Raw genomic sequence first — 136888 nt, forward strand, 5'->3', positions numbered from 1 at the left:
TGCAGTCTCTGCTATGTTCTTTTGCTGTTTTCCTATCTGATATTCATTGATCACGAGCCACAATTCACCTGTTATAACATCAAAATTAAAAGTGAATTCACAGCTTGTCATACTTTTGCACTGACTGTTTTTCATATACTATGAGTCTCTATGAAGGACATATCAGCTTTGTTAATTTCTGTGAAAGTTAATCAAACCATGTGATCAGAAGTTTCTCTGTCACAGAGATGTTTACATCCTCAGGCTTCAGACTTCATCACAACAGTCCAGGCTCTGATGGAAGTTTACTCCAATTTGAAGGCAATAACAACCTATGAATCACTCCCCTGGATTCACTGAATTCACTTTGTGCCATGGTCTACACCAAGTGAAGTCCTTTGGTTCTCAATTACGCTCACTCTAGTCTCTCCTGATTAAAATATACTAATCAGAATAAGAACTTTTACAAGTACATTTTTAATGTTAAAGTCAAACTGTATATGAGGCTTTTGACAAGGTTTATTAATTAAACTTAATAGTGTGGTCTGTTTGAACATCATCACCTCTCCTAGCTACTCTCTTATTAGCTACCTGGAACAGAGCTGTGTTTCAGAGGGGAAAGGGAGGATGTATCACATTTAAAAGTAATTTTCCACTTGTCTAGCAAGTTGATTTATTACAAAAAAAAAAAAAAAAAAATCTATATGTATCTGATCACACCATTGTGGTATATGCCCTGTTAGCTGTGTTATCTGCATTATTATGGGATTATGCTCCTTAGCTTTTGCTAGAAATAATTTTTTTTCTGGGCTCCAGACAAAGCCTAAGATGAACCAGAGGTGCAGATCTAGATTGTAGCTCAGCATTAAATCTAGGACTACAGGCTGATAGATTTTATATAAAATATCATTACCGGAGCTAATGTGACAGTTCAATCAACATGATAAATCTAAGCACAAATTAATGGATTCTCAGGCTTGTTACAAACACATTTGAAGTGTTTGGCTCCTGTAAACTAATGGCATGTTACTCATTTTCAGTCAAAAGCGCAGAGAAAGACACAGTATTTAGTGTATTGCCAGTGACGTTCAGCGCAGATAGAAATGGGAGGAATACATTTTCCATAGGTGCCACGGCATTAAACATGACTGATCAAGTCATATTGTCCATCAAAAGTAGAGCCATGGTGACCTGACAGCTTCCCAAAGGTAACAGTTATGTGGCAGGTGCTAACCTGCAATGAAAAAGTGTGTTGACGCCTTCGAAAATCATAGTGCCACTCAGGTTGGTTACAGAGCAATGACACATTAATGGATCAGATCAACCAGAAAAACGCCCAAACAGAGGCCAGAGGCAGCCAATGAGACGGGTACATTCAACCGACAGAATGCGGCTGCTGTCGCCATTGTCTTGCTAGATGGATCAAATTACAATATACTGAAGCACAGCCACATATTGTAAATTCAGTGATGAATGTTGGATGGTTTTATCTGAACATCTGTATTAAAGTCAGACTCAGTCTAAAGGTGTTCGTCTGAAATCACTGAAATCCATCACTGCACTTTTCTTTGCAGTTCAGATGTCTAACCTGTACTAAACTCACAATTGCAACCTAACAAGGACAACAACAGCAACAACAACAATAATAATATTCATAATAATACAACTAAAGGGTTATATCTTTTTTACCACCACTGTCAAGATCTTAGAAACCTTTATTGTCAGTATCTTCAGTATTGCAGCTGAGGTCTGTGGACTTATTCTTATTTCATGACCATCAGGATATGACCGTTTTTAGTTTTTTTGAAGAGTCAGATTTGTATTGAAATCTGTGAAGTCTCCCTTGATTTATTAGCTCGGTTAACATTTTCCTAATACGTTTATGGCCTCAGTCTGTCCAACAGTCTGAAAATTAGGATAGAGTCCAGATCAGATCAGATTAAACCCTCACTCCCTCTCATCTCCACCTTCTCCTCCAAATGTGGTTTCAACGGATTTCAAAAAACCAGATGGTTAATGGACAAATGTCAGATGACACTGAATAAGAGCAGAGAACAACTGAGGACACAACGTTGATTAATTACCTTTAAATTTTAATGGCATTAACACTTTTTGATCCTGTCAATGAATATAAAAATCAAAATGTTAGTAGATAACGTGTTTGTGGCTGAGTGTATGCGTGTGTTATAGTGAAATCCGACCTTGAGGATAGATAATAGCACAGCTGCACAGCACTACACATGTGATCCCCTTCCTGGTACGCCCATAGATTAGGTAACTCCTTTTAAGAGATCTGTGTTGTAATAACTGTGGCGTTCAATGAACAAGTTCACGTTATCAAATCAAAGGTGCTAGAAGGTCAAGACGCATTGGATTGGATGAGCACATATTATTTGCATTCTGTCTGTATCTCTTTTGTGGTTTGTTTTCTCCAATTATCTCCACTCACATATTCTACTCACACTGTTCTTTTTTTTTTTTTTCCTCTTTCTGTTGTTAAGCCATGTATGTATATATGTGTATATAATATTTCACAGAGACAAGACAGCTCTAATAGACTAACCACATTATTATTCTACGTAACCATGACAACACTGATCATCTAAGGTTGCGGAAGTAGTTATTTTACCACTTTCTGAATGCTCCGTCAGGATCGTAAGGACTGTGCAGCAACAGAAGCCACACATCTGGACAAACCTACAAACTCAATGAACTTTACTAAAAAATCCAACAAAAGCGTCTCTGTCTTCTGCTTGACTGAGTAACCTAAGATGGCACTAAACTGGCATCACTTACAGCAACACTAAAGGTTGTTAAATCTTTGTCACATCATGGAGTCACACTATAACATTGATGTTTGCATGTTTTCCCATCTTTATATTTTGCATGACTTATGAACAATGTTCTCCCTAATTTTCCATGTGTCTGAGCAAACACTCCCTGAGCAACATCAGCAGCACCGACATGCACACTGCGGACACACCAGTATCGCATCTTCCCAAAACCTGGGGTGTCAACAAGTTTAATGGCTTGTTAAAAAATAATCAAATTACAGCAGTAATTGCTATTAGAATACTTTTAATATAAGTGATTTGGCCCACTTACAATTTAAAAGAAAAACATATTTTTCATGAGCTGCGAGGTTCCAGCTCTGGAAGAATTTAGACTTTATGTACACCTTTCAGAGATCAAATTTAATTCATGTTTGTTTGTTCATCCTCTGCTGCTTGTTCTGGGGTTAACTCTGCCACACCGTTAGCTATAAGGCTGCAAAACAGTATTCATAAAAGTATTCATAACATGCAGTTAATGACATTTTTGGCTTCGTAAGAAAGCACAAGTGAACCACATCACATCATTGGCTGGACGTTGTTAGTCACTGTTTTACTGTAGTCACTCAATAAGTTGCATTGCAAAATGGTACAGAATAAATTGTTATGCGTGATGTTTATTTGCAGTTCAGGTTCGATTTTAAATTGTGCTCAGCATAGATTTGCTGTGCGCGGAGTACGCGGGAGCAGTGCTTTTTCGCCCTGTCTAATCTCTGTTGAGGCAGGTAACGATCACTGGCATATGTTGATTCTTGCTCAGTCTTTGCTTCTTTCTCAACATTACTGTGAGCTCTGTGTGAAAATGCTTTCGTTAGAGGTTGTCCTGCTAGCTGTAGACCTTGTTTTTCACTTCAGTTTAATTTTCGGCTTTTTTTCTTTGAAGGCAGATACGAATCCTGAAATCCAGTTTTGTTTTTTTCTTTCTCTCAGATAAGCAAGATTGTTTTTGCAGTGCTCCCATAGACACCCGTGCCACCATTTGTTGTTGCCCCTGGACATTTCTGGGAATGGGTAAAAGAGGAAAGACCTTTTTATGTTGGCTCAGTCTATATGATGCATATCACTAACTTCAACTTTAACTTTGCTGCTCTATCCTACATGAATCAGCCTAAAAAAAAGAAAGAGCATCCATCCATACCCATCCCCTCAGCCCATTAACGCAATTTCCACTGAACTCCCACTGAAGTGTTGGTTTTGATTTTGTAAAATAATCATTCACATGCTAGAAGCTCATTTACATCAGCCAATAAATAATCTCCAACAGTTGACCTGTAGTTCAAATGATCCCTCTGTTATCTGGAGATTGACATGTTGATATGGTCATGACTGCAGTGTTGCAGCCCAGACAAAATATGGTTTATTATGCTGCTCTTGTCACAGACACTCAACCAGATTCTGGTTGTTGAATCCAAAAGGTGATGGTTGTGGGAATAACAGGACATGGCCTGAAGAAGAACTACCTATGGAAGGCTACCACTTCGGTGAATACAGGCTTTCAATTCTATAAAGTACCCAGTGGTCCCAGGAGGCATTTGCTTTTCAGAAAGAAAGTCCTCCAAAGGACTTTGGTGTCACAGCATAGACATTCAGGAGGTGTAGTCACTTTAACAGGACAAATGATCAAGACCAGGCAGACAGGTTGGCAGACCCTGGGCGGCAGGCAACAGCTAACTACTTACAGATGGAGGCAAGGTGACCTGAATGACAGTCTAGAGGCTGACCATCTCAAAGACAAACATGTGGAGACATGGCTCAGTGACCTGGTAACTGGGAGCACCATTGCTCTAAATACAGGGAAGAAAATGACAGAAATTAGGAGCAGGTGTGAAATTCCAGTGAATGGGGAAGAGAAACAGCTGAACAGCTGAGCAGGTGAATGGGGCCACAGAAGAAAGCTGGGCAGGTGTTAATTAGTCAGCATACGTGAAGATGCATAATTAAAATATTTGTCTTGTTTCTGGACCAGAGTTCACCTCTGTAGTCTGTGGCTTAGTGACAGTAACTGTTACTTTGGGCCTCAGCACTAAAAGAGATAGATAGATAGATAGGGGATAAATGAGGTTTCTTGAATTGTGATAGAGATATAGCTCTGTTAGGGCAGCATGGGTGGGTTGTGGGTTTGGTTCCCTGTGCCTGTGTGGGTTTCCTCTGGATATTCCAGTTTCTTCCCACCTTCCAAAGACATCATGTTTGGGTTAACTGGTGACTCTAAATTGTTCGTGGAATGTAGCTCTACTAATATCTTTAAGAATTCCAAAAACCTACAGTGTGCATTAGAGTTTGGATATTTTGGTAGAAAACTAACACCATGTCTATGTGACACACTATTTATTTAAATTAAAGTTATATTAGCTAATTAGCTGTCCATGAATGTGAATCCTAGAAGGCAGGGTTGGAACAATCACACAGGAAAATGTTACCTGATGGTTTAAACTGAGCCGCTGTAGAAGCTGGAAATGCCAGGGCTGTGTTGTGTGCAGCAGTAATCACTAAAGAATAAGCACATACTACCATTCTGCTGCAAAGATACAAGGGACATCTGTCATTCAGATGAAGATAAATGTGGGTCAGCGCTCCTTGTGTCTTTGCTGGGCAAAGCCTGATTAAAGCAGCGCCCTATGGGGTAAGATCGCTGCCTGGCTATCACAACCAAGTTACACAACGTTTTACTATTTTTGCTGCTGCGAAGGCTGCGTGATTCAGTATCCTTTGTCACCAAGAATCCTTGTCCCCTGCATCGCTGACTCCTGCTCAGGGCAGCAGGGATTGGATTACCCAGCTGTCAATCAATCACACAGGCAACGCAAGCCTTCCATGAAACACTCCAAACAGATGGCCACCACCACATGCATGCACCCCCACCCAACGCTAACCCGGACATAGTCTCTTGGTAAGAGAGTATAAGCTCCTTAAATTTTTTTTTACATGCTTATCTCTAATTTAGGTCTTCTCATCAAACCAATCGTAGTCGTATTTTTGCAAGAATAATGATACACATGACACTCGCATTGCTCATCATTTATCAGCTACCATTCTATTAATACACAGCATTTATTGGTCACACAACGGATGACAAACATGCTCAAATGTCTTAATGAGTTCACAAATCTGTGGCTGTGCTTAAGATAATAGCATGCCAGGGGGCTGAGCATTGGTTGTATTTTGGGGCAGGGCGGTGACCCCTGACATCTGGGCTGGCAGGCATCAGAGGAGGAGGCTGAGCCAGAGCAGGTGTTTCAGCTGACATCTGCTTCAGTTCACTGGGGAAACACAAGCACCCTGCAGCTACAGCACTGACAATGCCTGAAGTGCCGCCGCTCCGTATAAACAAGGTAGACTTTTTCCGCTTCTTCTTGAGAGTGTGGATTTATAAGGTTGAAGGTGCAGACATTTCCTCAATGGGATTTTTTAAGAACCGCACCTTATGGGTTATTATTCCTCTAAGTATTTTTTATTTTTTTGCTCTTCTATATAAAATGTCTGATTCCTATGACAAATATAACAGAATATATAGCCTGTTTTTTTTTTTTTTTTGCACAGACATGGTTAACTTTGCTCTCCTTGATTCCTTTTTCTCACTTTGGCATGTTTTATGTCCCATGTATGTGTGTCAGCTTAATCCAGAAAAATAAAAACAAACAAACAAAAAACCCAAATCAACATTTTCATGTTGAACACATTAAGAGGATTCGACCTAGATCTCTTACAAACATTAAAGAAAGAAAAAAATCTTTGAATGTTGAGTCTCATGTAATATTGATGCCCTCATGTTTACTCAATCAGCTCACTTTCTTCCTGATTCTAATCAAGCTGACAAGACAAACCCACAAGGGTGTTGATTCAGACGTGCCATTGGTCCAAGTTTATGTTCCATTCACCTAAGTGTATTTTTAAAGACTCAGTAGTGTAATCAAAGCCTCTGTGAGCCCCCCCCCCCCACACTTCTCCCTGACCTGTGCTCAGCATATACATCACATATAGCTTATATGGCTTTTCCCTGCAGCTTGAGTGGAGCTGTGAATTTTCACATCCCAACACCTCACATAGTCTGTTTGCCATAATCAGACATTGATCCTCCTGTGTGCTCTTCAAACAATGGATTGTAATGGCACAATGATACGATGGTAAGTGTGGAGGCAGTGGTTGGAGGATGATGTTGAGACAGACGTTGAGACAGATTTATAGTGACCTGAGGACGCAGGAGGTGGGGGCTGTCTCACAGGAGTATCTGATAGAAATTCTGAGCATGTACTGGGGTGGTGTGAATCCCAGCCCATATGTGTCCGATAAATGAGTCTTGTCTTGTCTTATCTGTCTAAGTGGACAAAAGTGTTTCTGCCTTCTAATTGACTGAGTAACCTAAGATGGCACTAACCTGGCTAAACTTTGTCACATTACATGTTTGTGTGCCCATCGGTATATTTTCATCATCGTTTTTTCACTTTTAACTGATATATTAGTAAAACAAATGTTTTCCCGAACTGTATAAATTCATGCAATTCATGGGCAGAATGAAAAACAGGCTTACGTATGGCTAAAATTAATTAAAGGTTATAGATTATGATTTTCTATATTTGTATTATTTTGAGAAAATCCCTTGAAAAAACTGAAACCAATAATCAATGCATCCACTGATATGCATTTGTTGAAAACCTGCCTCTGTTCCATGGAGCTCCATGGTTGTTGTCCAGTTGCTGTTGCACTGGTTGGCACATTACTTCTTTTAAGAATGGGCTCCATAGTTTGTTTTGAAATTGTTCTACAGACAAATGTTGGCCATCACTTTCGCTGACGAGGCAGAGTCCACAGGTCAGGCTGAGGAAGATAATTTACTGTGTCACTGCCTTTTTCTGCTGCATTTCACAATTCCTTTCATTTGCCTCGAGCTCTATGTCTGAGTTCAAGTACTTACAGTATGAATACCCCAGAGACAGCTTAAGAGGGAAATAGCGCACGTTAATATTATTTGTTGACTGATAGTGATGCTAGTGGCGTGGCTGCAGCTGAGACAAAATGCAGATGCTGTAGTGAGTAAGACAGTCTGGAGCTGATACTGTGTAAGATACGAGAGACGAGGACCAGTGTCAGACAGCTGAGAGTTCCCCCAGGGTGGCTAAAATAAATGGACCTGACACATGATCAAAAAGGGGATAATTGTATGGTCTTGCATTCTCACAACCCAGACTCAGTGCAGAACATGTTTCGAATGACAAGTTGTGTGCTTTTTGAGCGATGTTCCTGCTGTGCTGTTGAGATTGTGCAGACACATACTGGATCCCTAGACACAGAGACTCTAGTGGAGGGTTACCCTTATGATGATGAAACCAGCGGGACCTTTCTTTGTTTGGTTTTTCGAGACGTGGAAAAAATTGTAAATTATAAAGTAGTTTATTTTTTTAACTGTAAACTACTATAGAAGATAGAGCTTTTATACACTACTGTATATTTAAATATATATATATATATATATATAAAAGGTAGCTGATTTTCACATCTATTCCTATTTTCGATATCCTCAATGAAAAAACTGTTCTATATAAACTATAATATTAATAATATTTACGCTGTGAAATTGCTTGCATTCAGAGAGAGGTTTTTGTGATTTGAGGCTACACAAGCAGAGAAGATTAATGAAGTTTGGCAGTCTTATCCCTGACAAATAAAGGTTGCAGTAGTGATTTATTACAGAGGCTGATCTTCAGGCCAGTAGCTTATTTGCTGAGTTTGGGTCCCTCCAGCCTGAAGTCACTGCTGATCTGGCATCAGTCTGTCTGGGAACAGGATTAAGATGTGAGTGTAGAGGTGACGACTTGCGGATAGATCAACGGCCACTGACTGAGCCTGACATGCAAACAAGCACATTTCCAACAGGACTAATTAACCTAAAGTAGCTGAGCCCATGTCCACTGTAGATTGATCTGCAGATTAAGCCCCTCAACACAGAGCTCAGAATATGATGTGATTACTGCAGGCACGTGTAATGTGTGCGCTGTTGCGAAAACACTCGTCATGTGGGACAATAGATGACCTTCTCTCTAGAAATTGTATTGCATTCTAATCTCCTTGATCTCTTTAACCAGATTTGGCTGATATAATACAATGAACTTCTTTTCTGTTTCACACAATTGATTTTGTTCATTTAATGTGTCATTATTGTTCAGACTTCCTTGTTACTGGACTTCAGTGTCCCGTGTCATTGTCATTGCTGTGATGAAATAACAGGAGAATAATTTTATGATAAAATTCAAATGAAACAGCTAGATTTCACTGTAATTAAAAGTGACATGGGGTATGTTTACAACTTATTCCATTTAAGGCTGGATTTGTCTATCTTTGTTAACTGATTAACATGCTGCTTGGTAACCAGTTGACAGTGATAATTAAATGGATTGTTGTCTGGAGTGCTTTTGTGCAAATAAATATCTGAAATAACATGTACAGGTCTTAATTAGCCCTCTGATTAGAAGACAAAGTTCAGACACTTCAAATTGCATTTTGGCACAATTTATATTGACTGACAATGTAATCAGTAAATACTTTAAATTCCACTTTGATTTGCAGCTCTGATGCTGTTCTGCCACGTGTGAGATGGAGTGTGACTTCAGATCTCTCTGCAGCTTTAAGACTGCACTGCTCCCAGTACAGCCAGTATGGCACCAATGTGAGCTTTGCTGCTGTACTTATGTGTGTTTATCCGTTGAGTTTCATCATCCATCTTTGATAGAGGGGTATAGTCACATCTCCACATCGGATGCTCCTATTGGCTCCAGTGGGACAATATCACAGCCCATCAGAACGTTTCCTTCAATGGTTTAGCTTCTTTTATAGCCAAAGTCTCTGGGATCAATCCTGTATTGTCTGAATTTATTGTTTCAACAGAATAACATGGAATAAATAAGACATTTAGAGAAATGAAAGCTTTGGAGCTGATTTTTCATCATAACTGCTAAAAAACTGCAACACAACTATAGAACAATCTGAACGCATGTGGAACTTTATGAGTTCTACTGTCTTTGTCTTTGCTCTCAATATGTGTTTTTTTAGTTTCTTCTTGTTTTCTGTGCTACTATGTCTTACTACAGTGAACAGAGTCTTTACTGACTCACAGATAGAATCTTAATAAGTGGAGACTTGGTGGCATTTAAAAAAACGACCAGCTTTTTGAAGGGATAACAGAAAGGGATAAAAAGCAGGGTGTTACTGTAGTACAGTTGTTAGCAGCATGTTGATAGAGCAATAGGTTCAAACCTCAGGCCTGAGGACTTTCCATGCCCAAAGTAGTTTATGCGAGCATTTTATTAATTTGTTTATTTTTTGTCTGTGAATGGGAGTGGTGTCAGACTGACGCACAACAGAAAAACTGTTGGCTGTGAAAAACAAAATAACGATGCTGAAATGCTTCATAAAAACGGAAGAAGTGCAGAGGTGGGTGATGATCTCATTTGGCATGGCCCTTTTACTTTCGATTTAGTCATTTGATCCACTGTGAATATATTAAATGTTATGACAGCTTTAGTGAAATTCTGTTCAAATACCATAAACTGAAAATGACTTTCATATAATTTACATCAACATATTTCTTTCTCTGAGGAGGCAGAGGCCACAGCACAGGCTATGGAATAAAATCCATCGATATGTGATGATGATTGACGTGCAACTCCAAAGCGTGACTTTTGTCCTGGTATGATTAGGTATGTCATTCTCTGATCTTTTCATGATAAGATAATGAGTGCCTCTTGAGATGCAGTTAGAGCCTTGAGCCTGTGTATTAAACACACACAATGACTCTATCTAGACAAACTATCTTGAATCCACAAAGTTTTGAGTCAAACTATTTTCAACTCTCGTTGGATGTGAGTAAGTGCAAGGATAAAGGAAGTTTAAATATGGAGTGAAAAATACCAGTAACAAAGCCAGTGTGAGGATGAAGGAGGAGCATACACACGCGAAGACACGCATGCACACGCACACACACATACATGTAACTGCAAACACACATGCACTGGCCCCTACAGCAAGCAGATATGCAGCAGATTTAGTTCCCTTTGAATATGTAATGAGTTTAACATGCATGATGAGCCGGTGGTTGATTCTGGCGAAGCAGCTGTGATCCAGGCGGCACATTCAGGATAATCTGCTGGCAAAGATAACGTGCAGAACAAAGCCAGGGAAAGCGCCGTAGGCGGAGGAAGCTCTCATCGTTCACCAGCATTAGCCCCTCGCAGCTATTTGATTGGAGAATTCCCCCTAAATAACCTTTACATTGCTCCAGGCACTGAACTCCACGTTTGGGGGTTGGCGGCCTCAGGCATAGCAATGTTGGCTTGGGAGGCATCAAAGTCTGTGTTTAGAAAGAGTCAGTAGAGTACAGGACATAACTTCTCCAATTTTTGCTTCCTATCCCCTCAGCTTTGGTCACAATCTGATGAATTAAAGATAAATAATGATAGTTGATGTGTAGCAGATGGTTTATTTCATATGTAATTGACATCACACAATGAGTAATACTGAATAAAAGAGTAACTCTAAGTAACTGAGAAATGTTTTATTTTTGTCCTGATAGGTCAACCTCAAAAAATCATGACATCATCAGGTGTAATTTTCAGAAGATTAAAGATTGTTAGCTCTTGATTGATTGATTTTCAAGATGGGACTATTGAAAATGTCCCAGGTGGGGGCGGGCCACACCCTGGACAGGTAGTCAATCCATCGCTGGGCCAACACACAACGACAGACAGAGACCAACAACCGCTCACACTCACACTCACACACACTCTGCCAGTGCTTCCATGGGTTTCCTCTGGCTACTCTGGATTTCTCCTAACCCTTCCTAAAGGGTTTTGTAATCATGATTGCAATAATAAACATGCTGTGAAGGTTGTGGAATGGTCACACTTAAGAAACACAAATTAGTCACTAACACTTCAACACCGGAATAAGTAACGCCACACTCTGCTGTGCAGCCATGTAAATGCTCATTTTGGCGATTTAATATCTGCGTTAGGAAGTTAGGAAAACATTTCACCCTACTGAGGGTAATATATGGTTTATTTCAGGGGAAAAGTCAATGGAAGAGTCATTCCATAAGGTTGGTAGCAAAGTTACTAATATCCTTTCACTACATTGCCTTCCACTTCTTATGAAAACTGTTTTGGAAGCTTAATGGCTCTGCAGGTGTTCCCATTTTCAGCTGCTGCCTCTCATGTTAACTTCAAGCCATTGCGATGTAAGATGATCTCTGCAGACGTCGCCTAAAGTCCCGGCATTTAACTTGAGAGGGAGCTTATTACAGGCAATTCTCGAATCTTTTCACTGTGACCAGCCCCTCAAATGACAGCCACTGATAGAGGTTTTCCAGAGTTGAGTTGGTTTTTGAAGTGGTGTATTTTTCTATCATGAATATTTCAAATGGAAAAAAAAAAAAAATGACGGGTTGACTTCTTGACTGCTATGTCACTGACTGCTTCGACTAATAATTTAATTTCTGGCAGTGGCAGGGGCCAGGTACATTTCTGTAAAATGATCCACAGCCTGATACCTGAGAGGTGAACAGAACTCCCCATGCACAGCCAATAATACTAATCAGGAGCTAGTGGGTCACAGGAACTTCTTCCATGGAAATCACAGGGCACTGTAACGGCTTCACTGTGACTTTTTAACAGGAAGCAAAAATGTTTTTCCAAAAGTAGCCCAAACGTGGTAGCAGCATAATGGTTAGAGCTGCTGCCTCACAAAAAGGAAGGCCGTGGGTTTGGTTCCTGGGGCCTTTCTGTGCAGAGTTTTCATGTTCTCCCTGTGCCTGTTTAGGTTTCCTCCAGCTACTATGGTTTCCATCCAAAGACATCATGTTTGGGTTATTTGGAGACTCTAAATTGTCTGTAGGTCTGAGTGTGAGTGTGAGTGCTTGTTGGTCTCTGTCTGTCTCTGTGTGTTGGCCCTGTGATGGACTGGTGACCTGTCCAAGGTGTACCCTGCCCTCACCCAGTGCGAGCTGGGATTGGCTCCAGTACTCTGACCTGGAAACAGATAAGTGGGTGAAGATGAATGAATGTTTGTCACTTCAATTAATTGGCTTTCTCAACAAGTATATCACCATTACAAATGGTGAAAATGTGTAGGCCTCTTTAGCGACATTTAATAAAATGTCAAACTTAAAGCATTTGAGCTGAAGGCTACCTTTAGAAATTAAAATATAAATACATAGAGATCTAACAAATGTCTAAACAGCCTGAATGGTATCTTGATATTATAGGCTCTATACTGTATAACGGTTGAGCTGACCTCCCATAATAGGCCCAGTACAGTAAAAGAGCCGACGGATAGACCATGTCATGTAAAAGCAGAATGGGCTAGATCAGGCAGGGTTTCTTGTGTGCATCTCTTGTTTGTTGTAGATATGCAATTATGGCTGATCCGATTTCGCCTCCACAGTTTTCTGTGGCATTTTTTAACAAGATCCCCAGCGGTGGGTGATGGGGAGTTTAAACAGAGTATTCTCTTGTATCCAGTCTCCTGCTGGACTTGAATAACACAGTGACCTAGTTAGCAGCAAACTGATGGCCTCCCCCACCTTGACAGCAGTGGCCTGAGACTAAAGGATGAAATAATTTCCTCCTTTGCACGTTGCTCTACACAGAGCTTTCCTCCAGGCTTAGCCCAGACTTGTGTGAACTATAGCAGCTATCTAATCACACCAAATGCAAACAGTCCGGCTCTCCGGCGTCTTGGCACTGGAACCTGGCAAATACCCCTCTGCTCATCTGGCCCCAGCTTTCTCTGGACCGAGATTAAGACCTGCCAAGAAGGAGGCTTCAACTCGCTACAGTCAAGTGCTGTTGGCAACCAATTAATGGTAGGAAAAGGTGAAAAGAAGGGTAGGGAAAAGCACCTTGCACAGCGCTTTTCTCAGGCTCCTGTTTCCATGGGCACAAGCTCTGCAGGGGGCTGATGTGAGATTGTAGCAGGTACCTACACTATGACTCCACCTTCTCTGAGTTCAGTTACATGGCTTGTATGCTGTTTGTTTGTTTTTCTGCTCTTGTCGCAAAACCTTTCTGATGCCTCCAGGAATGTGTGATTTCTCCTTTCCGTCTCTGGTCTTGTCTAGTGTAGGTTATGAGAAGGGTGGATTTGGTTCGACATCTCTGCCCCCCTCCTAGCAGAGGGTGGTACACTGCCATTGGATCATCTGCCAGCAGAGTTGCCCGGTGCCAACTCCTTTTCATTCAAACAGAACAAACGTTGCATTATTGCGGCTGCCATCTCTCTAGAATGCTGCAGCGATCACCCTGCCAGGCCGCTGGGCCAACACACTTACGAACAGATATGTTTACTGTTTGCATTAGAAGATTTATCTTCATTTCATGGGCAAATCTAAAGGCATGTGCCGGAGACAATGCTGGAGGATCACTCCCGGTGCTCACACTCCAGCAGCATTGGATGTTTTTTGTTCATTTATTAGATAGTAACGAGCCTCAGTGATGCTGTGAAGTGTTTTCACTTTACCAATAAACTGTCACGGAGGTAGATTTAAGACCACAGTCAACACATCCTGGGGTAAATGTGTTTACATGGCAAGCACAGCTCCACAGAGCACTCTCACTAAGTGGCTGTTAAAACATTGCCCCTCTCCCCTTCACCTGGTTAATGGCCAAGTGATGATGTGCAGAAGGTCAAACAGTGGACCGCCATGATAGTGCCATGGCATGCTGGTGTGACCTGCTGCCTTCCTGCTGTGTCGTGTCAAGGGGGACGTGCTGCACCCCAAGATGTGATCAGTGTCTGATCCTCTTAAATGGCCAAATAGGATGTTTCCTTTGCTCAGCTGGAGGAACAAAGAAGCTGTGAATGTGGTAAACTGCACCGATGAGTTCATCAAACTCCTGAGCCATTTTTAATTAGGTCAAGAGACAGGCTACCAGTTACTGAATTTAGACATGGTTTCATTGTCTGTGAATCCAAACCCTCTGAAAACTTTATTAACCAAACTTGGTGAGTGAGGTCAAACCTGGCTATGATAATGACAGTGTGGTCCCAGCAGACTGCATGCAGATGTGTTTACTCTGCAGATGTTCTGCAGATGTATTGAGTCCAAATCTAGATCTGCCATTAAATCCTCTGATGTCATCCCTTGGGCTGACTTTGACATTTGGAGAGATGTTTCCCTCCTCAGCAGAAATCTGGCACATATTTATATCCTTGTGGTCATGTAGTGTGATAAATCCTCACATCAGGAGGCAGGAAATGATCCCTGTGTCTCCATGTACCTGAAATGTAACATCAGGTCTAGGTTGTAATTTTGATTTACAGCACATCCAAACCCAATCTCCTCATCGTTCCACACAGATATGGAAGCTGTAGAAGACACAACACCCCTGACTGTACAGCATTCAGTTCCACCCATCTGGGATTTTTAAAGTGAAAGTGAGGTCCCTACATCAGGAAATTAAAGATTACAATTAGACTTTCCATGCCTTCTTTTGAGTTATAAGTTATGTAGCTTTTCCACATTAAAATGTTTAAAAATTACTATATATAATTTGATAAATTAATATATTTATTTCCTATGTTTCCCTGGATTCTCAAACCATGATCACCTGATTTCATGTCAGCATACACAAGAGCTTTGATTGTCCGATGTTTAAAGTAAGAATTTTAAAATGCGCTTCCTGTTTTTTCACACCTTGATCATTTTCTCTTGTATTTTATTAAGATGAAGGTTTTTAGTCTTCAAACATCTGGATCTAAAGTTATGTGTAAATGTTAGACAGCTCAGCTCTCAGCACCTCCCTGATGAAAGAGCATCATTATTTTCTCAAGCGAACCTGCTTTATTCAGCATCCTAGTGGTTTAAATCCCCAGGCCTCAGCAGGTGGTAAAAACCAAAAAAGTTAGGGCACATTGCTCAGCCCTGTAATATGTAAAAGGCATAACAGCTGAAGATGCAGGCTTTGCAGGTCCTGATGACACCATAGTTGTGGTGCTTCACTGTCCACTGGACAACAGTGATTCAGAAACAGGGTTCTCACAAGGAACCTTATCGGTGACCTCATCCTAAAAGTCAGTGTCTGGAGTAATCAGGAGAAAAATTAAGAAATCAAAGTCATCAAATATCTGTGTACCTGCATTTGAGATGACTACAAAATGTGGTGTAAATACATATATGGACTGCGTGCCATTTGCATTTTCCTTGCTGCCATCAGGTTCCAGTCGTTTATCTGGTTACGTTTCGTTGTTCTCACATACACTGTATTTGTAAAGTCATTTTTGGATCCTTCATTTGATATGTTTACTACACTGGGTTTGTAAATGTACACTGCCCATACATAATGCTTGGAATTATTATAGCACATACTGTTCATAACATCAAACATGAAAAAATCGAAAGTGTCAACACTGAGCCCAATAGCTTTTTGTCTCTAATGCTACAAACGCAGGCAGACCGTCTATAAGAGCCACATGTCAGCCTAGTGGGACTTATTCTGGTATAAATGAGTCTGAGAGTCAGGAGAGAGGTGTGAGGATGTGCTTCATCACTTCTTTTCTGCTAAATATAATGAAAGAAAAGATGAACAGGCATCTGAAAAGAGAGGAAACACAAATCATATCACAATAGTTCACCTCGTAAATGTTTTCACAATGACTGGGGGCTTGAGATCAGCTTGATATCGGGGCTGAAAATAAATGATCCAGTCTTATGGTTATTTGACACAGGACATTGAGGAGACATTGGATGATCCATCCTGGCTCAGGATGACATGTCATCATGGAGGATCGATCCCAGGAGAAAGTTGTTCGCTCAGTGGGTGAAGAGCCCCTCAATCAGGCTACAGCTCAGTGCTCACAACACCACAACTCGGCTCTTGCTGAAGTCAGAGAGTGTTTAGATTCCCTTTTTCTTCTTTGATATGAATGCAGCAGAAGGATTCAAATATTTAAAAATGCACATGATATTTTTACAGCATATAAACAATGGATCTGTGGATCTGTGTGTAATGTGACAGACTGGTGATTGTGCACTTCCCCTTAGCTCAACAGAGCTTTGGAGTCTGTCTAAGCTCACAGTTTTAAACATGCAAATTCACCCGTCAACAAACTTGTTTCCAGAAGCCAACTGCTCAGAGCAAAAAATAACCCCACCGTCTACCTGTCTACTCCACCAGCTCAGCACCAAATGGAAGACACACACACAGACGTTGGTGGAGACCAAAATAGAATTAAAAGCAGCATAGATTTAATTAAAAAATATATATGATTAGGAGGGTAACTGAGTTCTGTGTGTGCTTAATCTATAAAGAGGACGTATACATTCTGGTCCAATGGCCAAAAACTGGCCTTTACATAAAAACCAGATGCTATTTCCACATTTTGACCCTTCTGGTGCAGAATATCACCCAGCTGTGCAGAATACCTGGTGTCAGATGTCAGCAGGGTTAGGGTTAGTTTTGATTTTGATTTGTGTTTCTTGCCACCAGATTATTGTCCAGTTTTCACCCTCCTCCAACTTGTGTCATAGTGTCGTGATAAATAGTCCATCCATTCATCCTTACAACTTATTACAATTTATCAGAGCTGGTATCAATCCCAGCTGACATTGGGAGAGGGTGGGATCCAGCCCGGACAGGTTGCCAGCCTATCACTGATAAATGGGGACATTCCCAGACAAACCAACCAATCAAACCCCACCTATCGGACATTTGTGTGTGTGCATGTCTTTGGACTGTGGGAGGAAGTTGGAGTAGCTAGAAAGAAACCACACAGGGACTAGGAGAGAAGAAAAAAGGTCCTCAGCTGTTCTTGCTGTGAAGGAATTCATTCTTTGAATATAAAGCTATTAATTAGTGCAGGATGAATTAATGGTTAAGGTATCTGAAAGCAATCAGAAATAGTCAACTATTACTTTCCTTTAATTTTTTTTTTTTTTTTTAAACTTTGCACACAATAATATCCACATTTTAGCAAGTTTTACAAGTCTTTGATCTCATCTCTATTCCTGCAGCGACCAGAACATTTATTTTGGTTTCAGTCTCTTGCTTTATCTGTAGCATAAGCCCGTCAAAGAGTTTGTTTCAGGCTGATTAAGCATTTTTTCCCCAGAGATTTGCAGCTTGCACGAGGTCATAATTTGAGAAGTTATGTAATCCCCAAATGCAACTGATCATCAAGTGTGTGTCCCCTAATTCCAACAACCTTGAAATCCAACAGCGTAATGTGACAAAAATCTTCAAATCTCTCAACAAAGCCCGGAGCTGAGTGTATTGTAGAGTGTTAAGTCTTTTCACCATCTGTTCAGTCATGTGTCCTCATGTTTAGAGTGTCTGTGTTTGGTTTTGACACTGACTACTGTTCTCCACCTAGACATTCAAACACTGAGCTCTTTGTATCACTCCCCGTCAGCAACTAGCACAGTTGTATAGCATAGAAGGGGAAATTGCAGTGAGGAAACCACTGGTCTCCATCCATTCATTCCCCAGACTCTCCTAGCATATCAATGTAAAGGCCTTATTCTGTTTGACTGCACAGATCGTGCCAGTCAGCCATGCAATGAGATTACACAGGCGGCGGGGCTCGTCAATCACACAACTTGAATTGCAATGATATATGCTACTCTCCTGGGTTGTCAGTGATAAAAAGGAAAAACATCTTTCTTCACATTTAAATTAAATATGCATACTTGTTGAAATGAATATGGGATACATGCATGCACCAAAAAGCATTCGTGTTTAAGAATAAATTGAGCACAAGCTTGGTCATTTTAGGAAAGTGGTTTGCAGTAGTGCCTCATCTTTAATTTAGTGATACGAGGCGAAAGATTATATCTTGCCTTTGCAGAGTTTTGCCAGAATTTGCTCAAGTTTATGCTTTCAGCTGTTGCTATGGCCCTGTGGGATGAACAAAGCTGAAAAGCTCATTGCAAACTCAGATTACCAAATTAAATTTGAAAATATTTGGATTCAACAAATCTCTGATGGCTGCACGCTCTACTGAGCTCTGCAGTGTTTTGGGTTTCAAGCTGGGTCTGCAGCTTCACTGCCTGCAGTGGTTGTGGTGATTGGCAGATTGATACACAGCTTTTCCTAAGAGCCAAACCAGGTCAAACCCAATTTATTCAGAATGTATTTATTTACATTTTCATACCAAAGTGCTTCACAGAGGTCATGGATGCTTTATGAGTGTGTATGGGCTCAGGCTGTCCTCCTGAGTAGAGTAATTGATCAGGTAGGACTATATGGATATAAAGAGCAGAAAAGCTGAAAGCTGAGACGACCCTCAGGCTGCATTCTGTGGTTAACATTCACATCACTGTCACTCATAAATCCCTCAAAGTCGACCTCTTTCACCCTCACAAGACTTTGGTGGTGTTTTATTTCATTGTTCTTGCAGTCTTTCTGGGGTAGGGTAATAGCAACACTTTATTTCCGCGCAGACTGAGGATCCTGATGTTTGGGAAATGGTCCTGGGTCAGAGGTCACTGACTGTTGTTTTTTTTCTTCTGCTTGACTTGTGTTTGTAATTCAAAGACAGTGGAGCCAGCGGTGTATTCGTATGTATGAGCACCCAAGAGGAGTTACCTCAACTAAAACTGTGTGTGCGTGTGTGCATATGTATGTTTGTGTATGTGTTTCCAAAGGAACAAGCCAAAAAGAAGAACTTCACCCTGTAATCAAACAGTTGGCTGTTTAAATAGATATGCAGTTCAATGATGAAGCAATGCCAATTTTTATATTTGGAACGGTTTGGAATGGTTTTGTTGCTTCTTTTATTTCTTTATTATCCTCTGATGTCTCCTCTGGGAGCTAGTCGCTGATTGGCTTTAAAAAGTCACATGAAAGGTGCAGGTTGTGTTTGATTGCCTGCTCTTCTCACTTCTGAGACAGTAAATCTGACATTAAAAACTAATTTGACTTCTTTCAAAATGAGTGTGTTTTGGTCACACCTGTCTAATTCACCGTGCTGCACTGACTAAGCAGGAACTACAGGCGAGCAAGCATCTACTGGAAGTCTGCATATGAGACATTTAGGAATTGACAGCAGCGACAGAAAATAACTTCTCTCTGCATGTATGTTGATCACATGTAACAACATCCACAACCAAAAGTAGTTTTTCAACTAAAAAGAAAAGAAAAGAAAAGAAAACAAACAAACAAACAAAAAAAAAACAACAACAAAAAACTGTATGGTATAGGAGTCATCCTTTCAGGATCTGGATGCCGACCTTTTCCAGTGCGATGCTCTTCATCGGCTGAAGAGCTGTCTTCTCCCTTCACAGAAAAGCCCAGGACTCTGCTCTGACAGCCACAGTGTTCCGTTGGAGCTGGATCTAGATTGAAGGAAACAGTGTTATGGTCTGGGTAGAATGCAGACCTTAAATTAGCAGGAGACTGAGACAGGGCACACAGTGCAAGGGGTTAATTGACACCAAAGTCCAAAAAAACACATCCAGAGGGCAAAAACATGAAGGCAGGTTGCAGTGGTCGAGGCTGGCTGGTCATAGCAGGAGGAGTTACTCTGGAGACGAACCGAGGCAGTGAGACTCACTGAATTGGAGGCGCAGGCAAGAACAGGGTTTAGGTGTAGAACAGGAGCAGCACATTAGACACAGCAAAACACAGAGGACTAGACAATGTTGACAGGCATGCAGAAGATACCCATGACACTTCAGAATGAGACAGAATTATCTGGCAGAGGAGTGGAGTTTGATTCTGTCTTTTATGGAAAGCTTGAAGGTGAATAGACAACAGGTGTGTCTCAGCTGTAGCCTGGGAAATTCAGATCAGCCATGCTTCCCGCCGCACACACGCACACTAGTCGATCTGCCAGGCACTAGTAATGGGCAGCCTTCCTCTCTACTGCTGGCCTCCTGCCAGACTCGGCAAATGTGGAGGAGGTGGGCCTGAACCATGGGAACTGCAACTTTCGGTTGCTGTCTTGGGAACAAGGGAGGCTGGAAGCCACTGACCGCCATGAAGGATGACATACCTTGACCAGGGAGTTGTGGGCATATGGACAGACGGGAAGCCACACACCACAGGGAGGATTCCGGGTCTTGATTGGCACTTTTGGCCATTAGTCTGGAGGCGATAACCTGAGGAGAGAGTGACCGAGGCTCCTAGGGTCTGACAGAATGCCTTCCTGACCTGCGAGATGACCTGGGGGCCCTGGCCTGACACAATGTCCTATGGAATACCGTGGAGCCAAAAAACATGACAAGACCCAGAAGGCTGGCAGTCTCTAAAATGGACTTTGGACAGAGGAACAAAATTGCTGAACAAGATGACTTGCCGCGGGCACAGATGGAGCACACAGCGACAAATACTCTGGTGTCTGCTGCCATCGAAGGCTATTTCTGCAACAGGGCGAGGGTCCTGTGAAAACCTAGGTGACAGGCCACTTTAGAGGAGTGCCCCCACTGGAAGATGGCAAACCTTGCTTCAGGTGGAACTAATAACTGGTCTAGAGGGCATTCACTGGGGTGACAGGGTGATTTTGAAGGCATCCCTCACCTCCTGCTCCACCCTCTGCCGGGCTGCTCCCACCACACAGGAAGGTAGGAGGATGGTCTCCTTGGCCAAATCCTCCACAGTCAGGGAAAAGTGTTGGGAGAGGGCATTGAACTACCCATTCTGGGATCCAGGGCAGTAGGTTAGGGTGAACGCAAAACAGTGCAGAGCCCACGGAGCCTGCCAAGAATTAAGCCTGCAGACAGAGTGGAGATATGAAAGGATTTTATAATCAGTCAAGACAATGAACAGGTGAACCGCACTTTCTAACCCAGAAGAAGGCACAGGGGTGGAGGGAGAGAGACAGCCCCGCTCCACCTCCACCACTAACTGTAGTTCTGGGTCTGGATGAAGGAACATAGAGGTACTGGAAAATACTAATTCACATTCACTAATGCCTGGAATACAGCTGGGCGCATTAGTTAAACCAGAACAAATACTCAAAGTCGTCCACTCTTCTCCCTCATGGATACGCACCAAGTGGTAGGCGTTCTTGAAATCTAGTTTAAAGAAAATAATAGCAAGGGGTAGAACTTATTTGTTCTAAACGTGATGTCATTAGGCCCCCTGAAATCAATACAGGGGCTCATTTTATTTGACCACAAAACAAAAGCCCATTCCAACTGGAGAGGAAGAACTGTGAATGAGACCCGCAGCTATAGATTCAGTTAAGTATTTTTCCATAGCTTGCTTCTCTTGGGTGATAGAGGTTATCGAGTTTCTAAGAGGGAAAGGAAAGTGTATGTCAGTCGTACTCTGGGTACTTAAAAAGCAGGAAAACCAGCGGGGATGGTTGAGCCGAGCCAGTAGGTGTGGCAATAATTACTCCAGTTCACAATGGAAGCTGTGGACCTGTCAATGTGGGGGTTATGTTGCTTTAACCAAGGAAGTCCTGGAACAACTGGAGACAGAGGTGGGGAGATAACGAGAATGGTCTCATGGTGATTGCCAGAGAGAGTGAGTGTAACTGGGGCGGTGCTGTTACTCTGGTCAGCAGGTTTCCATCGATGGCTAACACCCCCTTGGTGTGTGGGAATGTTAGCCTGAGCCACCAGATTACTGTCAATGAAGTTGTCATCTGTGCCTGAACCCACTAACATGTGGACAGGTAAAGTGTTTTGTGCCCAGTGTAACCCAGTGTACTTGACTTAAAATTGCCAGCTGTAGCCCTGTGCTAGCATCGAGGATCCCGTTTGGTCTCAGATTTTACTAGCTTGCCAAGCCACAGGTGTGTGTGTCTGTCTGTGAGTGTGTTTATTGCCGCTTATTATTGCATGCTTTGAAGCACCAGATGGAGGAGGTGGACTGATTTGTGTTGCTCGGTCAGCACGTCACTTACACGAACGGAAGTCTAACTACTTCCAAAATGTACTTGTTCCAAGTTGTTTTTCCAGTTAAATCCTCTGAGTGAATTCGCTTTGGTTGGCCCTGATGGACATTTTATGTTTCCACTTTTGGACTCTTTCAATCCGTATTTGGGATTGTATTAATTTCATACATCTTGTATTTTTGAAGGAACTTTCTTTGTCTTTTGTGGTTATTCCACTTTCTGTCACTGCCCTTTTTCCTGCTTTTCTACCACACTGGAATGTGTTAAACTTGTGAACTCTTACCTAATGTATTTAAGTCTTTATCCATGACGGGGACAGATTTCCCCGAGTTTTTTGCTTTTTCCGTTTAGATTTCCTGTTTTTTGGCTCTTGTTTGATATATATATATATATATATATATATATATATATATATATATATATTATATTATATTTGCTTAATTTTTGTCAGATTTGGACTTCTCCCCAGTGTGAATGTAGGTCATCTACACCTTCATTATAACAGTTTGCCATCTGTTGGGATTTTGGTATAGATATATACAGTGAGTACTGGATACCAAGGTAACACAAAATCCATAAAAAATTGTATTTTCATTAGTACTACGGAAAGGATGAAGAAATGAAAGTCTGCAGAGTCAATGTGCCAGATTTGGTGGTGGACTCTTTTCCAACACAAGCTGGAGGACATTTAAATATATTTTGATGGTCCAAAGTTACATGATGGGCAGTCACACAGGAAGGGCTTCCAGCTAAAATGTTTGAAATGTTCGTATCACACACTTGTATAACCAAATTCCTGGAAAATTATTGAAATTGTGTGTTAACAAAATAAAAACAGCTACCAACCCAGCTCCTTTGAATCTATATCCACCTCCTGCTGCTCAATGTTGTAATGACAATTCGGTCCTTTATACAATTCACATCTACTACTATTCAGAACTTATAAAAGTGACCCTTTCAGGCTTTTTTCGCACTTAAATACAATAATCAAGTCTGCAGGCTTGTGAGTTTTCCTGTGGCCCTGTTCAATTTCAAGAATGGTTTGAGTCCATTTGAATGAGCGAAGGACGTAAAGGAGCCATACATCCTCTGCTCTTTGTACCAATTACCCAGCAGGCTCTGTACTCTCACACTGAAGATACCTCTGTAATTATAGGCTGCTGGTAATGAGGCTGTGGCTGAATCTTTCAGCAGAACAGACTTGCGTAAGCAACATGGACATGAACACACCGCGTTCATGCACGTACGCACACACACATAGAATAAACGCACGCACACAGAGCTGTGGAATTTCAGGAAATCTACACACATCCCCCATTCTTACACAACTCTAGGCACACAATCAGCAATGTGTACATTGAAGAGAAGAAAATGTGTCTGAGACAGGTTCCTCAGTGAGTTCAGATAGCAGCAAGTGCTGAGACCATTACACTCCCCTGTTACTGTTCCATAAGAGTGCATCACTGTGGTGTATGATTATTACCCTTAGTGTGTAGCTCAGAAACCTTCAGCTATTCTCTCTGTTCCTTCCAGGCTGTGTTTCAGGTTGGCAGTGTGGGTGGCATACAGATGTGCAGTACAGCTGCTAAGATTTCGTTCCGACAATGGTGAGCTGTGAAGAGAATGGACTAACATAACACCTAAAACTGATTACATCAAACTGAGGGCAGGTGTTTCAACTCAAGAGTTGGCATAGAGCATATTGGAAGTGACTTTGCTGGTAGTATCATAATGAGATGTATACAAACTGAAAATAGCGAGGTTGTTTCATGGATATTGGATATATAATTTTCTGGACTCCAAAGACCTGAATATTCGAGTCTATATTGCTAGATTGCATCCTACTTATCATGAACAAATAAAACACTAAACAATTCTAGTCTAACAAGTCTAACAAATTTCCTGAATGGACTTTTGTCCTCAAACTGAGTATTTACAAAGTCAAAGAAAATGGTGTAATTGGTAATCTCCATATTTGTGAGTTTAGTCTTCACTTCAGCCACTTTGCTGGTGCATTATTTTTTTCATGCGTTGCTATGACTGATCGATGTATTGCCATATGACACCAGTGACTGTCCTCACACTTGTTTCTACATATGCATGCAATTCCACATATGCAGCTATGAAACAAACTCCAAAAAACTTTTATAGCGTTCAGAACAATTCATTGCACATTGCATATTCAAGTATGTCTGGAACAACATTGCTGTGCCAAAAGGGTTAGGGAGAGAATAGGTGTCTGTGTCCAATCTGGACTCAGAGCCTTCCATAGTGATTGTTACAGTAACTCGACTCATTGTTTTGCTTTTATGAGCCACATCTTTAGCTTTTTGGGTTCATTCCCGCTGTTCTAAAACAAACCACAGATATTTGTCCTGAAAAAGTTCTCTTAATCCCATTACAAGATGGCGACACATGCTGTGTGCCCAACGATCACAGAATGTCTTGATTTGATTTCAGTTGCAGACACAGTCATGGTTGCAGTCCAGAGATCTAGAGATTTGGCTAATTTTTTTGTTTGTTTCTTTGTTACACGTGACACACATCTAGCAATAACGATGTATGACAACCCACCAGCAATATACCATAAAGCTGTGATGTTCCATAGTTTTCCAATCCAGCCTCTGTGCCCATAAAGGGTCAATGTGATATGTGCAAAAAAAAAAAAAAATTATCAAATGCATGGTGAGATGGGAAAATTTCAGGGATGTTTACAGTTCAAAAAACCTATATGAAATTAATTTAAAATGACGATAATTTGAACACTGTGTAGAGCTAACAGCAGCCGCCGCCTCCTCACATTGCCAAGTTTCCACCCTGTCTCTAATAATAATTATAATGTTATAGTTTTAAATTTATAGCCAGATTATAATCAAAAAAGAAGCCAATGTCTCCAGTGACAATGCTGCTCTGCTCTTTATTCTTCTTTGTTGAGAGTAATCAGTACATTTGTATAGTTCAATGTTATATCATTAATGCTAACAGAATAGTTTTCACACTAATCTGGACTGAGGTGAGAGTTTCTGCCTCTGCAGTATTTCTGTCAGATACATTCTTTCATTTATTCTTCTTTTACCGCTTATCTGTTACCGGGTCACGGGGGATTGGAGCCAATTCCAGCTCACATTAGGCGAGGTGCGAGGCACGCCCTGGACAGGTCGCCAGTCCATCACAGGCCCAAAATAACCTAAACATGATGTCTTTGTACGGTGGTAAGAAACCGGAGTGCCCGGAGGAAACCCATGCAGGCACGAGGAGAACATGCAAACTGCACAGAAAGGCCCCAGGCCAGGAACCGAACCCCAACCTTTTTGTTGTCGGATCCAATGACACCTAAATAATGATTAAATAATAAATGGATACCACATATCCAGATTCTGTTATCAACTTGGCTCAGGGGCTGATTTTCATGGTTTAAACTAATGAAAGACTAATTTCTGTGTGAAATATAAGAATAAGAAAAACAAGTGGTTTTGGACTGTAGGTGTTGGTGCGATTAAGTCTCTGTGAGTTTTCTGATACTCCACCAGGGAACCTGCCACTAAAGTTAACTGAGCACTATAACTAAAAGTTTATGTGCATCATGTTCTTGGTCTCCTTCCACTTCTTTTCCAAATTTGGATTTATTTTATGTTTGAGACATTTCCTCCTTAAGTGAACACAGCAGGGCTCCAGATATGATTTGTGTTTTTTTTTTTTTTTTTTTTTTTTACAGCTAACAGGTTGTGAGAATAAATGAAGCAGGTTTTACAACTCGGGGGATCACTGAGCCCCCTGGAGTCTCTGTAGCTAGTTTATCATTAATCAACTCTTAGAAGTCCTCCACCCTTCCCTCTCTGCTTCTCTTCCTCCATTGCTCCATTTCTGTACAGGAGAATATGAGTCATTAACACAGTTTTCAGATCAACAAACTGACAGAGATGGAGATGCTTTTATATTGCAAGAGTAAATTCGCTCAGTTATGTGAATATCAGGAAAACTCAGAAAAAGCTTCATATCTTAATAGGTTATTCAGATAATATATTTGAAGCACTACTTAACATAAAGTTTTAGAAACTAATTATATCTTTAAAATGTACTTCAAAAATAAATTCCATGTTTTTGCTGTTCTTTGTGAAAACATTCTAAACTAGCTGAAGTTGCCTGAAAGAGAGAGAGAGAGAGAAAATATGGGCTTCTTTAAACCACTATCATTCATTCATAGCCATCACCACCTGGTTATTATAAGTTTATTCTGGAGGACTTTTTCCAACAAACTGGTGAATGGAGTGGAGTAGTTAACAGCTAATGACCTACATATTTCCTCTGGGAGTTGGTGGAGACCAAAACAGAGTGCTTGTTGAACTTAGACTAACGAGGTAGATACAAGCATGACTCAGAATGAACAATAATTCTTCCTGTCAAGGCCAACTAGTTGCTAGCACCTTCATGAACTTCAATTAATGTCTCAAGTCAAAGGTTTAAAACTGAAATGTCAGTCCATACATCTGGGTGTTGGTTTTTGTGAAGACAGTCAAAATAATCTGCCCCGAAACCCCAAACAGCCAAAAACAGCCGACAATTTCAAAGAAAATAAGTTTGAAATTTAAAAAGTACTTGTATATTTCACCTTAGATCAAAATTTTTAAAAATGCATAAAAATCTAATTGATCAGAGCAAAACCAAAAAAATCGTGCTCAGGAACATATTGGTCCTTGACAGACAGACATGAGATGATCTGTTGGTTGGTTATTGGTGTGTGGAGGTGGGAGGACAGCACTCATCCTCCGTGATCACCAGTGTAAAAGCAACAGGACCAGTTTTCAGGCTGTTGGACCTGTGTCCACAGTAACATGCGGACTTACAGAACTGTCCCAGGCTGATCGGTGCTCCGTCTGAAACCTGCTCAGACCCATATTATTCCACCTTTCTTTAGTTACTTCAATAACTTGTGATTTTTTGTTTTGGCTCATCCCCGTTGGGAGGTGTCATGGAGCTGGTCGGCTTCTCGGTGTGCTGCTTCTATCTCTTCTCACTCTTTTGGAGACCGACCCACGTCTTGATTTAGGAGCAGCATCCTGTTTGGCACACATACACTGTTAAACCGGTGTTTCTGATTAAGGATGGCTTGATCAAATTTTAAGTAGCAACATTATCAGTGCTGAAGCTGACATATGATAACAGCATGGAGGTGTATTGTGACATTTTTTATGGCTGAAGTGCTTTGAAAACGGTCTTGTTGTGTTGATGTGGCAGAAAATGTGAGATTTCGTCAGACTAGCCAAGATGAGGGGATTGATAAATTTTCGGCCCTAGGTATGCAGGGTACACCTGGTTCAAGGTCTTACCCCTCCTTCTTTCGATGTCCCTAATTTGGCGGTTGTACGGTCGGCTTGACAGATGGAGTGGCCTGCTCGCTCCATGGCTTCATCCAAGATGTTTTCATGTAGCCAGCCTTCTGTTATCAGCCTAACACAGCTGTTCGGGTAATCTGGTCGGCAGTTTCAAAACATCCAGTGACAAGAGTTTGCATTGGTCAAAAAAGGTGCAGGTATAGCAGGTTGAACCAGCTTAGCTCTTGGCTCATTTCTCTCTGCTGCCAACTTTTCCATCCTGATGGCCTCTGTCACCCTGCAGTGCGAACAATTTCCACCAGGAAAGAGTGGAGTTCCCTGGGGATAAATCCGCTACAATAGGTACAATTGAATGTGTGCGGCATGCTTAAGTGTAAGTTCTCCCAGGCGCAAACGGTTTATTTGTGCAAAGCGTTAGGCTGCTATGTGCAATTTTTTTTCCACAACCTTGTTAATTCAGCTTTTTAAGAGTCAATAAGTAATTAGCATGATTGCAATGCTGAGTGAGGATCCAGACGGGGGTGACATTAAACGAGGCAAAAACAACCAAATAAAACCATTTCTCACAGAGAACAAGTCCCACGATCATATAAAACAAATACACATTTCATGTGTAATACATTTTTCTAATAAATAGCAATTACAAACATGCACAATTTGCCCCCCTCCTGAATTCCAACAAAGGAGGGTGAGAAAAGATAATTATCAGCATATGTAAAGAATGGTCCCCTGTCATGCTGGGCTAACCATCTTACATTAAGCACCTTTACCTGGGGAGCACAATGGTGACAAAGAGAAGAGCATCTTAATGGCTCATCCTTGAAGCTGACTGAGAAACCACACAAAGGATGAAGAGCAGAACAGCGCTCGCGCCTCTCCACAGCTGCCTAATGTAATTTGTGCCACATTTCTCTCATTGGCCATGGTGTTGTGTGCTGTGCGGACTGACCTGTCTGCCCTCACCTCTCACCTCTATACATCACAGCAGCTGCACTGTTATGACGGACGGCTGTTTTCTCCAGAGGCAAAGCCTCCTTTCTATGGCGGGTGATTTATCGCAGACAGATAGTGGCAAGTAACACGGTGCTTTGAAATCCTATAGTCTGGCTCGTGCTGGGTTTTTGCCTGGCTTGACAAAAGCAAGGGGAGAAAAAAATGGGTAAAGGCTGGTTACAAAACATGGATGTCATTTTTTTTTTTTTTAATCAAGAAAAGATGGGAGAAAGAGAAGGAATACGTATGAAAAGAGAAGTCTTCTCCATACTGTGCGTGCCTACAGCTCTGCTGGGTAATATAAACAGTGGAGATAAGCTGTAAAAGTTAACATCCCCGTGCCTCAGTTTCTATTAGAAACACCTCTTTCATTGTATTTCTAAGAGAATGAGCCTCATTAAAATTCATTGCACCACAGTTTCTCTCACAGATATCCTCACAGAGCTGAGACAGATTTGCAAAACAAGGCGTTTTTAATGGCTTTAACATGATGGCGAATGCAGATATTCTGGACGACAGTGGCATTCTGACATGACTGAAACAAAAACCACATTTCATTCACATTCAAGGACCACCAACAGCCAATCACAGCCCCATCCTGAGGCGGGCATCAATCATGAGAGCCCAGGCTGTGCTTGCCTTGTGTGCCGGCTCCTCTAAAGCTAAAGAAAAGGCTTTGACAAGGGCCCATTATTCAGCAGCTCATCTCCTGTTGCTTTACACATCACCTGTCAGCTCGTCAGCCGACCTCGTCCCAAGAGGTTGCTGCTGGTCATCAGTCACATCACCAACATCACATCATTTCATTTAAGGAGATGCTATTAGTCATGCAGGAGTGTGGGGCAGCACCAGTCTTAATGAACAACACACAAAAACCTCTTTCACATATTTTCTTTAATAAGCGTATAAACTTCAATGAACATATTTTTTTGAGATTTGACTCACCCTGTGATTAATGCAGCCCACCAGCCCACCCACTGAATTCGAAAATAAACAAGTTTTTATTTTTATATCATAAACTTGATGGCACATTTTTAATAATATGCCATCAGGTTTAGGTCAAAATTTACTACTGAAACAATTTTAGAAAGACTTGAAAGTCATGTGGTGTAAACACAGCTTTACAATAGTTTATCTCTAAATTAGCTCTCTCCCACTAGAATCATCTCGGCTTGGTGTTGAAGCCACTGTTGTATATGACTGACATGACGTTTCAAAGAAATTGCCAGTGTCTGTTCTAGAGGCTGGCGTGTAATGAAAGTAACTCACAGGTTTGAATTAGAGGAAATGTAGGAGCCAGTGTTTTCAGAGCTTGGCCCATACTATCAAATAAAATTCATAAAATCAGGCAGTTCTGCAGTTTGTTAGGTTGAGCTAGCTAAAATGTAATTTTGAAAGGATAGGAAGGTTGATGGTTATAGTTAATAAAATCAAGGCATTACTGTTTTTTTTAGGTGGACTGAAAAACAAAACCATTCATTCGACCTCCTTCTGGCATCATGTCTACACAGTTTTATTAGCAGAGCATCATCACCTCAGTGTTTGGTCTGTAACTACACCGTAGACCGCCTTAAACCTGCATTCCATCAAATGACCATCACGGAGCAATTGGTCATAAAAAATCTATGTGAAAAGAACCCTATTCTCACTTGATTTATTAGCTCAGTTAATGTTTACGGTCTCAGTCTTCTTCAATGCAACATAAGGTTTTTAAACGATGGTCCCATTTAGAGGAAAAAGGCCATAAAGCAGGCGATGGATTTAGGCATGGCTACTGTGTCACTGACGGACTGTACCGCCCAATCAGGATAGAGTACAGAGCAGGTCAGGTCCCCCTCAGTCCAGTTCAGCTGCACCTTATCTTCCACTACATTACAAACAGGAAGTTTCAAAACAGAAGGTTATAAACCATGTGTGTTGACTTTGGTCTATGAAGGATGTGTTGAGGGACAGATTTTAGGTCTACATAGATAGAAACCTAAAATGTATTTCCGGTTTGACATGTAAAGAGCAAGTGAAAGAAGTCTGGATTTAAAAAAAAAAACAAAAAAAAAACAAAGAAATTAATTTATATTTCTATGTAGCCAAATTAAGTGAAATTATTTGTTTAAAGAGGAAAGACATACAGGAAGATTAATTTTGAGACCATGAACATGCAACTTCTATGTTAATGCTTGAAAACATATAGTTGCCAAACACTTTTGGGACAGAATCTGCAGAATACTTCATCTGTTTTAATTATTTTTTTCCAGCTGCCATGGTTAATGCTTAGAAAGTGCCAGTAAAATTCACAAATCTGTATAAAAATTAAAAAAGAGATTGATAGGCTGAACGCCAAATACTATGTACAGTGACAAATTAATAAATTCACTTCTGCAAAAATAAAGTTTGTATTTTGTAGTTTTTTGTCGTCAGCGTTGCTGTCTGCAAGATTAGTGACACACAAGAAAGGGTTATAAGCAAGCGACAGCAAACTCAAACTACAAGGGAATTTGTGGCCCGAGGGGGTCATGGGGATGGAAGGTATGTGTGTGTATGAGCGAGTAAAGGTGTGCGATATGACAAAAAAAAAAAAAAAAAAAAATGAAAGCATGAAGTTGCAAAGGTTGGTGGAAAGGCAGAATTGAAATGGCATTTGTGATAAGGTGACATTTAGAGCAATCACACTTCCATCTCCTTTGAACGAAAAGGTTTTATCTTGATCTCTGGAAAATATGGCCACTCTGCTGCTCACAAGTTGTAGCAGCAAAATAATACATTCCACACTATAGGAGTCATTTTTAGATTTGGAGCATCAAATTTGCAACAGTAACATTTTTAGATTCAGAATAAACATCACACATTGAACAAGAATTTGACTTTCGTGATGTGATGTAAACTCTTAGTATCCATAACAAAACTGAGTTAGGAATAATGGTGTATAAGATTAGGGTGCTTTGAGTTCACAAAAAAGTTATTTTGGTATGCTTATTGTTCACCATTCTTTTTATCAGGACTACGGCACAGATCATAGCAAACAGTTGCCATGGAGAAACATGCGATCAGCTTGAGTGTTTCTTCCCTTGTCACCACCGTACCCTCCCTTCACTCCCATCCTCTGCCTGTAGACAGTGCTGAGCCTGTTGTTGTCAGATAGTGATGGAGCACGGGTAGTGTGGGAAGGAAGATCTCAGCTGTTCCTCCTGGAAAACTCATCTCCCCTCCTGTTCCGGCCCTAGGTGAGCTTCAATACTTCTCCAGACCTCCTTTTCCTTTTGGCTGCCATTACCCAAACTAAGCTCATTTGTCCCCCCTAAGAGAACCATGATCTGCCTTTTGTTCAGGCCCCAACCTCCCATTCATGTTCCCCAGGAGAGTAGACAAAAGAGGAAGAGACACAGGCCTGAACCCTTTGCCCAGACAGACTGTGTAAAGCAACCATAAAGAGATGCCGGGCTTGAATGGAGCTGTGCTGTGACGGGGAGCCCTTTAGCTTCAACTACATCGCCTCGGTCTCTGAGGGCGTCCGCATTATTGTTTGCATCTTTACATTTCTTTGACACAACATCAACTGTGGTAGCTCTGAGCACTCAATTCACCGAAACGTTGGGGGGAAAAAAAACAAAGCGCAAACGCAGCAACACATTTAAATGTAGAAATGTTTTCGTAAAAAAAAAATGCAAATCAATTAAGATATGGCCAAGAGCTCATTTTCTCTAAGCAAAATAACCCATTCATTTTCAACTTTCCCAGCTCAGACACACATCTGTGAGCTCTTCTTCATGTAAACGATAGTCAGGTAACACACAACCACAGATGGAGTACATTTACACCTCACTCCACAGGTGAGCCATAATAGATATGATTTTATTAGTTTGCATGGCAGCGGGCAGCTCACTCCCTCCTCTGCAAAGTGAGAGTGGAAATGGGGCCAGTCGGCTTGTATGAAAAGATTTGCAGATGGGTTATAACTTGTGGAACTGAGGGCAGATGAGACTGGTGTCTCAAAGCTAATATGGACATGACGAGATGGGGCTAGCTTGTCAGCATGCTTATTCAGTAGATGTATCTGAAACACAATTGGTGGAGGTCTAGAGCTCTGTCACACACCATAAGTTATGTCAGATAAAATGTGGCTTCTGTGTGATTGACAGACAATCAGTGGGTGATGTCAATGAAAACATATGATATAATATGTCAGGAAATCAGAGGATCAAAACTGACAAGCGTCTTCCATCCTTTTTCAGAAGAATTCAACCTCAGCTCATTTCTTTGCACAACTGTGTTTCTATATTTGCTGCAGGTGTTTGTTTGCTGCAGCACATTTCTTTTCGCTGCTGCTGTCAAATGCCAAATTCAATGTGCTTCTGAACTTTCCTGTTTTACTTTTTTTCAATTCTCCATTGTCAAGTGAGTGGCTCTTTTCTTCATCTATGAATCTATGTTGTCTATTTCCACCTGTATTAGGTTCTCAGGTTCACCGCCAAAACCCGTAATCAGTGTGCAAGCCCTGTATTAGTATGCTGAGGAAGCAAGATACAGGAATTAAATTCTTTTTGCAATGGTGCAACTAGCTCTTGATAGTTAAATATCAAGTCTGGATCCTTGTTGTCAGGTTGAATCCTGCAGCTTATGCTTCTGTCATGGTCTACGGTACAAATCACATCATGTTTAAACCATAAGCTATATTTCTGTAGGTTTTATAGGCTTGCAGGAATATGCTGAACTTCCCGACACGTTAATCCACAAAGCAATAAAGTCTGACATACAGTAGCTGTTTATCTGTCTCCACCTGTTTGATGTTGAGCTTGGGTTCAGCTTGGAGGCAACGGGTGGGATCCACCATACTATTCTATAGGGGCTCTTTCGCAACGCTTAAAATAGCAGAGATAAGGACCAAGTGTCTGCATGCATCCAGGCTGTTACATATAAAAAAAACGGCTGCAGGCTGAGTGAGTTGTGCAGAATCTTCCCTTGAAAACATCATCTCCCTAAGACAAAGCCTGCTGATACAAAATGACATTTGCATCAAAGTAAACAGCAACAAAAAGAAATAAATAGCATCATGGTGTTGCCTTTTCATTATACACAATGCCCTGTTTTCTATTAAAGCAATGTGAGAGGAGACTCACAATTTGCAGTGTGTGATTTTAATTCCCAGTGTAGTCAAGCATGACAACTGGCTGGATTGTGCCCACAGGATATTACAAACTCATGAAATAATGAGTTGCAAAAAGAAATTCTCTTTTCACACCAGACATGGTTCATCCTGCACGTAATCATGATCGCTTGAATTTAATAATAAAACTGGATTAGTTGCCTTTTGTAATTGGTTGCAGCGGTGCATCCCTCCTGGAGCTGACACTCAATGATGACACCAAATTTACCAAATTAAACTGGAGTAACTTTTGGACTGGACTCCATAACAAATATATTTTCCTATGCATATCTACATGGAAGGTAAAACACTGGAAAAGTTCATATATGGACCTTTTCAAGCATTTGGCTTTATTGGCAAATAGATTTATCATATTTTCATGATCCTAGTTTGACCAGCTGACTGAAATGCTTAACTCACATAAACTGTGCATGTAAGTTGTTTTAGCTTATTGTTCTAGTTTGCTTTCTGCAAATATGTTTGATGTATTGAGTGTTTGGTTATTGAAAACTCTTTTCGATGTATACAGTAAATCTTTAATATTCTCTCAAAGAGCCGCCGGCTGTTGTCCTGATGTCTCCTCCAGAAAAGCAGCAACAACAGTAACAGCAATAACAACAATAACAACAGAACCCCCCCACCCCGCCAACAATAGCATTCAATTCAAACAATATCATTCTCTGTTGGACAAGCACTTTTTGGTTTCTCTGGTGTTTATTTATGGGAGTCCTCTTGGCCCTGTGTAACCCTGCAGCAGGACAGAGGCGCTGAAAGCTGATAGCCATGCAACTTTGCCTCCCAGCACGTCTCAGTGTGTTTGTGTGGCATTGCTTTCTCCCTGTTGCTCCTCTGTGAGGTCACGTCTCAAGGGGTTATTTCACTCTGGAGGTCCCACACCTTTTGCAACACACATTCCACTTTTTGAACACAAGACATGCTATTTTCACTTAGTTTCACTACCTGTCATTTCTCATGCCCAAACCTCAGTTATTTCCTGCCATTCATTTCTCTTCCATTCCAATCACTTGGATAGGTTTGGAATAATATTTGAAGTTATATTTTATTGAAAGCCCTAGCAATCTTAGATAGCCCCCTGGTAATAATACTATTCAATCTACACATAGAGTCTTTTGTCTCCAGCCAGTCAAGACAAAATGGCTTTCTTGTTTGACATGTTCTGTTGGAGCGCAGTTTATTTATAGAAGCATAGTAGTGTGGTGGGTAGTAGTAAAAATGGACTCTTTCTCATAAAAAGAAAAATATGCCAGTGTGGAATAATTGAGGGGTTGTTTTACAACATATGGCCTGAAAAGCAGTCTCTGCTGAGAAATTATTCCTTGTGTTCTGTATTGTCTTGCATGTAATATCCTCTGTATCACACAGAACCAGAGAGTTGTATGTGCACTCAGCTTGGGTGACTGAAGCAGCTGCCAAATGTAGGTGGCAGTCGGAGGAAACAGGGTGCCAACTGTAGCAACAAAAAAGGTTGGTGGAGAATAGTTATAGGGTCAGAGGTCAGAGACCACAGAACAGATACAAGCTCCTGACACTTTGTGAAGACATTTACAGGCCATTTATACACACGGGGGCAGCAGTTGTGACTGTGTGTGGTCTGCAACGGCAGCGAGTGTAAATAAAGCTTCTCGTGCACACAATTTGTGCGCACTCTTCTGCCGTTAAACTTAAAGGCATAGCTAAAACTTTTGGAAATGCACATTTCTTCCTGAGAACATCAACCTTCTGTGGGCCTGTGGATCATTTACACAAATGCTGTCATTGTTAGCTTAGCTTGAATGGGAAAGAGGGGTAAAATAAAATATTTAACAGCTCTGAAGCTTTTGTTGTCGTCTTCGAACTGAAAAACCTTGTGGCCCCAGCCTTTTGCTTGATTTAAAGCTGCAATATTTGATATTTTGCCCAGTTGATAACAAGATAGCAACTAATTAGCAGATGATCATCTCATTTACACATCCAGCAGAGACACAGAGGAAATCTAACACTCAGTCCTGCCATGTGAGGATTTGTAATCTGTTACTGGGCCTGCTTTGAACTCTGTTTTGGAGTCCACAAACTCCCGAAGGAAATGCAGTACCTGCTAGTAGCTACGAGACGCTCCATTGTGTCCTCCAACTATATATTTACTACTTTGGTCCGCTGTATGATGCATGGCAGCTATTGTTCACCATATTCATCAGACCAGTTTCTCTTACCTCTGAGCTACAGTCCCTCACATAATAGATCGTTTTTTTTTTACAAATATGACAATAGCAAAGTAGCTGCAGAGAAATGAGAAAGAAACAAGAGAGCTATCTCGGGGCCCATCTATTCCCCAAATTATGAATTATGGATCACGACTAATACGCTGTCTCTCTGTTGTTTAACTTATTTCAGTCATAGGGTTTTTGCTGCTGGTCTCTTCTACCTCAGCAGAAGAGACCAACTGCCTACCTCAGTACTCAGCACCAGTATTATTCTTCCCATCACCGTGTTATTTGCTCATTATTACAGGAGCTTCAATAGCTTGAGGAAGAGCTAGACTGGGTCTCTGTTAAAGTGACCCTCCCTGAGGATTTAACCCACACTGTCCCACCTTGCTGCTGCATAATGGATGAAGGACAGACATTGGGAGGGAGGGGGGAGAATGGGAGTGGGGGCCCTTATTACCTTGTGATTCATTTTTAATGAGGTAAACAGGTCTTTTCAGGTCACCTGCAAACTCACACACACCCATAGTGGGCGGCGTGTCTTCCCCATTGGCCACCTTATTGCTGCCCTCTTTGACATGCTCCATGGCTGCAGGGAATCCTTAGTATAATTAGGTCTCACTGTCATTGACGGAGCGAGCCTCACTTCCCACAGAGCCCCCTCTCTTTCCTTCAGGTTAGGTATGATCAATTATACAGAGGCAAGAAGACCTTACTGTGAGCTCCAAGCAACCTCTCCCTCACTTTTCCACACCTCTGCATAAAGTTTCCAAGCAGTGGGCTACACACTCTGATTATCATTAACCCAATTAAATGACTGCCTATGTTTTCATAGCTGGTTTAATTGCAAATTACAGTTGAAAAAGTAGTTATTGTTTTGAAAATAGCATATCCTTTTTCCATCCCCGGGTTTCTCAACCTTTTTTCAGCACAATTCAGTGCAGGCATTTGTTCTCTTCTCTCCTGCATGTTATTTTAGTATTTTTCTGTTTTTTTTTTTTTTTTTTTTTTATATGCTAAATGACAGCCTATAAAAGTGAACATTGTTGTGCTCTAATGGAAATAATAATAATAATAAAAAAAACTCCCTCAAGCAGATGTCTGGTTCCAGAGAGGCAGAAATTGGATGACAGGCGAGGATGCACATACGGAGTGTCATCTGGGAAATCAAACCTGCTCAACTCACTTGCTCTGAAAGTCGGTGAACAGGTACACCTTCACATACAAGAAGGTGGAGAACTCCCACAGCAATTCTCTGCAAAGCCTGGCAAGGCTGTGAAGGAAGGAGAGAGGGAGAGAGAGAGAGAGAGAGAGAGAGAGAGAGAGAGATAACGTGTGACAGGAAGGTGAGAAAAGGAACAGATGGAGAGATGCAGGAAATCTACATTTGCAGTCATTTAAAACAGGTGCTATACATAGCCAAGCTTTCAACCCATCATCTCATCTAAATGATATCATTACATCCAGAAGTCATTAAAAAAAGCTTTTTTTTTCTCGGACTCTATAGATTTCCTCCCTCTCCCTGGGGAGCAGAATGAAAATGAATTTAAGGCCCCTCGAGTCATTGAATTTGCTTTTTATCGCCCGATAGCCGTGTTACATATGAGCCTTTGTGCTGCATATAGGATTAGAGAGGATCTTTTCTGCCTGGCTGGCTACCGGCTCTCAGCAACAAGATGAGGATCATTTCCCCTGCTGAGAAAAGCTCTACTCAGCCTAGACGAAACACTCGGTACACATACTCCTCTGGTGTTCAGTATGGATCACACATACCACCAACCTTTAGCAACATGTAGATTTGACAATGGGCAAAGTGGTTGTTTCACACTAGCAGCAAAAGCGTGTGTTCAGGCAGCTTTAAAATTTCTTGTTTGCATCACTGTCACCTTTCAAAGTAGACTCAACAATTCTCGTTTTTGCTGAGATGCTTATTTTTATGATACATCAAGCAAATAAGCTGACGAACACTTTGAGAATATTCTTTATTGTTGCCCAGCATCATCCACACCAGCAAAGAGGGGTTATATTCTGTCCCATCATCCGCCATCCTGGCTCTCATGGTGGGGCTTTTGATGCACATTTCTCTGCCCTTTGAAGTCCGCATTTTTGCCTCAGAATGAGGGTTGAATGGAGTCAGTGTGGTGCAGGATCCTCCTGAGCTATTTTCCCTGCGTTTATTTGAGGAAGTTCTGTTCTGCCTGTTTACACCAAATTCTTGAGCGCAGAACGGATAGTAATTGCAACCAGTATACATTTTAGTACCCCGAGCAAATTCTAATCAAGAGATTGTTACTGACAACTGCTTGGTCTAGTACATCAGGAAAGAAACAAGGATCTGCAATGAGCTATTAACCTCGGCAATGTAGTCATCATCTCAATCATCGTGTGAATGTTGAGTAGGGCCTGTGAATGAAACGGGTATGATCTTTCCACCACATACAACCCAGTTTATACCGGAGGTATATACTTTCCCATTAACAGCAACTGGAAGCGATTTGTGGCTGAAATAGCCCCAAAGTACCTTTACTTTGCAATTCATCCCTGTGGAATTCTAATCTTCTTTCTTTGTTTTTGAGATATTTATCTTCAGTGTTCCCAAGAGCAAAAGTGAGGTCTGAAAACAGTGCAACAACCTCCCTTACTGTCGATTTGTAGTCACAGAATTACAATATGTGAATGATTCAACTTTGACCAAAATATCAGATAGACCCTTGATATTGCAAGAGGACAAATTGCCTTCCCTGTTTATCCACAGATAAGTAAAACCAATGTGGGCATGATTTGGATATTATGCTTCCAAAGCAGGCCGAGGATGCAAAAATATTCATCATCAAGTCGAACTTAAGTGAATAAAAATTCCCAAAATCAATCATTTAATTGATCAATCAACCAATCAATCATTCTATCTATCTATATATCTATCTTCTAATCTCTGGCTTTGCATTGGCTTTGCATTGGCTAGGCTACTGCCATTTGCAGCTAATGGTCCAACCCCAACCCCCCACCCCAAGTCTTTCTCTCAGTCAGTCACTCTCCCTCTCTCTCTCATTTCAGCCTTGAGGCATCCTGTTTCAGCTCCTTCGCTTTCAGTCACAATGCTGTGGAGAGGGTGAATGGGTGGGGGGCATTTAAGAGAGCAGTAAGCGGGAGTGGAGTCTGACCGCAGAGGGTCTACTGTTTAAGAGAAAGGGAACTCTCCCCTTCATTCACTTGCTTCCTCTCTCTCTCTCCCTGCTGCTCTCTGTCTCTCTGTCTTCCTCTCTCACCATCACCCTCTTTCTTTCTCCTCACTGGCTGCACATCAGCCGGCTCTCTAGGTAGACTCGAGTAAACACTCTAAGAGAAGAGAGAGGAGAGGGAAGATGACAGAGCTGTCAGCACTCTGAGAGATACAGACTGGTGAGAACATTCACGGGGGCTGGCTGATCAAGCTTCCTTCAGCACTGCTTCTGCTTACATTTCCCAATCAGTGGAGGCTCTGTGAGCGTAGAGTGTGAGGTAAGTGACCTTTTTTTACCTGTGTGGAATGGAAGTGCTTGAATGGGAACATAATGAATTGGCTGGTTCAATAAATTCATGAACTTCAACCACACTCTCAGCTTTTTTCGACTTTTATTTAAGTTGATGTTAAAACTTTGTGGGGGGAATTATTTACTGTTCTGTTGTCTTTTTTTTATGAAATGTTTATGAAATTATTATTCCAATTTTCAGTTTTTATGTTGCTTATTATTTGCTTAGTCTACAAAGTGTTTTAAAAATATTAATTATAGAAAATGGCCAAGTCGTAATAATTTTTGTATGCATAACAATGTCAACTGCCAATTTGTAAGGATTAAAAAAATTTTAATAATTTTTGACTGATAAGTCACACAAATTGCAATTGATGTGTATTAATTGACTTTTAATGGTGAGCTTGTCTGACATGACCAAGCTGAATATCTTTTCTCACCTCAGTGATGAGTAGAGCTGCCATTGTCAGTAAAAGCTCCTTCTTTAATGTACCCTCACGTTTTACAAGAGGGGACTTCAGAGACTAGCTTAATTTTGCTCTTTAATGCATGCACCTGGGTGCCAATTATGTTTTACTGGGAAAGTTTTTCCTCCTGTTGGATATTTTCCATTTATTAGAGCAGTTAAAAATGAATAATGTCTCCAGAGAGAGAAGACTGTGATGATCTGCTGAATTATTCTGCTTGCATTAGGGCTGATGCTGAGTTGTGGTCTGATGGGTGAGCGATGGGAGAGATGGGTAGGTGTGTGTGTGTGTGTGTGTGAGTGAGTGAGTGTTACTGCCTGCCGGACCTTTCCAGATGTACACTTTATGGTTGCCAGCAGACAGTAGGCTTGTGTAACACAGGAGACAGACAGCTGCTCTGCATTACATGCTGCTGGTTGGTTCCTCTCCCAGATCTCCGGCATAGACACTTTAAGACTGTAAACTGACAGCTTCACTGACACACATTGCGCAGACACACACAGACATAAACAGAGTCTCTGACTATTCATCCCAATGTGCTTCCCAGACTCCAGGTCAGCTTCACTGGATTATGTCCCATTGGGAGGCTGCACAAACAAACAGGCAGGAGATGTTTGATGGGCCCGGTTGTCACTGATGTTGGGCTTTGACAGTTGACACATTACTTCTGGCTTTCTGCCAACTGCTAACATTTTAAAGTCAGTCTTTATAGTTGAGCTGAGCTTTTAATAATTCAAGATAAATAGCAGTCATTGTGGTCACAAGTATCATTTACGAGAGAAGTGTAAAATATAGTGTAACAGTAGAACAAGTCATTACAGACTTTACTAAAGCAGCGACGCACTCCTTCCCTCAGGTGGTCAGGGCTATCAGTTACACAGTGATGTTTATCTAAAGTTTGCAAGCATTCGTGAACATTAGCCACATTGAGCTAGTGCAGCACTGCCTCTGGTGCATTGTCTATATGATCCCCTTTAATTGGTGAGAGAATAAATGTAACAATTAAAACTATTCAGCCTCCTCCATTTGAACGAACAAATTCCGATTTCCACTTACTGCACCGTGAAATTGAAACTGTCCGAGGAAACTTATATGCTGATGGCAGCTCTGAGTTCGTCTCAGAGAGAGCTTCAGAAGGAATTTGAGAGGAATATGGGTGAGTCACTAAGGCGGGAGAGAAGTGGGTGTGTTTGGAGACATGAGGTGGGCTCGGATAGAGGTGACCAACAGGATACCAAGGAACCATCTGCTGGATGGTATTTGTGCACGAGGAGGAGATACAGACACAATGAGGCAGCTTGGCTGTGTTTCAGCAGATGTAACTTCAGATTCACTGCAGGCTTGTCAGTCCATATGGGCTATCTCTGGGAAGGAGATTTGGTTTATTCAGATTTATATTATGTGTTCACAGATATGCCAAGCATGGGTTTCTGCTCATATGACCACCGGTATAATGGGCATGCTATCTGATCATAGGTGGCAGCGCAGGCGTGGTGCATTAAGATTTAATAGTGCTTTGGCTGTGGATATGAGTAGCCCCTGGTAGTGACACTCAGCATAACGATGAGTGGGAAACAGGCTTTTGTTTGGACAGCTGTTAGCTCCCAACGCTCTGTGCCCTACAAAGCTCACTGAGAGGGTGACTGTCTTTAACCCCACTTAGCTCCTTCACTGGTGATTGAAAGCAAACAATAATTGTGGGTATTCATGATGACCCACACTGGGCAAGACTCAGGGGAGATGCAGAGATGTTTTGGTTGGACTAAATGAATGTCATCTTCAATTCAGTCTGATCCAAACTGCCATCGCTGGTTCTTCCCATACACGTCCTTTCGTCTCAGTTCCTCAACATTATCACACATTTTCTTGTCGACTGTCTTCCTCACATTAGACACTGCGCTGTTCTCTGAGATGGAGGTTGATTTGACTTCATGCACGGGCTCATGTTTGGATAATTTCACCTGGACTGAACGTGACCACCTATGGTCCAGATGGTCTGTTGAAAGGGAACAGTGTGGCAGCTGTAATTCTAGAGAAATCAAATCGTCTAAAGATATTCATATATTTCTCATACAGATAATAATGTTAGATGGTGGATTTTATTTTCCTCAGGAACTTTTTTTTTTTTTTTTTTCATCTCCACCATCACCATCAGGTCAAAGTATAACTTGAGGTTGTCCAGTCATTCCCATCTACCTCAGGGGTCATTCGCACTAATTTGCAGATGTTGACATAGTACAGTTACATGCTAAACTAAGAGGGTAAATATTAAAACCACTTAACACCAATACGTAAGCATAGCCCTCATGAACACATCAGAATGCTGATGTTTGTATTAGGCTCCAAACACAGAAACACTGATGTATTGAGAGAAATGACAGCCACAGGGAACTGCACAGACAACTGTGACTCTGTGTCTGTGTCTCTTGAAGACATTTAAAGGTCACTTTAATGTACACTTAGATTTTAAGTTCATCTTCTCCAAATAACAAATTCTGTTTTCTCATATTTAAAGATGATCGACTGAATATGCAAGATTGCAGCACAGAGAATTGTTTTTTTTCTATCCACTACTTTTGTGTTAAAATACATGTTTGTCTGTTTACTCAGACTTTGACCAGTCAGTGTATTTTTCCTTACACAAAGCAGTAGCACAGTCTTGTCCCCTTTCCCAGTCCACCCCGGTCAGATTAGTCATCACCACAGAACAGTTACCCCCCTCAAAGAAATCCAGTCTTTTAAGCATCCCAGATGGTTTTTAATGCTCCTCCGATGCTAATGTGTTGCAGGAAAGAAGTGGAAGTCTTAGAGTTGTGGGATCCAGAATGCCTTTGTATTGTCTTGCCCTCTGCTGTGGCAGCCAATAGATGAGCACATGTGGTAGACGCTTCATTTTAACACCACCACAAGTGACTTTGCACATTGGAATGCATGAGCTACAATGTTCTTGGAACATGATGGGGGCCCTTTTGAGCGGGGTAGACAATTTAAATTGGGAAAATGGTAAAAAAAAGAAGCCAATGAAGAGCTGACCCTGGGGATTCGGGTCATTAGGCTCATACAAGTGTCTCAATGGAAGGCACTCCCAATTTGGACAGGGAACACGCTTCAGACTTTCATCACAGGCGAGGACAAACAGATGTCTGGGTATCACAGCCAACATGCATGCTTCCATTTGTAGTGGAGTGAAAAAAAATCTTTTCCACTCTGTTTGAATAGGAGCAACCCATGGACCTTCGGATAAAAGTGCTGAAATGTGCAGTTTTTGAAAGGCCTTGCAAACTCCTCTACTAGCTTTCACTCTGAACCACAATCCTCTACGTCAAGTCTGATGTTGGTGAATTCACTGGTAGTGATTGCATGCTGAAAAGCTCACACAAAGAGACAATCGTGCAAAATAAACCAGCCAATTCTCTTTTGAAATGCTGAGGAGATGGTGTTCTCAGCTTGCAGCTTATTACCTGAGAGGGAAGGTATAAGTTACATGGTAAGTATAGACAATTTCCAGAAGTTAACATCACTACTGCTGTGCAATGTTACAACACAGACAGCAGCCACATACACAAGTCAGATTTTTATAGTGATTGCAGTGCTAATGCAGAGGAGAGGAAGTAGGCAGAACAGAGGCCTACATATTTACAAGTGCCTGGAGAAAACAGCAGGTGGATGTTCTATAAAGGCTGCCAAGTCTCCGCACCACACAGGGGTTAGGCTAATAAACACCAGGCCACCAGTACCCAGCATGTTAAAAGCCTCATGAACAATGACTAGAATCTAACCTCTCCATCTGGACCCAGAGAGAACAGCAGCACAAGAGGGAGGCCCTGCAGGGGAAGAGCCATAAACAATATTAATGGGTCTCACGGAAAACTAAATTGAGATGGGAATGTCTGCTGTACAACAGATCCAGTGTCGTTTGTGCAACATCCGTTTTCACCATATCTTTGCGTCAAAATAGGAAATTGGTTTTGTTTGAGAAGCAGACTTTTTTGGTGCAGTATCACTCAGACGTGTCAACTCTAGCTCCTAATCACTCTGGCGCTTCTGTGAATGTGATAGGCCTCAGTCTTGGCAGAGCACTCTCTCTGAGTATCCAGATAAGTGTTTCTGCCAGTATCTCGGATCCAGCCTCCCCATCCGCCTTATCAGCCGTGAACACACTCACCCCCACCACTACCCCGCTATCTGTGTCATCAGATCCAATGGGGTCACAGTGGAGAGCCAATAAGCATAGCTTAGGTTTGATGAAACCTGTCTTTTTTTTTTTTTTTTGTCATCAAAAACAGTGTATTCCCATTGCTGTTTTCCATATGGGAAATAATGATAACTGTGAGAACTGCAATGAAATTGAATTGAGATGTTTTATTGACTTCATGTCACTGCCCTCGATCAGATTAGTTTGGTTTTGATTGCCAGTGGAAGGATTTATTCTTGTCAAAGTTTGAATAGAATAAGCTATATACTCATATCTAACGCTATGTTTCTGCTGAATTTATGCTCAGTACACCCGCATTGACCTGTGCTTACATCGTATGCAAAATATGAGTCACCTAAAAAAACCAAACAAGCAAACAAAACTACAATGTGCAAAAAAAGGAAAGAATAGTTTTCGTGTAATAACTGAAAAAAAGGCCAAAATATTGAAAATTCAAAAATAGATAGATTTTTCTTTTTTCGTTTTAAGAAAATGAGACATTTGGCCACTTGGAGGCAGCAGAACAGTCTGTTAACACACTGATCTACTGTCGTCTCAAGAACTGGTTGTGTGCAGTGACATGTTAGGTGCTACAACAAATTATTGTTTTCACCATGCGCTTATTTACCAAAAGATATTTATTTGATCAAAGATTCATGAAACAAGGGAAGACTCAATAACAATCCTTGAGATTTTTGACAAAGAAAATCTCTTGATTTTCTCATTTCCTACCTTAAATCACATTAATAAATGAATTTGTGAAATTGGTTGGAATACCATGGACTTTAAGCTCAGCTATTGGTTTCAGTGCTGCACTGACCTGCTGAACCTGCATCTGTCTGGGAAAGACTTTGGAGGGGAGCAGAATGAGAAGGGGCTCGTCTGCTAATTAGCTGTGTCCTAATGTTATTGCCTGACCACTTCAGTGCCAAAATGTTTCATTTCATGCTATTGTAACCTAATCTTGCACTCAGCCATAACATTACCTGCACATTTCTCCCACAGTGAAATGAATTGAAAATGAAGATTATCCTGCCTTTTGTTCTCTTGCACGAGCCTTTGTGAACAGTTTGCTTTTTTATTATGCTGTCTGGGTTTTGTGAAGCACAGCATTGGCCACATTGGTCATAAAAGCAGACCGAGAAAAATGGCGTGTGCTTCCCAGTGCATGGGGTGATAAAATCTGAAAAGCTTTTTCTGAGAAGAATCTACAACTCTACCATCGATCACACATCGAGCAATCAACTCCAGCCATGCTTCTTCTTGGAAATTCGTTCCTGTGTTTGATGATTATAACTCAAAGGCATCATGCTGTCCTCAGCAACTCTCTATATGTGTCTGACCTTGGTAAAGATACAGTATCCAAATCAATATTCACCTACTGGAGCTCAAGACATATGAGGAAGACTTCTTTCACCGTGTAGACAACTTGATGATGATGAACATCTTTATAAACACAATTGGGTTCTACTGGATTTGTGGCTGTCTGTGAGATGAGATCGCTCTTCATGGTGCAACTTGGAAAACATGTTTATTTCATTGTTCTTTACATCAGACTGTCTGTCACCGAGGTCGATTCCCTGGTCATTTCTCCATGTTATGGTGTTACAGTATCTCAGTATCTCAAGGTAAAAAGAACCCCAGACAATAACCCTTCATTCAGCGACCCAGATTTGGATTCTGTACCAAAGGAGGCAAGCTGAGTTTTTGTCATGGGTGACCTACTAAACTAAGCAAGCTTGATAAATTCTTCAGAAATGAAAAGAAAGCGTGCATCTTATCAAACCTGTTTAACATACCGTCCTGGGACTTGAGTTGTAGTTGTGGCCATTGAATATTTACAGCTTTTACACACCAAGTGGGGCACACTGCTTCATTATTCAGTTTGTTTGTTGATGAGTTTACAAATGAATGCTATGGCATCTGTTCACACTGCTGCCATTATCTACCGACTGTTGACAAAATTCTCTTTTCATTTCATCAAAAGCCCTGACTGCACTTCCATGTTGTGTCCTTTTAAATTGCTTACTCACTTTGCTGTCGAGGGTTGATAACATTTCCTCATCAAGACAGCAGAATTTTGACCAACATGTTTTCTGCCCTCGGACCTACCCCATATGGTAGAGGCTCAGCTGAGGTGAACTGCAGTTATTGAGTTTGTCAGCCTGCGGCCTGATACTGAATTATCAGATTAAAGAAATCTCGACTTTTGCATGAGATGTCTGCAATCTTCCCCAGACAAAAAGCCTCATAAATTTCCCAATTAACTGAAAGTAAAACTTGTGCATAAAGGCGACTGTCAAGATAGTGAAACCGCCAGAGGAAAAATAACACTGGCAAAGTAATGATACTTCCAAGGTTTATTTATTTCAAATGAAATAGGATTGTTCAAATAGACTCCAGTAATGAGACAGATCGTTGCATGTCATGTTGGACTGGGGGTATCCAGTAGCTTATGGGGATTTGTGCTGACTGGTCTGTCCTGGTTTTGCTCTTATCTTGATCCTCTTGGTCCTCCTTTGTGTGAAATAAAGACATTCTCTTGATTTACTGAAGGATTATGGTTTTAGACTTACACAACATGGCAGGGGAAAAGGAACAAAACCTAGGGACAGGCTGGGAAACACATCAAGTTCCTGCTGCTTGAAGTTGGTAGAGGTGCGATGGTTTTTACATTACAGTGCACTAAAGCCAGGGATGTTTGAGAGGCAAGACTTATGTAAGACATCTCTGTGGACAGTAAATATTAGACTCTTTGGATGCGACTGTTTATTTTGGGCTACACACATGGAGGAGGATCAACTTTTGTTCGGGAAGGTTTGTGCAACCACTTGCATGATTTTTAAGCATCATGGGACACATACAATGTCCTGTCATCTTTAACCAAGCTTAAGAAGCCCCAACTGAAAGAAACTTGAAGCTTAGGTGTAGGAGTTACATTTTTTTTAACCATTGATGGAATTTCTGTAGGAAAGCCAACAGAACACACTCGTGAGTCAACTTTGAATTGAGATGCTAGATGTGTGACTTTTTGGTTTTGAAGAGCGATCTGTTAAGTTGGGAGTATGAAGTCTAAGGTTTGGTGGCGTTAGGTTCAAAGCATAGGCTTTTTGATTGACACGCTGAAGCATAAACTGAATTTAACATTTCTGACACTGAGGAGGCTAATCACTTTTGAAATGGACCTCCAACTGAGCTTTAAAGTATTTCCAGCTCTCACTATGAGATGTATAACACTGTTTTCCAAGCGCAATGTATGCGTGCCAGTAGGTTTCCCTCAAAAAAATTCTCCTCACATTTGACCACAAGGCGGGCAACAAGCTTTGTTACTGTTTGAGAAGCTAACTATAGAGCAGAACCAAGCGAAGGAATTACAAAGCAGCAGCAGCAGTCAGATTGTATCAAGTCCATGTCTGCTGTGCCAGCAACCAGCTGCATTAGCATAATGCCAGGGCCACAGGGTGCCCATGAAGGAAGTTCAAACAGAGGAATCAGCTCAGTTTCTCAGGGTCACACTCAGATTCTCTTATTGTAATTCTTGTGCTTCACATGAAAGATTAGCAGATGGCAGCTAAGGGGAGACAAGGTCAAATCAAATCATTTCTCAGACTCTTTGCAAGTTATTTTTCTTAATCTATTTCTGAATGAAGCTGAGTTTTGCCAGAGCCACACAGTCCCAGACAAAGCCTGCTTTAGTCTTTCAGGGTTGCCTTGCCCAGAGGTCGATGTGGAGAGCAGCCACCCTTTAAAGTGGGAAAACCAACCATTCGGCCAAAACTAAAACCTTAACAGCAAATCAAAGCAATTTTCTGCCTATTTTGTGATTTAATCCCTGGTTAGTGATGCTTGGGTACATTGGTGTGTGTGTGTGTGTGACATAGCATGTAAGTGAGTGAGTGGGGGGGGGGGGGGGGGGTTGTTTCCCTGAGGTCCTCGATCCTCTGTGCACCCATCAGCAAGCCACATTAGCACTTTAACAGTCTACCCATCATTGAAGTGCTCATCCCTTCCTGTCTGATTGGGGGTGCAGGGGGGCTAAAGCCGTGGGATCTCTCCAAGCTGAACTCATCTTTCTGTTTCCCTAATCACATGTCAAGCTGGGATGAGGAGACCAAGAATCTCATCCTGGAATATTACCTGCTGACAGTCAGCCTCCTTCTTCCTGCACACATGGAAATGCCCAGCAAAGACGCCCCATGTTTTCACTCATCAGACCTCAGCAGTATCCGCAGAGAAAATGAAACTGCTGCATATGTATTCCAGCGCAGGGTTGGAATATCTGATGTTTGCCTGCAATCATGCATTTTCATATCTGCTTATCCAGACATTTTCAAACTGGCTGCAAACAGCTGCTCTTAACCTTTAGAAATGCCAAGGCACACACTGGCTTTATTAGAGGCAGGAAATGATCATTGTCAGCATCTCTGACAAGTTGGGTTAAAAGGTGCAGTTATATAAGCTCAGTTTGAGACAGAAGCTTTAACGATAAGGCGGACTTTGGATGTGCTTGGGCTCTATATTCATAATTTAGCTATCCCCGTTGGATCCAGTAAAAGCCAAGAAAAATTGCTTCACGGGTTCAATCAGTTTCACATAAATGGAGATCTGATAATTAAAGCAACAAAATTCTTAAAGAATCCCTCTCTCTCGTACACTGTCCAAAGATGTGACAGACTCAGGCTTAGATGCACAGAGCGCATGCCTTCAACCAAGATGTATATTTAACTTAACGCTGAGATCAAACAGCAAGAAAAAAACATTTGGTTTAAATCCGTTTCTGTGCCACTACCTCAGCACATTTTCCAGCAGACCTTTGAAAAGAATCGTGCCTCAGAAGGTGGAAGTAAGAAGAATCATGTTACAATACTAAAAGAAACCCAGTGGCTGTTAAGAGAGCAATTGGGGAATGCTGACCTGCCTGTTTGCAGGTAACACAGAAATACAGATGGTAAAGTATATACTGGTATTAATCTGTCAGCCTGGGTTGTCGACTGGACTGTGGAGTAAAGAGAGGGCTGCCTACTATACAGGTGTCGTTTGTGGCAAACTGTCTCAACATGATAAGGAAAAAGAAAGGTTGAGCTCTTCAAGGTCACATGCCATCGCTGCAGTAATTGCTGGTCTTGGCACTTGAATTGTGAAAAGAATGCCTTTCTGTCATTCCATCGAGTGTCATTCCTTAAGTGTGCATCTCCTCCACTGGGAGCAGAGAGGCAAAAATGAGTCAGCAGCAGGACTGGAGCTGGTCCTTTGTTGGGGGCAACAGGAGAGGATTAGTTGCTGTTTAGTGGGATATTGTAATATTTCAGTCCAGATGATTTTTGTGTGTGCATGTGAGGAAAATATGTTCCATTGATCCCAAAGGTCAAGGGCGGAACAGGAAAGTTAATGACTCTGTGTGAGCTCCTCCCCATGTTCTGTGGTTATTCTCTCCACCTAAATGACTATGTGACAAATAAATATGCCCATGAAATAAGAAAAACAAAAGAAATGAATCTTCCTCATTTTAGGACTCCAGACAAGAACACCAGTTTTATACCTGAGAAGACTTCTGGACTCAGCTGCTACTTCATTGGAAGCTGCAGAACCAAGCTGTCACCATGAAAGGCTTCCTTCTAGGCTGCCTGACCGTGGCCCTGCTCATTCAGTTCTCCATGGCTGGCTTGGTGAAAGTCATCCGCCATCGCAGAGAAGCCCTGACGCACAAAAAAACACAGGAGAACATGACTCTGCCCCATCCTGACCAGCCAGTTGTCTTCAACCACGTCTACAACATCAACGTCCCTACCACGTCCCTCTGTTCTGTGGACCTAGAATCACCCGGGGGTACAGAGCCAAAACACAAGAGTCCCCCGCTGGACATGCAGAACAGCGAGCACCTGGAGCACACAGTGGATGGTGAAAATCAAATAGTTTTCACTCACCGCATCAACATCCCCAAGCAGGCCTGCGGGTGTGACAAGCAGTTTCCGGACATCAAGGATATCCTGAACCGGCTGGAGATGCTGGAGTCGGAGCTGTCCACTCTGAGGGAGCAGTGCGGCAGTGGGACAGGCTGCTGTGGCGCTCCAGTTGCAGGTATGAACGCTGTTGTGCTGTAACTGACATACTCATATGCCAGTTAGTTTGTTGTTTACTACGTTTGTAGGCAATTCGAGTGACAGCTCTTTCTGCTTCAACCCCATATTGGCTGTATTTTACATCACTGCCAACCCTTTCTCTTTTCCAAAGCATGCATAAGTTTATATAGTCATCAGACCTAAGCTAACATATATGTAGTATATTATTATTATTGCTGTTGTTTTTGTTGTCTATTCTCATTTGATTATCATATTATCTGACATTTAGTAAAAAAATCTAATTTAATTTAATTTAAATTCGCAACACATATCTTCCCAATATATATACACCAATATATACACCAATATATACCCTTTGGAAGTGCATTTTCATAGTTGTGACTTTCATACTTTGGCAGCAAATCAGTTGAAGTTTACCGGTTAAAACACCCAACTGATCTATAATTAAACTGTAAAAGTGGAAGTTGGATTCCCCCAACATGAAGTGTTTTTCTCATCCAAAACCTTTGACTGGAGACTGTTTGGGTGCTCCATGTTGTTGCTCTTTGCAGCTCTGACATGTAAGTGTGAATTGAGATCACACCGGAATCATTTTGGAATGTCTTCTTTCCTTTGTTGCCGTCCTCAAGGCGAAGTGTCCATAAAGCCTTACTGTAATGGCCGTGGAAACTGGAGCGCTGACACCTGCAGCTGCTCATGTGAGCCCGGATGGAAGGGCCCAAACTGCACCGAACCAGAGTGCCCCAGTGACTGCCAGGACCAGGGACGCTGTGTGGATGGTAAATGTGAATGCTTTGAGGGCTTTGGAGGGGATGACTGTGGCATTGAGTTGTGCCTGCTGGATTGTGGTGACTACGGCCACTGCGTCGAAGGGTCCTGTCTGTGTGAGGATGGCTTCATTGGCGAGGACTGCTCCCAGACCAACTGCCTAAACAACTGCCTGGGCCGTGGACGTTGCGTGGAAGATGAGTGCGTTTGTGATGAGCCGTGGACGGGCTTTGACTGCTCTGAGCTCATCTGCCCGAATGACTGTTACGACCGTGGACGTTGTATCAACGGCACCTGCTACTGTGATGAGGGCTTTGCTGGGGAAGACTGCGGCGAACTTACTTGTCCTGGCAATTGTAACAACCGTGGCTCGTGTGTGAATGGCCAGTGCATCTGCCAGATCGGCTACAGTGGAGACGACTGCTCAAAGCTCACCTGTCCTAAAAACTGTTATGATAGAGGCCATTGCTTTAATGGGAAGTGCATCTGTGATCCTGGATTTGAGGGTGAAGATTGCTCCGTCCTTTCATGTCCTGACAACTGCAGCAACAGAGGCCAGTGCGTAAACGGAGAATGTGTATGTGATGAAGGATACCAAGGTGAAGACTGCAGCGAGCTGTCATGTCCCAACAACTGCCATGACAGGGGTCGCTGCGTTAATGGACAGTGTGTGTGCGACAAAGCCTACATCGGTGAGGACTGCAGCATCAAGACCTGTCCAAAAGATTGCATGGGACGTGGTGAGTGCGTGGATGGAGAGTGTCAGTGCTTTGCTGGCTTCACGGGTAAGGACTGTGGTGAGCTGACTTGCCCCAATGACTGTCTGGACCAGGGCCAGTGCGTGAACGGACAATGCGTTTGTCACAAGGGTTTCACCGGCGAGGATTGCAGTGAGAAGACATGTCCCAAAAACTGTCTAGACAGAGGTTACTGTGTCGATGGCAACTGTGTGTGCTATGAAGGTTTCACTGGACCAGACTGCTCAATACTGACCTGCCCAGGAGACTGTCAGAACCAGGGACGATGTGAGAACGGAGTCTGTGTCTGTGATGAAGGCTTCATCGGAGAGGACTGCTCAGAGGGTAAGACCATATTAGATATATCCTTTATTATTTTTGAACACAAGAACTGGGTGATTTACTCCGGTCATTACAGTTGAACCTAAATTTAATAGTCACTTTACTTTTAGCTAATTTTTTTTTTACCATCTCTTGATGAGGCTCTTTAGCTGCCACGTGTTGTGCCCAACCGCTGTATATAAAAGTAATCCTGAAGCAATCCTGAAGAACCTTAATCCAGTATTATATTGAATGGCCACTGGTGGTAAAAAAAAAATTGTAAATTGCCAAATTATATTGAAGTCTATTGAAAGATGTTCCTCCTCCCTTGTTTTATTAGCTCAGAAAATGTTTTCCAATGAGGTCACGGTCTCTAGTTTCAAGTTTTCAATGATGAATTCACATCAATTGGATGTGGTCAATGCAAATGGTCCTTGGTCCTCCTTTGCTACATGTTGTTCTTTAAATATGGTTTCTACTGATTTGAAAAAAAAAAAAACTACGATGGCAGAGAGACAAATTACAAACCAGCAGCCTCAGAAATGTGAATAACCAATTGGTGACATCACAGTGGGTTGACAATGGGCTGTTACATGTTGCAGCATGTTCACTAACTATTTAAGTTAGTGAACATTATTTTATAAACTGTGTTTATAAAAACACAGCTGAAAATGCAGCAATGCCAAAGCTTAAAAATGAATAGGGACAGTCTTTTTTAAATTAAGTTAAACTTTAAACAGTTAAAAATTGCAAAAATCTGCAAAACAGACTGCAATATTACATCATCTTCAGTATTTTGCTCTGTCTTCATGCTCACAGACAGGGAGTGGGTTTATCAGAGCTTTAAAATCACCTACATGACGTTGCTGACACAGAAACAAACAGCCATTGACCGTTGAACAAATCAGCAGACTAAATGCTGCTAAAATACTGTAGAGCTGGAACAAAAAATAAAATCATATGACTGCGTTCATGTAAAATTACTTGTGGATGCAGCTTTTTAACCAAAACAAGATAACCGCACGTAAAACTGCAGACTGCTTGACTTAACGAACACACAAACAGAACGTATCCACCCAGGATGTGAAGCAGCACATTAGCAGAGAAGCAGCAGCTTCACTATCGATGGCCAAATTAAATTAAAGTTCATAATGTCAGTGATTTTCCACGCTCATCATATTTTGCCTGTGAGCTTTCAGGACTGTAAGGGATAAAGTGCACCGTGTGATGGCATAAATAGACCTCATTTGTTTACATAAAAATGATCAGAAATGGCCTTCTTGATCATTCAGAATTTTACTGAATGTATACTGAATGTCTACACTAAATGAACTTTCATTTCATTTATATGAACAACTTCTGTGTGATATGTGGCAGTCTGTAGGAGAACATTGTAGATGAATATATGGTAAAAAGGCTCAAGGACAGTTCAATTCACATGTGCTGCCAAAATCTGTATTATTTAATATTTAAAATTCAACTGAGGAACCTTTTGACACACGCAAAACAAACCCAATACCAAATCCAATATTATGAATCTAAATTATTCATCCAGTTCATATCCTGTTTGTGAAGTATGAAGCCTTACAGCATCAATAACGATACCACAAACTGAAAAAAGCAGATGCCTTCAAACCGAAGACCGAATATGGTAGCCCACATATTCACTTGCACAATGTCGGGATTGGCCCAGTGAAATTAGGATTCAGCCTGTCTGCTGTCTGTGTCCATACTGGATTCTGAGTGTAGGTTGCTTAAATATTTTTACTTAACAAATCACACGGAAAAGACAGAAAAAGTGCTTGAAATCATTGCTGTGTCAAATATGTGAATTAGCTATAGTATTTTGTTCAGACTGCTGTGAGTAATTTTTTCTTGTATATTTAGACATGACACATGCATTCAGTTAGATTTACATCACTGGCACTCAAAGCTGGACAATGTATGGTATGTAACGTTTCTGTGGCAATCAGAATCTGACAGTGAGTACTAGGACGTCATCTTGTCCCATTAAAAGCTGAAAAGGCTTTGTGACATTTCTTTCAGTTGGGCAGACAAATGTATTTTAAAGGCTCACAGAATGTCTGTTTTTCCATGTACGGATAGAAAATGTTTCTGTTTAATGCAACCATGAAATGGTGACAGATGAGCTTTGATTTCCTCTTGATTTACACCGTTCCAGCTACTTTTCTGTGAAATCACTTGGAGAGAAGAGAAAATATGCTGTCGATAACTTCTGTTTTGAAAGTTTGCCCTTGATGAGGTGCTAGGTGTAAATCTACACCTCTTCCTGTACCGCAGCTCAGATTACACATCGCATCAAAATGTTGATGAAACACTCTTTCACATGGCAGCGTATTTAATGTATGATGCAATGTATTTTTTTTTTTTTTTTTTTTTCAGTGAAAAGGGTTTAGGGTTTAAATCCATTCAAGAATCAGTTAAAATCCTGAATGATCTGAATGACATAAAAATATTATTACAAATAAAATTAGCAGCATGGCTTTGACTTCTATACTCAGTCCTCAGTTAATGTGTACATTTGTTTTAAAAAACAGCTTAAGACAAATCATGCAGAATGCGTAGATTTGATGTCACCTTATCTCTTAATCTTGTATGGGAACGGTTCTGAAAATATAGTACAAAAATCTGTGATATTCTTAAAAAATGTTAAATCTGATAATACAGCCGGATGACTTTCAGTGTGTCTCCACAGTATCACCACCCAAGGACCTAACAGTGGTGGAGGTCAGCCCAGAGACAGTGGACCTGTCCTGGAAGAATGAGATGCATGTTGCAGAGTACCTGATAACCTACGTGCCCACAGCAGCAGGAGGTCTAGAGCTTGACATGAAGGTGCCTGGGGACCAGAAGGTGGCCACCATTCGGGAGCTTGAACCTGGTGTTGAATACCTGATCAGCGTCTATGCTGTGCTCAGCAACAAGAGGAGTATTCCTGTCAGTGCTCGGGTTGCAACACGTATGTGATTCCTCTCTGTGGAAATATACAAACTGCAGTTTGAAAATACAGATTATGTGTATTTAGAATTTTACACTTCTCCCAGATCTGCCTGAGCCTGAAGGACTCAAGTTCAAGTCAGTCCGAGAGACCTCTGTTGAGGTACAGTGGGACCCCCTGGACATTCCCTTTGACGGATGGAACCTCATCTTCAGAAATACAGTGAGTCCTGTTTCCCATTCCATTAATGAAACTGATGTATCCCAGGAGGTGGTCGGATTCTAGAGCCAACCGCATCATTATCTTTATTTTCCTTTGGCAGAAACCATATATTAACCACTGCAGACTGCCTTCCTCCAGTTCAATAATTCTCAAATGTGCGTACATAGGGTCAGAGTAAATACCAGTGGAAAATGGTTTAGCTGAACCAGACAGCATGGCCTGACAGCTCTAGCTCCCCGATATAGTGCAAAGCGAAGGTTACTTTGTTTACTGCCTGGAGTGTTCATAGAAACCTTTCCAAACAGTACCACTGGGATCTACTCAAAGCCACACTATTAAACTGAGTACCCTGTCAACTCTTAAGTGCAAACGCCACCCAGAGCGCCATTATGCATGATGCCAGGACTAGTCTTTGAAGTGGTTGATGACTGCTGTATTTTGGTGCTGGCAGAAAGAGGAGGATGGTGAGATTATGAACTCCCTTGGCCGTCCAGAGACCACCTTTGAGCAGTCAGGCCTGGGGCCTGGCCAGGAGTACGAGGTCAAGCTGGAGGTGGTGAAAAACAACAAGCGTGGACCGCCCGCTTCCAAGAGCGTCATCACAAGTAAGCGTATACATTAGCATTGCTAACTGTCTCATATTTCAATTTTAATCAAAATGGTGAGCATGTAGTCCATCTACAATGGTCCTCTGCGTTAGCCCTTTGCTGCATCACAATTTTTTTGGCTTTTTCTCTATTTGGAGTCGCCCCCAGTTTTTATGCCAGATGCCCTTCCTGCCACATCCCCATTTATCCGGGCTGGGGAAAGGCAAACGGTTTGTATTGTGGCTGGGATTTTAAAAAATCCTGACTGGATATAGTAATTCATATATTTCCATTTTGACACTTCTTGTTGTTGTTGCTGCTTTTGTGTTACAACCAGTTATACTTGGTTCTTTCAAAGCAATCATTTGAACCTGCTTTTATTCATCTATGAAGTGTTATATATAACAATTTTAATGTGAGCTTTGCCCCAGCACCTCTCACTTACTGTTCCTTCATGTTTACCTTTTTTTTTTTATCTGGTCTGTCCTCAAAGCGAACCATTTCACTGTCTTATGAAATTGTTTTGAGTGAATGGTTGATAAGTCAGATAGAGAAGAGGTGAGAGATGAACAGACAGATGTGAATATGCCGTGAACAGATATTATATCCTCAACTGCTGGTCAGCCTCACATATATCAGCCATATCTTATGAACCTTAAAAACCCTTGACCTTCAGACACCTATTCTGGGATTCTGGGACTGGATGGATAAGTCTTTGACTATTGGAGTTTAAAAATAGGTTCATTCAAAATTAAAGTTGGGCTGTATATCAGAAAAATGTAGTCTTGAACTCTTGGTATTCATACCAGCCATTGTATTAAAAAAGGCATTTGCCAGAGAAATAGCCTGAACACTCTTTTCACTGTTCTGGTCCTGTGCAGCAGAAATAGAGGTTATCACAGAATAAAGTGTCACTTCAAGCTGCCACAGTGAAGTGGAAAAACAGATTGTCACCTTCATACCTTCATACCTGAATTCGATGTCTGGTTTATTTATCCATTTTGCATGTCCCAGCAGCTCATTCTAAACAGCTTGACACATCAACCCTGAATGATGAGCTCATTAGATTTCATTGTATTGTTGTGATTTAGTGGCAGTAGTAAAAAGAGATATGGATTTCTAGCCCTATTTTCAAGTTATGAGATATCTCCATAGCTCCATCAGGCTATAAAGCCCAATGGCTTGTAACACGCCCAGAACTGGGGCTTAGGAATTAATATCAAGAGAGAAAACAGGGTTGAATGGGTGACTTCACCTGCTAGATCAACCACCAATCACCAAGATACTTCTAGGTGACTTCATTTGGGGGTAGGTTAATACACTGCTCTTAATGCTACAGAAGATGTTAAATGTGTGTTTTCTTTAGAAGGGGGCTGTGTGACAGCCTGAAACCTAAACCTTTACTCAAACTGTGCTAACTGTTCCCCTTGGGAGACTTCTGTTTCAAGAAAGCATGGAAATACCATTAGAGGTCTGTCATTACCTTTTCTTTTAAACCCAGCAGCTGGTTTGGTAAATAACAGTGATAATTAACTGCTTCTCCTTTCTTCAGTGACTAAGAAGTGAGAAGAAAGTGAAATGTTAATGTCTATTCTGTAGTTTTTCTTTCTTTTTCTTCTCTTTTCTTTTCTTTTTTTTTGTTGCTGTTGGTTTGTTTGAATCCTTTTATATAGCACATACTGTTCTGCAGTGCAAGTAAAATGCACCCACACTCTCAATTCATATTATATAAATCATATAAATATATATGACAGGGGTTAAAAAAATAATAATTAGAAACACTAGTAGGATTACTTTTGTACAAATCCAGGCTAGGCCAGCTGGGCTCCCCTATTTCCCTGAGACAGTCTTAAGACTGTCTTCAGGTCCAGCTCCAGTTTTTCTGATATAAACTAACAGCAATGATAGTTGTATTTGTCACACTCAGACCTACGGACAGTTTAGTCACAAATTAACTCGAACATGATGCCTTTGGATGGTGGTAGGAAACCAGAGTACCTGGAGAAAACCCACACAGGCACAGGGAGAACATGCAAACTCCACACAGAAAGGCCCCAGGCCAGGAACAGAAGCCGTGACTTTCTTTCTGTGAGGCAACAGCACCAAACACTATGCCTCCGTGGTGCCCTGAATTGATCATTTTTATTTTTCATTAAACAGTGAACAGGGACATTAGAATGTAAAATGTTTTTAATCCTTCTTTATATAACCTGAACAAGAGAGTTTTAAAAGATGAGACAAAATTTTCACAAAATTTAATGAGAAAATTATAATTTTATTGTTGTCATCGAAGAACCAAGCTGTGATTGCATTGGCTGTTAGGAACATTAGCAGTAAATATAATATACATATTTGGCTCTTCTTTGGCTTAAACCTTGTGAGATAAGAAAAAATGGATGAATATTCTAACAGGGATGGCTGATGCATGAATGAATTAGAACACTGAAATACCTGCACTCATATGTATTATGAGATTGAGAGTTGTGCTACTCTCAGTGACTCTTCTGATGTCTCCCAATACGCTACTCTGCAGGGCGTTCTGTGGGATTTGCATCCTGAAAGGCTAATTGTGTGAAGTGGCCTTCCCCTCCCTCTCAACCCAACGCACAATGTGTGGGAGGCACCAGGCAGTCAAGCAATCAGGCTCAGAGGGTCACCGGCCTCTCAGGAGAACGGCATTGTGACATCTAAACGTCACATTCAAAGTCTTATATGACAAATCTGTGTTAATCTCAAACACAGATTCTTCATTTTATCAGCCCTGCACAGACGGTTGACTTTCCTGAAGTTGCTTGTGTGTGACAAATCAATTTCAGCACTGGTGAGGAGGCGCCCTTCATGGGCACTGGGATTTGATCTATAAATAGTTTGAATAACCTCATAAATGCAAGAGGATTGTCACATTTGTCAGCACCTATACATCTGAAATTCATGCATATAACGCTGAGGCTGTCTCAACCTGTGCTATCTATCGTCATGGTGTCTAGTCAGGGCCAGGATTTGTCTCCCCTGAGGTGCCAAGCTAGACAAAGCAAGGTGATATCACCTTCATGAAAAGCTGGAACATAAGCATCTTTGCTACATCTTATGGCAACTAACAAAAATGATTTTATTGTGGAAAAAGACAGGGACATTAACATATAGCAAAAACTGAAAAACAACTAGACTCTCAAATGCCAGGACACATTGTTACGATATTACTATTATTAGATTCTCAGCTTTAATCTTCATTATAACAACAATATCAGCAAATAAAAAATGCACTGTGAATTTTCACCTGCAAATTTGCCTAATTGACTGTTTGATCCAAGACAGACTCAGGGAAAAGCACCACTGAGGACTTGGATGGTGTCCAGAACCCCCCGATGTGGAAACAGTGAGACATTCATTCCAGTCCCTTGGTTTCAATGACCAAAAAATATTATTTGAATATTCCTTAAAAAAAAAAAAAAAAAATTTCAAGCCATTCTCTGCACTAATACAACACAAGACATAAAGACTTGGCAATGTGTTGATTAGAAGCAGAACTTCCACAATTTTACCACCTAAATTTAAGGTCTATCCAAACTAACAGACTTGGGTTGTGAACTCTGTCAATGTAACCAGATCAGCTAGTCCTAGACTGAACTGTCAGTAAATGAAAGAAAGGTTGTGTGACTCCTGTACATCATGCTGTGCGCTGTGTAGCGGCCCAGGAACTTGATAGAGTCAGTGGTACATGCAGCTGCGGCTGTCTTGTCTTTTACTCAATCAAATGAAAATGCTAACAATTGCATGGTGGGATTTTTGTTATTCAGTCATATAAATGAATTTAGAATGTTCACTGACAACCCGGCTGCAGAGCTGGGCAGCTTGAGCGACTGATGACTCTGGGACTCATTCGAGGGGCTCCTGCCCCCAAAATATCTGATGGAAATTGCCAGATGAGTCCCAGAGGAAGCTGACTGTCTTCTGGGTCAGGATTAGACATGTCAGTCAGTTTATAAACAGAAGCAGACAGTGGGCTAACTCATGAAGGCAGGAAGGCTGATGTGCACGCTGGTTGTCAGGATGCTGTGTGGAGGCCTGCTGACTGACTGAGAGACTGGAGGCTGTCCGACAGGGATACAGACTGGAGACCAGCAAGACATAGACTAACCAACTCGCATGCTCAGTGGGTGTTGGCAGGCGGAAGCTTAGCCAGCTGGAATGCAGACTGAAAGTTGGCTGTCTCTGATGCTGAATGGGCTCTAGCTGACTTGGAGGCTGGCTGGAGGGCCAGCAGGGAAACAGGTTGAGGACTAATGGGCCTGAGGCTAGCCAGCTGGAAAAGTGGCTGATAGTTAGCAGGCTGGGAGGCTGGCTGGGATGGCTTTGAGGATATTTCCGTGCATGCAAGTTTCAAAGCTATCTCTCCCATCAAGCTAGGAGGGAATATGGTTCATCTTCTAATTAAACATATCTCAGACTTTGGTCAGGTCATTCTATCTCTACACAGGCAGGTAGAAACCAGATTAAGGCATTTTATCAAACTCACACAGAGAAACTCCTTCAGTGATGACAACAGAAAGCCTTACAGGCAGATGGTAAACAGAAGGGAATAGTCAGGGATGCTGATGATAAAGAACGTGAACAAAAATAGATAGCAACAAAGAACACAAGCATTACTCCAGGACCAAAAACACAAGGGAAGTAAAAGCATTAATGGGAACAAGTGAAAATATTTCGGACGGGACAGGCAATCAAACACAGAGCGACAGAAAGCAAAACCGCCATGAACACAAAAGTTGAATCATGCTTAAAATAGCAAGTGATTACACAGAGTCTGGGTAGGAAGTTACAAAGGGTCGCAGAACATAGCAAGTCAATAAAGTTACATTTCAACCATTTCAAACCATTTTCAACCTTGTTGCCTCAATTTTCAGAGAGTCGCTATAACTATAGAAATGAAGTTCTGCATAGAATATTACAAAAAACTGTAATTGCTTTATAATTTAACAAAAACAATCAGGAACAGAGACAGAATGATATGATGATGTCTATATATTATAATTATCTATTATGTGTAAAATGTTTTAATAACTTCCAATTTCTGAATGGCACTGATGATTGAAGGGAGCTTTATGAGCTAAAATTAGATTAAAATCATGCATCGTCTTTTTCACAGCAAAAGTTGTGTTCCAAAAAGTGTCCTGGTTTTATGGGGCTTCAACGGCGGCTTCAACACCCTCACACGTCCTGAGTCAAAAACTTTTTAGGTCAAATGCTGCAAAACAAGCAACACTTAAAAATAAGAGAAATTTTTTTCATGAAGTGAGAGTATCCTTTAACAGCCTGCACTATGTTAACCCCTCCCCCTGTAGTGATTGATGCCCCCAGCCAGGTAGATGTGCGTGACGTGACCGACACCACTGCCCTGGTGACCTGGTTCCAGCCTGTGGCTTCAGTTGATGGCATAAGTGTCTCTTATGGGCCCAGCTCAAACCCTGCTGACCGCAGCGTAGTGGAGCTGTCCTCCACTGACACCCAGTACCACCTGGGAGGCCTCACCCCCGACACTCAGTACGAGGTCAGCCTGACAGCTCAAACAGGAGAGAGGACCAGCGTTCCTGTTTATGAGTTCTTCCTCACAGGTAAGACAATGAACTATTTCCTGTGCTTTTTTCAGGACATGAAATGTGTCTGCTACTGTATGTGCATATGCTTCATTTTTATCATAGCCTCATGACTTCTTGTGCCCTGGAAATCACGTCCACACATGGTTTACTTGTGTTGTGTTGATAAGGGTGTCACAGTTTTTGTGTCGTGAGTGGTGGTGTTAGCAAAAAAAAAAAAAGCATCTCCACACAGATTGGACTTCTTGGGACTTCACAGATCTGCTATTTTAATGAATACAACACCACAAAAAAAAACAAAAAAAACGGCCTCACACTACTCACTGTCATCTTAAGTTGAGAGAGAAAAAGAATGAAAAATATGGGAGCACGGTAACAGTGTCTACCCATCACACACGGACCTTCTCAATCACTTAAAAAAAACAACAACAAAAAAAGGATGCTGCTCATTGACGTTGTTAAAAGGACATTACAACTGTAACAAATGATTGCATGCTGTTGTCTGTGTGTAGATTCCACAGGGAATCAATGTCCTCTCACGTAGTTGTCTCAATATTTGAGATGCACATATTTATTCTATAAGTCCCATCTAATGGCAGGTTTGTGGCAGGTATGCGTTTGACAGTAAAACATAAACGAAAGAATGAAAAAATTGATTAAATGGCCTGGTTTGTTCAATGGCGGTCTAAAACATTCTGTGTTAGACCTGGATGCACCCAGAGACCTGCAGACGGTGGAATTGACAGATGAAAGCATCACCCTTGAGTGGAAGAACAGTCAAGCTCACGTTGACAACTATCGCATCAAGTATGGACCGCTGTCTGGGGGAGAGCATGGAGAACTGCTCTTCTCCCCAGGACCCAAGGACACCACGCAGGCTAAGATCACAGGTGAACACAGAAAACCACCCACGCTGACATCACCGCTATTATGCCTACAAGTTATAAAGTTTACATTAAGGACAGTATAAAGAACATTGTGAGAACATCAGACAGCTAAAATGCTCTAAAATGCACAATTTAGCTGCAGCTGTTAGCAAAGACAGCTATATCAATTATGATTATAGAGTAACTCTGCATTCAGTCTTTCATGACATGATTACTGAGGTTGATGAAAGCCAATCAGGGTTTTACAGTACAGCAAAGTACAATGTATATCCAGAGCGACTAAGTCCTTGAAGAACGACCTGAGATGTGTTTGTCTCGAAAAACGGGTCCTACAGAAAAAATGTGGTGTGTATGTATAGTACAATCACAATATGATTAGTTTTTTTTATTGTTGTTGTTGTTTTGTTTGTTTGGGTTTTTTTTTTGCATATCGTGAAGACTGAGACTGGAAATTTGGAACTAAAAAAGTGGAAAGCAAGTGATTTTAAAATAATATACAATAGTAATGATCAAGCTTATGGACCCGTGTCGCTGCTGAGAGTGAAGATAAGAGTGTTATGCAGGAGTAGCAGTTACCAATGATTAAGAACAAAGGGCTACCAAAATACCATATCTGACTATCTAAGACATTACAACAGCAAACTTTATGATAAATGGGATGCTGTTGTGTTTCCTGCTTAAATCGGGGATTTTTCATTAACTCAGAATTAAATGAGTTTACATCCTTGCACCTGCTCATCAGTCTCACAATGTTATTAGACCAAAACCAGTATTGATTGCTAATATATATATATTTATTAGAAAAACAACAGAATGAATGGGCCGTTTCACTGCTAACTGTATAAACCCTCCATGTTTTTATTTTTATGTCCGCTGGAAGTTCACAATTTGTGCATTGCCTCTTTGCAGCCAAACATCACAGCCAAAAAGAAGCACACAGTCTATCCGTATATATAGTAATAGTTTATAGTGTTTATCCATCTAGTTGTTTGTGTTGCTCTGTGTTCAATGGTCACTCTTAAATTCATTTTGCTCATTTTCCAAATGGGCTGCTGTTGTTTCGTATAGAAATGTTTTCCGATCAGCAAAACAGGCTTAAATAAAAAACCACCCTGGGGATGTTTGCATTCAGACTTTGGATGGAATAACACTGTGGATAGTTTCACTGTGAGCTCTTGCTCGAACAAGAAAAGCGGACACTTTTTCATCTATCTGCACCACTGACATTATAAAGGCGTGCTGTAAGGCGGATGTGTTTTTTTCTGTTTGTGTCCACACTTTGTGCTGCTGCATGGTGGGATTAGACACATGAGAATCAACAACAAAAAAGCTTCTAAAAACGGGTTAACGGTGTCTCTGTCTGCTCCAATTCTTTGTCCTTGGGAGGCCCATCCCATGGAAATAAAGCACTGTGTCCATTCAGCCGATGCCCCCTTCTGCTCTACACACCTCAGCACTTCTTTCACGCAGTTTTTGTCTGTAATTGCCTTCACGCTCGTGATTTTATTGATAATGAGTTTCCTGGGCATTAGGTGTAATTTCATGCTGCAAGACTGCGTGTGATGACCTCTGTGGGAGTTAATAAAGGAATTAGAGGCGATCAGCCTGAGAGAGGGCTTAATTGTGGAGACCAAAGGGCCACCAGAGTCTGGTGTATCATAGTAAGTAGTGTTTCTGCCCTGCGTCAAGGGCCCTATAGATCCATCAATGCAAATACAACACTGATGTTCCATGGTAAGCGCAGACTTACCGTGAAATGCAATTAGGCTACAATCTATTATGCAATCAAGCCACATGAGAGCGTTTTTGTGCCTGCCACAGGCACTGGAACCATTAGCTCAAACAGCTGGCCACTTGACTACAGAGCCTCCCCATTATTCATTTATTGACACCTCAGTGGATTTGTACAAACAAAACATGATTCAGGATCACAGTGTTTTTATTTTGTACCGTTACGTAGGCCTGAGACCTAGCACCGAGTACGGGATGGGAGTCACAGCGGTGAAAGATGAGCGGGAGAGTCTGCCAACAACCACCAATGCAGTGACAGGTAGCATGTTTTTTATGTACTCAGCGTTCATATACAAGTATGGACACACTGACCCACATACATAAGGTGGTTACACCTTAAATAGAAGTTTATATGTATGGAAAAAGTCATATATGTAATTAGGGCAGCATGACATAGTGGTTAGTGCTATTGCCCCACAACAGGAAGGTCGCATATTCGGTTCCCAGCCTGGGGCCTTTCTGTGTGGGTTTCCTCCAGTTACTCTGGTTTCCCCCCACCGTCTAAAGACATCATGTTTGGGTTAATTGGTGACTCTAAATTGTCTGTAGGTCTGAGTGTGAGTGTGAGTGGTTGTTGGTCTCTGTTTGTCTCTGTGTGTTGGCCCTGTGATGGACTGGTGACCTGTCCAGGGTGACCCCGCCCTCACCCAGTGTGAGCTGGGATTGGCTCCAGCACCCCCCGACCAGGAAACAGATAAGTGGTAGAAGATCAATGAATGAATGAATGCATGTAACTTCATATGACCCTGTACATTTGTGGAATTTATCAATACATTTAGCCTGTAAAAGAATGTCTTACACACAAATCTTTAGACGTACAATGTAGTGCTCAATCAAAAGCAGCACACTATCTTTCACATTTCGCAGACTGCAACCAACTTCTTCTGCATGATGGTGGGTTGGCATTGTGACGTCATAGCAAGTCACTTCATTTTTGGCTGCTAATAAGTCAGGCTTCAGCTCAAGCTAACTGACCCTTTATGCTGCTCTTTATTCAAATGACATGTAACTATAACAATTTTACAACATGGTTACTGATTGAATTAACATTGTGCTAATATTAAATCATTCACAACCTCTCCTCCACCCCTTTGATTAGCTCTGGATGCTCCCAAGGACCTGACTGTTACAGGCGTGACAGAGACCACCATGATGCTAGAGTGGAAGCGGCCCCTGGCCAAACTGGACTCCTACCGGCTGGTTTACGTTTCGGCAGATGGCTCCAAAGCTGAGGATGTAGTTCCAGGCAGCTCAGAGTCTCACACCCTGAGGGGCCTGACGCCCGGCATGGTGTACACCATCAGCATCACCGCTGAGAGGGGCCGCAGGATGAGCGCACCAGCAACCATCTCAGCACCCACAGGTGAGTACTACCAGAAGTACAACTTTTCTCTTCAGATATTGTGCTTCTGATCAAGCAAGGGTCTTATCGTTGATAATAAAAGTGTGTTTTGTGGATTAACCAGAGCAACAAGAGCCTGTTACAGAAGTAAAAGCTGCAATTTCATTTCATTTTTTATAACTGCTGCATTGGTCAGATTGCGACACCATAGCCAGAGTAGACTTTTGCCTTTGAGACTTGGCAGAGGCTCCTCTAAATGTAGCTCTCTGTTTCCATGAACTTTCTAGTTGGTGGTGTGGTGGTGTAATACAAGTTCTCTTTCTCATTAACCATGGTTTCATTTTTTGTCCTTTATGGCCGCAGCAATGAATTAAACTCATTGTTAGTTTTTCAGTCCAAGACAGTCTGTCTCTACCTCCCCTCCGTCAAGGTTCATTTATGGTATGTCGGATCATTTTCCTTTTTTCCATTTTTTTTTTTTTTTTGTAAACCAAAACAAGAAAAGACAAATGAGGTGACTGAGGTTTATTTTTCATGCTGTGGTCACGGTGTCTCCAAGACAAAATTTCACAAGTAAATCTTCCAGTTATGCAATGAGTGCCTATTAAGTGCATGGCTATAAATCGATATGGCATGAAGCAAAAGCCAGTGAGTTTCAAAAGAACTGTCTTTTGCTACATTTTTGTGGATTGCACACTGCCCTCTGTGTGTTTGTGTTTGCGTGTGTGGCAGGGTGGGGGCGGGGGCTTGAGTATGCACATGCATGTGTCTACTCTTTATGTCTACTTGTCTATACACTCGTGTGGCACGTAGCACATATGATGGAGAGACTGATTGAGTGAAGCTTTGGCAGCTTGTGTGTGTGTGTGTGTGTGTGTGTGTGTGTGTGCGCGCATATGTGGGAGAGTTCGTATGGACATGTGTGCACCCTGCAAAATGTTCATTCATGTGATAATTGTTTTCGTAAGCCCTGCTCCCCTCTGGTTTTGTGCGATTTGACCACGATGAACTGTGGGTCTGTCAGATAAAAGACCACATGCTGGGACTCCTGTTAAAATGTTGTCGCAGAAAATCAGCAGTCCTCTAATCCACAGCCAGGCCGATCTGCAGCCTTTATCATTTCCAGACATGTAGCACAAACACAGATCACACTCTCCTACAGAATGGATTGTAGGAGAGAGGAGGGGTGGACGAGGTGAGACGAGGTTTGGTCTTAGAGACTCTACATGTGCCTGAAAATCATTGAAACAATTTCAAGAATTAGATTCAGTGACCTACTGAATCAATACTGAAGCCAAACTCAAAATACTTTGAGGACCTAAATGAAAGATGTAGGGCAAAAATACATAATTAAATTAGGTAAATCTCTGAACAAAAGACAGGATTATCATAATTTAAAGTAATCTGTTGGATGGCAATCACAGACAGAATTAGATTGATGGCTGGAACAATGGCAACAAATACAGAAATCACAACGTCTCCGGCAGTAACGCCACATGAAATACCTGTATTGGTGTTCTTAGTTTGGCATGTTTTACTTCTGATGATTTGCACGAGTAGCTGAAAATCAGCGGAGAAAATCAAAAAGCATGAATGAGGCAAGATCAATTTCCTGCATGCACTGACACGATCTGTCCCGCAGACTGAACCAGAGGCTTAAGTCTCATTCTGAGGCTCCATGGTGTTGTGATATATGAATGAGTGTGGAAGATATTAATAAGACAGCCAGATAATACTGTGCAAGATGTTTTTGTGAATAAATACATTTTGTAAGTTGTAAATAACTATGAGTAAGAACTGTTATCTCCTGTGAAAAATGTATTTAATTTTTTTGCTAATGCATGCCGTTCACTATCATCATGTTTTATCCACCAGCCTCGTTTGTGCCCAGAGGAGGAATTCTAGTTGTTAAAAAATGCCTTAGTTAATGACAATCCAAAAATACTGCTCATTGTCTAACCAGCAAAACACATTTCAGTCCTGGATCTTCATGTCGCCCTATACCTTCAACAAGTATGACGGAACAGCACAGTCAATCAAAAAATCCCACACACTATTTAACTTGCGACAATTCACTTTAACAATTTCATATATAATATTTTCGTTAGGAACTAGACCTTAAAGAGGATCCAAAGAAATGATCAAATCAAAAGCTTCAACTGTTTCAACTGGCGAAAAAAGGAAAAAAAAGTGATTTGTGATTTCTTGCTCTCGGACCCTCACCTTTCTCAAAAACTTGTTTTGTTTTGCGAGTTAGGCAACGCTCTGGATTTTTTGATTCAAATTCAAAGCACATACATCACATTAACATAAAATTCCAACTTTGTTTTCTAAATATTTATTAACTGCTTAAGCGAATTGGTTAAAAAAAAAAAAGTCATCAGGGCATCTTTATCAGAGCCTCAGGCCACATGCATCAGACACATCATACAGTGAGTCAATTTTCCTTATCCATGTAGACACACACAATCCATCCCATCACATTCCTATTGTTCTCTTCCATTTGCTCTCCACTCTTGCAAACAGTGAAAAGAGGATAATGGGAGCCTTGATGTTTACCTGGGCTATAAATCTCTGTGTCTTTTTCTAATTGACTCTCTGAATGCTTGCACACACAATGAACTCCAATTATAGGCAGCTGCATGTGGCTCTGCACAGCTTCCTCATGGGTTTGAAGTGGACGGTGTACTTTTGCCATCCTGGCCAGGCTACACTGCACCTTCAAATGTTAATGGCTCATTCAAAGCCATTAATGTGCTAAAGCTGCATCAGCATGCCTGCCTGCCGCTTTCTACCTTTAAGTCTTTCCACCTATATGGTAATTGAGAGGAGATGGCTATAGGCACCAATTGATAATGACGCTGTTCTTGTTCCCTTTGACCCCTTGTTGAGTAAAAAGGGAATATTTGTTTCAGACAAAGTAAAAGCCTGTATTCTTTTTCCCACCCTGATAGCAACATTAAATGATCATCCATGTTGACTTCTTTTTTGCAGCTGATGTTGTCAAGGAGGACTCATCCACTGTTAAGGAGAAGCTCCGTCTTGTTTGTGTATATATTTCACAGTTTGTATTCTTGTCAACAAGCAAGAACTAAATGCACTACAAGAATCTTCACAATCTGCTGCATGCCGGTATGCAATAATGTTAAAACTATATGCAGAACCAATTTTGGAAATTTTCCAACCCACATTCAATCCACATTCATCTGCAAATCGGTCTAGTGCTGGTCCAAAAGATCCAGTCTCAGCTTTGAGCCCCATTTTTGTCTAATGTTTTTGTCCATCCTGTATGTCCTGCTCCTGTAACTACATGTTGATGTGTTTGTCATCACCCAGAGGAGGAGAAGCCTGTGGTGACAAATGTCACAATCAGCGACGTGTCATGGGACAGCTTCCTCCTGTCCTGGACAGCTGAGGACGGGGCGTTTGAGGCCTTTCTGGTCGAGGTTACTGATGCAGAAACGGGTGCTGAGTGGCAGAACCACACAGTGCTTGCTGATGCTCGCAGCCTGACCATCTCTGGCCTCTCCCCGACCACCTGGTACAGGGCCAATCTGTATGGGGTGTACAGGGGGGTCCTCTTAGATCCCGTCTATGCAGACACCATCACAGGTATCAACGCCGTCAATACGAGGACCTCACTCTTTCCTTTACTTCCTTTCCCCTATATTCATGCAGTGAATTACGTTTTTTTCTGTGGACTTTCAAAATGACACTTACTTGAAGTTGTCAGATAGCGTTTCTCTACCCTTGGCGCTCTGTTCATGCTGTTCCTTCCCGTCTGTGTTAATCTGACTCTGACTGGTGTTACAGAGACACTGTCAGACATAGAGTAGGTGCTGTTAGTGCCCAGAAATTGTCTGGAAAAAACCGTGACTTTAAAAATATTGCTGGAAAAAGAGATCCAGGAAGAGTGGAAGACAAATGATTGGACCTGACTTCTTAAAATGAGTGTTGGACTTGTTGAATTGAATCAGAAAGACCATTGGATGGTAAATTTTGTGAACTGACTCTTTCCACTGCTGGCCCTGTGGGGATGGAGGCTTGCTTTGTTTATCTCCATAGACATATTTTAACACAGCAATTCACACACAGCTGCAAATTTCTGAAACCTGATTAAGGACACACTACCTACCAGCCACTGTGGTTGAAGTTATTCTTCACAGGGTAAACAAAATCTCCTTGCCATTCAAATCGTGTGCAGGATCCAAATCCCCAAACAAAACCCTCTCATCAGCCATCCATCATGCAAGTATCCCTTTGTTAAATGGCCTAACACTCTGAAGCAGCACGCACACAAAACCCATTCAGTCTATATTAGCCCAGGCACAGATCTGCGTTTGATCCAGCTGTCAGTCTGCCTGTTGGTGTGAGTCCAGCCTGAAACTGCACCTGGTGTGTTATGTGAACAGGCAAAAAGACAGTAATTACAATATGTGCCTAATTACAAGTCTGAAAACAACAAAATCAAAATATGTTAATGATGCCTCGTGCTGGCCCCTGAGCACCTTTACAAACAAGCGTAACAACACCAAAAAAAAAAAAAAAAAAAAAACAACAACAAAAAAACACTTTACCCAACCTAAGAGAAGAAAAGAAGCAGAGAAAAATACTCAGTTTTGGGTTGCTGGACATTTTTTTTTTTAATCTCTGCATCTATGCAGACATTATCATTCAGTGATGAGGATCAGTCAAGTGGAAGAAAGATGGAAGGACTGACAGAGGAAAAAAAACCCTTAGGCGCCTTTGTCGCTTTGTGTGAGGGCTCTCGTCTGTATGCATTCCCAGTTCCCCAAGCCTGGACAGCTCTTCATTCTCATGCTGCCATTGCCCCTGGGCTCTGGTGCTGGAGTGCCAGGGGCACGCAGAATATGGCATCCACTCAGCATGGCCCATTGTCTGCATGCTAATCGCTGGTGACGCAGCTTAACATTTTTCTTTGCATCACTTAATCCATAAAATATTTCAACTTGTGAATACAAGTGTTGCCTAATTTGATTATGTTATGCACGGTGGTCATCATCAGTCTGCAGGAGAACCGCGGTGCAGGCAAAGGGGCTGCAAACAGGCTTTCCTTTGAGAGCAGAGATTGTGCAGAGGGATAACGGATAGAAGGATAGTGGTGGTGGAGGTGGGAGGGTGAAATCAGAAGTAAACCAGCACATGTTAGCTGATGGATGTGGCCCTCCCTCTCTTCCACTGACCAGCTAAAGCTGCCCCGATGGCTAATGAAGAGTGACAGCTCCCTGGGAATTGACTGCTCTGCTTCGCATTTCCACTGCTTCTTCTCACATCAAATGCCTCATGCATTTCCCCTCACAATGAAAAAAGGGGGTTTCAGGCTAGTTCAAGCACCCCTGAGACCCTCACGTTTGGTGTAGCGTTTTAATGAGCTGTAGCAATGGGCTTTATTGAGGTTTTCCTTCGGCCCCTTATATCTACTTCTATCCAGCCTGCTTAAAAAGCTTTGTTCACTCTATGTATCCCTCTGTGCTGTTACCGGAAGTTTTCTCCGACTAATTATTTGCTGTAGACTCATCCTCTGGAGTAACAGCTTTTTCTCCAGCTGCTGCTCGTGTTGACTCTGACTCTCTTCCTAGCACTGTCATTATTAGCTGCTAATGACTGCTTCATGCTACTTTTTACAGCATCACATGCACACACTCCTGTTTGTGCGTACAAAGTTCGATGCCTGATCTGAGCTTCATTGCGAAAGAAGCCTATATTTGACAAGGCATCGCTTTTTTTGAAATTCCTAGGAATTACACAGGGATGAGATAAAACAGGAAAATATATAAACTGTTAAACTTTAGTTGATACATTTGTTCGTGGTGCCACCACTAACTTACTAGACTGATAAGCTCATGCTTAAGAGAAAAGCAATAACCAAGCATACGTCAGTAAGATAGATAGTTAAACTCTCTGAGTTTTTATTGAAGAATTGCATTTTGCCATACCATGTTTTATCAGTATATATAGATATATAAAAAAGTGGGAGTAAAAAAAAAAAAATGGACAAATCGTTTAAAAATTTCCTGAAAATGAATTCCAATCACACTCACAGTCTCGACTAATTAAATTTTCTGTCTTACTAACCTGAGACTTTGATTGGTCAGTTAACCAAGGCTGAAATAAAAGCAGCTGGAGGCTTTTGTTTGGCTCACCGTGTCGCTTGGAGTTATTTTTCTGTTTGTCTTTTTAGCCAGCTCACATCTCTTCTCTTTCTAATCTACAGGCTTTGTTTGTTGACAATTTCAAAGCTCCCGCATAATGTGGCTTTTGCCCGTAGATTATACACTCTTTCATATCCACGTTCCTCAAATGTCAAAGCACTCTTAAGTCCCACAGAGGAGGAAAACTGACTTTCCCTTGTCACTCAGAGGCTGAACCGGAGGTGCAGGCTCTTCTAGTCTCCGATGTCACCCCTGAGAGCTTTAGACTGGCCTGGACGGCTGAAGAGGACGCCTTCGACACCTTTGTCATAATGATCAGCCAGACTGAGGGCTCAGGCCAACCAAAAGAGCTGGTGCTGGGCGGCGAAGAGCGAAGCGCAGGAGTGACAGAACTCACTGAAGACACAGAGTACAAAATCGAAATCTTTGGGCTCGTTCTTGGAAAACGGTCCAAGTCCGTAATCGAGAGGGTGAGAACAGGTACACAGTTAAAGAATGGAGACAAGAAATCAAAGCTGTGAACTGTAGCTGACTGGTCTTTTCACCATAGCTCATGTTGTCATGGTCTAACAAATCCCTGTGCTCTAACACTTGTCTTTTTGTATCATATATGTTTTCTCCATTGAGTTTGTAACAAGGTGTCATGGTTTTCATTCAAGGAAAATGTGGGATATAATGAGTTTTTTCCAAGCTGACTGTGTATTTCATCATGGGAAGCACACTCTGCCACGACCAACCACGGTAGGTCCACCACAGCCACGTCTCTCACCATGTCATCTGAGATACATGATCCAGCCTGCCCCACTCTATAAACACAAACTGCTAAATCACATCCTCACTGTCTATGAAAAGAGAGTGAGGTAGCTTGAGCTGCTCAGCTGTCTCGGCTCTGGATTTCCACTCAAAAGTTCACTGACTAGCTCTGCTCTTACGGCCAAAAGCAGCAGGGCCTAAAACTGTTTGCTATTGCCACAACCACCGCAACTGAAGAGCTGTGGTTCGGAGAAACAGAAGCTCAGCCGTCACTTCTGAGAAGTTTCCGCTCTGAGCCTCTTTGGGACTCATCAACATTTCCCTCTCTCTCTCTCTTGAATAGAAGAGAAGGGAAAGAGCCAATCCCAATCATCACTATGCAATGGCCCACCATGTTTGTCCTCTTCACAGGTGTCAACAGGCATACGTTGAATCCAAATTCATTTAACCCCCTCCGCAACCTGTGGGGCTACTTTGTAGACAAGAGGGGCTCTTGAATTTTTCTCATTGAACAAGACACTGCCACAGTGAGGTTTGAAGTTGAGAATGTAGTGTGGAATTCAAAAAAGGACAAGCCAGATGAGTGCGATCACCTCAAGAGGGTGCAGGCGCTCAAAGTCCGTGCCAGTTGTCCAACTGCAAAGGTGACATGGATGGACATTTTATCAATTTGTAAGTTTCAATGTCGGGATTTTCACAGAGGGCACAGGGGAAGGCACAAGAGACAAATTTCTTCTTTCTTGAAGGGCATTCTGAGCTGTTGTGGAGGTGGAAACGAATTTCCAGTCCAAAAAAAGATCTGTGTCCAATTCTGGATCCCAAACCCATCATTCTGTTTTGGAATTGATGGGCCAGCTGATTCGTGTCTGCGGAACTGCTTGTTTTCACGTGAGCATTTATGGTGTGTATGGAGTTTGTTTTAGGGGAATATTGTCGGAATATCAGACCGTGCCATGTGAAAGAATTTATGTGTAATGACACTGTCTGATTGACTCTGGCCTCTTTGAGTCACACAATTGTGTGGGGAAATTCACTAAAGATCCAGTTTGTGCCTGACAGAGTTGATTATGCCCAGCAGACTGGCGGTCTTCATGGACTCCCTCACAGCCAGCACAGGCTGCTGCTGTTGCACAGGGACTTCATTTCACGGGCACCAAATTCCCATCCCTACCCAGAGTTCCTTGCTCTCTCGTCCTGGCAAGTGGGAGGTTGAATTTCACAAAGTTGGATCAGCCTCTGAGTCTGATTGAGACTATTCAGAACAATGTGGCACCAACCATGTGCTTATTATGTGTTGCTCAGAAATGGTGTGAAGATAGGATTACTTTTCATTTTTATGTTCAGTTACACTTCTTGTAGCACGCCCATTATTAATGCCTATTTGGTTGCCATTTCAGGCTGCCATGAGGATTTTAGCCCTCTGCCAAATTGTCAGCATCCCTCGATAAGGAGATTTATACGGACGCCTGCTGGCTGTGCTCTGTATAGTTACTTGTGTGTGGTTTGCCCACTGTGTCAGAAACGCACTGTCTTGTATTCTAACACTATTTTACTACTTCCGGGTGCCCCACATTGTTTTTTGCCACCTGCCCCCAGGAGCGTGATGGATCTCTCACATCTATTTGGCAGTACTATGGGATTCAGGAGTTACCATCTCTCTGTATCCTGGAACCCTAATCAGAGGAGGAGAGCAGCCACATCATCAGCTCCCATTAGGGATATCTGGGTGAGAGATGCCAGTGTGGCGGTTAGCTCTGCATTTCCACATGGTGGTTTGTCAGCTGGGAGTGGCTCCCGCCGCCCTGTATGGGTAAACAGTTTAGGTGATGGATGGGCGGTTGGACTGGTGAGGCCTTTTGCCTCTGATCTTCATGTCAATGCAGGGCTCATGGTGTCAGCCTTCCAAGAACCTTCTCTAAACATGCAGTCGAGGAGAAATATATCATAGCAGCCCCACGCTTTCATGTGTTGTGTTCATGGAAGAACTACATTTGACAAAGTCATGACAGTTATAGATGGAGCAGGATGGATCATACAGCTCAGATGACTGCTCTGTCTCATCACAGAGCCTCCTGGTTGGGACACTTCCCATCATGAAATAATACACTCAGATTTCAGAGGACCCATGTTGCTGTGGTAACTTTTAACAATTTTAACATGTTTTCATTCATCATGTTTAGAGGTAGTGGCATTGTTGTGTGTGTTTTCACTTGCTCCTGAGTGGTTTCAGAAGATAATGGTGGCTTACAGGCAGCTGCTGGATTAAACTTGTGTATGGGTTTACTGATGCTGGATAATAACGTTATTTGGTTTTATGGCAAAATTTAGAGATCCGTAATGATCTAAATGTTTTGGCCATGGAAAAATTCCGAAGTAAAAAAGCTCAGTGACGAGCATGCTGAATATTGAACTAAATTTGTATATTTACATAGCAGCTTCAAAACTGCCAGAGAAATCCTTTCAAAACTGCTTGACCCCCACTCAGGACCTTTAGTGAGCGCTTTACTCCTGTCGTTGTGGTGTCTTCGTTCAGTCCTCAGTCTCTAACCGCCTGGCCCCATGTGTCAGTGTCTGTCTTTGTAAAGGAGGTGGAGGGGCAGTTGTTTAAGTCACATAGAGCGGGTGTCTATGGCTGTGTCCCCTGTCCTCCCCGGGGGTAAGGCTTTACTCTTGGGTTGCACAGCGCATGTTTCACTTTTGTGTTTCCATGAAATGGGGGCAAGTTAATCTCCTCAGGTCTGTCACGCAAGATACTGTGGTTTGCTGCTAGCTGGAAAGGGTTTCTCCATGAGACCAGGCCTCCTCAGGCCTCCTTTGTCTGTGTGCCTCACTCTCTTTTACACATACTCTCTTTCGCTCTTTTCTGAAACAAATGTCTTTCAGTGGTGAATCTGCCCTGGCTACCGTAACTGAACATGTGTGTCTTTTCTTGTTTGCTTCTTCATTCCAAAGCAGAACTTACTGACTGTAATGTGTCTTAACAGTGCATTCATTTATTTAGTGACACTTACACTCTGTGATCTGTTTTCCGCTCCTCACCGTGCTAGGAGGGTTTACACATATTGACTAAACCATCTGTTTTCTGTCTGTTTTTGCCCCCACCTGCTGTTTCTGTCTTGCCTGTGCCAGACCTGGGCTCACCCAAGGGCATCCGCTTTTCTGATGTCACTGACACATCTGCCACTGTGCACTGGGTGGTTCCAAGAGCTCGAGTGGACAGCTACAGGGTTACTTATGTGCCTGCTCATGGAGGTCAGTGTCCCCATATTTGGATGAATCACTCCCAAATGAAATATAGAGGATCTGGCTACAGATTACAGCTGTGTCCCTCGATTTAAGAAATCTTCCAAAAAGTGAATTATTGATGTAAAACACATAGAAAAGAATTCAAACAAATCTAAAGCTCCAAAAGTTTTGGCATACATAAGGAAAATTTGAGTTTGAGATTGAATCTTTGGCCATTTTCAATTTTACAGTATATACATTTTTTAAAGTCAGTCTTTGTTTAAACTCCAGATTTTGAATGGCAAAGCTCCAGCACTGGCAACACTTTGCTCCAATGATAGACTGATTCTGCCCCCTAGTGACTAGATCTATATATTTCTATTAGATGAGCCTCAAAGAGCAAATTATGGTCTTTTTTTTTTTTTTAAGTTATTGAAAGTATTTCCAATTATTATGCGATTACAGCATGCAAGTTATTTCTTCCCTTAAGGTCCAGTCTTACTTGCTGTGATGGAAGCATACAAATTCATTGAATGGCAAAATGTGACAACAAAATCACTGACGCTAAACACAAACTTTAGACATCTGTGTTGTTTTGACTCCCAGGCAATGCAAAGACACTGACGGTGGATGGCTCTGAGTCTCATACTGTTCTGCCCAACCTGACACCTGGGGTCACCTATGAGGTCACCATTATCGCTGTCAAGGGTCAAAGAGAGAGTGAGCCTGCATCAGACAGCGTCTCCACAGGTAGAATGAGGCTCATGGAAAACCATTACACATGCAAACACACAAACACCACAAAATTGGACATTTTGACTTGGACGTTGTTGTTTTGTGATTCCACCACAATTTGGTTGCGTCTGGTGTGTGTGTGTGTGTGTGTGTGTGTGGCACAGCTCTAGATAAACCTCGTGGTTTGACAGCAGTCAACATCACAGACGCTGAAGCTCTACTCCTCTGGCAGCCTGCCATCGCCACCGTGGATGGTTATGTCATCACCTACAGTGCAGACTCAGGTATGAAGCAGCAAACACAGATACTGTTCATCAGAAAAGGAGGAGGAAATGCCTCCAGCAGGAAAACTATTTTATTGAAAACAACTATTTACAATATTTGCTTCCTGTTTTGATTTTATATCTTCATTAATTGATCCACCGGAGGTGCAGATACTAAAAAACAAGGTGCAGATGATTATTACTACCTTTCAATGAAGAGCTCATATAGGCATCTTTGTACAGCAAGCATGCAAAATAAATCAAAGTTTCCAGGATCTTCATTAAAGGAATATTCCCGGAGTGACAAAACAAGACCAGTTACATCTGGTGACACATTTCAAAGCAGGTTTGCCTCTTCTGCCCCCCATTTATCCTGCCTGTCTATGTCTCTCAGTGTCTCCAGTGATGGAGCGCGTGTCTGGAAATGTGGTGGAGTTTGAGATGAGTTCTCTGACACCGGCGACTCACTACACTGTGAAGGTGTATGCTGTCAGGGACTTGGCCAAGAGTGCAGCCACCACAACTGAGTTTACCACCGGTGAGCTGGCCTGTCTTTGAGTGGATCTCTTTCTATATTGTTCTATTCTATTCTGTTGTATTCAATTCTAGTCTTCAGATTACATCTAATGTAAAGTTAAGCAGCACTTTAGCAGGCAGATGGACAATAATTTCGTCAACATTTTTGTGTTAGTTCAATTCTTTTTCCCATTTTTTACTCCAGAGTTGTGTTGTAGTGTAGAATAACACCTGCTCTGGTCTTGACTCTTGACTTCGATTGGTAAGACAACATGGAGAGAACTGTAATTGCTTTGACTGCCTTTGTTTTTCTGATTTTTCTGATGATTATCATAGAGAATAGACCGTCTACTTCCTGTTCACTCCAGCTCACATATGCCCAGTGTGCATAAATGATCATGTATATGTGGGTTTTTAGGTGGGTAAGTGTGAATGCACATAGTTTTGTGATACAGAGCTGAAACAGAGGAAATGAGAACATGCAAACTCTCCACAGACTAGGTCTGAACATTCCTACAGCAAGGTCACAGCGAGACACACAAAATAACTGCATTAAATGAATTTGTTCAGATGTGGACGCGCCTCAGGATCTGGCTGCAACCAACATCCAGACAGAGAACAGCATGCTGACCTGGAAGGCGCCTCGTGCTGACATCACAGGATACATTCTCAGCTACAAGTCTGTGGATGGTGTGGTTCGGGTGAGTGCATACTAACAATCCACTGACATTGTTCTGAATGGCCAGCAGCGTCTTAAAAAAAAAAATCAAGAAAATGTCAAGAAATTCTATGTTTGAGCATATTTCTTCCATCAGGAGGTTGTTCTTAGTCCCACTGCTGTATCATACAACATGGCTCAACTCACTGCCTCAACTGAGTATTCAGTCAAGCTGCAGGCCATAGCTGGTCCCAAGAGGAGCCGAGTCATTACAACTGTCTTCACTACCAGTGAGTGGAATCATGTACAGGTTTCACAGCTGGTCTGTCGTTTCAAACTACCTAACCCATCATCAGTAGGTCTATTTTTATGCTATCAGTGATGCAGCATAAAGAGATAAAACATTTTTATAAATCCTAAATTATGTAAGAATCCACAGGAAAAACGATTAGCAGACTCTTTAGTGTGTTCATGGTCTCTTTTTACACTATGTTGTCCTCTTTATCATTATTTCTGTATGTGTTTGTGTGTAGCTGGTGTGCTGTACAAATACCCCAGAGACTGTTCCCAGGCGCTTCTGAATGGTGACACCTCATCCGGCCTCTACACCGTCTATCTGGGTGGAGATGAGAGCCAGCCCCTCCAGGTCTACTGCGACATGAGCACCGATGGAGGCGGATGGATCGTAAGAATAGACTGTCTTTGAAAGTAGATGTAGACTATGTGTTTGCAAAATGAGGTCATTCCCCAGGAGTCTTTACACTGCATTCTATTTCATGACCATCAGGGGGCGACTCCTTCGGGGTGTACAATTCTGTACTCAGTTAAAGAAAGAGAACTTAATACTTGCATCAAGACTTTCTATTGCTCTGAAGCTTTACTGATATCCTGTTTTCTAAGACTGGTAAACATTAACAAATTTAATGTAATGTGATGTCACACTGTGTTGACACTGATATGTGATATAATCAAAAGCTGCAGTCCTCCTCAGCTTTTTGGAACATTTCACCCTTTTCAGCTCATTCCATGCCAAAATAGTTTTCAATGCAGATGCTCTGAAAAATTATGAAATGTATTTCAATTATTTTATCTTCAAATCCTATGTATAAAGAATGCACTAGTAAAGATGTTTCACAAGCATCCACTTTTGCAGAATGATTTATTTTTTTGTCATTTGTTTCTTCGCAGGTCTTCCTCAGACGTCAGAGCGGTCGGCTGGAGTTTTTCCGCAACTGGAAGAATTACACAGCCGGCTTCGGTGACATGAATGATGAATTCTGGCTTGGTAATTTCCACCCAACGTCACAAATGTAACACATAAAAATATGCAAATAGAACAATATATTGAGCAAGTAATTCAGATTGTTCACACTAATGAAAACAATGTTTTTTGTTTCATCTATTGCTGTATTTTGTTTCATCATTCATTGTAAAATGTACAGATTTACTGATTTAATGAGTGTAAAATTTATAATCAGTGTATGACCTTTTTATTTCATTGGATAATCTTCATTATTCTTCATATTAAAAAATGTATTAAAAACTTAATTTGTATTATTAACAATATATATTTCATTACTTAAATGCAATTGATTATCACTGATATTTGTCTCTCACTCAGGTCTGTCCAACTTACATAAGATCACAGCTGGAGGTCAGTACGAGCTGCGAGTGGACCTGAGAGACAAAGGAGAAACAGCCCACGCTCAGTATGACAAGTTCTCTGTCTCTGAACCTCGAACCCGCTACAAAGTCCACGTGGGAGGATACAGCGGAACAGCAGGTAGCGCTGATTTCTGTGGCCCACAGCTAAACACAAACACAAAGCTTTAGCTCATCTCTCTGTGCTTTCAGACCCCAGGCCAACTGGCACCCGCTGCAGACATGCTTTAGACTTGCTCTTAAATATATATCTGTGTCTCTTTTCAAAGCCTCTGATTTTCCACAACTGTTTCATGGAACAGGGGGCAAAACACCACAAAGAATACTTCATCATCAGTGAAAACAAATTTGTAGTGATATTAAATCTCACCCTAATACAATACGATGTGCACCTTTGGTTTCGCTGTATTTTTAATATTAGCTTGGTAAAGGCATGAGCATTGTAAATTTCTATCTTCATTAAATTTGTTTTGGAATTTCTTATTGCATGGCGGGGGTTGGGGGGTGGTGGTTGTTAGTGGTTTGGTGCACAATACAAATGTTCTGCGTTCGATCCCCAAACTTGGGGACTTTCTGTGTGGACTTTGTTTGGTCTCTGTATACTTCGGCCCTCACCTGTCCAGGGTGTGCCACAGTCAGCTGTCATTGGCTTCAGCCCTTCTGCAACCCCACACTGACCAGCTGTTTAAAAAACTGGATGGATGGATTTCTTATTGTTTAGATTTTAGTAGAAGCTGCATCCCAGGCCATGGAGTCGACTCTCTCTCTGCTGTGTCTGTTGTAGGTGACTCTATGACCTACCACCACGGTCGTCCATTCTCCACTTATGACCACGACAACGACATTGCTGTGACCAACTGTGCCCTGTCCTACAAGGGAGCCTTCTGGTACAAAAACTGTCACCGGGTCAACCTCATGGGACGATATGGAGATAACAGTCACAGCAAGGTATGGAATTTGTACATAGACCAGAAATTGTTATGCAGGTGGATTTTTCTAAAACAGAGGGTGACTCTCTATACATTCATTCACATGTGTGAAATTAAGGGTCTTTGAAGGCCCAATAAGATTAAGATAGGACTTTATTTATCCCACGTTTAGGGAATTCGGTTGTTACAGCAGCAACCACAGGTATAGAAATACAAGAATAGAAGCACAAGAATTATAAAGTGGCAGTGGTAATGAGCAAGTAACATATAAATAAATAAATAAAGTGACATAAAATATAAAAAAAAGACAAAAGAGGTTCAAACTATGAGGTTCAGAACAGTGCAGTGCAGTACAGTACAGTGTGCATGGATTTAGGTAATGTGTAAGATGTGTAAGATGAAGCACAAAGCCTTTCAGTAGTGCAAACAAATTTTGTAGTCTAGAATGCAGATTTTATTGCTGCATTGAATGACCTAGTCTACAGCAATTAGTCTAAGAGATGGGGACATTGGAGGGTTGCTGAAGAGGTTCCCAAGGATTCTCATTGGTTTTTGTCAGTCTTTCTATGAAAGCAATAATGAACATACTTTTTGAAATTTTTCTGCTCTGATAGCAAGAATCATCTCTTTGTTTGAGAAACTGTGTGCCACCAATGTAGTGAATAGTGTGGAGGACAAGGTCTCCAGCAGTTTTTAAGGGCACTCAGGTATACATTTTTTTATTGTCCAATTAACAAATTATAATAGTGTTTATTCTAACAGACTTCTTGGAAAACCAACCTGTAATATGAGTTTACTGTGGTGACAAACGAATACAATAAAACCCATTAATAGTTCATGCAGGACCAACAACAGCATCCAATGACCACAAAATATTAACTTGAAAGATTTACACAGTTTACAATTTCATTTGTGTTACACTTAGATTCCCAGTTTTGTCAGATAAATTTCTTGCCGGGTCTAAGTTGTATCTCCTCCAAAAAGCAGCATGGGAAATTTCTTAGCCACACTTGCAAAGTTTAAACTGAATGAATTTAAACCAAATGATGAGAAAATCAAGGTGGTGTGTCTTGACACGTCACATTCAGACTTTTCTCAACTTTTTGGAAAAAAGATAAGGGAGGGCTTAACTCTGTTAGCCCAAGCATACCAGCCATCCCTGTGTGATAGATCTATAGCTGTGGTGGTGCGAAGCAGGTGCTGAACAAGAAATCATGAACATGGTGAGGGTGCCATTAAGTTCTGTTAAAATATTACGAAAGCTTGTTAATACTTTTTATTTGCCAAAACCATGATAATTCCCTTCAATTTAATCATCCCATAGTTTCCATGCACATAATTGGTTAAAGCAAAAGGAAAAACAGAACAAACCTGTGGCAATGTTTTTGTGAAGCAGGATAGTTGCTTTTGCCATGATAACATTGCATGCCTTTTTCTGCAGGGTGTCAACTGGTTCCACTGGAAAGGCCACGAACACTCAATTGAGTTTGCTGAGATGAAGATCAGGCCTTCCAACTTCAGAAACCTGGAGGGAAGGAGGAAACGATCATAAATGATCCACAAAGCTCCACTACCACTAACAACAACACTGCTACTACTCTGTCTGGACTCCCCATAAACCACCTCGACTCCTACACCCACCCACCCAGCACCGACCAAAGCCACTGCCAAGAGCCCTGCTGCCTCCACACAAAACCTTCCTCTTTCTCACTTTCTCAGAAATCAGCCTTGACTCAGTAACCCCCACCCCTCCGTGAAACAGTTGTGGAAATACTGCCTGTGCTGAAATCAATGTGCATGTTACAAGCTGGAATTCCAATCAAGCCCACGCAGATTCTACTCATGGACCAAAGAGAGCACAAACAAATCCATCTCACCTGTTTCCAATCCCTTCCCTCGTGTTGCAGCATTTGTGGGGAGGCGTGAGTGCAGCTTGGGCATTATGTTTTGTACAGTCATTAATACAGTTCACCATTTCACATCCAAGGGAATTACAGAGAGGTGAGGCTGTTTATAGCACAATGTGGTTGTTTAGGTTCAGGGTCTCTTTGCTAAAACTGCTAAAACAGTGATAAATCAGATGGATTATCATTCTATTCCTTGTACAGCAGTGTACATGCATCTGACATAACATTTTAAAAGGGATATTCCTCAGGTGGCAGTACTGAGATATTGATGTATCTCCATTTGACCTGCCATTTGTTTGTCTTTGTGCAACTTCACTTGTGTCAGTGCCGCCCTATCTTCCCCCAGGGTCCCTCATCTCCCTCAGCAGAAGCCATCATCTGAAGTGATAGAGATGGAAATGTAAAGAAAAAAACCTACGAAAAAGTATTTCCCATATGCACCTGGATGGCAATGTTTCCATTATTATGTGAGCACCTGAAGGCATCATCTTCCAACCACATATTGTAATTTAAAACCTAAAGAACACAAAAAAGAAAAGCTGGCGTGTTTTGATTTGCTTTGTTTCTCTCATGAACCGAAGGCAGGACCTATTATTCAGTATATTATGACATTCGGTGATTTCATAAATTTTTCTCTCTTTGCAAAATGTGAATACAGTAATATGCTGTATATGTTGAACAAGGGAATGTTACGTGTTGTTGACATAAAATGTTGATACCCAAAACATAAAAAAAGGCCAGTTCCAATTGAATTTCAGTTGACATGGTAAGGCCTTGAATCTTATGTTGATGAATATAGTGTTTGAACAGGCCAAAACTAGAGAACTAGTTTCTACCCCCTCCCAAAAGCCCCTACCCCCACACCCTGTCCCCTGCCATGGCAGGATACTAAACCACTGACCTTCTTAAGAATGCCTGTGTAAATTAAGTTTGTTTTGTTTTGTTTGTTTATAACTGGGTGAACAACAGGTGTTTCTCTGTAAACTGTATTACAATAAACAGTTTGTTTAAAAGGAAGATGCTCCCTTTTTGTCTTTGATGAAAAGAAATTGACACATGGTCAGTAGACATACTTTGTTTTGTTGTCATGGTGATTCCTCAAATGAATCAATGATTTAGATGATGATGATTTAGAACATATGTGTACTGTATTGAATTCCTTATATTGTGTTGCAGAAATGCTCTTTTTAGTAAGACCAGAAAGCAAGGCACTAAAGCATGCATCAAAATCGAGCTCTGAGTCCAGCTTCTCTTCAAATTGTGCTGGTTTAAAATCAGGTAGTTTTGGAAAATGTTTCTCTCTCTTGGCTTCAGGACCAAAATTTAAAACTTCAGTTTTGCCCTTTTTCAGCTGAGGGAAATACTCTGCCATGCATGATTTAATATCTAAAATGCATTTCAGAAGAAAATCAATTGGCTTTGTGTCCTCAGGAGGATGGGTGGCTGGTGATCAAATTTGTTGGGGGGGGGGCACAGTTGCATGTGATGGGTCAAATAGCACCACACTATCAGAACGCAATCTAAAAATCGGTTAAACTAGATCATTGACATAGTATCAGTACAACTAGAGACAGAACTTGGATGTTGTTGATCAAAAATTGATTGTCCAATCTCGTTAAGATTAAAAATATGGAAAACAATACCATTGGTCTGGGCGCACTCGAATTGAATTTTCATGCACCAATGAAAGGCTGCCTCTGCTTGTTAAGAGAGCAAAAAGTTTGCTAGCTCTCATAGACTCCAGTGTTACCAGCATCCTTGACCTGGAGGAGGGCTTGCCAATCAAATCACACAAGCCTAACCTAAAATTTAGAGGCAAAATGGTTGCTGGCAGTTGCAAGTATGGTCTATTACACAGTCACATGAGGAAAAACACATTTTTGTTGTTGTAGTTCATATTTGTTGTGGTTGATTGATTCATGGTTCAACAAACTTGATACAAATATAAGTCAATATTTCATGGATGGGCAGTGACCTAGCCTTGACCCACCGCAGCTGCTCAGGAGATATGGCAATGTAGAGCTGTATAGCATCAGCATAGCTGTGAAAACTGATGCCGTTCCTCCTGATAGTGTCCCCAAGCGGAAGCATATACAGACTAAAAAGAATTGGCCCTAAAATTGAGGCTTGGGACACCCCACAATTAATAAGGAAGGAAGCCCTAGGATTAATGCTTTTGGGAAATAAAAAGAAAAGGCAAAAATTCCTCATCGTTTGAGATTTATTGATATTTCTTTGCAGAACACAGCTTTTTGACTGGGTCAGTTTACATACACCTTTGTCTTCAGGGCTTAGTGCTTGGTAGCATTTCCATTAACTTTCCATTAATTTCAGCAAATTGCTTCGGATGGCCATCAATGAGCTTCTCACAGTAATCCTTTGGAATTTTTGGCCACTCTTCCTGGCAGATTTGGTACAACTCGGTCAGATTTGTCTTCTCTTACAGACTCGTTTCTTCAGTTCACTCCACATATTCTCAATAGGACTGAGGTCAGGGCTTTGTGAAGGCCACTCCAGTACTTTCACATTGTTCTGCCGAGACCATTTTGAAATTAATTTTGCAGTATATTTTGGATCATTGTCCTGTTGAAAGATCCAATTTCGACCAAGCTGCAGAGATTTGGCTGACTTTTTGAGGTTTCCTTGCAATATTTCCAAGTATTGCTCTTTTCTCATGATTCCATTGAGCTTATGGAATTCACCAGTTCCTGACCCGGCAAGACAACCCCACAACATGATACTTCCTCCACCATGCTTGACCATCGGGATGGTATTGTTGGGATTAAAGGCTTCTCCCTTTCGCCAGAAAATGCATCGCTGGTCATTATGCCCAAACAGTTCCATTTTTGTCTCGGCAAACAACATGACACTCCAGAAGGCTTTATTCTTATCCTGGTGCTCTTTTGCAAACTTCAGCTGAGCTTTTCTGTGTCTCTCTTTGAGCAATGGCTTCTTTCTGGCGCATGTTGATAGAGAACTCTCTTGACCGTGGACACTGAGACATTTGTTCCTGAAGCAGCCAACTCATTGCAGATGGCTTTCTTGGTGGTCTCGGGGTTAATTTTCACCTTCTGACCAAAAGCTTTTCATCTCTGGATTTCCTTCCAGATCATGGCATTACGGCTGTTCTCCCAAGGTGCTTATATTTGTGGAAAATTGTCTGAACAGATGCCCTTGGTACATCAAGCTGCCTTGAAATGGTCCCAAAAGACAAGCCTGACTTATGCAAGGCAACAATTCGCTCCCTGATGTCATGGCTGTATTCTTTTCACTTTTCCCATTGCAAGTCTCAAGTCGAAATGCAGTATGTGTAAAGTCAAGCTGCTTTTATACCCCATAATGTCTGCACCTTGGCTTTTACACAACATGAATGAACACCAAATTAAAGGGATGATTCCATGAATGATTGCACAACCTGATTTCAACTAATTAACTGTTAAATAGGCCAGACAAGTGGGTGTATGGGTGAATGTAAACTTATGAACCACAAGAATCTGAGGTCATTTAGGTAAAACAACTAAATATTTATCTTGGGTCAAAAATTCTGATCTGCCCCATTGGCAGAATAATGAAGATACTATGACTGAATAACCACATATATGTCTTCATTCAAATTGGGTTAAAGCTGTCTTGAATAGTTTTTGTTTGAGTGTATGTAAACTTCTGACAACGACTGTATAGTTTACAGGAGTGTTTTCGCTGAAAATGCTGCATCACTGAAGTGTAGCTCCGTACCACGGTGGATACATTAAGCTGTATTTATTTTTCATTTTTCCATTTTGAAGTGTTCCCGCACTTTAGATATTGTCTGCCCGCGTCTCTTCTGAGATTCGCTTCAAATTGTTTGTGGCGATCCCGGCGTCATGTGCGTCACAATAAGCGTCCGTGTGAAACACAACAGCGGAATTTATATTTGGCAGCAGTGAAATTAAGGAAACGGAGCTTCGAGTCAGGAAAATTGTAATTAAATGATGTTTTTTTTTTTTTTTTTTTTAATCTATCTGAGATGGTTAATCGATGGATCGTTTCAGCTCTAATGGAGCGTATGAGACGTTTGACTCCCGGTGGGCGTGGCCGCCCGTGGTTATGACAGACGCCCCTCCCATGGGTATTCTATGACTTCCGTATTTCGACTCGGACTTGGAAGTACGGCGGCAGGCTCGACAGGCGCTGGTGAAATAAACATTAAAAAAGTGTTTCTAAGGGGCAATGACGACAATTTATTCTTGGAGGATTATCAAGTTACTTTCAGTTTCAGCCGTGCTCGTCCTGTCTGCTCAGCTCTTTGTGAGTATTCCGGGTAAACCCCTTCCAAAACTCAGCCCCCTCCCTGAGGAGGAAAACAGGATCTTAGTCCCCGAGTCATACCACTACATTATCAACCAGCCTGATGTGTGCAGGGACAGAATCCCCTTCCTGGTCTTCATGGTACCAGTTTCCCCCCAGGAGACCAGTGCAAGAGAGACCATCAGGAGAACATGGGGTGCACCAAGTCAGGACACCCTTACTATGTTTTACATGGGGCTTCCAATGGGGGGGCACTTGCCAAGCATCCAGGACCAGCTGGAGGATGAAAATAGAAAGCATGCAGATATTATCCAGATGAACTTCCAGGACAGTTACCAGAATCTGACAATCAAGACGTTGATGATAATGAACTGGCTGGCAACCTACTGCCCAAATGCCGTCTTCGCCATGAAGGTGGATGCTGACATCTTTGTGAATGTGTTCTACCTCATCAAGTGGCTAAAGGGCTCCCCACGGCAGAGTTTCATCACAGGATCAGTCATCAACGATGGCAGGCCAAGGAGGGATAGTAACAGCAAGTGGTATGTGTCAGAGGAACAGTATCCAGAAGACACATTCCCTCCGTATGTGTCCGGAGCTGGGTATGTATTCTCTGCAGACATGGCTGGTAGGATCTCCTGGGCATCCCGGTTTATCCGGATGATCTCTTTGGAGGATGTGTACGTGGGACTATGTCTGCGTGTGTTAGGTGTCCAGCCCGTGTATTCCATCAGCCTGCCCACTCTCAGGAATCTGTTTGAAATCAGGAACCTGGAGTACAACAGGTGCACCTTTGCCAAACTTATAATTGTAAATGGGTTCAAGCCATCTAAGCTGCAGCATGCTTGGCAGGATTTCTCCAAAGGCCACACCAGCTGCTGAGAGCCACCATTGCCATGCGCTTCACAGTTAAGAAAACTGAAAGTAATGAAATAAGTAGCCTGATGCAATGGAGTGCCATTGAACGACTTGGTTGATGGTAAAAGAGTGGCTTTTTTTGACAAGAATTTGCAACAAAGCTTATTTCATGTCAAAGTGAAAAAGTTTCAACCATGCTCATCCTGTACTTTACAAACTACTGTCAGTTAATTAAAAATATATAGTGTAAAAAAAGTGTTAGCATAAATATTAATTTCCTTTAAAGTGACTGACCTACTTCAACAGAGGTCCAGCTAGCTGATGACCTGAGTGCAGCTGATGTGTGTCAAGTGATTGTAGTATAAAAACATCTGTGTCTGAGAGGCCCAGTCTCTGGTTCATCACTCTTCCTGCTATAATTACAACATGAAGACAAAAGAACACTCCAAGCAACTTATCTCCACTGTGAAGCTTGGTGATGGCAACGTCATGCTCTGGGGATGCTTGTCAGCAGCAGGCCCTGGAAGGCTTGTAAAGGTAGAAGGGGACATGAATGCAGAAACATATCATCAAATCCTGGTGGATAATCTGATTCAATCTGTAAGAGAACTACGTCTTGGGAGAAGATTTATTTCCAAGCATACAGCAAAAGCTACACACAAGTGGTTCAAAGAAAACGAGGCGAATGTTCGGGAGTGGCCAAGTCAAATCCCAGATTTCAATCCAATCGAGAATTTGTGGCTGGACTTAAAATGCTGTACACGCCCAATCCCTGAGCATCCTGACAGAGCTTGAGCTGTTTTTCAAGGAAGAATGGAAAATGGAAAAATTGCAGTTTCCAGATGTGCCAGTCTGATTGAGACATATCCACACAGACTTGGTGCTGTGGTCTGTGCATCCACTAAATACTGACCTGAAGGGGGTGAATACTTATGCTATCATTTACTTTACATTTATATGACACAATTAATTTACATTTTGTAAAAATGTGTTATCTTTTTGATATTATAGAGGGGGGGGTTGCCAATTCTTCTCAAAAAAGCCAAATTATATTGACCATGATTTTATTCTCCAAGGGGGGAGAATACTTTTCTAGGCATTCTAGTTGTATTAGGAAATATACAAAGGAAACTGTGCAGTCAGCTGTGTCTTTAAAGGTCACAAGCCAAAGAGGATGGGATCACATTTCAGTCAATCCTCAAAGTAAAAGTACAGAAATAGTCCTCCTCCAATTCATTGATTCAGTCGCTGCCTTTCTGTAATATTGAAATTTGGACTGATAACATAAAACAATAATTTGAAACTTGCTTTACCATTACTGGTACTTTTAGAGATGGAACATTCATTCATTCATTTATCTTATCCATTTCCGGGTCGCGGGCTTCTGAAGCCAATCCCAGCTCACACTGAGTGAGGACAGGTCGCTAGTCCAGATACTGAATAAAAAGTTGAAAAAGATAGTGACAACCAATTACTTCCATTAGTTTGAGTGGATGCTTATTTTGTGTCCTAAGTGATTAATTTCAGATAAAAATACTCTAAAAGGCTCAAAGTCATACCTTTTAATCTTGTTTAATCGTGGTTGTCTGGCCAACTGCCAAAAACCCCAAAACATTATCTCCTAGAACAAAATCATCATTGTAGAGAAATTTATCTGACATTTAAAAAGTTATAATTCTAAAATGGTTGCATTTTCTGCATCACCTGTTAGTAATTGAATATGAGGGAATGAAAGATGATGAAGGAAGGAAATGATAAATGAGTCTAATAAATAATAAGCAATATATTTATTTCTAAAAATATAAAAAGATGGATGCAGCATGAGCGATATCAGTCAGAGGTTTGAAGTTTAGATTGAGCTGTGTGGCATCTCCATTTTGCTATTGCTTGCCTTCCGTACTTCTCTCCAGTTTGAAGATGTGAGGTGATCTGACACTTTGTGCCTTTAGGTTTGTGATAAGCATTATCTCACCAACTTGTCACTATAAGTGATTTGCCTTCAATTATGCATAAATAAAAGCCTTAATGAAGTGTAAATGTTGAGTTTTGTCAAAGTTGGTAGCTGTCATAAAGGAAATTGCCATAGAGACCAAAAAAAATTTTTTTTTTTTGTTCCGCGCTATAAGCATGTGTATTTCTACTGTAAAGTTTAATATTTCAACATTGGAGTCTATGTGGACTGAGTATTAGTCTGAAGAAACCATTAAGGGAAATGCAACTTTGGAGTTTTCTGCTTGAAATTGATGTCAATGAATGTACTCAAATCATCAAACCATTTGAGTTCACTAAGTGGAGGAAAAATATATTTAGAAATGTATATAATTGATAAGTTTGTGCTTTATATAAACTCACTACATGATATTTAATAGAACAAATTTCTTGAAAAATGGGATCAAAAATCCAAAAGATTTTTGGAATGAACAAATTTTTTTGTGATTGCATCTTAAATAACAGAATCTCGAATCATTAGTATAACTAATGAAATAAAGTGAAATCCTTCATAAAATTCAGAAACACCAAAGAAGATATTTCTGTAGCTGGATACTTAAAAATGAATGCTGCCCTCCAAGTCGTGTTATAGTCAATGGAATTATATGTTTTGTGCATGTCAAACACCTTGTAGTTCTGGGTTCGAGACTATACTGTAGCCAACTAAAATAACCAACATAGTAGCGTGTCTAATTTCTAAAGAAAAATACCTGCTGACATGAATTAAATGTGTTTGATCTGACTGCAGGGAAGGCCACACTGCTTTTGCCATTATTACTGCAGCCAGTCAATGTGCTTTAACTTGTTTATGCAAAATGCTGAAAAACTCAAGAAGTCTGTTCAGTAGTGCTGTTTTAGTGAAGATGACAAGATGATGTGATGTATCCTTAGATACTGTAACTTCCACTTCAACTTCTTTTTAAAAGAAGACAGTTTTTGCTGTATTCAGTCTTCAGTCTGTACCCAATGGTGGGGAGTTAAAAAAAAAAATAAAAAATTAAACTCTTCACTATATTACACTGTTCAGAGCTTGACCTTAATCTACACATATAAAAGAAACTTGTATTTTATCTTGTATTTTGTACTTGTATTTTATCAGGTGGTTTACTGTGCCTCTGGCTTACTGTGTATCCTTTAGGGTGTGTGTATATGAACCAGGTTTATTGTAATTATATGTGAGAACCAGCTGGTGGCAGCATGTGTCAGCAGTTTAAGTTCCCTTTTCAGGAATAAGCAGGTTAACAAGTAAAGAATATTTTTAATCTGTATTTTTAATTTTGTTTTTATTATTTATATATATATATATATATATATGTGTGTGTGTGTGTTATTTATTTTTTATTTTTGGTTCAGCCTTAAAATAGAAAAGAGATTGTAACTTTAATACTGTGCACCCAAATGCCTCATAGATTGATACCTCATCTCTGGATATTGGAGCTTTATATTTTATATGTTATACGTATGTGCTTATGGGTGAATGCTTTGGTTATATTATATTGACTCTTTTGTCAAAAAGTATGACATGTTATTTTGTTTCTGTTGTTGTTGTTCTGCAGTTTCCCAGCTGCTGAGTCATTAAATGGTGTCTCCATATGAACTTAATTATTGGACAAATGTTGAATGCACGTTTGTTGTTTTCCAATGGATTGATTCAAGTTTTATTCATATTTGTTCTGTACATGTTGTGTATAGTAAAATAAAGAGTATGCCCACTGCTGCAGTAAACAGCTTTTTTACATCAAGATAAATTTGAATTATTGGGGTCCTGAGTGTAGCACAGAAAGGTTCCTCTGTTTTTGGTTTTGCTAACTGTGCCAAGAAGGTAGAGCGTTCACGAGTTTGAGTCTCGTCTGTTTCATTGTTGGTCCTCATCTGTAAATACATTGGTAAATTATAACCCAAGAGCCTCTAAAATGGGGTTTCCAGTCAGGTTGCCATTGAATTCTGTCGTTGAACTCTAAAAACATCAGGAAAATGAGAGTTAGTTATTACAAGCTGCCTTTTATTTTCTTACATATTTTGGCAGTGATTATCCCTTACAGAGCATAAAAGGATGAAAGTATCCAATTTTGTTTCCTCTATTGCAAATATGGAACATTGGATTAGTATTTAGAAAAAAATAATAGGATAATAATCATCACAAAAATATACTTTAAGTACATAAATATACGTCTAAATGACTGCCATATAACTTGTAAGATGACTTACTAAGCACAATAGTTATTACTTGTTTGTCAAAGACTCATGGGAGTTCCCCCAGCAGTGGAGGCATAAAGCAGACTAACTAGTGATGGTTCTGGGCTCACCTGATGATTAGTTTACATGAATTGTTAAAATGTTAATACTAATGTTGGTCATGTAGCGCTGGCAACACTTCTTTTAAAAAAGTTTGTGGCACAACACATCAACAGACTGCATGATGGCGACCCAGCAAGAGCAGAAGGTAAGAGCATTAGTGCTGCATATCAACTGGCCTGCTGGCTGATGACTGCCCTGGAGCTGAGAGCCAAAGAGTGGGCTCAAAATTAGACACTTCATGATTCACCAGTGAGTGTCAGCATTGGCAGCTGCTGATGATACTTCATGTGGTGCCAGTGTGGGGCCTTTATCAAAAAATCTGATCGAATCCTTGAAAGAAAACAGTGGTAACAATGCTCCTCCTCATCCTTGGATCAGCGAGTGCTTTAATAGTTTCTAATGTAATGTGACTATGTCTTAAAATGTCTTTTAAGTGTCTGTGTCTAATGTTCACTAAAGTCATGAAATATCCAAACCTGATTTTTTTTTTTTTTTATATATTATATATGAATCTGACATGTTACACCAGTTGCGGCACATATGTTACCAATCAGTTGCCTATCCAGCAGTCAAAGAGCAATATTAGTCATTGTCATGAAGTCATGTCCCTTTCCATGTCCCTGCCCATGTCCACTCTTGAGGGTCTGTGCTTTCAGAAAGGCGCTGGAGTCATCACTGTAGCTTCTTTTTAAGCAGCCAATCAGATGGGGCAGGACTTGTCATCTTGAAAGAAAATACAATAAGCTTGTTCTGGCCGTGTCTGTCAGACACAACAAAAGGAAAGCAGATCAACCAGGCAATGAATGTTAAGGATGAGCTCTTATCGCTGTACACATTGTAATTGCTTGATGGCAGCTGTGCTGAACACATCACGAAAAGGGGTGTTGCGCAGCTGTCAAACACTAGCAAGCTGTTGACAAGACATTGTCAAAGGAAAAAGCCCACAGTGATTTTTAACAAAGTGAAGTAATCGGCAGCCATGTGATGGTAAGGTAAAGAGTTAAGTCGCTGTGAGGTAACCCATTGCAATTTTGCTTTTGTTATCTTTTTGGTGGTTCTTCCCCTCCTTTATGGTCTATTTTCCTCTAAACGGGACCATCATTTAAAAGATGAACATCATGTGTTAATTGATCGCCCGACACCATAAACTAATCAGGGAGAAGTTTATTGAGCGAATAAATCATGTGCCATATAAATGAAGGCCATTTTCTCATTGACTTTTTTTTATTGTTCCCTGATGGTCATTAGATAGAGAGGCAGTCTATGCGTTTAAACTATTGAGGCTGTACACAACCCTTGGCAAATATGAGACGGAAGTGGCTCCCTGCGACTCTGTAAGGTTAAGGGTATGAATAATGGATGGTTGGATGCACTGCATGTTTCTGACAGCAAAGCTAATTCTTTGGTTGACCTGCTCAACCATAAAACACTATAACTTGTAACGTTGGGTCAGAAGCAAATATAATTTAAAGAGGTTAAAGACATGCCTTAAGCATTGTTAAACACATATACTTATGCACTATTGTTCTGCAATAAACCAAATCTTCGTCATGCTCAGTAGCCTCTTTGAGTTCTCCTATCCATTTTGTTATTCATTTTGTCTGTGCATATTTACAGTAACGTAAACCTTCAGCTCAACAACTGCAAATTAGCCAGCTTTGTTGTGTTCCTTTCCCCACTGCAATATGTAAACATCTCCATTCTCCATAGGGTATCCATTTGTCTATTTGTGTGCCTTCTGTTTGAGTCTATTCATTTCCCACACTGACTGAGTGGGAGTTTCAGCTCTGGCCCAGAGTTCTACATTGTTCAAAACACTCCCACCTCTGTGCCGAGCTGCATCGAGATACATCTCATCAGCACAAATAGCTTTCAGAGGAGCCTGGCTTCATTTAAAAAAGCTCATTATGTGGTATTATGCACCAATGTTTGGACTTTAATAAAGAAGAGGACATGCAGTCATTGTGAGCATATTCCTTGAAAGGGAGTCTGAAGGGCTCCTAACAGGATTCAAACGCTTTCACAAGTGACTATACCCATGAATAATTTCACAAATGATCACGTTCAATTTACACATCAACACTTTCAAATACATTTTTGAATGTCATTATTCATGAATTCATTAACATATTTGGAAATTCTGTACTTACTGATATTCATGTTTGATGTTTTTTAATTTAAACTATAGTGGATTCATGTCAAATTTGCAAATCATCCTTATAATGTTCGCTTTTTTATTAATTCACGTGTGTCATACATCATACTGCTGCTGTGTTCTTATTGCATAAGCGCAATCGACGCATTCATCTGTGGATTTGTAGACAGATGCGAATTTGCGATCGTCCAAACGGAGGACGTGAGGCGATGAGGCGCGTGGCCCGCCCCTTTCCCCGGGGAGGGGCGGGGCTCATTTCATTCGCAGGTTCCTCAGACAACGCAGAAAACATTCATTTACATTTGCAGCAGATCCGCCGTGAGGTGAGCTGAGCTGAGCTGAGCTGAGCTGAGCTGAGCTGCAGCGGAAGCGTGTTTCCTGCACAAACAGCAAACTGGAGCGGATACGTGATGCCTCACAGCTGAGCCGCTCAAACACAGCGACGCCGGGACTCCATCTACGTGAGTACACCGCCGTGTCTTCGTTATGTTCTGCGTAGAAAGTTTCCAGCTGTCAGCTGCAAAACCAAAGAGCAAGACAAGAGTGCCCAAGAATATTAAAGACAGATATCGTGTGCGAATGAGCTCAGCAGCTCAATTCCGCGAGACATGAATCCACAGAAGGGAGAAGTTAAAGGGGTTAACAACTGTGCTAAATTTACCAGCCTGTTGCTTAGTTAGTTCACGAAGCAGATTAAAACCCCAAAACAGAATTATTCAAAGCCCAGATACAAACATTTAAGTAGAGGATTGTCTTTGCAGGACAAGATACCCTGCAGTGGTGACCAACCTCAGGATGGGGGGCCCTGAAATGTGATAGCTGGTAAAATACCCAGTGTTTGTTACTCTGCAGCCCCTAAAGCCGTTTTTGAAGTCTTTATTCGCATTATCTGTAAGGTTTGTCAGCTCCCGCTCTCCTCTGCTGTCTCTCTCATCAAAAAGAAAAGAAACGAACAAACTAAGTAACTAACTAAAAAAAAAAAAAAAACAAATCAACAGTGTTGTGCACTGCAAAAATGGTAAAGTTCCCAAAGTTCCAATCAATTTTTTTGTGGATTTTCGATATTGATATGTAACTGAGGAGGTGGAGTGAGCTGCCTCAGCATAATCTTACTGTTATGTAGCAGCGCAACAAGGATTTTACCTTCAGATAAGCCGAAGTACACAAAATAAATCCTCAGGATTTGGTTGATAGATACACGCCCAATGATAATAAGCCCTGACCGCAGAGAGCAACAAACCCACTAAAGAAAAGCATTAGTCAGGATCAGTGTCCAAGAGCAGTTGCACAATATGTGGTAATGGATCCGCACACTCCTTCTGTAAGGTTTAGCAATCTTGTTTTCATAGTGCTTAAGTTAAGTCCGGGAAGTTTTCACAAAGGTCAGGTTTGAATTTACTCTTTATAATCATATCAACTGTGGCCCAAGCACTTGTCAACAGTCACAGACTCGTGTTCAGTGGCAGGTAGGGTGAAAGAGAGACAGAGAGAGAGTGAGTGAGTGAAGAGTTATACCAAGACAACAATGGGAACATAATAATGGTAAAGCAAATTAAAAACGACCGTTAATCAAAAGTATACAAATAGCATCATAGATAATAAAACTCATAATATGGCTGAGGTTTAGCTTTAACTTTAAATAACTGGATTAATGAAATTTCTTGAACTGTTTTCAGATATAAATACAAGTAATAAACACTTAGTTTTTGGTAAGGTGATTAATTATGAATTTAAAAGGGGGCATCTGCAGTGTGGCAAGTCAGGTCCTGCTTTGTACAGGACATTTATCAAAGTCTAGCTAAGTGACCTTCAGTATTAAATAACAAGATGCTTTGGTGTAGAAATAATTTGTAGCACACATGCGGACCAGCAAATGTAATTCGCTCAAATGTAATTCGCAGCCTGGAGCTCCCTTGCTTTAATTATTCTTTGATTGAGCTCTTAATAAACCTGTTGTGAAGATTTCAAGTTGGAAACTAGACTGTCTAAGACTGTCCCCTTAGGGTTGGTCGACGGTGATAGATTAAATGTATCCTACACCTATATATATATATATATATATATATATATATATATATATATATACATTTATTGTCAGTAGAGGCTTAGTTTGTGTATATTTTGTGTATATTTTTTTTTCAGATTTCTAATACAGTCCAATGTCTTTTCTAAAGCATTAACACTGGCACCAGGAAATAAGTGCACATGCAACATATTGTCTCACATCTGTTAGTGTTCCTGTTGCTTGCTTGACAGTTGAAATGTGTTGTCTGTGCTTTTGCTTATTTGTTGTTGCCTGTATGTGGTTCCTCCTCAGTTTCTGCACAGAGACATCTTTGGTTTGTTCCACCATCCACAGGATGCATATGAATAGCTTATTAAATCAATGGAGTAAGTACTGTGCCAACTTAAATACTCTTCTTCATGTGGTTTACATTGCACCTCTAACAGATAATGCATGAATTTCATGGAGCATGCAATAAGAAAAAAAGGATTTTAATTATGTTTATTGTTAATTTATATGAAGACTCACTCAAAAGTGATCTGATAATCAATTTAAAAACCTGAGCCTTGTCAGTTGACTTGATGTATGCGTGCAGTGCTGCATTGCTTCATGCCAGTGTTTCACATCTATTACAGCAGTTATGTGCTACTTTAGTTGCTCTGAGAATCTATTTTAGAGCTCAACTGATGTTTTCCAGGATTTTCAAAGTAGTATAAAAAGGAGTGTTTCGCAGTTCATTGAGATATGTCAAAGTACAACTTCCAAACCGCAGTAGCTGCATTCTTTTATTTAATTTTATTTATTTTTTTTTTCTAAACGTTCTTGAGGTGTTGAGGTGCTCCAGAGTCCAGGCCTATGAACTCAAACATAAAGGATTATGCCTCTTTGCCACAAGATCTACCAAAAATCACACAATTTTTTAAATGATGTAATATATACTAAAATTATTGCAATATATATGTTTTGAATATCATGTGCCCTTAATGAAAATGAATAGCATCCAAAAGTGTTCAATTCATTAATAAAAGAGACATTAAGAAATATGCCACAGTGAGCTTACTTATTGTTAGTTATCGCTTTGAGGAGTCCAGGTTTCTGGGTTGTGTGTCTGTTGAGGAGAGAAACAAAAGGGGAAAACTGTCTGTCTTTTTCCTTTACCAGCTGTTAGACACCATCAACACTGTCTCTTCCATTCTGTGTGACTGTCTCTTTGATGCTGACTAATAAACCATGCTCAGTGTGCAGCCATTACTGACCAAGTATATAAAAACTAAGAGAAATAGAAGTAGGCATTGGGGGCATTTTTGCAGTTTTCAGCCAGTCAGTGCACAGAGCAGCAGGAAGTGCAGGGAGATAGAGAGGACGACATTCATCACAGGTCCTCTGTTTGAAATTAGAGCCATGATTGTTACATTCACTTCAACCCTTAGCCTTCCAGATCAACCTACCTACTGCCTGAAGCTAGCAGCTACAGTAGAGAGGTCCTTTTGTCAATTGTGCGCATATGAAACAAAAACAGAGGTGTGACTGGACATTCATTTTTCAATTAACTGTGAATGGAAGGCTGAAGTAGAAATTAACTAATTGCATGCCATATAAACATAATGACACTGTTGTGTTATATACTATAATCTTATTGAAAAAAAAAAACTGATGAAATAATGTTCAATAATGCGTTGAGTATTTCATAATTTATCAACAAATTATAGTTTAATTACTGATTTCTTTGTACTTTGGGTTCTACACATACAGTAAATAGGTGTAGATCAAATGCCTGTTGTACTGCAATGTAGAGATTTTTGGCTTTTGCTTTCAGTTTCCATTTAAAATCTAGAACACATAGAAATGGAGTGTTGTTTCCAGTGACCTTGTGTGCCATATTAAGTACATTCAAACTACATGGATGCTGTATAATAGGATGTACAATTGAATGTAAATTACATGAGGATATGGAAAATACCTGAAAATAAGTCTTCATTCTCTTGGTGGCTGTTTGGATTACACTGAGTACTCACTCAAAGTTCAATTTAATAACATTTATTTACCCTCACACTGCCACCTTCCACACCACATGCTGAGGAAGCATCGTTGCTTAGCTATGTGGTGTGTAGGCTGCACCAGACATTTCAAAACACTTTTGAGCAAGACATCTGTGTCACTTTTCGTCATCTCTCACTGATTTATCATTCAAAAAGCTGTGCTTTAAACACTTTTGTATCTTCAATGATAACTTTCTAAACGCATACATTTTGGCAAGAAAAAGTTTCTGAAGGTTTGTACCTTCATCTTTAAGCTCGTACACACCCATGCAAACATGTACATTGGTGTGTATGTGTGTATTCACAGGTTTTTGAGAAGATTTACACCCAGAGCTTTGTAAAAGAAACACTGTCTGTAAGAAGGGCAAGATGGAACTCTAAAATGTCTTCGTCGTCTTAAAGTTTTAAAGTTCCTGTCCAGACGTCTTCACTGTTAATGTACTCTGGTATGATAAATACTTTGTATAAAATGTTTTTTTCTTTCAAAAAGTAAAACAAATAAATAAATGAAAAAACAGGGTTATCTTCACCTCGTACCTCGTTTGCAGTGACTGACATGGTGTTACTACGTGTGCCAACGCTAACTCTGACACTCACATAGCAGATAATTAGACAAATCAAAACAGTTGCCGTGGATAGCATCTTGATTTGTTTATTTTGTTCGCTGGTGGGACAGTGGGACAGGCACAATGGCATAGTACTTGCTGTTGTCTCACAGCAAAAAGGGAGTGGGTTCAATTCCCAGGCCTGGGGCCTTTTTGTTTGGAGTTTGCATGTTCTCCCCGTGTCTGCGTGGGTTTCCTCCTCAGGTTTCCTCCGACTGTCCAAAGACATGCATGTTTAGGTTGATTGGTTGTGAGTGTGAGTGGTTGTTGGTCTCTGTCTGTCTCTGTGTGCTGGCCCTATGATGGACTGGTGACCTGTCCAGGATGTACTCCACCCTCACTTCACACTCATCAAGCTGGAAGGATGACTTTCCTGTTTGTTGAATATATGTTTGTTAGTTCAAGGTGGAAATGTGAAGCCAGGGCCGTGACTGTTTAGCTCATGACACATATACATAATATAAAATGCATCATATGGATGTAAACAAGGTTAAAAAAAATTTTTATTGGAGGGCCGTCTTTAGCTCAGGTGATACAATACACCATAACACCTACCACTATTTTCCGGTGTATTCTATGACCTGCCAGATACACAGTACAAGCTCCCCTTCTCTCCCTGCTGTAACTGAGCCCTTCACTACGAAGCAAGGATGACATACCCAGGATGTCTTTCCCTTATCTGGTTTAAAACATCCAGATATAACTCACTACTTTGAAGCTTAACCAGAATAGAAAGAAAAAAAAACCAGAAAGAATATTTTTAAAATCATTAGAGTAGGGCTAAGGAATTAACTGACTTTCTTGCAGAGTCAGTATTTCGCTTCTTTTTTTGACGGTGAACAAAAAACCCAAAATGGAAGGCAGAAAACAAAAGTAAAAAATTATGTCAGACTGTATCAGCTGCAAAAACAGAGAGCAGAGAATACTCATTACTGAAAGGTAAAAAAATAAAGGTTATTTGCTATGGTTGCTACTGTGCTGCAGAGTGTTGACCTTTCCATGCTTCATTAAGTTTATCTGTGGTTAAACAAATTTTTCCTGCATAGAATCAGCTTGACAAACATTGAGGGATGGCTCGAACACTGAATGAGTTCTGCTGGGGTGGTGCTGGTGGGAGGAAGTGGACAGAATTCTACATTGTAGAGATGTATCAGAGATACATTCTGCAGCTTGCACATTTTGTTTTCCCACTCGGCCCTCTCTACAAGCAGCATGTTGTTTTCAAACTGAATTTTTCTTTGCAGAAAAAAAAATTAGGGTCAATTCTCTGTCAGTGTTTCCACGACATTCTGTTGTGGGAACAAGTTTGCTCTGTTTATTTGGATGTAACGCATGAAATCTATAGACTAGATTCGCAGGTGGCCTGCTGGCCTTTGGGAAAAAATGCAAGATTTACGCTTGTTGTTATACTACTTTGTTATGCCTGTTGTGACTTTTTCTGAATCGGCCGAATTTTGGAAAGGGCAAAGGCTGCTGAAGGACCCCTCCCTTCATTACCATTTTAGTTTAGTCCCTTATCGCAGCATATATAAGAGAGCGCCCATGCAACATTTTTCTTGGATATAGTTGCAGGGATTGGCACAGTAATCACCGTACCACTTGCCCCTGCTTTTCGGCGGTGTACCACAGGGTGGAGCACATTATAATCATGACTGTAATAACAGATCGCTGTTGTATGTGACTGTGTTTCCAGTTTTTGCAATGCAATCAGCAATTAAGCTTGTCAACAATATTCACTACCTGTTCTTTAAATTGCTCTGTATGGGTTGAAACTTGGATGTACAGAATGGACTGTGCAGTGTAGAGACAGTGTGAAAAAGCTAATATCGCTCAAGAGTTGACCACACAAATCCTTTCCAGGTAAGAAAGTGAGTGTAGATCTGTAATCTGTAAGTTTTTGGAAGGTGAGTGACGATAGTGGGTGAGATCAGAGGAACGTTAAGAAATTAAAGAAGAAATGTGTTATCTGCCATTTCCTGAGTGACAAGTAATTGTTCCCAGAAAAGACATCCCTGCAAGAAAACCCCTTCACTTCATCACGGTTGTGAACATCAGTGATGTTTTATGACATTTATGCAAAAGATTCATAAGCTGTCATCAAATTTCAAGGATGTTTGCCAGGATCAGGGTGAAAACCATCTCAAGAAAATGGTTTTCACCCTAGATCCTTTATTCAAATTTTTTTTTTTTTTTTTTTTTTTTTTTTTTTTATAATTAATTTTAAAGCAAATTTCTACATGATTCTGCAGATGGTTCTGGTCTTGAAGCTTTTTCAAACCTTAGCACAAAAGTCACACTAACAAACTCAAGAAATCGTCTTTTGGCCTGACAACTCAAACTAAGTCATCATGTCTGTATGATGAATATAAATTTATTGTGAGGAGCTGGTTAAATAAAAAAAAAAAAAAGAACAAGCTGATCTGAACTTATGTTAGCTGCTATCAACACAGACATCAAAGCACAATGTATGAAGTCTTTATGCTAATCTGCTTCAACATGCTAACAGTTTAATCCTTCATACAAGTCCTGAATTGAATTAGAGACCATTAAACTGACTGGAGTTCTGAGAAGGCAGAGGAAAAGTGCAGATATTTATTTTTATTTCTGCACACAATTACCATTCATCATTACCACTCACTGCATTCTGCTTCCATCATCTACACCAATATTGCATTAGTTGGAAATGGATCCAGTGATTGATCCAGTAGTGCTTCCGACAGATAACACCATATACTGCAGGGTGTTGCCTCAGGCTCACAGCGCACTGCATGAGGATTGCTATTTTTAAAGCTGTCACCCAAATTAGCAATGTAGCATGATCTCAGCATGAAGGTCTCGTATGCCAAATGGCTTGACCTGTTTTACGTTGTGTGTCATTGATATATAGCCTTTTGAAGCTGTTGCATAAGTTCAGAACTTGTGTCAAAGCATTTTAGAAAGATGCAATATGTTGTGCACAGTAATGACAGCCATTTTCGGAGCTCAGTTACCATAGCTTAGACTATTGAGTCCTCAAATGTCCCAAGCAAACAAACGAGCACATTATGCAAATTTCTATTCCTATCTTCTAGTGCTTAGTTACTAAGTGAACAGATTGTACAGTATTGGTGTTTATGACTTATTTGAAGTTCATATCACCAGCACCTGTCACCCACAGCTCTGGTGAAACATAATAGACAGGGCCATTAGGATAGAACTGCTCTCCGTTGGTTTAGGTATTTACAGAAAACCCAGCGGTTGAATTATGTAGCTTCATCAGGACCACAGACTGTATGTTGAACATGGACATAGGCTATCAGGCTGTGAAGTAAAGAGCTCCGGAAGCATCTTAAACCTGCATTCTGGGGGAAACTCCACTGCAGCTTATGTGCCCAGTCAGTGAGCTGTTCTTCCTGGGATACTGGGTCCTGGCCTGGTCCTGATGCAAAGCCCTCTGTCTGTAAATTGTTTGGTTTCGACTCAAACAATGTTATTATAGCCAATCTGCATCAGCTGCTGTTTATGTTTATGGGGAAGACAAGAGAACATATGTGGAGCTCGGGCGAGGGAAGTTGCGAGAGAGACAGATTGGCAAATGTGGCACTTGGAATTGGGCATTGCTGAACAAACAGAAGAAAGAAAGGGGGCAGTCTTCCCCTTAATCGTTCCCAGCACTTTGTAAGCTTTAGTGGGATCCAGCAGTGAGGTTTCACATCCCCTTTGCAAGAACATAGGAGATCCTGTGGTGTCCTTCCAGTAAAGAGAAAAAGAAGTGTTGGGATTCTCCATTCTGGGTTAGTGTAGGAACATGGTGGCGCACAGCATGAGATGACTCTTAATTTCAGGTCACACCTTGAAAATGTAAGCAGCCAATAGATGCACCTAAATGCTACACAATGGCCCTTTTAATCCATGTTTTCATCCCAGAATCATATTTTTTTTCTTATCTTTCTCTTCATTGTTAGTACATTATATTTTTATATTGCATATATTGTATTTATATTTTCTTTTTTGGGGGGGTTAATGACGTAGGCATGGGCAATTTTCTATTTATAAGCAGATGATAGAATTTTACACATTTCGACAACTTCAATCCAGGCAGCCATTAATCATCTAACATACTAAACCTTCAATTTTATAGTTTGTTCTAAAGTAAATAAAATGTCATTCTTTTGTCATGGGGTACTCAAACAGATATGAAAATCACCACTCTAGATGATTCAGGAAGTTCATAATTATGAATATCAAAGTACTGGATTGAGGGTAGATTTGCTTTTAAACCTTCCCTTTCCTCTGGCCTAGGTGTCACTCTGTGTCCTGACTCACAAATTAAGGCTACAATTTAGGCTCCTGTTTCCTCTGGAAAGGATTCGCTTGTAAATGAGATCCTGATCTCATTTACAAAAGAGATTTTGATCTGATTTGCAATGTGACTTCCTGATTAAATAATGTAGAAATCAAATTGATCAGACATCAGCATGAAATCCCTGCCTGCCCTTCTCTGCCTTAAGGTGTTCCTCTGAGCATCACCTAGTTTAGCAAAATCCGTAAAGCAATTAACACCGTGGCTCTGCACAGGCCAGATTTAGGGCTCAGCCTGAATGTAGGTGGTGGCTACAGCCTAAATTGTTCTGACTGGAGGGCTAGGTAGAGATTTATGCTCTGCTGTGAAGCAATCTCCTGCATTGTCTACATATTTAATGCCAGATATCTACAGTTTAGAGAATACAGTCACTCACCTAATATATGACTTTAGCTTAAATTTGCTTTTAGGATTGTTATGGAGTGCAAATGATAGAAATAATGATGGATAGAACTAATCTATATTTTTCTGTCCATCTCTCAAAGCGTGTGTGGGTGTTTGGATATTAAGTGGTTTTGGGCACTTATGACTGTGTGGAAGGGTAAACTTGAGTGAGTCATTGCCTTGACATCACCTGAAGGCAACGGCTTTAGTTTCATGTGCAGAAGCTCACAAACCTAAAACGCCTGCCTGTTTTTAAAATCCCCTAGAAAGAATCCTTGTGTTGAGAAATGAAGCCCTCAGGAAAACTCTCTCTTTGGTGTGAACTGTTTTTGTCTGTCAAACATTCGTGAGCAGCATTCCTTATCAGCTGAGCAGACGTCAGCGCGGAGATGGTCAGCCTTGATATTCCTGTTAACGGTGTGGCTGGTCAGACTTAGGTCAAACTCACAGTAGACTGTGATAAGTGCTCAGACATACACTACTTCCTGTATGTCACTTGTATAACTTTCGAATCCCCTGTGTGAAAACGCACAGAGAGTATTACCACGATGGTTAAAAAAAAAATAAAAAAAATCATGTCTCAGAAGAACTTGGCAACACAAGAGCCACGAAAAGCAGATGAAGTGGGAAACAGAGTGTGAAAGACAGTGAGATGCAAACTGCAGAGTGTCTATATTCAGCAGCAACAGTTGAAACAAAAAAGAGGTGAAAAATTGTCTGTCAACGCAGTGGCAATATTCCATTTTTTTATGAGATCTGAGCTATAGTTAGACAGAAATTATCCCACTCCTGATTGTATATTAGTTCATTTGTTTTAAAGACTAAAACTAGGATAATATAGCCAAATATGGATGACATTTTTGAATTTACATTCAACTGATTTAGCTCAGTTATTTACAGCGGATTCGCTTCCTGTCGCAGCCCTTCCCATTTATCCTGGCTTGGAACCGGCACAAGCCTACCACTAGTAGGCCTTGTGGCTGGGTTTTGAACCTGGGACCCGGCACTCTGCCCTTGAGCTACGTCCCCCAGTATTTATATATTTATATATACAGTTGAAAAAATAAATACATATATATATATATATATATATATATATAGGGGGTGTGGCTACTGCGAACTGCATGAGAGTCAGAGAGAGTCCAGAGCAGGTCAGATCTTCCCGTCCTCCTCAGCTCCACCTCATCCAAATATGGTTGTTACTGGTTGACACTTGAAATACAATCAATTGTTCAACAAACTAATGAGAGCTTTACAGAATAACTTCTGTGCAGTCTTCCATTAGTTGAATTTTTGCTATTCTAAGTTTTTTTTCAGCCTCTAGTTTTGGTGCCACATCTACTTTCTCTGCAGTGCAGGAAGAAGGGAAGGAGCCGTGAAGGGTTCGGACGGCCAAGAGTAGACAGCAGGCACACAGAGCGAGTGACAGCTAGATGATAGAGCTGCACTGTAAGCGTTTCTCTCTGAGTGTTGGAGCTGAAAGTGCAGCAATTGTTTAGTACTGAGTCGAATGAACAAAAGCAGCCTGAAAAGCAGGGCTTGGTCGCCCCAGTTTGATTGACGAAACCCTACCAATTGTGTTTGCGTGTCAGTGTGTGCTTTCCACCAGCGTCATTGTTAAGGCGAGTGAGTCTGTTGTCATGGGAAAAACAAACTCTGACCTTCAGTGTCGTTACACCGCTCCTCTGTGGCTGAAATCAGGTCAGGACTGCCCCCCCCCACTCCCCCATCTGAGCTACAGAGGGCAGGCTTCTCTGTGTTTTCTCAAATTTTGATAATTTCGAAAGCAGCTGCCAAAAAAATTTAATAATGAACAACAACTTCTCCTCTTGATCTCTTGATTGTCTTTCTGGCTGTTTACATCATTGATTTTCTTTTTGTGTTTCATTCGTCGAGTGCTGACATCCCTTAGTGACTGATTCTTAATCATTTGTTGCTCTGTTCTTATTATTGATTATAAGGCTTTACTCTTCTGCTACATGCATCAGCTGTTTTTATTTTTTATTTTTTTACATCGGAACATCGGAACAGCTTTGTTCAGCATTCTTAGGAATTATCTGTACTTCATTTCTTTTTCAGTTTGATGAAAAGAACTTTCACATCTGTGCATTAACTATGAAGCTTTATTTTGATTAATGACCAGAACCACCAGCCAACTACTAACTAATGCAGAGTTTTGTAACTTACAGGTCTGGTGAATAAATAGTTTCGCACATAAGTTCTGGTGAACCACAGATATTTATTTAAAAATGTTGGTTTAATATAAATTACGCATTAGTTGAAGTCAGTTAGAAATTCGTACACAGTACCTATGCCTGGGAGATAATATACAAGACAAAGATGTGGTGGAAAGCCTGGATGGATTGAAACAGAGCGGGGAATGGGAGGAACAAAGAGGTTTAAACCAGCTTTATATATATATATATGGAAGACTCTAAACAAAATTGTGTCTACTGTTGGCCATTAAATTCAGATTTCTCAATAAAGTCACAGTAAATACAAGACTTTGGAAGCACATTCATGCTGCCCATGGTCTGTGCACCCACATCTAAAAGGTGGTCTACAGGATTCTTGTCTGGTGACTGAGGAGGTCACAGAAGTTCACTGTTGTGTTGGTGAACCCAATTTGAAATAACTTAAGCTGTGTGACCTGTTGCATTGTTATGTTGGAAGAAGCCATTACAAGATTGTGAGGACGCTAACATAGTTGGCAACAATAGTCAGATAGACTGTGGTAGTTAAACAACAATTGACTGCTATTAAAGGACGCAAAGAAATTATAATACACCGTTACACCCCCAACCGGCCTGATGATGCAAATTACTGACCCCATTACCATCTGCTGCCTCAGCGGAAAGCCAGACTTAGTTTTTCCACTTTTCATCTGTCCGGTTTTAGTGAGGCAGTTTTCTGTACTGAACCGCAGGCCTCTGGACAGTAAGTAGCTTAAGAAACATTAAGCAAACCTACTGCTGCCATAAACAAGTCTACATTCAATGCACATTTCCAATCAGTGTCATTCATTGGTGAAGGTTTGCAAATGGACAAAAGTGACATATTCCTACTAAGTGTCAACCCACCATGATGTCACCCAATTTGTTTGGGGGATATCAGTATTTGTCTGTCATTCACACAGTAGCTATGCCCCCGATTCATATCTTACTTTATCCTACTTTTATTTTAGGAAGACAGAATTATCCTAAACCAGTGCTTTTTGGGACAAAGTCGCATATGTGTGCTTTCGAGTCTATTCAAGAATAATGGCTTTTGATTGGATGGAATGGTAGGGACTATATTGGGGCTCAAGTTGTGCAAACATATTGCAACTACTGCCAGAACATATCAAATTTGAATTCTTAAAGGCAACATGGCTAACCACTATGACATCCCACTGCCCCAGTCCAGACCATGTGGGGGAAAATGCTACAATTCAGGCTAATTCCCAATTTTCTGCTTTTAACTGCACAGAAGAGATCAATGTTTCTCACACCAGGTAATTTGTTGACTTACCTCAGTGTTTGGCCTGTTACGGTGTAAAACCTCCATTTGAATGTGAATGCAGCTCTTTCATATTGAGAATTTATCCTTACTTGGACGTGTGGCAGGACTGTGGTGTCCCCACCAATGTTGAGACCAAACCTGAGCCCTCAGGCTTATTCATGTTACAGTGGGTTCTGTGTTTGGCATTGTGAGAAATGAGATTACACCTACATTATGCCTGTTGAGGACAAACAGCTCACTTGACTACTCTGAACATTGTGTGATTTTGTGTGTGTGTGTGTGTGTGTTCCGTGACCAGCTTTGTTATCTGTCGGTCCTGTCTCTATTTTCAGCCTCACATTATTCACTGTCTTTGTTTCACTCTGTAAAGTGGAGACACTTTCCCTGATCTGTGCAGCTAATAAGAGAGAGCGTGAAATTAAATCTTTTGTGAGCATGTCTTTCATCCTGGGGTACTTTGTACTGTTGCTGCATAGTTGCCCTTTTGGTGGTTGTTGCCTTTTGTTTTGGTCACTTTAAGAGCAGTACACATAATTTTTTTTAATAGTTGTTTGGCAGATGCTGCATGCACTTACTTATAGATACACGTGAATGTCGATATGGAATATGAATCTAGTGTTTTGCAAGTCTCTGGTGGCCAGTGTAAGATGATGAGCTGCAAGAGTTCAAACACTGAGTGAATGTGAGTCAATCATATTAATACATCATGTTCTGATCCAGTTCGTCCTTCATCATATCAAATCTGTTATATTTAAAAGAACAGTCAACAAAGTTGCAGAAAAAAGACGGTGCTCATATAAAATGTTATCAAACACATTGAAAATCAAATCAAGCTTCAATACTTTCTTACAGGTTCATAAAGTAACATTCACTTAAAGTACTGTTCACTATATATTTACATAATGTAAGCTGTTAGTGTGTATTGTGTTTGGGTGAGGCCAGATGAGCATCTTATTCAGAGATAAACATATTTTTATCCTCTCTCCTGACAAAAGAGGTCAATAACAATATCTTCTGGTCAAATGTTACATATCATGACAAGAAACAAAATGTTACTGTTTTTGCTTTCATCTGAACTCATGACGATAAACAGACAAGCTAGCACATGGAAATATTACTATTCATGTTATATCTGCTTACCATAACAGGGGAGAGGTAAAGGCAAGAGAGCCACCTTATAGCATGTGTCTCACTGAAGTGCACATAGAGATAAATAAACTTACTAACCAACAGTCTACATACTGAAAGTGGAGGACTAACATATCTGTCAACAACTATATATACAGATTTTGTGAAATTCCAACTATGACATATTACTGTTGCTTTGGTTGTAGCAGTCAAAATGTTTTATGTCCAAATGTTTGACAGGTACTGTATGAATAAAGTGCCATCCAACAAGTTTATTAAGTCACTATTTGTCCATACTTCTTCAGTGGACATCTCCAGGATGTGTGACGTAGACGTGACCTCAGAGCCCACCAGCCCCACCCTATACGGTGAGTCCTCAGACAAGTACTACCATGTGGACCGCTGGCAGAAGCTGCGCACCGCCGTCCGCAAACTGGAGTTCTGGGAAAACTTTACGGCTGAACTAATTGGAAGCGGCTTTTTCTCCAAAGTCTATAAGGTATTCCTTTTGTCATGTCCCTTCAGCCTTGTCGAAAGGCTACGTGTGACTGCCCTGAAAGCTTGCTTTGTTCTAGCCACTAATTGAGACATTCTTGCCATTCTGTGATTGGCCCACCAGCTTTGGAAATCATGGGGGCACAATACTCATCCCTAGCTGACACTTTACATAACTCCTGATGTAAAATCAGCAGTGCTGCAGGAGTTGATCTTCATCCATTTAGGCTTTGTGCATGATTAAATGAGCCAGAAAGAGGCCAAAGGAGGGATTGAGGAAGTGAGAGCTAGACCCTCAGACACTTTGTAGCTTAAAAAGAGTCTTAGTGAGCACTAGTGCAACTTGAACTGCTGCTCCTTTTTCTTCCGCCGTCTCTTTAACTAATCTAGACCACTGTCCTTCAGGTGTTGCACAACACAAATCGAAAGGTGATGGTGGTCAAGATTTACAAAAACGATGTGGACCAAGACAGCATTGTCCGAGAGATCAGCCTGTTGCAGAAACTGTCCCACCCCAACATCGTCAGGTACTGTAACTGTTAGCTCGTCCCGCACAGCGAAGGAAACCGCTTTAGGGTGTCCCTCTCTCTACACATTCATTCTTTCCCCCCTGTCCCCACAGACTCAATGCTTTAACACACACCACACTTTCCCTGTCATTTCTCATCTAAATGTCCCAATCTGTAGTGTGGTAGCAGTGTTTACCATACCATACCGCACCTGCCTACCATAGTGACAGAAGGAAATATATGTTCAATGATTTAACACAATTCAAACTTGTACCAGATGGAAATGAATAGAAACATACGCTGTCTGTAATAGTAAACCAAATCAGATTTATTTGTATAGCGCCAAATCATAACAAAGTTACATCAAGGCACTTTACATATAGAGCAGGTCTAGACCAAACTCTTTATAAATTTATTTAAAGAGACTCAACAGATCCCCCGATGAGCAAGGACTCGGTGACAGTGGCAAGGAAAAACTTCCATTAAGTGGCAGAAACCTCAGGAAGAACCAGGTTCGGGGGGGGCGGCCATCTGCTTCGACCGGTTGGGTTGAGAGTGTAGTAATCGTATATATATAAGTAATCAGTGATACAGAAAAATATGTTTGAAATGTTTGAACAGACAAGGCATCGAAACGACTAATTGTCTTAAATAAAGTTGATCTAGCTAACAAGCAGCAACGAGAAAGCTCTTGCTAATTTACAGCAGCCAGTGTCAATATCATTGGAGTTGGTCTTTGGCTATTACTATGGCTCTTTTTTTACGTGTTTCACTCAACATTTTCTCATAGACTTCAATGTGCTCTGACCTCTGTTTACAATCAGTGGAGTCGCCCCCTGATGGTTATTAAATACATTGAAGGTTCAAGAGTCCACATTAACTTAATAGTGGCAATGGTCCATTTTTAACAGTCTTAAATTCAGAATGGAAACTGGTTTAAAACACTCAAAATAGCTTGTAAGTTCGTGATCATCTTAGTTTGACCTCACTGACGCACAACCTGTCTGCAGCTGCTGTCAGCACAAATGAAACAAAACCAGACTGTATCGTCTACAGCAGTCACATAAGGTGAGCAGCCCTGCAGATATAATGTTGGTCTCAGCAATCTGTCCTTTGCTATATCAAAGGTCATGGCAGGAAGTTTATCATGGTGAAGCCTTTTATATCTGCTGAGGTCATACTGTCACCGGTACACACCAAACAAAACCACTATGAAGTGTCTTGAAAATATATCCAACAAATGGAATATACCAGCGATTTCAGTCAATATATTAAGTGCCATTTAAGTTCAGTTCAGATATGTTTAATTAGCTAAAGCAATTTAAATGTGTGTTACTTATAAGGTCCCTTTACTACATTGGGCTGTTTGTTAAACTATCATTGTAAAACCAATAACTGTTGTAGTTGTTTACCTCACTGCATATTCAAGCATGTTGCTGTTTACCTTTTGATTTTCTTAAAACTTCACCTTCATTCATCTTCAACCACTTATCCGTTTCCGGGTCACAGGGCTTAAAACTTCAGTAACTCACAAATTGCTGGTTAGCAGCCATGACAGCTGGACCGATATTGATTCAGGTTGTAGGTGTCATCAGAGTAAATTGATCCTTACCCCCTGTAGCAGGAGCGACCGCAGATATGGTTCAGGTATTTCAAAAGGTGCTTTTCTGTCTCCGGACAGATTTTTGCAACAGAATGACATCTACCCAAGACACGGAGATGAAACTTTCCAGGTGTATAGCTGAGATTAAAATGAAGGGAAAGTTTAAAGATGTTACATTTTCATATTGTCATCAAAGCCCATAACAAGACCAAAGCAACAGTGAAGCCGGCATGGTGCTCGTATTCATAGTCTGATATTTTGTATTCCTCTGTGCTACAGAGCTCCATTGTTAAAACAGTGAGCCGCACTGTTGCGCTGGATGTTCTTTCATCGCCATCAACACTCACTCTGTAGTTTATTTAGACTCAGTCCCATACAAGCCATCCTGCTGCCAGAAAGTCTCTCAAGAGCATCAAATGTGGATTAATTTGCCACCGAAAAATAGTCCGCAGCAAATGCTGTTTCCTCTTTTGAGTGATGTTTGATTAAAAAAAAAAATAAAAATAAATCGTAGAGTGACTATTGAGCCATTTTAGTAGGAATCAATAGCCACACTCTGGAAATTAAAGCACAGACCACCACATTGTTTCACTTTTTGACAAGAAAAAGAAGGAATATCAGTTGGTTTACTCTTTAATTAAAGGTTTTTTTATGCCTTTATGCCTTCAGACAGTAAGTGGCAGAGAGGCTGACAGGAAACAGGGAGAGAGAGGGGAATAACCTGCAGCAAAGATCCTGGGCTGGAATCGAACCTGGGACTCTATGACAACATGTCGTGTGCAAACCACTCAACCACCCCTGTTTGACTTAAATCGACAGAGCTCTCATTTGATTTCTGTGATGAATAACACTGACAAATAATAAGTAAAAATATACATTAAATTGACGTTTTCTGCGAAATGTCTACTTTAATCATGAATTTGATGCAAAAATGATAACACGTGTTGCTTTCTTTTCTAGATATCTGGGAATCTGTGTGAAAGAAGACAAGCTGTATCCAATCTTGGAGGTGAATTCTCGCCTTTTTTTTTTTTTTTTTTTTTGTTCCCAGGCTGGCTTTGTTCTGAGTTGGAAAAACACTACAGATTACTCTGATGTGAGCTGATAATGACAATGAAATGTTGAGTGAGTAGAGTAAGTTGTTAATATGTAACCAGAGCTGGGCCCAGCAGTGTTTACAGTGATCTTAAATCTCAGATCTTATCATAAAAGTTCGTCATCATTTAACGAGAGTAATGAGGCTGAGAAGAAAAAACACGTCACGTGATGTTAATATGAAAAAATGTCAAAAACATTTTTGTAAAGTGGAGTTTGCTGTCTGTTTCAGTATGTAAATGGTGGCTGTCTGGAGGAGCTTCTGGCCAGGAAAGATGTTCCTCTCTGCTGGAGAGAGAAGGTGGACCTGGCCTGTGACATAAGCAGAGGGATGATCTACCTGCACTACAAGAACATTTACCACAGAGACCTCAACTCCAAAGTAAGACCCTCAGTCTTTGTCTTACTACCATAGTCAAGTGTCCTCTCTCTCTCTCTCTCTCTCTCTCTCTCTCTCTCTCTCTCTCTCTCTCTCTCTCTCTCTCTCCCTCTCTCTACCCAACCGGTCGAGCAGACCCCCCCCGAGCCTGGTTCTGCTTTAGGTTTCTGCCTCTTAAAGGATGTTTTTCCTTGCCACTGTCACCAAGTGCTTGCTCATCGGGGGGTCTCTTTAAATCATTTCATAAAGAGTTTGGTCTAGACCTGCTCTATATGTAAAATGCCTTGATGTAACTTTGTTAGGATTTGGTGCTATATAAATAAATCTGATTTGAAATGATTTGAAGTGTCCCCAGGGCTCATTAACTTCACAGGGGATGCACTGTAGTTGATACTGTCTCACGATGACCAATTTAGAACTTTCTGGTATAGGCACCTAAGAGAGACCAGGGGCCGGTCTCATGAACCTGGATTAACGTGGCTGGGATGTCTTTACATTATCTGGCTTCACTTACCCAGACATCCTGATAAGTGGTCTCACAAAGCCGTTTATCATCTGGCTAAACTCACGTTTCGGAGTGCATACATCAGTCAAGTCGCCTAGGGATGGGCATTCTATTTTCAAAAAGGTTTGATTGGCCAGGAGGTGGTCTTATACACCAGTCTTAATCCTGAATTTAACCTTTTCAGGGCCAGGTTAGGTGTTCCCTAAAGTTACTGTGGCAACGTACTCCAATAGAAAGTAGACCACCTTCATAAAGCCGCGATTAACTCCAAAGGTGTCTAAGGTGAAATCCATCTTCATGATACAGGCCTCTGATCTCTGGAATGACCTCCACCAGATGCATATTTTCCCCACAATTGTAATTTATGGTTTGTTTTTCTTTATACATCAAATCCTTTAAAGTTGTCCTGTTTGAAAGTCAGCGTTGTGCCAGGGTGAACATCAGCACAGTAAATAAGGAACAGGCAAAGCATTTTATATAAATGGTTTTGTTCATGTTGGAATGAAAGAGAAAATTAGTGTGTCGAAGTTCAGCTTAAAAAGTTGTTAGCAGCTCTAGGAGGACATGTGAAGTTCTAGGTTACTGTCGCATTCAGACATGATGTCACGGCTTGATTACTTTGAGGAAATGGCCACATTGATGGTAAGATGATAAACCGACATAATTAAAACACAAAAACTTTACAACTTCACATCAGAGCAGCTAATATGTGTTTGTGGTTCATTGCATGGGTTTCCAGTAGTACTTATCCAAATCCCATTCCAAAAGGTTGCACCTTAACTTTAAAGAGTTAGTGAGATTAAGAGGGCCCTGTGTCCGTTGGGCTGACTTGTAAAACTTCTGACGTCAGTGTTTTGGGACATCCAAAAGGCAAATGACATTCCAGAGCCCCACCGAGCTGATGGAGCCATTGTGAGTGTGCCTCAGTGATGGATCAGCTTGAATTGAAGCTATGGAAAATTGAGGCCCCTTTTAATTAGTGGTTACGAGCTGCACTTTTACTCTTCGAGCCTACAAGAACTTTCCATTTTTGTTCCCCAAACTGTTACTTTCATTGGCAGAGAGGTGAGGGGGCCGGGGCTAAATTTAGGGCTGAAGTCTGGGACTGAGGTTTTTCCCAGGAAAGCCTCGTAATCACAGGCTACCAAATGGAAAAGGCTTCTGGTGCGATGGGAGCCAGATCCTAAGAGACCTAACTTCCACACATGAATACAGTTAGATGCACACCGCGCACACACACACACACACAGAGCCGTACAAACAGAAACCCACAGGATTTATGGAAACGTAAAACACAAAAATTTATCCTCGCTTCAACATCACACGCACATTACACACAGGTTGCTCACACTCTCTTCAGGCCGCTGTTTTTACGCAGCTGCTACTCTGCTACTGTCAACACGCCTCTACCTGTGCTCTAAATAAAGTGAATCATGATTACTCCTTTTTCATGCTAACCTTTAACTAAACTAGACAACAGCCTGGCAGTTGAGGCCAAAGGGCCACCCACATCAAACAAACAGCTAAACTTTCTTTGCTCTGCACGGACTCTCTTCACATGTGGTGTGGGTGAATTATTTAGTGCGTTGGAAAGGTGCTGACAGCTGATCCTATTGAGCCTATTGATAGGTGGAGAGAATGAAGAGTGCTCTGTTTGTCTGCTTACTGGATGTTCAGTTTGATCCAGGGAGCACAGACTATTTTTATGGCAGCACTGTCAAAGATCAGAGTTTTTTTTCTTTAGCATTATTATTCAAATCAAACTACACAAAAGGGACTGTTGTAAAACTGATGGCAGCTTAAGGGCATGCTTGTGCCGCCATCTGCTGACACAATCCAACATTGCAATTTCATGAACCTGTGCTGCATTAATGCCTGTTCCTGTAACTCCGGTTTTGTTTCCTCAGAACTGCCTGATCCGGGTGACATCTCGGGGACGGGAGGCCCTGGTGACAGACTTTGGCCTGGCCAGGGAGGTTGTGGAGCTGCCAGTTAAAGATCCCGGAAGGAAGCTCTCACTTGTGGGCTCAGCCTTCTGGATGGCTCCAGAGATGCTCCGAGGGGAGCCATACGACCGCAAGGTAGTGGCGAACTTCCCCTGTTCAGTTTGCACAGTTTTAGCTTGGTACAGATTTATTGTAGTGTATTAGTAATGCTGTATTGTAGTTTGTTCACGAGTTTATTGCAAAAGTCTGACTTTTACTACCATTTCATCTAACATGCATTTACTGCATGATATATGGGGTTATAGTTAAAGTTATTAATACTGTATGTATTATTTTCAAAGTTCTCTTGTTAAATGTATGGGCATAAAACGGAAAAATACCAGGTATAGTCTCCTAAAGTTCTTCGAAGGGGATGTCTCAAAGCAGACGTATTCCAGTCAGGGTGATGGGGGCTCCATATACCACACACCTGGCCAAACTGATCATTTGCTGTGCACTGAATCTCCTCACATGTGGTGTGGATGAATTATTTATTGTGTTGGAAAGCTGCTGATGACAGGTACCGTAGAGCCTGTTAGAGACAGGAAAGAGAGACTGTTTGGCAGCTGGATCCCCAGTTTGTTCCAGGGAACATAGTCACATCTTTCATCACACAGCTTGTTTTTTTTTTTGTTTGTTTGTTTTTTTTCAAAGGAATCATCTAAGACTCTGAAAAATGACCAATTTACTGTCATGTTCAAAGAATAGCTGCAAATGATTTCAGGCGAGAGGCTGGACCAATTTAATATTTAATTTAATCAAAGCCAAACCAATGTGTCAGTCATCCTAAATGATTGCATCCCATCCCTTGTATTGCAGGTGGATGTTTTCTCCTTTGGCATTGTCCTCTGTGAAATCCTGGCCAGGATTCCTGCTGACCCAGAGATACTTCCCAGAACACAGGTAGAGCTTCTTATCAGGTTTCTTCTGAAGTGGCAGTCTTCTCATATCAGTGGTTGGCAATAGCTTTTATCTGATATTAACCCTACCCATGAACTGTATGATAAAAAGCAGGTATGAAGTATTAGAAGACTATAAACCACAATAAGACTTTCTCAGTTTTATTAATAACATGCTTTACACAACACATTTTAGTGTTTGTGAAACTGATGCTGATTTGTTATAGCCTATTAGGTTACCAGGTTTTGCAGGCATCACATTGGAAGTCTCCCTATCATGTTTATTCTCCAGAGACCTGAGCTTTCAATTTGTATGCATGTCAGTGGGACTTGATGACCATTTTGACTGTACACTAATCTGCTAAAGTGTAATGGAGAAAATGTAACGTCCTCATATGAGGATGCAGGGTCTTTGAAGGCAATGCAAGACTATTTAATGTCTACGTTTATTGTTCATTGTTCCAGTTACATGCAATGTGTACAATGCAACACACTGCTGCTGTACATGTATTTCAGGACTACGGGCTGGATGTGAAAACATTCAGGGAGTTGGTGACTGACTGTCCTCAGCGTCTCCTGGAATTAGCAGCCAACTGCTGTATGGTAGGTCACATAAGACTGACGTGACACGTGACTGTGCTGTGTCAGCTGATATTAAGATATTAGTTCATTTTATATTCTCACAAAGTATTTTCAGTGTAATGTCATTTAAATCAAATGAACAATATGATCTTCATTAAAATTACTTGTAGATTAGGTGAAACTAATTAACTGCCCCCTTTTGCTTTTATCATTATATCAATAGTTTGGATACTCAGTTTGATAGACTGGCATGAGCCAAGCTGAAGTGTAGGACAATAGATAGGCATTTGTTTTGTCTATTCTTTCTTCATGTGGTAAAGTAGGGGGTCCTAGTGAGGGTGGGTAAACTCCCAGAATAAGATATGTCCTGATGGAGCCACTGCTTTTCTCCAATCCAAGGTGGAGTCCTTCAGACGGCCAGCGTTCACAGAGTTACTGGATGAGTTGGGAGAAGTCGCTGAAACGCTGGAGTTACCGCCAAAATCTGATCTGACCACGAGCTGAGCGCTTCATCTGGATACGCCATCGAGTCAGCGTCAGGACCGGACAACCGGGGATACCCGTCATTGTCTCAACAGAAAACTGGACTGAATATAAGCAAAAAAAAAAACAAAAAAACAACAACAACAAACAAACAAAAAACCATCTGATCAGGCATTCAGCCTTCTCTGTCATCATGCTCCTCCACTGTACAACACATGACCATGGTGGAACCTGACTTCACTACAGTGGGAAAGATATACAGTATTAGATGTGTTTTCAATGAGCAGTGGAAACTGGCTTCTAATGGACATTATGCTTTGACACATTTGTCCAAATACAAATAACAGTTGGACTTCTGTTTTCTCATCTTTCTCGACTAAAATGTACCCTGTCTTCCCTCTGCTCTCCCTCCTATTCTTTGTGAGTGGTTTGTTTTGTAACCAACGAGACAGATGATCAAGTCTGTTGATGTGTTTTCTGCCTCTGTCGGCTTTCCCAGCCTTTTTCTATTCTGCGGGCCTGGACGCAGCTCCCGTGTTTTGTTTTGTTTTTTCAGCAGGAAATTGCCTTTATTGACTGAGTGAGAATCCACTGCTCTGTACCAGGACATTAACAAAGACGGCACTAGGCATTTCACTTTGTACTAGATGGGACAAAAACTGTTTCTGAAAGAAGAGGAGCCACAGACTCACACAACAAATACAGGACTGAGGGAACAAGAACTGAGGAGATAAGAGGCTGTTTTGTATTTTCTAAAGAGACAGAAAATCTTAAATACGACAAACTCAATCATAATCATGTCATGTTTAACATTGGTAAAACATTTTGCATATTAGTATGAAAGCCTCCAACGCATCACCTTTCAAAAAAATCTTGCTGAGGAAGAAACGCTGATGACGATTTGATCTTTTCAACATGAGGCTATTTTTTTTATTTCACCAGGTGAAACACTTCTTCATGTGAGTCATCATGGCAAAATCAGCCTTGATGTGAGGGAACTACGACAGGGTTGTGCATCACCTTGATAGTGTCACATCTCTGTAGCGATGGAAGCGTTCACGTGTGTAACTGATATTGAAATGGCAAATTCCATGTTGGGTGTGGTGAGAACTTACAACCAAACATTTCTCAACAACAAAAGCAGCAGTTATTAGTAATCATATGCACAATTTTATATAATTGTCTCTTTTTTACATAGTTTGTTGTTCTTTCTTTGAGCTTAACTGTGTTTCTGTTACTTGGAGTTCAGTGTGTGTGTTTTTGCTTTATTTTTCTTTGCTTAACTCTGCAAACTTTGGGGATTGAAGGTGCCCAGGTTCTTTTAAGTTTTATTAGTTTTGACTACTTTTTGGTTTGTGTGTTGTCAATGATTTTCCAGGCAGCTACAATACAACATGAACTCCACTTTTTTTCTGCCATATTGACTTTCCTGTTTTTTTGTTGTTTTTTTTTTTTATGGAAATGTGTCAGCCCTCAGAGATTAGTTCCCCAAAATACATAGAAATAATAAAACAGTGTAAAGAATATAAATAGAACAGGAGAATAAAACTGTCTTCTTCAGATTAATTATCATTCAATCCCTTAATTTCAGTTTTCATGGAAAACTAACATATTCATTTATTCTACTGAAATAAAAATTGGAAAAAAAGATTGACACCTTTTGTGTATGTTACTCATTTAGAGTCAACATTTACTTACACCTATATATATATATATATACACATATATATATAAAATTCTCGCAGTTTCTTTCTCTCTCTGTCTGTGTGTGTGAGGAGATGGGAGAAATTACAGGCAGGGAATGAAGCTCAATTAAAGTGATGACTGTCAGCGCTGATTGTTGCTCTACAGCTTCAAATCCAACTACAAAATGTTGGAAGTATTTTTCAGATTAGTCTGTGACAGAGTCAGTGACAGCAAATAACCAACTACCATCCTAACTTTGTTTTTTTCCTATTTCTTTATTTCCAATGTAACAATCACCCAGTCTGTTTGCACTGGAGCATTCAGTTCTTCCTAAGGAGCTGCTGACCATGTTAATTTTGTCTTTGAAGCAAAGCTTTTTAGCATAATGTGTATGGAACTTAGGGGATTTTTTTTTTGTTATGGACCAAAGCAAGACTCTCCTTTGAGCCATATGACACACCAACCCGTTCAGGTCTGCTCTTGCACTTTCTGTGACCCAGACAGACATGCACACACACACACACACACACAAAGCCTGTCTTACATAAAAGCATCACACAAATCCCTGAAAAGATCATGAAAGATTCAGCTGCTCCTTTCAGGGCCCTCATGTTCTCCCACAACAGCAGAACTGAAAGAATAGGCTTAATGAGGGTAATTTATGTAGATACTGATTTGTGGGTGTTTCTGGCCCGATGAGGATGATGAGAGTCTGCACAGACAAGCCATTGAAATATGTGTATTGCTCCTTTGATGCATGTGATAATGCACTTTGTGACACAACATCAGTACTTGGCAATATTTTTCCTTAAAAAACTAAAATCTGGAAAGCTGTGGTTCTGCTGAACAAGATGTGAGGATGGGTATAAAAATGTTCTTTGCTGCTTTTAACCAATGACCTGTGAAGGAACATTGAAGGGCTGAGATTGTTTTCCAGACTGTTGAGCTGGGAGACAATGTTGTGAGCACATTAGCGTAAAGAAATGTGTACTCTTTGAGTCTTTCCAGGAAAAAATTTTGAAAAATGAGAAAAACATCAAATCTAAAATATTTATATATCGCTCAACCATAACAGAAGTACACCACGGCACTCCACATATAGAGCAGGTCTAGATCAAACTCTTCATGTAGTAGTTAAAGAGAGCCATTTCTCACCAAGAGCAAGCACTTGGTGACAGTGGCAAGGAAATTTTCATTTAAGAGGCAGAAATTTTGAGAACCACGCTCAGGGAGGGCGGGCATCTGCCTTGACTGATTGGGTTGAGAGCTAGAAAGCGAAAGGAAAGGTGGGTATGGGGGAGCAGAACAAGAGCAGGAGGAGAGAAGATACCATTAAAAATGCAAACAAAGCACACAGATGTAGATAGTGTTTGAGGCCTGGTACCACTAAATGTGCACTAATAAATATTAGCAGTGGGGGTAATCTGGTTTTTCACAGAAGTAACAATGGGAAATGTGTGGTAGTGTGTAATGATAACTAGTGGTAGCTATTGCAACAGCAGGTACTGAGCACGGATACCTGCTGCTGGAGCAGAGATAATTCAGCTTCTGTAGGAAGGTAACACGAAGAGAGAGTAGGGACAGGAGGGACAAATGCAGACTATGGGAAAAAAATCAAAAGTTGTGTTATACATGCATGGGGGAAAGAGAAAGAGAGGTGCTCGGTGCGTCCCCCAGCTGTCTATGCCTATAGCTGCTTTCCTCAAAAAAAAAAAAATTAAACCTTAAATTAGGGCAGCGAGATGATTTCATAAACTAGCTTCTAAAGGGGAAAAATTGCTAATATGTATGTCAGTTGGTTGAAAATTTCAGCTCTGAGGCATGTAAAACTCAAACATGCTTCATTTAGTGTGCTGGTGACAGGCATTTCTCCAACTGTCCACAGAGTGGAGGTGTTTGTTCAACACTCATTTCACTATTTGATTGGCTCTGGATGGTAAATGCTGCGATATTGAAGTCCCCTTTTTCATTCTGAAATCAGAGACTATAAGAGGAGTTTTTGTACTGTATGAAGGACACAAACAGGAGCAAAGGAGATACTTTGTCACTTGGTACTAACTGATGCATATTTCATCTTAAACTGAGCAGGCACTGCTACACAAAGCTGACAGACCCAAAGTCCTCGTTCAGCCAGTGAGGATCAAGCTGTTCCGTCCCAAGCCACGAAAACCTTGTATGTGATTAGCTGCACTTTAAAATTGCCTCTCAAGGAGACTGATACGAAACCTGATTGGTGCGACGTGTTCTGGTTATTACTTTTGGAAACATTCCTTAGATACAAACACACTAAATGAGATTATTTAATCTTGTGAGAAGTTCCATACTCTGAGTTTCAGAGCTGCTCTTCAGACTACAAGTGACATGATAAAGACACAGCCAAATCAAGGAGCCCCTGAAACATTAGAGCCCTTTTTGGAAACACAGTCCTCAGTTTGATGTGCGAAGACTTCCTGAAATCATTTCAAATAATAGCTGTCTAGGATTTCAGTGGGCATGAAGCGTTTTGTGTTGTGCTACTTCAAGCGTTATGTCTCCTTTCCAGTTGCTGATGTATCTCTTGCTTGATCGGCAGTTTCTTTTGATAAGCTTCGGCTAAGCTAAAGAACCTAGCAGCTACGAGATACTGCACAGAACCGAGGTGCAGCTCTTCTTAGCAGTTGCTGATGCCTCCCACTCTCATGCTTTCACTTGCTGCAAATGTCCTCACTTCATTTGACTGACTCCCTCAGTGATAAGGGTACATTTCATGAATTGACTTTATTTGCTGTAATGACTCGATTTGAAACAAAACTCCACTCCTGTACAGATTAGTGTAAAGCTATAAGAAACAGTTTACCATTTTAATAGCAACCCACCAAGGCAGAATACCTTTGGCTTTCAAACTGAAATGACAATGCTCTCTGACTAGTTTATTACAAGTTATGTCCGAAGCACTCCCGTTGATAAGCCTTTTAAAAACAACCCTTGAAAAAACATTTTTGGGGCAGAGAACCCTTTATTTCACTGTTAAATCAACAATGTTGCAATCTAGGTTGTAGCTGTTCTCAGGACTTTGCTGTTTCACTAAGATGTTAAATCCAGAGAGATAGATATTTAATATATATGAATATATAAATATATTTAAGGGTAAAAAGCAGTTTGCTCACCTAATAACAATTAATATCTGCATTTGAATGTGTCACGTGTTTAGAATCAGCCCACATGACAACTGTCTCAGTCTCAATCTCAGTCTCTGTTGATTTGTACAGTTTAAAAGGAAGTATCTTTATGAGTATGTGTGTATGTGTATGTAAGGATGGACACAGAGTGCCTCCTAGACATGGATTTAAATATGATGAGCACACACCTGGAGAGATAATGAGTTTCTGGACTCGCGGCTGAGACTATAAAGATTAATTTCACTCCCATCTCACTGAGCTCATAAAAAAAGCTATAAAAACTGAGTTATTCAACAGCAGGAACACAACATTTTCAGGGCTCCATTCAAGTGGGTGAGGATGTGTGCACTTTTATGTAATGTCCTATGCATTATATCCACAATAAGCCCCAACGAGCGTAGTAAAACAGGATTTGTATGTTTGGGTGTTAATGTCTGCATTTGGAACTGAAGTAAGGTATTAAAAAAACGCTGTTAAGGGTTTTTCTGAGTTTTCCTGGGAATGATCAAAAATGAAAACACATTTAGTGAAATTGGAATCTTTTTGGTGTAAATCATTTTCGTGTTTGTATGTGCGTGCGTGTGGAAACCTGAATGCTTTCTCTAAAATGATGGTGAATACAGAAGCCCCCAATATCACCCCTGATGGGGGACCTTCACTTATGGCTCCAAAACATTTCTAACCAGTGCGTGTGTTCCAGAGTCTGGTCAAGGCTGTGGTTAGGCAAAGTTTCCCAGGACATGGAACAAAGGCTGAGCACACACCAAACACACAAAGGTGAGAAAGCAATAAGTGGGGTGCGGACCAGGCTTATATAGTCAGGTGATGAGGTGAATGGAAACAGGTGTGCCTCATCTGCTGCCACAGGAGAAGCCAGCCACGCCACCCCGCCCCCCAACACACACACCACCACCACCACACCCACTGCCACACATGCCCTGCCAAAGGAAGAACGCTGAGGGGAGCGGGAAGGAGTGGAAACACAACACCAAAGAAAATCAATAACAGAATCACAAGAGAAACCCCACGGGGATCAACACTTGGCGGCGGCAGGCTCGGACCAGCTCGGCTCAGAGGAGGAGCTGAGCTGGGAATTGGAGCAGCCATATAGAGTTTGATTGCTATAATAATAGTGATGGGATGGGATGGAACAGTGGTTAGTACCGGACTGGCCTTTCTGTGTGGAGCTTACACATTTGCTTTTTCAGTACATTAGATATTAGTTGGTGAATTTCAAATTACTCATGAAGTTTTCTGTGAGCATCATTGGATGGTTTCATCTACCTGGCTCCACCTGGACGGGAGAGGGGGGAAGCATGCCCTCACCCAGAGACAGCTGGAATTGGCTCCAGCAATCCTGATAGATAAACAGTATAGATCATTGATGGATAGATGACAGTAAATCCCACAGGAAATGACCATCAATGTTTTCTGATATCTTAGAGGTGTTAAATGGATTTTTGGTGGTGCTTTGAAGCAGTGCAAAAGGCTGTGACCTCAACACAACGCTGATATTTTAATTTTCTCTCAACATTGACCTCATCTTTGCTCTCTTTTGATCTCTTCCAGCTCCCGAGGGAAGTCTCTGGCTCTTAAGGTGCTGAATGCTTCGCTGTTCACCCGCCAGTCACTAAATTTGTCGGCACATTGGGTTTATGTGATGTTTTCCCTTTTTTCTTTTTCGTTTTTTGCCCAAAACTATTTTCAACTGCAAACACTGACACTGGGTGTAAATGGAATAAAAGAAAGAAAAACAAGATATATACACAGGTAACATTTTTAAGCGGGTGCAGTTCATTTAGCTTTCCTAATCAGACTATATAATTCATAAATTTAGTATCTATTTAAAGTCACTCTATAGATAAACCCATACAACTGTAACTGCATGTACAGAAATAGCCCTGATTCATTAGGAAAATATAATGTAAATCTGTCCACTGTAGTTAATATGTATTTAATGTGTATGAAAGATGTACGCTGATGGACATTTGCCAGAATATGTAATCAATTACAAGGTTATTTCCATGATAATAAACTTCCTTTATTCTTTGTCAATGTTAATGACTTTGGAAACTCTTGAAAGGAACTTTAATGCAAAACACATCAAACGTCATGTTTCAAATGGAAGATGAAACACTTAGTATGGAAATCTAACAACCTGTGAATTAGTTCCACAAAATAATCAGTATTTAGGATATATCCCCCATTTTCTCATTTAGTCTCCTCTTTTTGTTCCCGACTTCCATCCTGCATGAGATGTAATATAAGGAAGAAGTGAAGCAATGTCAGGAGCAAAGAGTCTCAGTCTATATATCTCATTCTTATTCAAAAGCCTCTCTTCATTTTTATAAAAAAAATAAAAAATCTGATAATTTGGGTTAATGACACAAAAACTTTGTTGATACTAAATCCTAATGGGTGACTGATGATTTTATCAAATGTTGCTATCCACACATTCAGATAAAATATAACTGAACTACAATAATCATATTTGGTGTTTCAGTCACTTTTCATTGGTGTTTATAAGAATAGATCTGTCTACCATCTTGGCCATGAAGTACTGATCCTCAAATTCCATGTTGCTCAAATTCTTCGTCACCTGTTTGAAAATGTTTGAATAGAAATGTGTTTGGTGTTGTGCCCACAGACTCTATTCCAGAATTATGTGTTTGCACAGCAAGGCTCGTCGTGTGCGCTGTAAACGTACTAGATTTAGTTCTACAGGAAAAAAACTCACCTGCCATTCCTGACGAGCTGATGAACCATAAAAAACATTTCAAATCATACTCACAGACAAGCCACTTTAATTATTTATCCAATATGTTTGTGTCAATGCTGCTTGTGAACCGAGAATTTGTTTAGAAAAGGCTTAAAACGATTGCTTTATGTTCTTCTTACCCAGCCAGCATTATACAGCATCCACCTACAGAGCTATATGAAGAACGTTTTGGCAGGAATAACACCATGAGTGAGCCAGACTCACATACAACTTCTTTCACCTGTTCACTTACAGCAAATATTTGGATTTGAACTGAATTATGTTAACAGTTCATGTTAGAAGGTTGACATGAAAGTTTCACAATAGCAAAAGGTAATCGGTTAGGGTTAGGGTTAGTGAGTTATTTATCTGAATTATTATAATATCCTTGTGGACAGTTTTAGCGACATATACTCTCATTTTGTCCAAGTCATGAACAGTCAGCAGTAAATAAATATCTAAAGCTGACGTGTTTCCAGCTGAATTACTGCACAACCAGAATATAAAGCGAATTCTTCCCCTGTACGTTGTGGCCCCTGGAAGGATGAAACGAATAACATAGATTATCTGCTTACCTGCCAATGGGACACAGGAGACAGAAAGTTTATATTCAGTCATAAAGTTGAAAGAGCTCTTACCTTGGGAAGACAAGGCACCAGGATGCATTATGGGAAGAATGCAGTTGGTGGACACAGTGCGATAGTGCGACACGACTATTGTGAAACCTTGGGTCCTTCATTCACGTGGATGTTACTTTGACCTAAACCTGGTTCAGACCAAGTTCAGGTCTACATGGAAAGGGTATTCTCCAGGGTATTGTCACTGTCCTCTTTCAGCAGGGTAATGCTCTCTGCCTCATTGCAAAAACAGTTCAGGAGGTTCGAGGAACAATCAACCAGTTTAAGATCTGGACTTGGCTCCAAATTCCCAGAAATCAATCCAGTCCAACGCTTGTGGAGACATCTAGAATGATCCTCCAAGATCAGGGCTGTTTTGATTGAAGAAGGGACTTAAACAGTAATAGGCAGGTGGACATAATGTTATGGCTCATAAGCGTACCAGTAAGAAGCAGATAATTTTTATTCGCACCAAATTTTTTCAATAGTTTACAGTTTGAACTACTGGTTGATGATTTTCCAGCCTCAGCTACAAGTAATGCAACACATTTTGAAGATTCTGTTATTGAATTCTTCCACTTACATATTTCAGGTAGCCCCCTCCATCTGTGCCTTCTAACACATCAGCCAACACACAGAGCCTTTGATCGATGAGCAGCCTGGAAATGTCAGAACCCAGGCATGAAATAAAAACCAGGCCAGAAGAAAACTATGTGATTTGGCATGACATTAGATCAGTTCCTTGAAGATTCAGGATGTATGGCCTGTTCAGACAGATGGGGTAACTCTGAAATAGTGCATGAAGGTGTGTTGAGAGAGATGCCTTTTAAGATCAATATTTGAAAATAAAAAAGTAGTTTAAATAAGTGACTGAGCAAAGCATATCCAGCGAGATCCTGGCGAATTAGGCTGTCATGCTGTGCAGCACAGTGGCATAGTGGTTAGCACTGTTGCCTCACAGCAAGAAGGTTCAGAGGGTCAAGGGTTTGATTTCTGTGGAGAGTTTGTCTGTTCTGCCTGTGTCTGCGTGGGTTTCCTCCCACCGTCCAAAGACATCATGTTTGGGTTAATTGTTGACTCTACATTTCCTTGTCATCTCTTCTCCATTTTTCTTCTTCCCACTACCTCTCAGGCCTCATTGACAAATCTAAGCCCACCACATGTCAGTTCGATGCCCTCTCCACAACCCTTGTCAAACCCTGCCTCTCTCTCTCTCTCTCCCCCTCATATCTGCCATTATTCACTCCTCACTTTCATCAGGAACAGTCCCTTCAATTTTCAAAATTGCTGCTGTCACCCCCATAGTGAAGAAACCCGGTTCTGACCCCAACAATTACAATAACCTCCACCCCATTTCTAACCTACCTTTCATTGCCAAAATCCTAGAAAAAACTGTCACTACCCAATTCATTCCCATTTATCCCTCCACTCAACCTCCACTGAACCTTTCCAGTCTGGTTTCCTCCCCTTCACAGCACAGAGACTGCTTTAATCAATATCACCAACGACTTCCTCATCGCAGCTTACTCTGGTTCTGTCTCACTTCTCATCCTGCTTGATCTGAGTGCGGCCTTTGACACCATCTCACACCCTATCCTCCTCAGTAGATTCTCCTCCATTGGCCTCTCCCACACTCCCCTCAGCTGGTTCCACTCTTACCTCACAGGCCACACTCAGTTCGTACAGCTCAAATCTTTCACTTCAAAACACTCCCAAGTCACTACTGGTGTGCCCCAGCGATCTATCCTGGTGCCTCTTCTCTTCATCATCTATCTCTCCCCTCTCGGTCACATCCTACACAAATTCAATATCCAGTTCCACTGCTTTGCTGAAGACACCCAGCTGTACCTTTCTTGTAAACCAAATTCCACACTCCCAAACACTTCCCTCACCCCATGTCTCTCTGAATTAAAAACCTGGTTTACCTCAAACTTCCTTAAATTAAACTGCAATAAAACTGAAATCCTCCTCCTCGGCACCAAATCCACCCTATCTAAAGTTAACAGTTTCTCTCTCACCATTGACAGCTCCTCAGTCCTCCCCTCCCCTCAGGTAAAGAGTCTGGATGTCGTGCTTGATAGCACACTTTCGTTTCACTCACACATCAACACCATCACCTGCACTGCATATTTCCATCCCCACAACATAAACAGACTCCACCCCTCCCTCACCCCCCAAACCGCCGCCATCCTTGTTCACGGCCTCATCATCTCCTGTCTGGACTACTGTAATTCTCTCCTCTTCAGCCTCCCTCATGATTCTCTCCATAAACGCCAACTGCTCCAAAACTCAGCCATCCGCATCATCACAAAGACCCCCACATACTGTCACATCACCCCCATCCTCCAGCACCTCCAATGGCTCCCTGTGAAACATCGGATCAACTACAAAGTCCTCCTGTACACATCCATGGCCATCCACAACCTCGCCCCTCCCTACCTGTCTGACCTCCTGCATGTCACCACCCCCACCCGTTCCCTCAGATCCTCCTCCTCCAGCCACTTCTCTGTGCCCCCTGCCCGCCTCAGCACTATGGGGGGCAGAGTCTTCAGTGACTCTGCTCCCCATATCTGGAAAACCCTACCACCTGATTTCCGTAACTGTGACTCTCTCCCCATCTTTAAATCAAGACTCAAAACTCACCTGTTCCGGACTGCGTACTCCCTCTAACCTCCCTGCTTTTACCATTCATGCCTTATTTTATTGAATTATTTTATTTAATTGGTTTTTCACTATGGTTTATTTTATTGTGTAATTCTGTTTTGCCTTGGTTCACTTCATTGTGTGATTTTAATTTATTCTGTATGTAAAGTGTCCTTGGGTGACTTGAAAGGCACTCTTAAATAAAAATGTATTATTATTATTATTATTAATAATAAACTGCCCATAGGCCTGAGTGTGAGTGTGAGTGGTTGTTGGTCTCTGTCTGTCTCTGTGTGTTGGCCCTGTGATTGGCTTGAGATCTGTCCCCAGTGTACCCCACCCTCGCCCAGTGTGAGCTGGGATTGGCTTCACCCAGAAATGGATAGACTGTAGTGTTTGTGTGTTTGTGACTAAATTAGCCCAGGGGGACGTTCTTGTCCACAAGGAAGACATTGTAGAAATGAACTAATATCTAAGAATGAAGCACAAATTCATTTTAGAGAGCAGATTTTTGAAATGATATTGGGACCAGCAACCACTCTGCCATAGGGTCCAACTCCCTGCCCATCTTCACTGGCAGCTGCAGCATGAAGATTCCTTCAGTTTCTTTCCCAGAATGATGTGAAATCACTTATTTAACACAATACTGAGGTTTCATTCCCAAGAAAAATACTCATCTCATTATCTGCACCACTTATCCACCAGGGTCACCCTGGAGAGGTTCCCAGTCTTTCAAAGCACAAAAAACACTACCACAGGTAAAGCTCATTTCATTTCATGTAGAAAACCCTTTTGCATGGGAAGGGAAGGCAAGTTGAGTTTATTTGTATACTCCATTGTCACACAAAAAAGTCTGTTAAAACACACTTAATGTAATTTAATGTGATTAATAGAATTTCAGCTCAGTGGGTGGAAGACATTTCACCCTGTTTGGATTTAACTCTAGATTTCACAAACAGATCCTAGAGCCCTAACACGTTCATATACTTGAAACATCTCACAAATATATTTTAAGTTCTGAATAAGTAGTAAGAATAACTAAATATGTTTCTCTAAATCTTGGTTTGATACACATCCCTGACACTTGCTGTGCGTGATGCCTCTATGGTCCACCCCCAAAAAAAAACATGCTCAGCAAGTTAATTTTCTTTCCAACTTCACTGTGATTTGTGATGAAATAAAAAGAATTAATTGCTATTCTTAAACTTGCTTATACACTGTGAGAATAAGTTGAAAAACAACTTCAGGCCAATGATCCTTCCTGTATGCACCCATGCTGCTAATGGTGATCCAAGCAGATTAGAAATCAACCAAAGAAAGATAACATCCCCAAATCTACTGCTGACACTCTGACCTTTTACTTATGAAGGAGCACTTTTGCTGAAATGCATTGCAGCAATCACTCTTCTTATGCCATCTTTTCCATGTGCCGTACTTTTTTACACAAAGACATTTTAATCAGGGGAGAGCTGTCCTTCCCTGATTTTCTGAGTGGAAATTTTTGTATCTATAACAAAACAAACAAAATTTTCTGCAACTACCTAATGGTACAGAGAGTCGCTGTAGGTATATGCTAGATTTACATCCAAATGTAGGACAAATCTTAAAAATGTAAAGTTGATTCACTGCTGTTATGATGCAAATTTGAACTTTAGGTGATGCATTACAATAGATTTACAATTTACCTCCCAGAAATTCTTCCACTGGGCAAAAAACACTTGAAAAGGCTCCAACAAGCAGAGATGAGACCAGAAAATGGGCCAACTGGTCATGGAGAGTACAAACTCTAATCCTGTTCAGCTGATTGACTCAAAATTGTTTACATTTTTGCCAGCTCCATCTGCGTCTTTACCTGCAAAGTCAATGTCATTTATGCAACCGAGGATAAATCCAAGGCTGAATCCTTTTAACAGTCTGACCAGGAGCCAGTACTGGATCTTTTTCTCAGCATGAACATGATTGCAGATCAGCAGCTGTCAGCTCTCAGAGTCTATGAACAGGAGGATCTCTTGTGCAGGGCAGATCAAAATCAAAACTTTAAATGTACTAAGATAGTGAACATCTCTGTATGAAGACAGCTTGATCAAGGACAGCTGGAAGGAGACATCTCTAAAGCGTATAAAAACATAAGAAAGGAAGGCAAGGCAATGATGGAGTCCAGTTCAGATCAGACGATATCCCCCGAACCCCCTCGACATGTTTCCAGTCGATCAGATCAGCTGTTTTTTAAGAGCACTCAAGGACAGACATAGAGTGAAGAAGATTTCTCCATTTATTGGTCAGATTGGAGTGCTCCCGCTGACAGACCATTTACTGCTTTGCCAGTAGTGGATGAATGTGGATATATCAGGGCTGCCAGAGGACCAGTGGACTGGATTGTGGTGACAGAGTCAGTTGTTACCCACTGACCACTGGCCAATGCTGTCCCAATGCCATTATGAGGAATGCAACAAGGAGAAAGAGCATAGAATGATCAAGAGCAGCACAGTAGCGTTTTTTTCTTACAGGGACAGTGCTGATGGGAGGGATTTTAACAGGATGTGAGGGCATTAGGTTGGGGCGGGGCCAATGTCTAGAGGCAGCCATCCATTCATGCCCATTGTCACCAGAAAGGTAATTTGAGCGTCACCAACAAACCTATTCTGCATGTCCTTGGCCTGCGTGTTGAAGCTGGAGAACCTAGCGGGAACCAACGCAGGAACAGCAGAACATGGAAACAAAGGAAAAGCCTTCTTACTGTGAGTTGACAGTGCTAACCACCATTTCGCTGTGCCACCTCATTAATTTGGAATAATAACAAAAGTTGTTTCAAGCGTTATCGCCAAACATCAGTTGTATTGCGGCTTGTATGGAAACATGATGAATTAATGCTACTGCTTTGAGAGAACGTGCCAGGACGCCTCAAAGGCCTGTTGGAGAGAAGAAAATCAGTCACTTGGGACTATTTAACACACACAGGACCACACCCAAAGTCAGCAGACAATCCATAGTCACAGGCACAAAAGCTTTCTTTCAGACATATTTGCACAAATACCCTGGGAATTTGAAAAGAAATGGCAATAATCATTCATGGGTTCATTTTTGTATTGGCTATGTTCATTATTTTTACATCAACGTGATGGGAAGACCGTGGACTTTGTTAAAAATGAGGATTAAAGGAGATGCAAATATTTGCCAAAATCACACACAAACTGGCCTCAAACTTGACAGTATCAGCAGTTGATTTTATGATCAGTTGTGCCTAACTAGAAGACAGTTGCTTCTTTTTCCGTCCAGTTATGAGGCAACATTAGCAATTATTAAATGAGAAGTCATGTTTTTGGCAACCTGACACATCCAGTCATCACATTCCTTCCTGCCCTGTTTTTGTCCTCACTAGGTCCTAAGGGAAATATCCGTCTCTTCAGCTGTGAAATGTTTCATCAGTCCATCATGAACTATGTCTGTCTGGAGGTTTTCTCAACAGGGTCTTTGAGGTTTGTCACTACTTGTGTATGGATCTGGAAATAGATACACATGTATCGCATGTGTGTGGTAGCGACAAACTTCACAATTTAGGGTTAGGGCTGTCTCACATATGTGTCACGTGATCAAGAGATTTGTTATCCTGGTTATTGTTTCATTTTCATTTAATTTAATTGTGTCCATCTAGCAGTGAAAAAGAGAGAAAAATGTTTACAGCATATCAGCAATATTTCACAAACTAATCATTTCCACCATAATTTCTTTCCAGTTTGAGTCAAGGCTGTATCTAATAAAAACATATTTTAAACATTTCAGCAGCTGCATTTGAAGACATTAGCATAAGAAAAACAAAACTGTCAAAAATAAATCTCTTATAAATTTAAAATTAAGAGAAACTGAGCATTCAACTATCATGCAATGAAAACAGAGATGCATGCTTTTCTGCTTCAGATCAGCAATGACAGCCGTGACACACATCCAGTGTGTCTCCTGTGTCAAAGGAGACATGACAAAACATGCAGTTCCTCTTCAGACCACTAGACTCAGTCCCCATAGACTACCGTGTTAAAAATGTTCAACTTCGCAGCATAAATGATGAATGCTTTCAGACACGTTTCTGTCCTGGTAAAAGAGCCTTCATCCATTATTTACAATCTATTGTCACGCATTTTACTTTGAGCCTTTGGCGATATAACAATATACATATAGCTGGAACATGAAGTCCTGCAAGCCCAGAAGGTGTCACTTTTTCATAAAAATTTCTATTAGATGCTAATTTAATTTAAATGGAACCATTTTATGTGAGGGTTGTTTTGAGGATTGTGATTTTTACATTACATTTGAGTTGAATGCAGATTCAATTTTCCTTTTTCTCTCAGCTGTTAAACACATTTTCACATTTGTTGTGTTTTCCTTTGAGGATAAAAAACCAGAAGCCAATGGGTTCTCTGTGGACATAGATAGAGATCTAATTTTAAAGGGGTCAGACAAACGAGGAAGTCGGCAGTCCTCACATTCATCAGGGGAAAGTGATAATGTCAGCATGTTGTCTGCTTAGTGGTTATTTTTCAGTCCACTCAAGATGGTGGAGAAATGTCCTTTTGTCCTAATGACAAGCGAATGCCATGGAAATTCCATTCCCCACACGCCTCACTGCAGACCGCGCCTCTTCCTCAGCTGCTGAGGTGTAGTCAAGCGTGAACAAGTTTTACACCAGTGGCTATGACAACAAAGTTTGTGATGTGTTCATTTTGGACATAGTTATCAAGTGAAGGCAATCAATTAAACATTTTAAAGTCATTTTAAAGCAGCTGAGTGGGGAGAACCTGTTGGAAATGTGAACTGGTTGGTGGTGAACAGGGGGCTGCTGCCTACAGCCATGCCGCTTGTCTCAGACAGTCACCCAGCCGCCCTGACTAGAACCCAGCTGCTCGGAACCTGCTGTGGGGGAAGTAACTCTCTGAGCTGTAGGTCGGCCAACACCGACTGCAAGAGATCGGATAGCTACGCTAACATAAGTTGGACCAGCTACGACGCAGAGCTGTGACTCCAGCTCATTAACTCGCTCCTCCATATCTATCAACACCCTGCATTTATGACATGAACCATTATCTCTAATGGAGGCAGAGGAGGAACTGGAGGAACACACAGAGATAGACAATACAAAGTCAAGCAACACCACAAGTGATCGGAAATGACGTAACATGCTTGCCGCCATCTTCTATATTCAGTTTAAAGGATCCCCTTCTATTCTTTCCTCACTTCTTTCTTTCCTAATCCTCATTTACCTATGGATGAAAAATAGAATATCTCTGTTGATTCCTTACCTTTTCTACAAAAATGTTTTACATAGATTGGGTTTTATGCCGTGTTGTGAGCAGTCAGTGAGAATGAGAGAGACCCGATGAGATGAGGATTGGTGATGCTGGAGAGGTCAGGTTGAGGTCAGTGCTGAACTGGCTGATGAGGTTTGCGCTGCTGATGTAATGAGGTCATGATGATGATGATGTTTAATGACGAAGCTCGTGCTGAAGCTCAGAATGAGTGAGACGATGCTACTGTAGGTGATCAACACAAGCAACGTAATTGGGGAAACAGTTTAGAAATGGTTTGTCTTTCGTGTTGATGTGGCCTATACTCTTCTCTGGCTGCATGTGTCGTTGATTAGTTGAAGATTTGTGGCTTTTAATCACCAAAAGCCTCCTTTTTCTTTCCTCTCTGGAGCTTTATTCAGAAACCGACCAGCCAGTCAGAAGAGACTCAGAGCTTGTACGCAATGCATGGCCAGGCTAACCACACATAAAAATAAGCTGTTACACTGATGCTTAGTGAGCTCTGAATTGAAACTAATAGATGTTCAGAGGGGGGGAACATCACCCAGGGAGAGTGAGACCACCATGGACATTTCTCAGCAGTGAGTCCTAAAACCTAGAAACAAGTTTGCATTTTTGTCAGATTTGTCAGATCCATAAAATACGATCTGTTGTCATCCCATCTTACAACATAAGTGTTTAAGAGTTTATGCAGGGATGCCAAATATAAAAATGGATCCACTAAATAGTCTGCCTTTATAGCCTGAATGTTTCTACCTGTGTTCTTACCACCACTAACTTTATAAAGTGAATGAAGTGAATTCACATGACCATGATGTTCAATTCATGCTTTTTAGAATTATTGTATTTAGACTTCAAAAATCTAAACACTTTAAGTCCTTTTGTTAACATTATCTCGATAAACAACATGTTATTACACAAACTTTTCAAAGTCAATAAAAAATTCCCATTTGGTTTTGGTGAAAGAGACATGGTGATGTGTTCAGTTTGACCTCCAAAAACGTTTCCCTGCTGCACTCCATGCTGAGGTAATGACTTGAAGTCTGAATTATTGCCAGATCATGCAGTTTTGGATGTCACTGCTTGGGGACCACATGCGATGTCAAGGATAAAGGACATGGACAAAAAAATCTACTGACTTCAAAATATGCTTTAAGCTGCAACTAAAGAGAGAAGTCCTTTTATTAGAGGTGCAACTCCAGCTGAGTGATATCAGTCACAGGTTTAAGTAAAAGAGCAGTATGACAACAGGAGCGTAGATATAAAAGTCTTTCTAATCTTTGCAGCAATTAACAATCCAATTTCCAAGATTTTCAGCGTTCAGTTAGTGTCTCTTCCAAAATTAGCCAGTTCTTTGGAGTGACAGATAGTGATAATACAAATTTCAGTAATTTCTACAGTAAAAAATTACAGAAACTTCGTGTTCCAACATTTAACAAAGTGCGACTGTATGCAATGCATTATGTCAAAAATTATTACAGTAACTTAAAATTAAATTACAGGATGGTTGTGTTTTTGCTTGGTTCTGACTTTGTTATCCTACCAAATTAAAATGTGATTCAATTTGTAACTTCATGCAATTGAATTTGACCGTGCAGACTTCCATTTTAACTCAGGTTGTAATGTCGACATGTCTGTGTTGCCAACAGGAACTAAGCGGGCAAAGTGAGATCAAAGAGAAAGCTGCAAAACTAGCATTTTGTTTCTTTATTTGTGTGAATGACTGTATTTCACATGATTTTATTTCTCTCAGTCGTGTTTTATACGGAATATACAGGGTGTGGGACTCAGACTGCACCGTTTTTGCAAATGAAAAACCGGTTAAGCTAAGCTAACGCCTGCTGGGTACGGGGTCCGGTACAGAGTAGTACCGAATCCGACACCAATATCGGAAATATGCCGCAGATACTGCCCACATTGCCGGGGTCGGAGCACTACTGCAGTGTCATCATCACCACACGATTTTATGGTAAAAAATCGGTCAGTTCCATTTAGATTGCTGACCATGTTCTCCTTTTCTGTGAGGGTTTAAATTTTGACGTAGTTGAGATCATACCTGTCAAGTTTTGGATTTGAAAATAAGGGATATTTTCCGGCACCCGCCGTGAGCCGTCCCACCACCCCAACTAACCTCCAGTATCCCGTACATTTTAAGACAGATGGTTAGGAAAGCTAAAATCACCACTTGTCAACCACCTACAAACTGCAACTGGCTTTATGCAGCTCCATTACGTCCTGAACTTCAGCCAGCTCCTTTGTTTCCTGTCCTGTGTCTGACCTTTGTTGTTATGACTACTGAGGTCAGTCACACCTGGATTAATCAGTTTGTCCAATAATGGCAGACAGGAAACAAAGGAGCTGTTTAAAGTTCAGGACGTAGTGGAGCTAAGGATAGCCTACCTTTGTTGACGTTGACATGCTGTGAACATCACGGCCTAAATGAAAACACAAAATGCACGACTTGTTTTGTTCATTTTATTTTCATTCCATATTACTTTTCATTTCATGCTGCTTTTCCTTTACCTTTTTTCATTTCATACTGTTTTCATTTCATATTGCTTTTTTTTTATTCTTTTAGGGACAAGTTGTAGTTGTTTGTAGCAGATTTAGCATTTTTTAATACCTCTTCGGAGGGCGTATATTTATGAGCTTGGCCAGAGTGGTTAATCTTGCAGGATAGTAGAGAACAAACAGTTTTGTTATCTAAAGACATCCGATTCTCCGTAACACTTTTCATAACCATACTAAAAACCCTCTCCGAGCCGGCATTACAGTGAGGAATGCACAGTAGCGCTTTCATGAGTTTCAGCAGTTGACTGAATCCTTTTCTTTTTCCCAGCAGGCCCAGAGTCACAAACGCCGTCATTGCCTGGGCATGCTTCTGCGCCTCTAGCCCGCGCTTGTGCTTCACTGTATGTGCGTGTTGGCTAACATCGTTCTTCCGCAATTCCGCAATGTCGCAATTACAGATTTTACAATAGGCGTGACAATCCCCCAGCCTGCTCCTCCTAAGAAAACCCAACTCACTGTCCCATTTATCTTGATATTTGCAAGAGGTTTTCTTTTTTTTTTCTCTTTTTCTTCTTTTTTGCAGGAGTGCCTTCTTCGTGGCGGTGCCGTCCATTATCCATCTTTGTTTTTCCCCGCCGTTATTTTTTTCTCCCGCCTTGTTGTCGTCTCTGACAACGTCACGCTAACCTCGCGACAACTGCCACCCACAGTACATGCAGTAGGTTACTGTTGCGGGCAGCAGAGGTCAGACCTGGGGTAATATTATCATATTTAATAAATGCAGGTTAAATACGGGAGGGGGCCGGGAAAGGATGGTAAAATACAGGATACTTGGCAGGTATGTTTGAGACAGCCTCCGTGCTAATTTAGTAGATCAGCGAACTCATGTAGGCTGAGTTTGCTATTCCTGCTACACTAAGTGGATGGCGAAATACTTATGACACCAATGACGGCACAGCCCAATGTGGTTGGCTAAAGTTGTGGTTGCTTAAAGCTCTGCCTATTGTATTTGTGTTGTTGTTTTTAGACAGACTTTTTTCTGTTTTCTCTTTTGTGTTCTTCCTAGCCAAGAGTTGTACCAGTGCAAACATTGTGCCCATGACAGTAACACTACAGCAAGAGTTACTTACTACAGCATATGAAACTTAACAGGAATGCTCCAAACTGCCCTTTTACCTGTGGTGTCCCTGAATGTTCTCGTTCATTCATAAAATTCGCAGCCTTCAAGTCTCATCTACACAGAAATCACAAGGAATTTAAGTCTCACAGGAGTAAAGAAATTGACACAAGTTTGAATTTTGCCAGGCTACATTTATAAATCTGAAGGATTGCCTTAAACATTTAAAAACCCATATACAAGAGGGCAGGAAAATAACGTCCTTCTCGGGGTTGTCACAAAACATTTGGTGTAAACCATATGTTTATTTTTGTTTAGGTGGTGTTCTCACTGTAATTAATTGGTGAAATAATTCTGAGCATTGCGGGCCAAGTGGTTGTGGGTCCAC

The 136888-nt window shown here is 41.1% G+C and overlaps 3 protein-coding genes across 7 annotated transcripts; all 3 read left to right on the plus strand.

The window, feature by feature from the left end:
* Positions 1 to 39587: 39587 nt before the first annotated feature.
* On the plus strand, positions 39588 to 83595 carry tncb (tenascin Cb). Of its 3 annotated transcripts, XM_029509881.1 has the most exons (23): positions 39588 to 39805; positions 49989 to 50556; positions 51188 to 52408; positions 55101 to 55364; positions 55450 to 55565; positions 56017 to 56170; positions 61495 to 61764; positions 62451 to 62636; positions 64594 to 64683; positions 65524 to 65787; positions 69103 to 69378; positions 72147 to 72419; positions 75822 to 75944; positions 76524 to 76667; positions 76817 to 76936; positions 77310 to 77453; positions 78002 to 78132; positions 78247 to 78379; positions 78623 to 78774; positions 79278 to 79374; positions 79711 to 79872; positions 80536 to 80699; positions 82122 to 83595. In XM_029509881.1, the coding sequence occupies exons 2-23, from the start codon at positions 50079 to 50081 to the stop codon at positions 82230 to 82232; spliced, it is 5073 nt and encodes a 1690-aa protein (XP_029365741.1). In that variant the 5' UTR covers positions 39588 to 39805; positions 49989 to 50078; the 3' UTR covers positions 82233 to 83595. The 3 variants fall into 3 exon arrangements, with proteins under 3 accessions (XP_029365741.1, XP_029365742.1, XP_029365743.1); XM_029509882.1 differs by lacking the exon at positions 72147 to 72419; XM_029509883.1 differs by lacking the exons at positions 69103 to 69378; positions 72147 to 72419.
* A 3129-nt stretch (positions 83596 to 86724) lies between these two features.
* On the plus strand, positions 86725 to 91437 carry b3galt8 (beta-1,3-galactosyltransferase 8). Its single transcript, XM_029510824.1, has one exon. The coding sequence runs from the start codon at positions 86797 to 86799 to the stop codon at positions 87754 to 87756; it is 960 nt and encodes a 319-aa protein (XP_029366684.1). The 5' UTR covers positions 86725 to 86796; the 3' UTR covers positions 87757 to 91437.
* A 3050-nt stretch (positions 91438 to 94487) lies between these two features.
* LOC115049442 (dual specificity testis-specific protein kinase 1) lies at positions 94488 to 117973 on the plus strand. 3 transcript variants are annotated; one of them, XM_029511673.1, is made up of 10 exons: positions 94488 to 94635; positions 94936 to 94996; positions 108484 to 108677; positions 109079 to 109200; positions 111746 to 111794; positions 112113 to 112262; positions 114672 to 114845; positions 115569 to 115652; positions 116165 to 116251; positions 116630 to 117973. In XM_029511673.1, the coding sequence occupies exons 3-10, from the start codon at positions 108498 to 108500 to the stop codon at positions 116732 to 116734; spliced, it is 951 nt and encodes a 316-aa protein (XP_029367533.1). In that variant the 5' UTR covers positions 94488 to 94635; positions 94936 to 94996; positions 108484 to 108497; the 3' UTR covers positions 116735 to 117973. The 3 variants fall into 3 exon arrangements, with proteins under 3 accessions (XP_029367533.1, XP_029367531.1, XP_029367532.1); XM_029511671.1 differs by lacking the exon at positions 94936 to 94996 and adding an exon at positions 96492 to 96565; XM_029511672.1 differs by lacking the exon at positions 94936 to 94996.
* The last annotated feature ends 18915 nt before the right edge of the window (positions 117974 to 136888 follow it).

This window comes from Echeneis naucrates, chromosome 9, assembly GCF_900963305.1.
Source record: "Echeneis naucrates chromosome 9, fEcheNa1.1, whole genome shotgun sequence".
Classification (NCBI taxonomy): Eukaryota; Metazoa; Chordata; class Actinopteri; order Carangiformes; family Echeneidae; genus Echeneis; species Echeneis naucrates.

Coding starts and splice junctions, on each gene's coding strand:
- LOC115049442 (XM_029511671.1), top strand. CDS start 96,535: ATGCATATGAATAGCTTATTAAATCAATGGA. Junction 96,566..108,483: donor TAGCTTATTAAATCAATGGA/GTAAGTACTGTG, acceptor ATACTTCTTCAG/TGGACATCTCCAGGATGTGT. Junction 115,653..116,164: donor AGATACTTCCCAGAACACAG/GTAGAGCTTCTT, acceptor CATGTATTTCAG/GACTACGGGCTGGATGTGAA.
- b3galt8 (XM_029510824.1), top strand. CDS start 86,797: ATGACGACAATTTATTCTTGGAGGATTATCAAGTTACTTTCAGTTTCA.
- tncb (XM_029509881.1), top strand. CDS start 50,079: ATGAAAGGCTTCCTTCTAGGCTGCCTGACCGTGGCCCTGCTCATTCAG. Junction 56,171..61,494: donor TTCCAAGAGCGTCATCACAA/GTAAGCGTATAC, acceptor CTCCCCCTGTAG/TGATTGATGCCCCCAGCCAG. Junction 62,637..64,593: donor CACGCAGGCTAAGATCACAG/GTGAACACAGAA, acceptor ACCGTTACGTAG/GCCTGAGACCTAGCACCGAG.